This window comes from Dicentrarchus labrax, unplaced genomic scaffold (genome assembly GCF_905237075.1).
Source record: "Dicentrarchus labrax unplaced genomic scaffold, dlabrax2021, whole genome shotgun sequence".
NCBI classification, from domain to species: Eukaryota; Metazoa; Chordata; class Actinopteri; family Moronidae; genus Dicentrarchus; species Dicentrarchus labrax.
Window position 1 is genome coordinate 22355847 of NW_026136703.1, and position 144179 is coordinate 22500025.

A 144179-nucleotide genomic window follows, 5' to 3' on the forward strand; every position below is an offset into this window, starting at 1 on the left:
CGGACAAAGACCACTAAGTCTGCGGTTAAGCGTTACAAAGGGAGAGCCCACATCCCCAGAGCCGGTAAACCAACACCGCATTATTGAGCCCGCAAAAGAAAAACACGCCGATCTCAGCCAGCTGTTCACCGCAAGTGTTGTTGTGGTGCGTCTGCGGGGGCCGCGCAAACCGGCTCCAGGACGCGGGACGCACGCTGCGTTCAGGGGCTGCAGGACATATCAGAGCCCTGAGTCTATCTATCTATCTATCTATCTATCTATCTATCTATCTATCTATCTATCTATCTATCTATCTATCTATCTATCTATCTTACCAAAGCAAATATTAAATAAAAACAACTAAAAGGTACATGTACAAGAAGTGTATACATATAATGTAATATATAATATAATAGGCTACAGATTTACAGATAAGTAAAAACAATAACTTTAAGTTAATAACAAATAACTGAGAACTAAATCAACACTGCAGGAATATTTTAAGTTAATGTTTTTACATTTGTACAGTAAGTTAGTGTTGCAAAAATAGTTTATTGTGAATATTTTAAAGACCCCTCCCCACCCAAAAAAAAAAAGACATTCACAGGGGAGCTGTTGTTGTTGTTTACACAGAGATTAAGACTTTATGTACAGCTACACATAATCAGATTAATAATAATACTATACGTAATCTCTGCACGTTGGCTGACTGAACGTCTTATTCAGAAGCTTTTTGGAGGCGTTCAGGGTCGTGTATCCTCTCTCTGTCTCAGTCTGGTTCCATGATCTCCTCGTTCAGTCCAGATAAAAACTCATTATGGAACCTCAGAACCAGCAGACACCTGATCTCCTCCACACAGTCTAAATATTTGGATTTACACATAAAGCCCAGTAACACCAGTATCACCAGTGCTCACTGCCCAGTAACAGCTGCTGCTCACCAGCAGTGATATGACAGACAGGAGGTCAATCATATTGCCTCATAGTGATAGAGGTTCCTGTTAGTTTGTGCACTACATTTATATCCATGAGAGAAAAGTGAACATCATAAGCTTCATGATTACCATAACTATAATTGTAATTATAACTGTAACTATAACTATAACTATAACTATAACTATGACTGTATGACTGTAACTATGAACATAACTATAACTATAACTATAATTATAACTCTATAAGTATAACATAACTATAAGTATAACTATAACTGTATAACTATGACTGTATAACTGTATAACTATAACTCTAACTATGACTATGAACATAACTATATCTATAACTCTATCACTATAACTATAACATAACTAAAAACTGTAACTATAACTAAGACTATAACTATAATTATGACTTTGAACATAACTATAACTATAACTACAAACAGTAACTATAACTATGACTATAACTATGACTATAACTATGACTATAATTATATATGGTACTTAAGAAAACAAGACTATGAGGAACAAAGGAGTAACAACTGGGCATTTAGACTGTACTCTAAGTGTTTTTGTAAATACTGGGAATCTATGAACCTACAAATCCACCAAACACACTGATATCCTACAGAATCCATAAAGTAATTATAGTATTTCACAGTTACAATAAGGTGCCAAAACACCACAGGTAACGAAAGGGCCCTATGTCAGTGTGGATAATGCCATTATTCCCAGTCAGTTGTGTTTCCCAGTACTGTACTCCCAGTAACATTCCTCTGTACCTATACATTTATGTTCTCGTAGGAGCCAATAAATATTTCATTAGCTGATTTCATTGCTGATTCATGCAGCAAAATTACATTTTCCACTCTGGTAAACAATAAAGTTCAACTCTATTCTAAAAGAATCCATTATTATTTCATTTAATTAGAATGAATGTTGATACTCACTGTAACTGATACAGATAATAAACAATAGGATGCAAAAAGAAAAAAGACACACTAGTATTTAAAGTGTAAAACTGAAACTGGCACTTTTTTTTAGTCATCTTTTGATAAACAAATGACTTTTTTCTGAATTCAGGTTGAAACACATCTGTAGATGTTTAACGACGTGAGGTGTGTTTATGGGCAGTCGCAGCTGTTTTTGGGCCCCGTGAATGTGTGTCACGTACGAGGACAGGAGCATTTCATTACGTTCATCAGGGGTGAGAAAGTGAGCCCTGATTAGGTTTCTAATTACCCAGTTTAAACTCTAAGTAGGCCATTTGCACTCCGGTGCTTGAACTGGATCCATCTCAGGCCTTCGTCTATCTGTTTCTCTTGGCTCCACAGAAAGTGTGTGTGTGTGTGTGTGTGTGTAGCAGCTGCTGGCCCTTATTGTCCACCAGAGTGTGTGTTTATATATGTATGCGTGTGTGTGTTGGTTGTGTGTATAAATCTTACAAGTGGATTAGCTGTGGTTATGTAACAGCTGTTGGTGTCAGGATCTGATATGAATCCGTGAGCCTGATGAGGGGATGATTGACAGCTCGGCTCCCAGAATAGACGAGGAATGTGTCTTTGATGAGGCCCTAAACTCTGAGTTGATCTCTTCACAGGGCTTTCTATAGAAATCTCTCTGTCGTCTTTGTGATTGGCACGGATGATATCTTAATTAGACAGATTAGTTTGTAAAAAAAAAATACATTCCTAAACATATCAGACCCTCATTTAGAGCCTGTTAGGTGCCTTTATGGCTCTCAAATAGGTTTAGTCTTTTGTGTGATTAGAGGACGTCGAAGGATGTTAGACAGCCTTATATTGGTCTGTGGAGCATTAGGCTATAACAGGCCAGTTGGCACTATATCATGGAAAATAATAAAATATCTTCACAAGGTCCGTTAGTAGCTCTTCTGTATCACATTGTCTTTTTTAACTCTCATTTAAATTGACTTAATAATTAAAAAGTTCCTTCTTGACCTTTGAAACAGAGCTGACAAAAACAATCTCAATAAGTCTGTTTAATCAGTGGTGCTGGAACAATTAGTCAATCATAAGAAAATGAGCCATCAACAGTTTTGATAGCAAATACATTATTTTAAAATAATGGATCAAGTAAAAATGACAAATGTTCTCTGGTTCCAGCTTCCCTTTGTGCTGTTTTCTCTCCTTGCAGAGTGAATATTGTGAATCTTTAGACTTGATCAGACGATATGAGACATCTGGAGACATCAGCAAAGGCTCTGGGGAAATGTGACGTTTTATAAACTAAATGATTAATAGATTTGATTGATAATTAATCTGCAACTATTGCAAAAACATTCTCTGGCTTCAGCTTCTCATAAATGAGGATTTGCTGTTATGTGACAGTAAACTGAACATATTTGTCACCTTCAGGTTCTAGGAAACTGTTATGGACATTTTTCTCTATTTTAATCTATGTTGTCAAAGTTCCCCTTTATTCAAAATGTGTTTTGCTTCTTGTTACTTCCCTCAGGTGTTTGACCCTCACTGTGCAGAATGATATATGTGTCTGTTCCCACCTTAAATCCCCTAACAAATGCATGTATGGGATGATTTAGTGATTCAGTTTGGAAGCCAAATGTGGTCCAGTATGCAGCTCACAGAAGTCTGATGCATAAACTTGAAACCTCCAGTGTACAAACTCTGAGAATTAAGTTTTTAGTTAAGTAGGAGACATTTTGTGTCCAGTAATTAAACTTTTGAACTGAAACATATTTGCATATTCAGAGAGTGTCAGTTTTTCAGTAGGGGAGAATGAGTGAATTAATTAAAATATATTATTGTGTCCTGTGTACAGTTACCAGATTCAACCAAGCCAGAACCAGAATACTGAATATACATTGTCAAAGAATAAAAATACAGAACAGATAAAAGCTGACAGAGACTAAATACTACTGAAAAATCAAATTAAATAATAATAAACAATCTATCTGACCTTCTTTTCCAGGCTTTTTCAGACAAACCTAGAAAAGAACACATCAGACTTAAATAATAGTAATATCAACTAAGTAATTGTTTTACTTTTGGGCTAAATTGCATTCTTGTGGGGAAAAAAAACATATCTGGAACAAATGTTAAAGTATTTTTATGTCTTAAACATGCCCAGAAGAGATCTTAAATGAACTAAAAATGGTTATTTGCAGCCCTGACGAGATGGCAACATTATTTAAGAAGATATTGTTACCAAACAGCAGTGCTGGAGTCAAACAGTTGTTCCCTGTGGTGCCCAACAGAGGGAGCCGCATGCCTCAGCTTGTATCTGTCCAACCCATGTTCACTGTTCCTGAATGCAAACTTGTGTTTACAGAAATGGGAATGCAGCAGGGAAAGAAATAAGTGTTATCACACTTCTAAGTGTCCATCAAACTCTCGGCTGTGTGGGTAAAACTTGAGCGGGCCCTCATGATTCATGCAAAGCGTGTCAGCCACTCCTGCACGTTCACTGCGTTTTGATTTGCATGGATACAGCACAAGGATTTGTGTGATGGAATCGAGGTCGCACTGAGGTCAAATGCTTTTGCATATTAGGTTAATTTGAATGTTATTACAGTTGAGACAGAACAGGTTTATTAAATTAATTTACTCACCTCTTTAATATGTGCCATGTTTTTCCTTGGCAGCAGACTCCCACCTAACTGGCAGTCTGAGGAAGGTAAAAACATTAACATTAAGACTTATATATACTGTCTGATGCAAGTCTGGACGCAACAAAAACGACGCCTGCCTGCTGCCCTCACTATCTGTAGGATACAGTAACAGATATCTGGACTTATACCAGCCAAAGCCTGCTTCATCGCGCTGCCAAAATCATATCTCTCCACAGCCAAAACTCCATCTTGGCATCACTAAAATATTTCTGTAGCACTTTCCAACTCACAGAAATTCCAGAAAACTCAGATTAGACCATTTCATTCGGAGACATTCATTTCAGAGAAATATCACAAACTTCGCTTCGACACCTGCATCCCTTTAACTCCCTCAAAACTAATTTATTTTCAAAACCTCATTACTGCCTTCCGCTAAAATTAACTCCCTATAAAACATTATGGACAGATTTCTGGTATCTAAAATAATGGGACCACAGCGGACAAATGAAATTTTTGACGGAGGCGATAAACTGTATGCGTGGGAGTACAGAACATTACAATAATAAAACAACCTCTTTTATGGTTTTATTTAGCAATTTCTCTCTTTGTGCAGCAGATGTTAAATACTTGTTTGGGGTGGAAATAAGCCAGAGAGAGGGGAGAGTGATGAAGTCAGAATTTGTGGAGGCTTGTCGATGGAAAGAAATCACAAAGGAAGGAGTGGGAAGATGGAGTTTTAGTCAGAAATACTTAAATAATGTCCTGTATTTTTAGCCTCCCTGCTGACTAAAAGCTCTCTCTGAACTTCAAATTTCAGAGACACAAAGATTTGTTAAGTGGCCCAAGTTGCCTTCCTCTCCTTTGTCTGTCTGTTTACTCCGTCTTTACCTGAGTGGAAAATCTCAAGTGCTTCTGTCAAAATACCCTCAAAGATATCTCCTCAAAGAAAGAAAATCCTTCTTTCCTGTCGGCACAAATTGGCCCATAAAGTCATATTTCGTATGTGGGTGGCCAAAGAAACTGGCTTCTCGCTGGAAGGCAGTCACTTTAAATTAGGGAACAAGTGGTACTCTTCAGGCTTTTAATAGCTGTTGATGTGCTTTTGAGCATTGGGCTTTTAGTCAGTGTGGTAGCTGACCTTCACAGGGAGCTTTTCGATGTAGTTGTAGTTTAGTTTTTATCCATTCAAGTCTGCCTTTGTAGGAGAAATCTGAGAACAGAGCAGCACATACATAAAACCAGTATTACTCATTACAGTAATATTACTTTCCACAGTAACTAGTAGTGTAATCATTTTACAGAAACCCCCCAAAAAACTACTGATGTGAAATCCAACAATCCAATCACATCCTTTAATCACTTGGATTCATTTATGTAATTGTGGAAAATACTATCTTGGAAGATGGAAACCCTTAAATTCAGCAGCTGGAAATTTTTACATTTTTGATTTTTAACAAACAAAACTGGATTTTAATCGTTGTAAGTCTGAATTTAGTGGAGAAAGAACACAATTACCAATTTTATGGGAAGTAGCAGAAAAATAATGTAACTCGTAGTGTAACTAATTACTGTTGGAGACAGAGAGTAATAAGTAAAGTAATGATTTTTGAGAGTAAAAGTAACTGGTAGTGAGTCACTAATCACTGATTAAAACAATCATAAATATTATTAAAAATATAAGTAAATAGAACTTCAAATCCATCAGAGGAATGAATTTCAGCTTGTTCTGCACAGGCAAAGAAACTTTAAAACAGTAAAAAAAAAAAAGCTCATTATTTTTGCTGTATAATTTAGCTGAGAGGATCCAAATATCTCTCTCCTTGTTTGTCTGTTAAATATAAATCTAACTTTTGCTCTAACTTTCTGGATTCCCTGCTTGTTGCCTGGCAACAGCACCCCAACCGGGAAACATCTGTTTTCTTGGATTAAACAAAGGGAGATATTACGTGTTTATTGGTGAGCTTTAGAGGTGCTGGTAGATGGATTTTGTATTCTTCGGCCGGAGCCAGGCTACTACCTGTTTTCAGAATGCTAAGCTAACTGGCTGCTAGCTGTAGTTACATATAGTTAGAAGCTGACATCATCTAAAGGTATGTGCCAGAGTTCGGCCTCAGATCCTCTGACCTGGCTAAACCTGTTCATAAATCCATTACTAGGTGTGTATCCTTCATAAGTTCTTAGAAACTACTAGCTAGCTCTACGTCTGTAAGCATGGAGAAATATGTGTTTGTGAGTATTCACACAGATTATCTCTAGTACCTCTTTAAAAATATGTTTATGTAATTAAGTACGTTAGTTTGTACTTTAAAAGCTTTATATTAATTTCAATTTCATGTTTTCCATGAAAACTCACACTTTTATTCATCAAATAAGTTGCAAAATGAAAAGAAAATATAGTCCAGACATTGACGAGGTCAGAAATAAGGATTTTTATTTGAAATAATAATTTTGTCCTTCAAACTTTGCTTTCGTCAAAGAATTCTCCATTTGCAGAAATTACAGCCTTGCAGACCTTTGGCATTCTAGCTGTCAATTTGTTGAGGTAATCTGAAGAAATTTCGCCCCACGCTTCCTGAAGCACCTCCCACAAGTTGGATTGGCTTGATGGGCACTTCTTACGTACCATACGGTCAAGCTGCTCCCACAACAGCTCAATAGGGTTGAGATCTGGTGACTGCGCTGGCCACTCCATTACAGACAGAATACCAGCTGACTGCTTCTTCCCTAAATAGTTCTTGCATAGTTTGGAGGTGTGCTTTGGGTCATTGTCCTGTTGTAGGAGGAAATTGGCTCCAATCAAGCGCTGTCCACAGGGTATGGCATGGCGTTGCAAAATGGACTGATAGCCTTTCTTATTCAAAAATCCCTTTTACCTTGTACAAATCTTCCACTTTACCAGCACCAAAGCAGCCCCAGACCATCACATTACCTCCACCATGCTTGACAGATGGCGTCAGGCACTCCTCCAGCATCTGTTCACTTGTTCTGCGTCTCACAAATGTTCTTCTGTGTGATCCAAACACCTCAAACTTAGATTCGTCTGTCCATAACACTTTTTTCCAATCTTCCTCTGTCCAATGTCTGTGTTCTTTTGCCCATCTTAATCTTTTCCTTATATTGGCCAGTCTCAGATGTGGCTTTTTCTTTGCCACTCTGCCTAGAAGGCCAGCATCCCGGAGTCGCCTCTTCACTGTGGACGTTGAGACTGGCGTTTTGCGGGTACCATTTAATGAAGCTGCCAGTTGAGGACATGTGAGGCGTCTATTTCTCAAACTAGAGACTCTAATGTACTTGTCCTCTTGCTTAGTTGTGCACCGGGGCTTCCCACTTCTCTTTCTATTCTGGTTAGAGCCCGTTTGTGCTGTTCTCTGAAGGGAGTAGTACACACTGTTGTAGGAAATCTTCAGTGTCTTGGCAATTTCTCGCATGGAATAGCTTTCATTTCTCAGAACAAGAATACACTGTCGAGTTTCAGAAGAAGGTTTTCATTTTCTGGCCATTTTGAGAGTATAATCGAACTCACAAATACTGATGCTCCAGATACTCAACTGCTCAAAGGAAGGCCAGTTTTATAGCTTCTCTAATCAGCACAACAGTTTCCAGCTGTGCTAACATAATTGCAGAAGGGTTTTGTAATCATCAATTAGCTTTTTAACACGATTAGTTAACACAGTGTACCATTAGAACACAGGAGTGATGGTTGCTGGAAATGGGCCTCTGTACACCTGTGTAGATTTTCCATTAAAAATCAGCCGTTTCCAGCTAGTCATTTACCACATTAACAATGTCTAGACTGTATTTCTGATTAATTTAATGTTATCTTCATTGAAAAAAACAGTGCTTTTCTTTCAAAAATAAGGACATTTCTAAGTGACCCCAAACTTTTGAACGGTAGTGTATATCATATGTTGGCCCCCAACGTAGCTGTTTTATTTTTGTGCTTTTAATTGCCTTAATTTCATTCTTACTTCAGATTTACTGTATTTTTATTTACATTATTTATGTATTTTATATTTTACTTTTCTTCTCCGTTGTGTAGGAGGTATTATTTTTGTTTTTGGAGGAATTATTAGCAATATTAGTGTGTATGAATCATCTCCACACAATTAACTTTATTCATGGCCAATATTTCTACCAAAATAGTAAATAAATCCATACAATTCAAGCATAAGATCTATATTCTATATTATGAATAAGTTGAAAGTAAAAACCACTTCAGACCCTAACAACACCGCTCCAGTGCCCTTGGGCAACGTGGTAAACCTCCAGCTGCTCCCTAACCTGCACTCTGGTCTGCCTGTGGGACGATAAAGAGAGGAAACATAAGCACTGTATGTAAATGAACCAATTAGGTACCTCTAACCCAAACGTATCTCTTTAACCTGTCAGTAAATATTCTGGGATATGACGCGCAGCGAAGGCCGTCCACTTTCCTCGGGTCAAGCGGCGGAAAATTCTTCACTATATATTGATTTTCCTCACATGTAAGCTGTGCACAGTTCAGCACTACATCACCAACACCAGCAGCAACACTCACTGGCTCAGTCCTCCCATCAGTCACTCTCAGGCAGACATAACCTCACACGGCCCCCCTTTCCCCCGGGGGTCGAATGAGGCCCTTCACAGCCACACGTCAAAGTGAGTTCAGGCCCGAAGCAGGCGAATCGACTGGGAGCAAATTCTTCTTCACAGTGACAGCTGGTGGGACGCAAACAGGGTCTCAATGGTGAGGGAGAGACAAAAACAAAACATTAAAGAGAGAAGGATACGACTAGTATTCAAAAGATATAAGACACCACTTTGGTATATACAGACTGGACAGACATACAAACATAAGGCTTCATTTACAGAGAAACTCTCACATCTGTTTCTATACGTGGACACAGAAAGTTGACTCTACACCCAACGGATAATCTGCCGTCATGTTCTGGAAACACGTAGTATAGTGAAACCATCATGTGAAATAACACTAACAGGATGTGCCAAAAATATCAGCCGGGTTTTCTGTCTCTCGAACGGGGTTTGACTTAATGTCGTAACCTTTTGGTGCTTTGGATTGGAAAGTCCTGCCCACGGTGCTGATGGAGATAATGGGGCCAATGTGCTGGTGCCTTAAAACCCTCGTATAGACCATAATAATGGAAACACAACATCATACTTTAAATATCTTTTGGGGGCTTTTTGTCTTTATTCGATAGCTCACGATAGACAAGGCTGATGGGAATGTCATTAGCTTTGCAGGTGTTTGCTCATGAACTAATGTATTAGACACAATTAATATTTAACTTCATGGTGGCGCTGGGAGGAAAAGTTAAAGGTTCACCAAAGTTATTACAATCCTGAAGGGAACTCAAATGTCATGGCTATCCATCCAGTTGTTGTCAAGACATTTCCTACAAAGCCACAAACCTCATTGCGGAAAGGAAACCTCGGTGGATCACCAAAGTCATTAGGATTCATCTTCTGGGAACCTCGAATGTCTCAACAAAATGTATAGACAATCCATCGAATAGTTGTTGAGATATTTCAGCCTGGACTGAAGCGGTGAGCTCCAACAGGCTGCAATCAGTTAGTGCCATGAGGTTTACAAGTACATGAAGTGAGATGATGGAAACGAGATAAACAGGGAACAGAGGAAACATATGAGGATGAAAGATCTGACGTATGGATTTCATAATTTATAACTAACGAAGCAGACAACAGTGATTATAAAGAAGACAGTAGAGTAGGTTAAAATCTGAGTCCTCCTTTATTGTGAAATGAAGACCATGTGACACAGTTAAAAGCTAGTAAGTGGACCTTGAGTTGTGGTTGTGTGTGCGAGAACTTAAGTGCTGTCTGGATGAACTCAACAGGAACAGAGCAAACATGTCAACAGTTCCTTTCAATCAAGCTGATTTAGACCTATTGATTCTTGTATTTTATGGGTTGTATCCACATGGCTGAATGCTCTTATTGCAAAGCGACAGCTATTTTGGTCTTCGAGTAACAAATTTAAGTTGTTTTTTAAAGCAAAAGTCCCAAATTTAGTGTTTCCAGCTGAGAATGAGCTGCTTTCTTGTCTTTACATTATAGTAAATTCAATATCTTTGGGATTCAGACTGTTGGTCGGACAAAACAAGACACCGGATATCACCTTGGGCTGTGGGAAATTGTAATGTTTTACTCCTATTTTATTGAATCGGTCCTCCTCACATTTCCTTTGTTAGCCGGTACATGTTACTAAATTACCAGGCACGACCCTAAATGACCTTCCACACCTGCACAAGGCGAGCTCTGTCCTGGCTGATCCGAGCCGCCTGCTTGTCCAAAGAGTTTAAGTCGCCTCCGTCTGGCCGCGGACGCCAAGATGCAGGACCAACAGACTTAAATGGTGATCTGCTCCTGCCTTTTAAACAACTTTATGTGATCTTTGTATCGTATTTATGGACTATTGGTTGATGGTTACGATGGTTATGGTGGTAACAACTAATTGTCCTTCGGGGATAAAGCTATCCTTGATCCCGATGTGCTTTTTTCCACAGTTTTTGGATGTTTTTTTTTGCAAATAATCAAGAAAATCATCATGATAATGAAAAAAATCATTAGGCCTATTTGCAGCCTCCTGTCAGATGTTAAATAACATTTGACGTGTTGTGTGTTGTTATTTAAAGTGAAGGATTTAGTGGCATCTAGCGGTGAAGTTGCAGATTGAAACCATTTGAATACATATACATCTACACATACAAAAGTGTGTAGGACAGTGGTTCCCAACCTGGAAAATTTACCCCAGTGGGCTTAAATCTCAGTATTTGGTTCACTTCTTTAATGTATCAGGGAAACGAAAACACTGGATTTATCATAAAAGAAGCCTAGTTAATATTTATGATTGTTAAAAATGATAAAAAATACGTAACACAGACAGAGAATTGTATAAAAAGTTCCCTAAACAGGAAATAAACGGCTCATAATTCATCCAAATCACTTGTTTTACGTACGCTTCTTGAGTTAACTGTGCAGTTTTGCATATAGTGTGAAATATCCATAGAATATGTCACCAAGTCAAAAGTTGTCAGTTCACTAAATGATAGAAAAGGGGTCCCTTCGGGGGAAAATGTTGGGAACTAATGGTGTAGGAGGAACTACAGAAGTCTAAAAGTAAGCAAAAAAAGGCAAAACATTCAACATGGTGGCCTCCGTGGAAGAGGACCCGCTCCCTCTGTAAATAAACTCATTCTAAGGTAAAAAAAAAAATCTTATTTTTAGGTGATTATACTAATGAAACCATACCTATAAGTAAAGATAGAGGACACATATCCTCCTAAATGTTACACACTGGGGCCTTTAAGTCGACATACATCAATACAAGACTTCAAACAACCTCTTGTTAGTGTAGTTTTTAAACTACAGCTCGTAGTACAGAGGCCTTGAGGGTTGTATCTGCAGTGTTGTGGACAGCCGAGCACACACAGAGAGAGTTGATATATCACCCTCCTACATTCCAGCACAGGCTCGTATTATTATAGTCTGTGCATGCAGCCCATGTGTATGTGTATGTGTGTGTGTGTGTGTGTTTGTGTGTGTCGGGGCTGAACTTCCTCGTCCTGCAGAAGAAGAAGAAGAAGAAGAAGAAGAAGAAGGGAGGATAGAGGCGTGACGTCGCTGCCCGCAGAGAGGCCCGTACGGCAGGAGGAGAGAGGCAGGGACGCGCCGTGCGGGGACGGACGGACGCTGCTGCAGCCGCAGAGCTTCACTGCTGCGAGACGACAAGGAGCAGCAGCCTCGGAGAGGAGGGAGGAGAGAAAAAGAGAGAGAGAGAGAGAGAGAGAGAGAGAGAGAGAGAGAGAGCTGAACAACCGGCAAACACCGCGGAAAAAACTTTGCAGAGACTACAGACAGCCATAATGCGGCACCGCCCGCCGACTCCGGAGCTGATGTGACTGTGCAACACCCAGAACCAGGGAGGAAGCGGCGGACACCACCAACCACCTCTTCCCCTCCCCGGTTGCCTCGCCTCGTCACGGTGTGCGCGGCAGGTCGGTCGGTCGGTCGGTCTGTCTGTCTTGGAGGTAAGGGCGGTGGGAGGGGTGGGGGGGACATGTCCTCTTTAACCGTAGAGGAGGACCAGAAATGGGTACCGACACACGTCCAGGTGACGGTGCTGAGAGGCAGGGGCTTACGGGGCAAGGGCAAGCACGGTACCAGCGACGTGTACACCATCATCCAGCTGGGGAAGGAGAAATACTCGACCTGCGTGGTGGAGAAGACCACGGAGCCCGAGTGGAGGGAGGAGTGCTCCTTCGAGCTGCAGCCCGGCGTGCTGGAGGGTGGCGGGCGGAGCGGCTACCCGGCCGGGAGCAACGAGCTAGTCCTCACCGTGATGCACCGGGCACTCATCGAGGTGTTCCTCGGACAGGCGGTGATCCACCTGGAGAAGCTCTACCATGAGAGCAGATGCGTGAAAAACGAGTAAGTTAAGCTGTCTGTGTGTATAATAGTGTGTGTGTGTGTGTGTGTGTGTGTGTCAGCATGCAGATGAAGGTAGGTGGGTGGGTGGGGGACTACCAAACATACACATGCTTCATCTGGTAAATCTGTTTTCCCCCATGGTCATTGAACTCATCAGGGGTGTGTGTGTGTGTGTGTGTGTGTGTGTGTGTGTGTGTGTGTGTGTGTGTGTGTGTGTGTGTGTGTTTTTCCCCTTTTCTTTTTCCCCAGGTCTTTTTCTTTTGTCCTGTTTTTTAGTTGCTGCACAGTTTGTGCTCAGATATAAACACAGCTGTCTTCTGGTGCTGCATCAGGGCCCTGCAGACACACCCTCCCTCCTCCCACATATAAACTTAAAATGAAACTCTGACCACTAAACACCTCACTGAAGGCTGACAGCATCCCCCCTAAAAAAAAATCACCAGATCTTCTGGAAACCTCCCTGGCCCACCTTTTTAGGTTTGTTTTGTTGTGGGGGCTCTTCACAATGTTTCCCAGTAGCTGAGGCATGACGTAGTAAAGCGAGTTGGGGGATTAATGCCTGTCCCAATTCCAGGGATTATCTACAGATTCATGATCCGAACGCTCAAAGGTATTTTTAGCATAACATGTTGTTTTATAAAAGCTCGCCGACTGGAGCGCAAACGTGGATGTAAAGAAGTGAGACAAAGTTTGTTTTGTACTTAAAACAGTAAACATTTCGCCAAATCTCAAAGGAAATCCTCATTTAACTCTTATTATTATTTATGATCAATATGTGATTTTGGTGGTTATTTAAGTGCGAAGGACGGCGATGGTTTGATGCACCAACTTTCCCTTTTAAACTATAAGGTTATATAGTTGTATCCAGATGACCTACACTCCCCATAATGCCTTCCAACACCTCCACGACTGAACTTGTTGCACTCAGCTGTAGGTTTGATAGCAGTAGCATAGAAATGAGTATGAAAAAAAAAAAGGGGGATGTTTGCACTGTAATATCAAACATTTCTGATGACAGCAATCAACTGAGGCTACAATCAGTGGAAAGATTGTCTGTCTGATTCTTCCTGTCCCAGTTTGATTGTAGATTGGTGCAAAATCTTGATTTAAGACAGCAAAACCTGCCGTTTACTGCGGATGTTTTGGATAGCTTAAACATTTCCTGCCATCAAACCATAATAACATGCAATGGCTCTTTGTTTACGTGCTCCCAGACAGAGCTAAATTACTCTGACAAAGACAGCTCAGCACGAGTATCTTCTTCATTTGAAAGACCAGTGAAACCACAGGAGGTTAGCGTGTGGTCATCCTCTTTTTTTAAACGTCGTCGCCACAACCAGAGCTTAATTCTCGGTGTGCGTGCACCGGACGATTCGTGCTAAAGAGGCAGATTAAACCAAAGTGCCATAGTGGTTCTTTTTTTTGGGTGTTTACGTAACATTAGTATCAGAACTGGTACATGATCTAGGATCTGACACCCTGTTGACTGAGCACAGATTGAATATTTTGACTTGATGGACACAAACGTTCCTCTCGCCCCTCTCTTCAGTTTCTGTGTCCTTTCACGGCAATTTGATTAAAATGACCACCGGCCGACCCTGACTGTGCGCTTCGCTCAGGTTAGACCCGTGAATATGAGATGAAAGGGGAACCAGTCTCCTCCTGTCGACCCTGCTGGAGCTGGTCACTTGAAGGTTAGAGTCGGCCTGTGATGTTGAAGTGTCAGCAGTTTGGTGTCTTGGTACATTCGGTGTCTCCGTGTGGTATTCAGTGAATCTGGGCTGGTCAATAGCAACGCATTCCCAAACGTCAAAACACTGCTCACGTATGTCAAACCTATCTTGGGTGTGACGGGAAACATCTACCAAACACATGAAACACATTTTTATTGTTTTAGTTTGTGCATAAGCTTTGAAACCTGAGTTTGAGGAAGGTTTAATAGGCTGAAATATCTGTGACTGACAGAGCGTAGCTGGTGATTTTGGGTTTAGCTGCTAACATAAGTCTGATAAACTAACTTCACACCTCTATTATTTTATTTTCAAACGTGCAGCCGACTCGGACTCAAGTGACATCGCTTTAACAGACTTTGTGCTATGAAAGGTTTTATACAACTTCTTTCCTTCACATGTGCTGTGCTCTTCCAAGAGCTGTAAACAGACTTTGATGTGTGAAATTGTTGCGTTTGTCCCCTTTAAGTTCAACATTGTGTTAAGTTGAGTTGCACTGTGAGCTGAACTTGTGAAGGCTTTAACACCTCGCTCATAACTTTGGTTCCATGGAAGCTTTTGGTTTCCAGTGCCAGTGTGTGATGCCTGAGCGCTGATACCGAACCTGTGCACTCATAATGCTTTTATTGCTTATGAGTGTAACTTTTAATTTAGGAAGATAATGATTAATGAGTGTGCTGTGAGTTTGCTTACTACAGTCAAACTTCTTAAATGCATCAGTGTTTAAACTTTAAATACAAACAAAAAATCTCTTTGTCTGAATGAAACAGTGTAAAATTAACACATATTAAGTAATATAAGTACACAAGACAAAGAATTTTAGATTGGTAATAATGATATATTATTGTAGAAGCTTATTGTGACCATGTTATCATATCAAGTTATTTTACAAACTGATATTGTCCAAATGAATTGTTTAATTCAAATTAAAGTGAATAATTGGACCTTCAGTGGAGATGTTTTGCATACATTTTCCATGTAATGATGTAAATCAATATTGGAAACAAATAATTAATGTCATAATATTGATTTCAGCTGTGTCACCCAGCCCCAGCTACAGATAATTGAGTTAAGTATGGAGGTTTGAAACCCAGACGTGGTGGTGACACAGCAGTTATTTACCATTTTTTTTGTAGCTAAAAATGATTTTATCTGATTATTCATGATTGGCTTTATCTTTAAAAGCTGTTGGAAGTTAACTGGAAACAACACGACTGCACAGTTACACAGCGTTACGGTATCTATGTATATTTTCCCTTCAGGATGATTTGTGGTTTTTTGGGCTGTTCCCAGTAACACCCTTTAAGAGTACAGCGGTTTGATTTGTTTTTATCTTCGAGGTCTTACGATAGAGTAATAATAGGTTCCTCAAGGTTGTTGTTTTTTTTGTTTAAGGCGAGCCTTATTTGCATGGCGATAAAAACCTAGAAGGAGACATGAGTGGAGGCAGTAAAATCTGATAATAAAAACAGAATTAGTGCAATCAATAAGCTGCTCAGGTGAGATGGTAGAAAGTAAAACAGGTGCTTTTAAAACCACCTCAACCCAGAAACACATAATATTTCATTCAAAACACAGAAAAAATGCCTTTAGTAGGTTTTTTTAGTGACAGTTATTAGTATTGCAGAGGTTGAGGACTGATGTGTGTGCCAAGACTCCTTCACTTTACAGTCTCTAATATTTATAAAGCCCTTCAGAGGAGGTGTGTGTGGGGGGGGGGGGCTTCACAGTGATGTAGTGCTCTGGGTCGTATATATTACAACAAATGGAGATACGGCAGGTCGAAATCGCTCTTTTCTTCTCAAACTCTGACTTGTTTTATTCTCTCTAGGATTCATCAGTTTCCATACAGTGTACTTCCGAATCAGCGTGTTCCAGTCACAGTCAGTGGAAATGAAGGATGAGGTTTAAATTTAAATTTGGTTTGTCGCAGAGTTTTTATTCTGCGTGTGAGATGATGATGATGAAGAGTCACATGACCTGGACTCAAGTTATGACTTGACAAAAAGACATAAAAGACTCGACTTTAGCTTAAATACTAATAACATGAGAGAGAAAAGCGGGAAGAAGAGATTAAACAATGTGATTTATATGCTCCAACATACAAGGTTATGTTAGTGAAGTAAATAGCACATCTTTGTATTTTCCCCCCACTGTATAGAAGCTGTTGATGCCATCAGAGCTAACATTAGCAGCACCGTCCGGTACTTTATTGGATTTGGGCAAATTTCCACTCCAACAACTCGAGCAGAGAGATATCTTTTTATAGTTTAGCCAAACACACGCATAGTTTTTATCCTGAAAGCCTTACAGTGAGGGACGAAATAAAAACCAGTATCAACTCTACCTCTTATAACAGAGAAACACTGGAAATGACCGAAGCAAAGGCTTTACTTTAACTTCACCAATTAGCAGAACAAAAACAGCCACACATGTCCCAACATGTTTAATCTTTATTCAGCACTTCCTTCATTTAATGATGGCAGAACAGATGCCCTCAAACGGGTGGCATGGGAGGATGCAGTGGCCGTGGTGTATTTGCATGTCGAGCTATCAGAGTAGGGCAGATTCCAGGAAAGGTGGGCGTCGGGTGAATTCCCCTGCAGGGTCTGTCAGGAGGAAGCTATAAAAGCACCAGATCAACACACTGCGTGGACCATAAACCAGCAAACAAACCACTATATTAACAAAAAAATTAATTAATTTGCAATGCTTTTGAAATATTGAACTTGACATACACATTTTTTTTGTCCTCAATAATCAAGTTTCTTCTCGTTCAGCTGTTTTCTTTCTGCAGATCAGGGATTTTCCACGGTATCGGTCGGGTGGTTCTTCCACGCTGATGTTATGATTTAGATGTTAGATTTTGGTATTTTTACCTTCCTCTTTAATCCATTGCTATCTCAGTTTCACCCCCCCCCCCCCTGTATCTGTAGGAAGCAAAGCTCTGATGCTGTTTCAGACCTGAGAGTTACTGAGGCAGGCCTGAGATCTGAACCTCCATCTGCTGAGTGAGGCAGAAAGACAGGCTGTGTGTGTGTGTGTGTGTGTGTGTGTGTTTCTGTCTGTGTGTGTGTGTGTTTCTGTCTGTGTGTGTGTGTGTTTCTGTCTGTGTGTGTGTGTGTTTCTGTCTGTGTGTGTGTGTGTGTGTGTGTGTGTGTTTCTGTCTGTGTGTGTGTGATGTAGATCCAGAAAAATCCTCTGCTAAGAGCCGACAGACTTTCAGTAGCTACTGCAGAAAGAGAATATAGTCTAATGGACACTAGGAGTTACGTAACAGCGTGACCAGACAAGTCATCTTATATAATGTAAACGTATCTCAGCTAGTTGAAGATTAAATTCAGTGGAAGAAACATTATATAGGTCCTAGGATATACAGCATATACTGCCTTTCACCCATATTGCTACTGTCTTATGTCCTTGTAGAGCAGCGGTTTCCAACCTCTTTTCTAAAATTGAGTAAACTAGACGACCCTAAGTGATGTTTTTTTTGTATAATTCATGTTATATTCAACACATACAGAAATAGAGAACAAAATAACTACATACTTAATAAGCTTCTTTTAGTGTTTTCTTCCTGATAACCATTGTTCTAAATGCAGATTGAGGCTGTTTAATAGAGAGTGAAGCTTTGGCAACCCCCAGGTGGGGAGAAAAAAAATGACTATTGTGGTTTAGATAAAGGACACGTTACCAGTGTTATTAACACGACACAAGCTCAAAGAGGCAGAGTTGTTTCAAAATCTAGGTCACTGTGACACAGCAGCCTAAATTGTCTCGTCTTTAGTTCCTGTCGGTGCCCAGTTCATCTCAGGTCAGACCATGTTGAGCTAGGTAGTTAGCCCTCAATTCAATTCAGTTTTATTTGTGTAGCGCCAATTCATAACAGAAGTTATCTCAGGACACTTTTCAAATAGAGCAGGTCTAGACCGAACTCCTTATAACATTATTTACAGAGACCCAACATGAGCAAGACCTTGGAGACAAGGGCAAGGAAAAACTGCCTGTTAAAAGGCAGAAACCTAGGACAGATCCTTCTGCTCTAGGTGGGTGGTCGTCTGTGAGAGAGAGAGAGAGAGAGAGAGAGAGAGAGAGAGAGAGAGAGAGAGAGAGAGAGAGAGAGAGAGAGAGAGAGAGAGAGAGAGAGAGAGAGAGAGATGCACTGCAATAACAGTAGCAACAACTATACTAATAGTAGTGACTGATGATGATGAACATGACAACAGCAATGATGGGGGACGACGAGCAGCAACAACAGTAACCGTAGCAATGATAATACTTTATGATAATAATAACACTAATATAGTTACATTAGCAATGGCAGTCAAGCAGGACCATGGCAGGAGGCTCCACCAGGATCCATGAGAACCTGCGAGACGAGAAAGCACAAGAACTCCGGGGAAGAAGTGAAGTTAGTAACATGCATCAATGGAACATGATTGAGTGCAGAAAGAGAGAGGAAGAGAGGAGCTCAGTGCACCATGGGAAATCCCCCGATAGTCTAGGCCTATAGCAGCATAACTAAGGGATGGTTCAGGACTCACCTGATCCAGCCCTAACTATAAGCTTTATCAAAGAGGAACGTCTTAAGCCTACTCTTGAATGTGGAGAGGGTGTCTGCCTCCCGAACCACAACTGGAAGCTGGTTCCACAGGAGAGGAGCTTGGTAACTGAAGGCTCTGGCTCCTGTTCTACTTTTAGAGACTATAGGAACCACAAGTAGCCCTGCATTCAGAGAACGTAGTGTTCTAGAGGGGTAATAGGGTACTATGAGCTCTTTAAGATATGAAGGGGCCTGACCATGAAGAGCTTTATAGGTGAGGAGGAGGATTTTAAATTCTATTCTACATTTTACAGGGAGCCAGTGCAGAGAAGCTAGTACAGGAGAGATGTGATCTCTTTTCCTAGTTCCTGTCAGTACTCGTGCTGCAGCGTTCTGAATTAATTGCTGCCAATGCGAAGGTAGACTAGTACTTCCTATTACTTGTTTCTTCAGAATTTAGCAGTTGTGTAAATTATGTGTCCTGGATGCAAATGTACAAATCCTACAATAGTGAAGGCTCGAGCCGCCCTACTCTGCCTCTGATTGGCTCAGCCTGACAGTGACGTTTCTCACACGACCCTCGCTGACAGGAAACATGAAGTTTTGCTGTAATGATGTCTTTCTAAATGCAGTCCGTGTGTTCACAGTGTAGGTTAGCAACCTGTGTGCGGAGGGTGAGGATCACAGTGTCACACATAACGCTGTAATTTAAAGCCATGCCGTGAATAGCTTAAACAAGTTCTTCTCCCTCCGTCGTCTCCCCTGGCAGACGGTGTCGATGTCTAACAAGAACTGAAACATCTGATGACATTTTCAGACAGTACTCGTTGTCCAGTGATTGGGTTGCTAGCTCCTTCGCATCTCTTTCATTCAGTGCCAGCAGCGGTTCTACGTCAGTGTCAGGCTGAGCCAATCAGAGGCAGAGTAGGGCGGCTCGAGCCTTTATCTGACTATAAACTCGGCACAATAATGATTAATCTCTCCTTAATTGATTATTATAAATTATTTATATTATTCGTTCCTGAATCCACTTTCACCTCTTAATCCCTTAATTTTTAATGCTTACTTTAATTCTGAAATGAATCATAATCTCAAAACCCTAATTTCGGTTAGTTCTGCATCCATCAGTTCATGGATATACAAACCTGTGCTGTTTTTTTCAGGTTTTGGGGTAAGTATCTGTGACGAATTGTCTCCACTTAGATCTAAAATGAAGTGTATTGAAGTTGAAAAAAATGCCAGCAGCTGCTCAGTAGCTCAAGTCGTCCAATATAACTGCAGGTTGTGAAAGCTTTAGTCTTTTTAGGCTGATCTCGCTTTAAAGATTTTGATTATTTTTCCTTTTTTAGTTGCTATTCAGGAGATTTTGCACCGGTTGTTCCACATTAATCTCCCAAATGCAGTACACAGTAGTTAAAGGAGTAAAGTCAGCTCAAAAAGAGAAACCCACAGTGGCGTCTAGTGTCACATCGCTGAAGGAAGCATCTGGACACAAAGTTAACGGGAAGCTTTTGAAATGCAGAACTTGACCTTGAACTTCACATAAGATTGCCTTGTATGATAACAGCACAGAAACTTGTATTATTTTGTAGCCTTTGGTCTCAGGATGAGTTTGAAGCTGCAGCGCTTGCTTCTGTCTGTGGTGATCTACATTTGCTCATTGACTCATTTTACTGTTGCTGAACACTTGAGAAAACAACACCCATCCAATATAGACGCTTCAGTGGCCTTTCAGCAGCCACATTGTTAACTAGAGTGAGAGAGCTCTTATAGAGGTTTACATTGAGGATGTGCAGGTATTTATTTTACATGTGTTGAGATCTTTTGGTCACAGTTTATTTATTTTACGATCTACGCGCGAGATTGTGCCACTATGTTGAGTTGACATGTTATGTTAAGATCACAAACTGTTAAATCCGACTGTTCCAGCGGTTCCCAACCTGGGAGTCGGGCCCCTGATTAAGGGACGCCAAGGCTTCACAGGGGGTTGCGAGGGCTTCTTGATATTAAGGGGTGTAAGAATCCCTTTTAAAATAAACACAGTGAGCCTGTATGTAAGCATTTTTTAACTATTTTTTATTTAAGAGCTAAACTTTGAAGACCTGAACACACAATATATTCACGCATTCAAAAAATAACTTAACTCTCCGCCTCATTTTGCATTAGAGCAAACAATGGTCAAGCATCGGGGAGACGAAAACACCTTATTTGTCAAAAAAAAGATGACTCGTGAATATGTACGATTACTAAAATGGTAAAAATTATACAGATATACACATAATTGTATAAAAGGTGCCTAAAATATAAGGAAAACTCATATCTGACGCAATATTCACAGGGAATAAATAAGCTCAGAATTCATCCAAATCGCTCATTTTAATACAACAAATTTACCAAATGAATAAATCTACCACATGCTGTGTGGTTTGCAGATAAGTAAATGTTCATCAAACCGTAATTAACTAAGTTTACTTACTCTACATCTATGCTTAAATCTACATAAATACTTAGTTGGTGTTTAACTATATAGTATATTCCTTTCTAGCTGACAGTCAGATATTTACTTAATGACGTCTGTCTCCTCCTCTCAGTTTGCTAAAGGTTGGAAGCCTTTTGTTTGTTTTCATTTTCCAGACACAATCATCACTTACTTACTTTTCACCCCCCAAAAAAAAAGAACCGTTTTCTTGGTTTCCCAGGTGCGGTTTTAAGATACAATGCTCGGCTGTGTGAATGCATTGGGAGGAAGTCGGTGGTGAGGTTTAGAGCTCATCGCATCCAGATGTGGAATGTGGTCTCGCTGCTACTTCTGCAGATGAGGCAGGAATCCACGCCACATTAACAGCATCACCCACAATGCTCCTGGAGGGTTTGTTGTCTCATAACGCTCACACAAGTGTAATAGGAAGCGTTCACTTGATAATTCAAATGAAGTAGTTACCACCTACCTACTTTGCATCCTCTCTAAGTGGCTCGACACGCCAAAGCCGATGCTCTGCCGCTGTGGGCTCGTCGTTGAACGCCTTCAGCTGATTGTGGATTGTAGTTTTTTTTTTTTTTTTTTGCGGTTCGCCCAGCAGCGAATTGGACGGTGACTACTTTGCTGAATCAGCATGTTTTAATTGGCAGGTTAGGTGGGAGATGGCCCCTCTTGACTGTTTCAGCCTAATAAATCAGAGATTTCACACCTCAAAATAACATTTATTTTCAAGATCTAATGTTTGTCAGCCCACATTTCTTTGGACAGAAATCCAATGGTGGCCCACTTATCCCCTGGCCCTCGAGGGCTCGATTAGTTTTAATATTCTAATTGCAAGATTAGAGATTTTGGCCGTAACCTAACTTTAGCATTTTCCTTATTACTAGCCTGTTTTTCTGTTCTGTTGTGTTCGACTTTTTTCTGTATTTTTCTTGCATTGTGTGTGTCTTTATCAAAGCAAATGTAGTGCCTCGGCTATATGGATGTCTGTTGGCCAGATATCTCAACAACTATTAGATGGATTGCCATGAAGTTTGGTACTTTGTTGATTGTTCCCAGACGATGAATCCCATTGATTTTGGTGATTCTGTGACTTTCCCTCTAGCGCCACCATCAGGTCAAAAGTTCAATCTTTCCAATACTTTGGTATATGGCCAAATACCTGCAAAACCAGTGACATTCCCATCATATACTTTGTGTTCAGTGCTAATTAGTAATAGATTAGGATGCCAACACACTTAGATGATAAACATTATAGCATGATGAGATTGGCATTTAGCTGAAAGCACAGCAGATAGTACGGCTGTATTAGTTTCTTGGTGTGACGTATGTGTCAGAGTGGTGAAGCTCTCTCTCTCCCCTTTAGGGTACATTGTGCCTCCGAATCCCCCTGGTAGAAAAAAAATAACTATCTCGGAGCTATAACCTTAAATAACAATATGTTTAGTGAATTAAGTGCACCGCTAAATTCCACAGTTGACACAGATCCTGCGCCCTTGGCACCGGTTTTATTTCAGAGAGTCTCTCCTGTCTGGCTCCGATACCGCCCGGGCTCACAGGGCCCCGCAGAGACCGAGTACATGCTGGATAAAATAGGTTGATAGCCTAGTTGTCTTGTAATTTCAGCCCCGTCCTGCCTTTGAAGGGTGGTTTCCAGGGATCGACTGAAGCCTGGAATAAGACGGCGACTTCTGGAAGAGAACACTTTCCTATCTGCTCCTCAGTGGATCAGGGAGAAGGAGATGAGGAGATGGTGTCATGCTGGGATGCGGTGGGGTGGGGTGTTGTGATTTCCTGTTTTTGCTAGATGGGGAAGCAGATATGCAAGTTATGCTCTGCAGCTCTGGAATGGGACTGTTTATTAAAAAAAAAAAAAAAAAGAAATCTGTGCAGCCTCCCACAGATTCCAGGCAGCATATTTGGTTATGAAGACTGTAACCGACAATTCTTTATAATATCGGTGGGCTTGTTGAACTATACCAGGCGTCTGTGTGGGAAGATGATTTGAGGAAACTGGGTCCTCTTCTGTAACAGATTGTGCTCTGCCGGAGTATGTGGGCTTCACAATGTAGGCTGCTCCTTTTTGTCTGTGTTGCAATTTCTGTATTTAGGCCTCATGTCAGTTTACCTTACGTTTACATTTGTTGTAGTCAGGCTTCTTCGGGAGTCACATGACGCACAAGCACAGGTGTGCCTACGTAAATAGGCCTGTAAGTTTTTTTGCATCGTCTTCACAAACAAAAGACAGTTTGTGTGTCACGAAAATAGCTTTTTGTTCTGTTTTTGGTCAGCAGAAGCTGTTTGTTTTCTCTTAGTTGTATAGTTTTAATGTATTTTATTCTGCCTAAGTCAACTAAATACAAAATTATACTAAATAAATAACAAATTTGCAGGTTTTTACTCCAAGATCTAATGTAACGATTGAACATTTTATATACAGCTGTAATAATAAAAGTAAGAAAATATAAGTAGAAGTTTGTTTTTTAGTATTTTAATGTGTTCTTTTTAAAGACCTCTCGAGAAGGGAGCCACGATCATAAACTTATTCTATTTGGTGGGGGCCTTGGCATTGAAAACCTCTGCCCTAAATTACAATCCCTGCATGGTTGCTGGTGTTATGATGGTAGTAGGTTTGCAGAAGAACAAACCCTCGCATAGCTCCGTGGTCCTGTGTTTGGAATGTGAACCCCACCTCGGCTGCAGGGAGTTGGCTGTCGAATCGGAGGAGGACTGATACTATTGTTGGAGCATCGATGTGAAACTCGAGTCCACACCTAACGGGCATTTAAGTAAGGCAGCAAGCACCGGTGTACAATGATAGACACTCGAGCAACAGACCTACTCAAGAATCTGTGTGTGTTTTTTTTCGCATGTGTCCACACATAAAAGAAAAAAAGGAAGGCAGGTTCAGAGCTCAGGAATTTCCTTTGTTTACATGTAGCTTGATAATCGAGTAACAGGATTTAACCTAATGAAATACTTCAAAGTAAATACTTCGTCATCTGGATTAGAGACGTTCAACCTCTGTCAGGTTGACTTTTATGCAAATACAAAAACCTTGGAACCACTCCTTCCCACGTCTTTCTTTAAAGTCACTGAATGATATTTGGATTAGGTAATGGGAACATCTTTTTCCCATGTCTGCTCATGTGGCACGTTTTTCATTGTTGTCTTAATTAGGTGAGGTAATGTTTGTTGTTTTTGTGGAGCTATAAAAAAAGCTTCAGCATTCCTCTCTTTCTCCTGCGCTCTCGGCTCCACCTGCTTGTTGTTTGTTATTCTCAGAGTTGTACTGGAAGGAGTTTGTTTGCTTATTGTTTTCGCTGGAATTCGTCCTGGGTGTTACCGTGTTTTCAGGGTTGAACTTGAGGTCGGTGGCAGGATGATGATGATTACATAACCGCTTGTGCTGTGAATTATATGACTTGTGTGTTTTCTTTTTTTCTATCCTGCAGCCTAGAATTACTCCGATGTTTTTGTTACAGCGGGGGGAAGTCTCTTTTCCGATGTATTCAAACAGCTTCAAGTTAGAACAGAAGGGGCCCTGGGTTTAGGTGATTTCATGAAATACCAGTGGAAAAGTCCTGTACTCTCACACCACAGTAACATAAAATATTTACTGTATTTTAGTGTTTTTTTTGTTATATTTCTTCCATTAATTTTGAATTGTAATACAATTTGGTACAGAATGATGAATCATCATTACTACTTACACTTAATCCAGTGCCACCGACAGTTTTTCAACAGGTCCGACACTATTTTACGGCAGGATAATCTTTAAAATGTAATTCTACTGAGCCTCATGTGTGGTTTGAGATGAATGCTGTAATAGCGTAGCGTTCTAACATTATGATGTTGGCGATATGCTAACAACAGCATGCCAACTTGTAATGTGAAGCCAAGCTTTATCAATATAATATTTTAATTATATGATCCAATTGTGTTATTGTTCTAAAAATTTTGTTTTAGTAGTTTAATAGTTTTCAAAATAAGTTATTTAAGTGTTTGTTTGACACATTAAAGCTTGTGTTCCTGTACAGCTCATACAACATCATTTTGGTTGATTTTATAAACTTTTACAACATTATTCAGAATTTATCAGACAAAAAAACCCTGTTTTAGTATCTTTTGTGATTATTCCATGATTCAACCCCGCTCTGCTGCTGAATATTACACTAACTGTGATCATAATAACATCTTAAAGTCAGCCTGATAACGTTCTACAATACTAAATGTGTATAGCTTTTAATAAGCATAATAATTGTAGACACTGTATTTGCTGTGACTTTAAACTGAATGCTAATATTTTAGTACATATACTATATATATATATATATATATATATATATATATGTGTGTATACAGTTTTTAGTTTCCCATGACTGCCCAAGCACTGCTGTCACAAGCTGTTTCACTCTGATAATAAAACTGACTGCTGAGTTCAATGAACATACCAGCAACAGCCTTTATTTAGAAGTGTTTGGGGTTGTGACCCGTGTAAACGCTCTGCCTCGCTGAGTTCATGCCTCGTCATGCTGTACCTTTACTTTGTCTGGTTTCGGAGATAGCTGTGCAGTAAATGTGTGAGGTTCCCTTTTCAGATCAGACACCAGAGGGGTTTTTCTTCAGTCTCAGTTTTCTTTCATGTAGCAGCTTTTCATGTCTCGTCTTTGATGCTTAAAACCTCCGTTCTTGTAACTTTTTCTTCGGTGGCACATTTCATTTTCCATAACATGACATTTAGCTGTTTTCGTTGACTCAACAGACGAGAAAATTTGGGTTGTTCCTGAAGCAACAATTAGGTTATTTTACCTCAAACCTCTTCTGACATCCTGTTTTTAGACTGAATTCACTACTGGAAAGTCTCTTTTTCACAACCACATGTAGTGCTTATAAAATGAGCTTAATGCAGTTGCTTTAATTGATTGACATTTTTTAATGTTTATATTTAAACAATGATGTCGAGATGTCTGCATTTGCACATTATTTACATTTTAATGCGCTCTACTGTAGTACAAGTTGGTCTTTTCTTCTATTTGATGATTTATAAATTGGTTTTCACTTGTTACATAATTATTTTTCTTCAATTAAGTATCTTTGGAGCAGTGTCGCTCAGCCTGACAGCAGTGAGGAGTGTCTCTCAGTCTTGTGTGGCTTATGTATGAACAATAGAGAGAGGCCCTGTGGTCGAGGTGGAAGGTGAAAATAACACGGCAGCACAGGAAGTGAACAAAATAAAAGCAGGTCTCAGTTCAGGCCTAGTTTTTTAGTCTTCCTCCCTGCGCTGATAACTTCCCTTTGGCAGTACCAAGTGTCAGAAACACATGTTAGCTGGGGGAATTTTTCTCAGTCATTTTTTTTTTTAAACAGATCACAACCGACCAGATGAGACTTTCCCATGAGTCACGGTGCGGTGAACTTGTTGGCGCTGTTACACCCACCGATGCACAGCGTTTCTAAGAACTGCTCCTCAGTTCTTGTGCAGTGAAGGAATTTACAGTTGGGGGGGCAATCTGTGTTTTCAGTCATGTTTTTATGTAGGGCACTCACTGTTTAATCAGAAGATAGCATTGTTTTACTTCTTTGTTCTCGCTTACGGGGGTTTGATGACAAAAACAGGAGGCCCTCCCCAAGGTATTGTGGGATGTCTGGCCACACACACGGCCTTGTGGTATTAGTAGGACACACACACACACACACACACACACACACACACACACACACACACACACACACACACACACACACACACACACACACACTCTTATCCTGTGTGAGGACAGATTAGCCCCATTCATAATAACAATACAGTCATTCACATTATTTCATGACCCCACTCGATGCTGAACTAATTACTGACTCAGAGAAGTGTTTTGGGGAGATGACTGTCAGTGCCCCTTACAGTATGTATGTTAATGTAAGAATGTATGTGTAAATGTATGTTTACATTTGAAATTTAATATGTTTTCCATTGTGTGAGTCCTAAACTCAACCGAGGATGCTGCCATGTGGTTCAAATCACACTTTTTGCACTTGTTCAGTTATTATTTAAAGTTATTATTTAACCATTATTACACCGACGCACAATTCTGTCATAATGGATGACATTTTACTTTTCCTAATAATATCTTCAGTGTCACTTAACATAGAAACACTGCAGGACTCAGAGTCTTAAGCTTGCTGACTGGATATTTTCTTGCCGAAATGCACTTTTTATGAGAGGAGCAGGTATTTTCACACAGTCTTCCGTACTGATGATTCAGTTGGGAGAGTTGTCATGTCTATTCAGTGCTCCGACTGTGAGTCAGCTCACACTGTCTGTGGAGCAAATCAATGGGACTTTTACTTCCGGGAACCAGGGGGAACCCAAAATAGCTCCTCCTACTCCAAAACTCTATTCAGGGCGAGCACTTGGACAGTAATTTAGTCCAATGCAGATATTTGAAAACAATGAGGGACTCCCACACGCTGTCCTGCGTACTGCTGAAAAATTATTTATTATATTCTCTCTATGTAACCTTCACCAGTTATATGATATACCACAATGTGCAGGAGTCCCTCATTGTTTTCAAGCTGCACCTTCTGATGCACCTTTCATTCAGGTGTTCAGATACTTTTGTTTTTATTAAAACAACGATACTACAGGCTGCAACTGACAGCTCATTTCATTAGTGATCAATGTATTACTTTTTCTGAGTAATCGATTAATCATTTAGGCTATAACATGTCAGAAAAGTATGAAAAATGCCCATCAGTGCCCAAGGTGGTGGCTTAAAATTGTATGTTCATAATGCAAAGACATTCAATTTGTAACGATATAAAACAGAGAAAAGTAACAAATCCTTATATTTGAGAAACTAGAAGACTTTTGCTTGATAAATGACCAACTGATTGATTAAATGACTAATTGTAACTAATTGTAACAGAGTGTGTCTGTTAATCTAATGTGAATTGTTCTCTGCTGCAGGTGGTACAGGCTCAACTCTAAGACAGGGAAAAAGGAGAAGGAACGAGGAGAGATCCAGGTGACTGTCCAGTTCACCCGAAACAACCTGACGGCGAGCATGTACGACCTCGTCATGAAGGACAAGGCCGCCTCCACCTTTGGCAAGCTGAAAGAGCGCATGAGGGGGAAGAGGAGATCCAGCGATGATGACTCCTCGTCGGCCGTCCTACCAGGTGGTTACGGGACCCTTTGCCGGATGCGGCAACGGCTGCCCAGCGATGGAGGCGGGGAGGAGGACTACGAGGACGACGAGGGTGGGGAGGCCCGGCGGAGCAAGATGAGGACCTTCTTCCTAAGAGGGAAGCTGAGGAAGTCATCGGACACTCGTTCCAGCACATCGCTCGGCTCGGAGAGCAGCGAGTCGTCATCGCGGGGTGGGAGCCTCAGCCCCACGGCCGGCATCAGCGTGGTGGTCTCTGACCTCTCCAACTCACCCAGTAACAGCAGCAACCTGACAGTCGACAGCCCAGGTGAGAACGAACAATAGAGACACCATGTGAAGAATATCTCTTCTATTGCACTCACTGCAACGTTTAGTCCAATTTCAGTCTCACAGTCATCCATCCTTTCCTTTTTATTGCACAGGTTCAGGTTTCCCTCTTGTGGGACAAACCTGAAATCTTTTACAGCAATAAAAAAAAAATCAGAGATCTAAACTAGAGCTGCAACTAACAAAAATGATGATTATCAATGAATCTGCCAATATTTTTTTTTAAGATAATCATTCTTAGTCTAGAAAATGTCAAATAATAGTAGAAAAATGCCCCTCACAACTTCCTGGAGTCCAAGGTGGCGTCTACATTTTTTTGTTTTGTTTGACCAACAGTCTACAACTCAAAGATATTCAGTTTATGAAGACAAATTGAACGCAGTCTTTCATTAGTTTTGCTTGATTTAAAAATGATTATTCCATTACCAAAATAATTTCAGATTATTTGTAACATTTACTCCACTAACTTTTTCAGCTCTAAACTAATCTACTACCACCACTGTACATTTCTAATGCAGAACTTGCAGGACGATGTTCATTTATGTAAATTATGAATATTATTACATCTTAATAAAGCTCTTCCTTAAAATTCTGTCAATTCACTCATGTGTGAGAACTGCACGAGTATTTTGAGAGGTTTTGTTTCTTTTTTTAGTTGTATTTAAAGGACCGGTGTGTAGGATTAATCGGGTGTCCACCTCTCTCTTTTTGTCTCCTCCTCTTGCCTCGTTCTTGCAGAGCACACAGGAAACACGTCGCCCAAGTCGATGTCCTCTCTCAAATGTGAGTTTGGTGATGAGCCCGGTGAGATCTCCATCGCAGTGCCTCCGCCCAATGTGTATGTTAATGGAAGCCATGCTTACAACGTCAAGCCCCGGGACCCAGGCTCAGGAAAACCGGCAGATTCTTTAGGCCTGGGACTTCTGCAGAAGTCTTTGCCTCTGTCCATGTCTTTACAGAACCTCAGCCCACAGGCTTCCACAGATCTCCCCAGAGGGCCTGCCGGAGATGGGCGCCGCTGGTCTTTCGACAAGCCCGGCGAGGAGGAGAAGGCAGCCATAGTGGCGGCCCTGGAGCAGAGCGGCCCCATGCTGGGTGAAGAAGAAGAAGAAGAAGAGCGGTTGCGACAGGAGGCTCCGCCCAAAGCTGCTGCCACCACCTCCTCCTCCTCCGTGGCGGAGTCGGAACACCAGGGGAAGAAGCCGAGGAGGAACTTTTTCTACCATGGGAGGAGTGAGTCTGCGGGGAAAGGGCAGAGTCAGTCCAAGGATGAGTCTGAACAGGCCCCCGCTGCCACTGAGGAGAAACACAAGGGATGGTTTGGATCAAAGGACTCGCACAGCAAACCCAGGTGAGATACACACTGTAAACACAGAGAAGACTAATCGCACACTGACAGGTTCATTTGTTACAACATCAAACAGATGATGCATTATCATTTCAGTATGAATATGGGGAGTATTTAGGTCAACAACTGCTCAGGAGCCTGCTGAGAGTTTGTACCTGTACTGTTTAGATTCATAAGTCCTACACTGAGGTGTCTTACTGCATGTGACCTCTGTATACTTTTATTTGGTAAAAACAGTGAGGTGAAAGAATGTATTTTATAGAAGCTGATATTTTAGCAGCAGATTCAAACAGAAAACTAATTTATAGAAATGTAAAAATCAATAAGAAATTATAGTTTGTGTTCCAAAACTTTTATAATTAAAAAATTACAGAAATCTGTATTTGAATATACGTATAAAGTTACAAATAATCTAATAATCTAATGCGGTCCAATACAACAACAGGTCTTATCTTAGCTTAGCATAAAGACCAAACGGAGGGGAGAACAGCTCTCCAGCTACTTAAAACACAGACTTGAGGGCAGGAGGGATTTTCTCTCATCTCACTCTCAAGAAATAATCCCAAAATGTTGAAATATTAGTAGTATTTAATGTAGTGCTATTGTATTTGTTACATGATATCTCACTGTGAGGAGGATAAAGAAAAGATTTCTTTAAATAAAACAGACAGAAGTTAACATTAAATTGGAGTAAACACTTAAAATGTACCCAATTTAAAAGAGGATTCAATTTCCAAACCTATAATCAGAGAACTAGCATTATGTTGAACAGTTATCAGAGTAGTTGTTTACCTTTCACTTCCTGTGTACCAGCATGGCTGCCAGAAATTTCCTCCAGCTCTGTACACATCCCTCTTCAGCTCCTGGTCTCAGTCTCTGGTTACAGCAGGTATCTGCAATGCAGATGGAGGAGGGGAGCTGCTCTTGTTGAAATTAGCTTTATCAAGCTGAAGCCTTGTGCACACTGTAATATGGTTCAGTAATAATCATCATTGCAAAGATGATGATGGGAGCTGGAACAGTCCCTGCTCTCTGACAGGTTTTGTGTGTGTGTGTGTGTGTGTGTTAAGGTGTGGGATTTGTGCATGCATTTGTGATGTGTGTGTGTGTGTCTGGTGAAGGAGAAGGGAGGGAAGAAAACCCCATCTAATTTTATTTCCACTTCTGACACAAGCACATTCTTAAGTGGGTAATTTATTTTGGAGGTGTCACCTGCTGTACTGTACTCTCTTATACTGCTCACTGTTGTATTGAGTGCATTACGCCTGCAGTTTGTATTTGAATTGTGTATACAATTCATGTTTAATTCAGGCCTACAAGAACCCTTAAACAGTTACTATTAATATTTATTTTTTATCAATTTACCCGACCAAGGCCAAAAAAACAAGTACGGTACCGTAATATTTCTATACACCGAGCGTAAACAAAATATTGGACTGGTAAGCACCTGCTGATTGAAGCGAGGTCAGCTATTCTGGACCATAGTACACTCAATACCTTTCTGCCAGCTCTGTAACTATACATTTTCACATCCTACACACCCACATGCTCCTAGATCCTTGGGGAAAGTGCCAAGTTGGCACCAGTAGCACTAAGTAATCACTAAACCCAGCTGCATCAACTTTTCTCGCTTAATATTACATCATGTGCCAATGAAAACACACAAGAGGCACAGAGAGGAATGCTCTTGAAGATATGAATACATGTATGGTTGATATCAACAATTAATATACAGCTTTTGATTGATACTGTTTGCATAGCAGTTACCGTTAAAGCTCCTGTGTAGAATTTTCATGGGATTTCTTTCAGCAAGATTTTGTTTTTAGATTTTTTTAAAAATTATTACAGTTTAAGTGTTGATTTCAGTCCATTCTTTAAAGCTCCTCAGCTCTGCAGAGCGCTTTAGCTTCCTTCGGCTTATTGTTTTGGTTCTCCTGCTTGCAACTTTACTGCTCATCAAAGCCACGTCCAGCTGCGACAGGCAGCTTTTTTCAGGAAGAAAACAAATCTTCTAAAAACCCACGGTTCAGAGAGTTAGCGACTAGCTGGCGAACATAGTGGAGCATTTAGAAGCTAAAGTTTCTCTCAGGAGTTAGTAGAGACCAAGCCTGAGCTAAAAGTGAATATTGGACTTAAATTCATCAGACCAAAGAACTCTAAATGAACATTAATGTCTGTCAATGTCTGCTGGATGTGTACGCTGGCAACTCTTTGCTATCATGTTCACTATAAAATGTGATAAAATGTTAATGTTGTGTTTACTGCTTGTTGCGCTGCCCCCAAGTGGCCAGAAAATTCTGTTACTGCAGGTTTAAAGCTATTTTCCAGACAATGAAGCAACAATAAAGAAAACCTGAAAGAAGGCCTGAATGAAAACAGGGTTTAAGTGAATAAACAGTGAAAACAGATTATACGCAGGCCAGTATGTAAAAATGTATGATTTAAGATGTGATATGAGACAGAGAACCTGCAGCAGGCCGCTGTGTGAACAATCCTCACTAATCAAGAGGACTGTGTGCCCTTCCTTTCACAGCCTGGTGGTGTCACCTAAACTAGAGCCCAGCACTGACCCCCACCCACCATCCCTCCCACTTAGTAACCACCCCTCGGGTCCCCCTGTCGATCCCGCCTCTCTGGTTTCTCCACTGCATCACACTAACCCCTTCTGCCACTCACAGAGCACGCCATCTTCCATGTCCCCCTGCAACCCTTTCTTCTCTCTCCTCCAGCACAACCCTTTCTATGAAGACATGCTAAAACCTTCGCTGCCTCCTCTGCCCTATCTTTCCAGTTCCCGGCCCCCCATAGCTCACCTCTTTCCGCAGGCGAGTAACCTTAACCCCCCTCTGACTCACAACAACCCGACCACAAAGGACTCAGCTGCTGGTAGTACAGATACAAAGAGCAAAGTGATGGCCAAAGTTGAGAAACGACCTCTTCCTCCGACTCCCACGGAAGGGGAAACAACTTTAAGCAAGAGGCCGTCCAACCCTTTTATGTCTGCCGGGGAGCTGGAACAGGATTTAGAGTGGGATGAATCCTTTGAAGAGTTTGCAGCTGGCAGGCTGCAGTCTCCCGAGGACCTGACCACAGATTGCAAAGCACAGCAAAACACACCCAGTGACCATTCACTGGAACACTGCAATAATAAAGGAGCATTACTGCCCATAACAGAAGCTGACAAAAATGTGAATGATGCACTACATCATCAACCTTGCACAGAATTTGGATTCGAAGCACATAAAGCCACCAGCCAAGTGACCAACGCTAACGCATATTACGTCGACACATTTGCACAGTTTCTTGAGACAATCCCCGAACACGCAAGCTTTGAGAGTGACAACATAACTTTAAATACTCCCACTAACTCACCAGAACTGACGGCGTGCAATGAAACTAATCAAGCTAACAGTACCACTAACACAAATGATTTAACCGACACTAACACGGCCCCCAGTCACACCTCGGCTGTAAAGCTCAACAGCAGCTCCCCAGATCCTGGTTCTTCAGGTCTCGGCAGTTCAGCAGAAGAGGATTTCCTGTCTTGTCTCTCTTCTTATTCTGACAAATTGTCTGCATCCTCCTCAGAGGAAGCTGAGGCACAGAACTTTGAAAGCAACATCCTCAGCTTTGAGAAATCCTCTGAGTCGCCCATGGTGAAAAAGTCCTCAGAATCCGAAGATGACATTACTGACAGGTCAAATCTGTCTTTAGTTGATGTAGATCAGCACACTATTCTTCAGCACAAGGATGGTGATGAAACAGTAGATTTAAATGGTTTGGAGGGGTCATTGGCACCACAGTCCCCAGTGTTTACACCTCAGGAGCCTGTTATCACTGCAGAAGAGACTCCAACATCAAAACTCTCAGAACTACAGACAAAATCCAACATTTCTTTACAGTCTGACAATGAAAATGGAGAGAGAGACACAGGGGAATTCAATGGCTCTTCAGAGGATTTTTCAAAAGTGTTAAATGATTCCTCTGTATCTGTAAGTAACACCACAGATGCGATGACCTCTGTGACTCCAGATGATGAACTCTGCCCCACACACCCATCAGTACACATCATAACCTCCTCCCCTGATGTGAGGCAGAGTTCGTCGGACTCGCCCATTGAAGGCGCGAGTTTAGGAGGGCCGGGTGCGAGCCAGCGTTCTCCGATACCATTCAGGCTTTTGGGCGATTTCCTAAACACCAGCCACATTGCGAGCACTCCCAGCGAAGACTTTGACGACACACTGTTGCGCACTCAGGTGTCCGATCAAAGCACCAGCAGCTTCCTCCAAAGCCTTTATGTCAGCGCCGACTCGCAGGACTACCAAACATGCGAGTCTCACCGGTCCTCCAAATGCTCCAGCGGCTCGGAGCCAAACGAGACGCTGCACTCTGCGAACTCGACCCTCTGCGGTGAGCTGAGTGAGATTCAGGCGACTGCTGACCTGGCTTTGGGTCAAGGAGATCCCACGAATGCATGCAAGCCGTCCAATGAAGAGGTCAACCAAAGTGACCCATTCGATGGATCGTTCTGTGGAGCCGAGGACAAGACGCCAACTATTGAGCCAAGTTTCACGATAGGGGATGGCTGTGGTTTAGAAGTACTCCCTGCGGCATCAACAGGCTCTTACACGAGCTGTAATCCAAGGAAGCTCAGCGAAGGAGGTGTGGACAGTCAGCATGTTGTCTTAGGTGACGTGTTCTCGAAATGCCCTCAGGCACAAAGTGCTACGCTACACCGCTCCCAGTCTGAGGGCACACTGACACCTGCCTTTGATGAGCTCCTCCTGCCCTCCTTTGGGAGTGATCCCGGTGCCATACAGGAGTCCTCTTTAGCTCAGCCAGGCCCTGACCTCCCCTCTCTGACTTCCTTTGCTCCTTCTCTAACTCCTGACAGTAGTAGCTCCCCTGTAGCGCTCTGTTCCCTCCCTCCCCTTGCCAATGCTACGGCGAGGTCACCACCCAGCACGGCACGAGCTGCGGCGCCAAAGCCAGTGCCTCAGGAGACCCGGCAGCAGCAGGCAGCCAATCAGCAGAACAGGTGAGGTTGCACATGCTCAGTGCTCGGTGAAAAAAAGGTGGAGAGGAATGACTTTTTCCCCACTTCCAGAAATTTCTATCCTGTCGTCTCTTCAGTCTCCCTCTGCCGCTCTGCTTCCGCCTGCTTTTCTTCTGTGCCGCCTATTCTCAAGGGGTTTCTCCTTTTTGTGGTGTGACCTTCTCTTTTTCATCACTTTCTCATGACACTCTCTCTCACACACACACACACACACACACACACACACACACACACACACACACACACACACACACACACACATATATACTGGTGTTAACAGGACTCCTCTGCAGGTGTCTTGTGTGTGTCCTGGCTCTGTGGTAACGGGAGGGGAAACAGAGCCTCAGGCCAATTAGCAGTTATTATTTTGCCCGGAGTCCTACCACACACCCCCTCCCTCCCAACACACACACACACCTATACACACACACACACACACATACACACACCATCCCCCTTCCCCACAGGGCTAGCTAGTGTTCTCACACAACCACACTCATTTACCAAACTCTCAACCAGAAACCAGGCTTTATATGAGGCAAAAAAAGGTGTTGTTGTGTCACTGATAGCATTTCCTTTTCACCTCGGGGTAATAATATATTTAACACAATTCTACATGCTTGATGGCACCTACGTATGCAATTAAGTCTTTCAGTTTTGAGCTAATTTAATTTCAATTTTCACCAGTATTTGCTTTAATGAGGAGCCTTACACCTGTCTAACCTCCTTTTACTCTTGATCACTAAAAGGGAGATTTTCTGGGATTTTAAAAGGTTGATCTTTAGCATCCATGTCTGCTGTCATCCTGGAGGTCCAGAGGACAATCTGCTCATATAATGTCCGATAAACCTGTGTGTTAGCTGGGCTAAAGAGCCTGGTTGTGTGAATGCAAGTCTCTGCAATAGGTAAATAAGTGAGTGGTCTGATAAGATATATTTCTTTGTAAATGTAGGTCACTGACACAGGAAACTGTCTTTCCCGTGTTATTGTAGAGTTGTAGTTTGAGAAGAAAGAGCTGGTTTGAGGCAAATTGACGATTCAATAAAACAGCAAGACTGTGGCATCTTTTTAGTCCGTGTTAGAATGTTCTGTGTTAAAAAGCTCAAGAGGGATATTTTGAATGTTGTAATACTTGCATTTCTATTGTCTGTCCTCACATCAAAGTTTCCCAAAGAAAATGAGAGTGGTGTTGTGTGTGATTTTCTGAATAAAAGCTCAAATTAACCTTTTTTGGTTTGTGACCCCTCACCACATTTTATGGCCGCAGTGTAGGGACATTTGAGAAAAGTAGGAGAAAGGGAACATAGTTTTTGGCACCAGAAATATATTTTTCTATTTTCTTTATTCCTTTTAATCATTTAGTCTAGCAAAAAAAAAAAATACATATTCTTTTATTTCATACACATTTGAATCATCTTGGGACCCCTCAGGTTTATCTTCGGGTCCTCTGCAGGTTCCCGGACCCAAAGTTGAGAACATCTACGTCAACAAAAAAAAAAGCCTCTAGCTTGGTGGTTAACTGTAGTTGATACTCATTTATTTTAATACATTTTAATAATAATATTTAAATACTAATGAACACTGATTGTCAGTAACACTAAAAAGAATTAAGAACACCCACAGGCACAAACATGTTTAATTTTATTCAAGGTGTAAGTGGCCACTTAAATGATTTTACTTATGAAATCACACAAAACCTTCCCCAACCTCCCCTCTGGTATTTTCAAAATAAAGACAGACGAAGGAAAAGTAGAAATGAATTGTATTTGATCATTTCAGACACAGACTGAGACTTTGCTGAAAGCTAATTGGCTGTTTTCAGCCTTGGATATCAAAGACCTCCAGTATGGCAGCCAGATGGAGTCCTTACATCACCTGAAAGTCTTTTATATTTATCTATAAAGCCACACAGGTGTTGTCGTATGAAGCGAGATACCTGACTGTACGTGTGTGCTTCTTGTCGTCCTGTGCAGTCCCCACCCAGTGAAGCCCCTGACCACTGCCATGCTGGCTGAGGAGAAGCGGACTGAGGGCCGGTCAGTGCTGGCCACCGGCCTGGAGAAGCTCAAGTCCACCATCCACCCGGGGAGGAGCAGCCAGCTCAGCGAGCAGGAGGCCGACAGGAAAAAGGTAACAGTGTGTTAGAATAATGATATTATAAAAAATACTGCAATACTGCCCTTCACAGGCAAACAGAAGAAAGTATGTTTGTGTTTTGAGGTTTAATGAATGATCATTTGAACAACATTTGAACCTGCAAATTACACTTAGACTTGTTTGTCTCTTGTGTCTCTTCCTACACAACAGCTGTCTATTGACAGTAATGAGGAAAAAATAACGCCAATATGTGTAACAAATGTACAAACTAAAGGATTTTACAGGAGAGAAAAAACAAACAGGCAACAATCGTTGCTGATACAACAGAAAAATCAGCAATAAACATATAGTTTCTCTAAAAAAAATGTTTACTCTACTCTAATATACTATACTTTAAGTTATATAGATAGATAGATGATGTGCGACACTACCTAAAGTAACAAAAAAGTAAAGAGATTTTGTTTATTATTGTGAAGTGTGTAAACATCCAGTAGATGACCAGAAGGTAACTTGTAAAATAAGTCTCAAACTTCATTATTATTAACTTAATTTTTGCCTAATTTACTCCCTTTATTTAAATACTGTAATTTTGTTTGCAATTATAGATCATCAGTTAATGTAATAAAACAGGCGCAATCTTAGCCTAAAGGTTAGAGAAGCAGGTTTTCTTCCCTGAATAAATAATGTTTTAAAATAAATCTGTCCCGTTCATTGAAGTTTTTGAATTTAATGTTGGATACAATCTTTCTCTTGAGTTAATTCACATCGTGTTTTGAATCCAGAATGAGCAGTTATTGCCACAAAGAAACTCAATTTAAATCCAGTGAACACACCGTTCTTATCTTTGTTATTTCTTCCTCCCCGTCTGTCGGTCTCTCTCCAGTCTCTGACAGAAGGAGCGGGCTCGTACTACCACCTGAACCACAGTGAACTGGTCGCCCTGCTGGTGCAGCGGGAGGCAGAGCTGGAGAGGCAGAAGGTGGAGTTTGAGCGTCAGAAATCTCTGCTGGCTAAGCGGGAGGTGGAGCTGAGGAAGTTGAAGCCGCAGGTCAGAGATCTGGAGGACTACATTGACACGCTGCTGGTGCGCATCATGGAGCAGAAGCCGACTCTCCTGCAAGTGCGTTCCAAGTTAAAGTGACGAATGGGGAGGGGGAAGGGTTTGCAGTTCAATCCGCATCTGTTCACTCTAACCTCCACAACAGCTCTTTAGTCTTTTCACTGCTATGCTGTCCTTTTTGATACAAATATCTAGGCACTGAGCGATGTCGAGGCGATGTTTTCCAGACGGCATGCTTTACTGTGCTGAAACGCGTCCTAGGTCGAAAGGGTTTGGTCCGGGGGCGGTTGAATGTAGCGGGTCCTCAGGTTGTTTTCAGGTTCACACAGCCGGTTGGTTTTAAGTTCACAGAGGAGTGAGCCCCTGTGGGTTCAAAACCCAGATGCTTCCATTTTGGGATCCTGATTGTAGAAACATTGATTCCTCCTTTTCACCTCACTTGTCACTTCTATCACCTTATCACAAAAGAGTAGAGTCTCAGTCCAGAACGCTGTATATCCAGCTAACTCCTCGCACTGTACGCTTCTCCAGAGGAGTTGCAGTTCTGTAGGGAGAGGAGAGTTAAGTCGAAGGGCCACTCTGGCTGCATGTTTTGGCCCATTAACTACAAACTGCATATACTTTAAATCAATGCTGGCCGTTTCTGTAGCGTACCATCAGGTTTAGATTGATTTTATACCTTCAAAGCAGCCTTTGGTTTCAGTTCGTTTCAGTGCAGCATGAAAATCAACTCGCAGAAACTTGAAACCTGCTCGAGACAATAATCTATCACAGTGAACATTATTAGTCTTTAGTTCATAGTTGCAGTTGAGAGCAAGGAGCTTTTTCAAAATGGTGCAAAAATGCTCTGATATCTGAGACGTAAGATTCAGTAGACGGAAAGAATTGCACTCATTTGCTCTAATGGTTATTTAATTAATAATTCTAATAATTGAATAATTGATTTTTAGTTTGTTCTATAAAGTATCAGACAGTTGGGATATGAGAAAGCAGCTGTAACTCCCCATAAAACCACAACTTAGTGCTTTAGACATGTTGGTCTGTGTATTTTGGACAGAGCCAGGCTAACTGTTTCCCCCTGTTTCCAGTTGTAATGCTAAGCTAAGCTAATCGCCTCCATACTTAACATACAGATGAGAGCGGTATCCATCGAACTCTTGAGTTGTTTTAACTGAAATGAACTGAAACCAGTGGCTGCTTTCTTTTAAGGAATCAAATAAATCGATAATCTTCAAGTATACTTTGGAAAATAGTCTCCATTATTGCAAAGTATACACGATATTTGGTTAATGAGTTAATTAATTCATGCAAAACCACCTTCTGTAATGACCTATACCTCTGTGTTTGGCATCACTTTTTCCAGCTGTTGCATATACGTTGTTTTGGATTGACACTCTACGAATGTTCCCCGATGAATACCGAGCGCGCCGACTCGTTTTTGAAACAACAAACCAAATGAGCGTTGTGAGAGTTGTCACGTTGCACATTACCGGGAACTGATCGTAGCTCACGAATGTTCAAAAGTGTTCTTAGCCAGCAAGCGAATGGTTTTATGTTCTCCGCACGATAAAGTGCTGTTTATCTTTTTGCTTGTTACTTCCTTTTTGTTCCCCCCCCCACCTTCTTTCTGTTCAATGGGCATGTCTTGAAATTACCCACGATGCTCAGCCTAATAAGCTAACTGATTCTTGTATGGGTCACGGTGTTATCAGGTGGAGACAGTATCACTCAGTATCCAGTCAGTATCAAGATCAGCCATCACAGCTTCTCTGATCTCATGCTTCTGCCTTCTCACGTGTGCGTTATCGGCACGACTCCACTGTTGAGAAAATGCCTGCGACATGCTGGTACTTGAGTCCCCCCTTCCCTCAGCGTCTGTGTGTCACATCCGCTTCTGCTCAAGCACGCATATCGCTACCGCTTTCAGGTGTTACAAAGGGATATATTCCGCATTTTACAGCATATATGCCGTATTGAAATGCCAAATGCTGCCTTATTTTTTGTTTTTGTTTTTGACGTTACATTAAGAATCTAGCACTTCATTTTACTTGCCGGCGCTCGGGGGCAAGGTTTTGGAAAAAAAAGAAAAAGCCATCTGTTCACCTTTTTTTTTTTTTTTTCTCTCTTTTCATGCTTTCTTATGATATTGTTTAGATCACTGCACATAAATAAATTGTATGCATACAAATAGAAAAATGAGTAGTAACAGTGATTTCCTGTGAAATGCCAAAAAACTATAAAACAATAAAAAAAAAAAAAACAAGCCTTGAAACTTAATCTATGGAGCAGATTGATACACCATAAAGTATTCTGATATGATGCCACTTTTAACAGCATTTGTGGATGTTCTTGCACTACTTAATCGTCAGAACATAACTCTACTGTACCTGTCTGTTGATATCGGTATAGTTAGATCTACTTTACACACCGTACTGCACTTTCTAATCGCTCTGTGATTTTAAGCACTTGGCCTACTTTGACACCACATTAAAGATTTTCCCAGTGAGCTTGACGCATACAAAAATAAACCATCCAAAACTGTCTTGTCATCTCAGTTCTGCCGTGCGATCTCAATATCAAGTGCATAGATGACCGTAGAGACATTTTTAAATGTGACTCGACACTTACGAAGCGCAAGAATAAAAACGTCCTCCTCCATGTCTTCCATTTTCAAAAGTTTTTATTTAAGTTTGAACTGATTGTATTTTTGTCCTTGATTGTGTAGCCGGTGGAATGTGCTTAAGGTAGTATGTAAAGATTGGAAAGTTTACAAGTCGTGATGCAATTCTGTTTCACAAATTTTGTATATTTAATAAAGAATATTTTATGTTTCTTGCTCACCGTATGTTTGGGGTGTGTTTGTGTGTGTTTTTAAGTTTTTATTTTATTTTTTTTCTCCACAGGGCTAATTGCGGTCAGTCTTTGTTTACAGTGGAGTTCTTATGTTTGCATTCAAGGGTTTGTTTCTGATAGCAAACTTTGTATCCGGTTCCAAGCTGGAAAAATACCTTCATGTGTTCAGCTCTTTTTTTTCTTGATAAATGCACTAAAACGTTTACTTAATCATATAACTAAATGAGCTGCAAGGTTCAGATATTGTTTTTAAGATCTTAAATGTTGCATCTTTTCTAACTTAAACTGTTAAACATCTTAACCAGGGGCGTTTCCAGACTTTGTGTCTCAGCTTTCCGGTCATTCCCAGTTTATGGAAGTCCAACACTGTTTTTGGACCCTACTGTGCAGAAATATTCAAATAACACAAATAACTGCACGTTGATTCCCAACACTAAATGGGATTAGCATAAAGTGGGGTATGTCTGCAAAGGGGAGCCTCGTGGGAGCCCATTTTCATTCAGATATCTCGAGGTCAGAGGTCAAGGGATCTTTGAAAATTGCCAATTTGGAGCGTAATTTAGCCCCCATTCCTACTTTCTAGCATGTTTGGTACCAATGGATGCGTTAGGTCATCTTGTTTCATATGATATCAGTGTCTTCACTCTAGCTTTAAACAGAAACCTGCTACATCGTCTGAAAGGAGTGGAAGAGGGAACGCCTCTGATCTTTATAGAACTGAAGAAAAAGGGGTTGGTAAAATTTTGGTAAAATGCCATTGAACCCTTTTAATGCACCGTAAGCTTCAACTCATCACTCATGAAGACAGTAACATGAGAAAACCCACCTATCATTTCTAAAAGTGATGCTGGAGAAGCACGGAGCAAGCATGCACACTGAATACGATTTCAGCATTGTCTTCAGTAAATACATTTAATGTAGATCACTATAGGATACTAACAGTACCCTAATCCAGCCCCCCTACCTTTTAATTTTAATTATCTCACCACACTGCCGTTAACCATACTCTGCAGGAGAAATTCAGCACTGAATCCTTAATTTCCTGATATTTTTCGACAAAGTGAAATGTCTGAGAAGCCATGTGTAGGTGCAGGTGTAGGTGAAATGCTGTTTCACGTGTAATAAACCCACACATGCCTGTATGTGAACTACTCACATGTAAAAAAAAAAAAAAAACACACACCTGTAATATTAAATGTGAAATTGATGTTTTCACATTTTACGTCTTGGTGTCAATATGTGAATTTTGCACACATGAAATATGTTTTTACATGACAGGATAAAGGTATTCTTTTTGTAAGGTTAAATAAACAATGTGAAATAGAAATACTGGAATCAGCATATGTACTTCTTTGTACTGTAAGGTTTTAATCTTTGTATATAACCACCTAAATATAAAATAACCTTTGCATCCTTGATCACAAGCAGTCCGACATGCTATTACTACTACAGAGGGATGGGCATAATAACACAGACGTGTGCAATCAGTGTACATGTGCATTAAAAACTGCCCCTGAGGCATTAATTTAACTCTTTCATAATATTCCAGGCTATAATGTGTATTGTAATGAATGTGAGCGCATGCACACTTTTCCTATTACTGACTTTAATTAAAAAACCACCACTAGGGGGCTATGTTTTACTCTTTAAACTCCTTCTTCCACCAACAACAACAACTCAATAAATGTCTCATTTTATATCTGCCCCACTCCAGACTGATCCACACAGCTCTTCACTCCCCGTTAAAAGCAGTGTAAACAAAGCACGGCCTCCTGGGAAGTGTAGTGAGCCGTACAGAGTTCAACACAGGAGCACAGGAACACCCCCCCGGAAAAACTACACTACCCAGGATGCAACGCACCGGACAGCTGACTGTTGACCGCGCAGCCCTGCAGCTGAAGTTTTTTCTTTTTAAGTGTTGGTGAACACAGGTTGTTTTTTTTTAGTATTAAATCATCGTGTAGAAGGATAGAAGTGGTGTTAGGTTTGTGTGCGTTCGCAGCAGCATGTCTGAATATCCGACATTCCAGCATGGCAGCTCTCGTTTCGATCAGGTACTAACTTATTGTCGTTAATCGATTAAACTAGGAGGTAAGTTCATGTGTGCACTTCAGGGCAGCTGTGGACGTGTGTGACCCGTTCGAGCTCCTGTTAGCCTACGATTGTGTGTTTCATCTCTTCGTTAAAAGAGCGTTTCATATTCCAATGTGAAGTTGAGGTAGTACAGCTTATCCGTTGTAGCCTCAATAGTGTTTACAAGTAGGGATTCATGTTAGTTTGACCTTTGAACTTATGCAAAGCAGAAAAAAAAACGTATCTTTTATATTTGTGCCATATATTATGTCATATAATCTGACTCAGTATGGTCGGCTGTGTAATAAAAACTAAAACTGTTAACCAAATTGACCAGTTGACCAAATTTATAGGTGTTGGTCCACAAATATGTCTAGTTAGGTCGATGATGGGTTACCAGTTTGTCTAGGTAACATCAAAGTTAACAGTTTGTGACCCCAGTTAGGGGCTGTTGACATACAGGGTTGAGAGAGTTGCTTTAAAAATGATACAGTTACTAATAACCTGTTCAAAAATGTAGTCACTAACCTAATCCAAGTATCACGATATTAAAGTAACGTAACTTGATTACTTTCTGTTTCCTTTGGATTACCAAATCAACCAAATATGTGAATAAAAGCAAGGGGAAAGTACTGTCAATAAGAAGTATCGATGTAAGTGTATCCTGTAAGACAACAGAACAATGTAAGTTTAGAAAAGAAAATGGAAAAAGATGTCAAAATTTTGAATGTAATTTCTTCTTAATTAACTTAATTTATTCAACAAACTTGTTAGAGTATGTTATTTGAGTCAGAATCCTCTGTATTGGCCAACTACTGTATATTTTGGCGTCGTGTTGTAACAGTACATAACTTACTCACATACAGTGTAGCTATAATTAAATAAAACTTAAATAGAGGCAGGTCCCCTTTACTAACCTGGTGTGGTTACAGGTTTTGACAAATTAAAGCCGGAGCCTTGTCTGGATTTTATTCAAATTCTCTGGATGTATAAAACCTCTTAAAGATCGCCTACACAAATGTACTTATTTAAACTTTTTCCAACGTGGATGTAGTACACATTGCTAGATCAGTTAGATTCTCCACAATTGATATGTTATTCGACAGCCTAATTTTCTATACAAGTTAATATTGGTTTAAATAAACATAAAGTTTTATGGTGAATACATTTACAGGGCACAAAGTTAGCACCAGCCACCAGCCCAAAAAAAAAAACAACCCAATATTAATGTCTTTAGTAAAATTAGAAATCCATTCACTGACCAGTGGATAAAAAAGTTTTCACATTTTCACCTTAATCAGTCTCTTGTGAGTTCCCCAACTTTCTTAAAGTGCAATAGTAAATCTTTGGTATTGCTATTTCTACCCCTTCAAATTAAAGTACCTAAAAGTAAATACAATAATAAAGTAAAAATAAGTACCTTCGCAGGTTTAACAGGTTGAAGTAAGAATTGTTTTGGGTATAATTTTCTTTTCCAAAAATTTTAAAGCAAGGCTTAACTTGTTATTAGCTTAATACTCAACAATAAAATCACTAATATCAGACCAAAAACAAACAGTAAGATCAGGTCCCAGACAGGTAAGATGAGTCCCCTGTCTCACTCTGCTCACCAGTGTCACCTTAAACTGGTCAAGTGTGGTGTGGCACTGATGAATAATTGAAATTAACAGATTTTAAAAACTATCCCTCCCTCCTCCCCCTCTACACCGTGTTTTTTTTACCCACCATCCATATGTTCAGGAAGTCACAAGGCGCAGCAGTGAGTCAGATTCCAGATTTTCATCCAAATTAGCAGCTAGTGTAATTAAACTCAAGTTAGGGAGGGACGGGCGCCTCTCAAGTGCGCGTTGCTGTATCTCTCCGAAATGGTTCCTTATGCTCAGTTACGAATAAATGATCGAAAAAGGTATTTCTGGCAGTCATTATAGAAAGTAATTGCAAATGGTGTGAGTGGATTCGGGTCCCTAAAAGATGCAGATAGGAAACAGTTTGTCAGTGGTATTAATGAGGAGACTCCACCTGGTGCAGTGTTAAAAACAGCTGGCATGCTGTAATATAACTGTTTACTGGGTGACAGCTGGAATCTCTCTGCTTAAATGGGGAAAAAATGCAGACTCCACACACAATCCTGCCTATATTTAAGATACATTTTGATTTATTTTACCTGTATAGTAGATGACAAGTAAGACTTTAAGAAACTTTCTCATCCCGACTCAAGTATTCCACTGATTACACGTTGAAAACACAACAAATATCTCATGTTTAGGTCTCGCTGATAATGATGTTCAGATTAAAAAAACATTTTTACCCAAATAAATGTTTTTCAATGAATGTGGCATTTGAGATAATGTTTGTATGACGTATTTTCTTCGTCTTTCAGAGCACATTTTTTGGTCGGTTCAGGCACTTTCTGGATGTGATTGACCCCAGCACGCTCTTCGTGACAGAGGTACGCAAACTTATTGATTCACTATATTGTTCTGCTCTGATAAAAGATAAACTCAACCATCTTTATATGTGTGTTTAGTTAGGACAGTGCCTTGCTTAATGGCACCTCAGGAGTGTTTTAAGGAAGGGATCTGAGGATTAGAGCTGTATCAGAGTACTGCTTTTTTTGCCATTTAGCTACCTTTTTATGCATTTAAGATATTGTAGGTATTTGCAGAGAAACCCAATATAGCTCTATCAGTTTGTTCCTAATAACTTATATAACTTAATATTGTTTTAAGCTTTTTAATAATGCCAGTTTATTCAGTCAAAATTCCAATGCCGCTTTAAAGTACCAGTGTGTGGGAGTTAGTGGGATCTAAAGGTGAAGTTGCAACCAACTGAATACTGCTCGCTTTCCAAGCATGTAGGTGAAACTGCGGAGGTTTGCGAAAAAAAATGTGAAAGGCCCAAATTTAGAGCCAGTGTTTGGGTTGTCCTTTCTGGGCTACTGTAGAAATATTGCGAATCAACATGGTGGACTACAATCGTCTCCTTCTAAGGTAAATGCAACAGTTCTCATTATCAGGTGATTGTACACTAATGAAAACATACCTATGAATATATTATATTCCAATTCTACCAACAGATCCTAAATGTTACACACTGGGCCTTTTTAATGGATGGAACTATTTATTGAGTTCATGTTTGCCATGGGTCCTAATTTAAAGTATCATACACTATCAGGAGTGAGTAGGTGTCATTTTGAAGGAGACAGACACAGATGCATTTCCTCATGTGCTCTGTCTATTTTTGTTTTACCCAATATTCAAATTAATTGTAACTTTCCTATATTAATAATAATAATAATCTTTTGTTTTTGGTTCAGATGACATTAAGTGCATCTGTAGTCCTTGTATGTCGCTAGGATGAGGCTTAATATGGTCATGTTTATTTATATTAACTGAAGTCACAAGTGTGTCCCAGAGGACTTTACAGTCTGCACATCATAAAACACCCTTTGTCCCCAGACTCTACAAAAAAAAAGAGAAAAGGAAAGGGGGCAAAAACCTCAGCTAGAGCAACAGAAGAGAGAGAACCAGACAGGACAGACAGAAGAAGTAGCAGTAATAGAATTACAGAGTACAGAAACATAATTATAATATACAATCAAGAGCTACAAGTACTAGAAAAGATCTTCTTCAAGAACATTTTACTGAAATTATAGTAAAATGTCCATGACCTTGTTTTTTAATATTAACATGTCTGATTTATTAACACACTCAGGGATCCAGACCATTCTCTGTAAATGCTGCACTGGTCTGCTTATCGTAGCGTTTTCTCTGCGCTCGGTCGTGTTGTGGTAATTTTGCTCATGGAGCCATCAGTGCTCCGGTGCTCTGGGTAATGAAGCTGTTAGCAGGCTCTTTGGTGACAGTAATAGCGGCAGTAGCTCCTGGGATGTGATGAGGTGTGGACATGTGGGGCAGCTGTGAGGGGTGGAGATTGTGTGCGCTCACACACACACACACACACACACTCTCTCACACACACACACACACCGTGCATCCTGCTGGGCCAGGCGTAGCCTCAACTTGCCCCTAATAACGAGAGTGGAACAGGGGCGGCCGTGATATTGCGTATGATCGCACACACGCACATGACCTCACAGAAGTGCACACCTAACAAACAGGAGGACGAAGGGACGCACGCGCACACATTCACACGCAAATGGAAAGCTCATTAGAACAAATTGGGCCACATGACCTTGTGTTTTGCTCAGCATTAGACAATGATCACACCACAGAAAGCTGCTCATTACCTTTTAGGAAACTCATTTGTCATCTGAAAATCAGCATGAAAGTTTTTAGTGAAACACAATTATCACACATTGAGCTGTGCGTCTTACATAGTGGAAGAGAGGAAAATCTCTAAGCTGACTAAGACTATCCAGGGAGGTAGTGCCCTGACCTTACTTTACATTTTACTCACTTTTATCTGTTTTATCAAATCAGAAACGGCTGCAGGAGAGCGTGGAGCTGCTCCACCGTTTCAAACAGGGGACTCTGCCTCCAGGAGTGACAGATGCTCAGGTAAACACACACAAACTGGAGCTGAGTTTTCCTGGTGACAGAAAAAAATGTGTTTTTTGTTTGAAGAGCCTCTGACGAGTGCTGTAAATGCTCCAACTCTTTCTTTCTTGGCATGTTGGTTTTAAAAGAGTTGGTTAGTAAAAGAATGAGGTGTTTAGCATTTAAGGAAGGATGGCTAAAAACAGCCAAATATCTCCTGTATAGACATTTAAATGCTCAAGTTATTCTTTTACATTTGATGTATTTAAGTGACAAACTGCATTTTCTAAGTGCACTGTCCCTTTAATAAACCAATAAATAAAGTAGAGCTTATGTTTCTACATTACTACATTAAACAGGCATCAACTGACCTGAGAGAAAGTGTTAGCGCCTAGAAATTAAAGTTTTTACTCATTAAAGATATTTGTTATTTTTCTTTACAGCTTTGGCAAGCTCAGAAAATAAAGCAGGTAAGGTGTTTCTCTCTTTAATTAACTCTATTAACTCTCTCTCAATCACTACCACACACACACACACACATGTGCGCTGCAGGCATGTACACAAACTACGATCACTATCTTACATTATATCTGGTTGTTGTGGCATGGTGTCAGCAGATTGGCAAACAGTCTTTTCATTTTAGCTCAACACTTAGCTTTTTACATGGCAAACATACAGCGGAGAGGGCACAGACAGGAAAATGCAACATTAAAGGTTTTAATGGTGACGTAAGTACATTAAAAGTACAAAGACGTTGAAGAAAGCGGTATTAACTTCAGTGCTAATGAGCGGCCTTCAGAGCTGTCTGGCAGTCACTGAACTGCAGGTGCAGTTTGGTCAAACCAACAGAAAATAAATTACAGTGATATGGAAACGGCCACAGCTGCAACTATACTTAAAGTTTTATTTAGATGACACAACACCAGTTTTTATAAAACTCTAATTATTTTAATGATTAATTCATTAAAATAATTAGAGTTTTATAAGTTTTTAGAATTATTTAATGAATATGTTGTGAAGTGAAATTAACAAAGTATGAAATGGAGTTCTGTACTCTTCTTAGATTTTCTTAAATTGATCAACAGCTTGTTCAATATGCACGTAATGAGTTGCCCTTGTGTTTTTATATTTGAGAAAAAAGCCTTAAAATCTCAGTAATGTGTTCATGACTGAACTCTGCACCAAAATCACACCCAGAATGCACTGGGGTTTGAAGCTGATTGTTCAAACCAGATCAGGATTGGTGTGTGTTGTGTCGGGCCATTTGTTAAAGCATTGCTTTCCAACCTTTTTCCTTAAGGGAGCCTGTTTCCTTTCTATCATTGAGTAAACTGACGACTCCTAAGTGCTATAGATATTATATTTAATGTTGTTATTGCCTTAGAGATTAGTTTTTCCTGATATTGTTGGAACTTTTAACACAATTCTGTCTATTTTATGTATTTTTTCATCATATATAAATTTAATTTTTGACAAATTCAGGGTTTTTTTTATCCACAACTCTTTAAAATCATGAGGACCTTTGGACCCCCGGTTTGGGAACCAGTGTATTAAAGTATATAAATGTACACCTGACTACAGCTGCTGGGTCAAGTTTGTTAACATCAGCTGCCAACTGTTAAAAATGTCAGTTAGTCTTTAGTGTTATGGGCTGTACCACTGGTTCCCAACCTGTGGTACAGCCCATTAGAGCTGGCAAAGCTTCATGGAAGTGTCCCAAGGCGTTCTCGAATTTAAGGGGGCCAGGGAGAAGAAAACACAGAATTAGCTAAAAAAAAATAAACATATTACGTATGTATGATGAAAAAAATACATAAAAGAGACAGAAAATTGTATCAAAAGTTCCTGAAATATCAGGAAAACTAATCTCTGATGCAAAATTCACAAGAAATAATATGCAAAAAATTCTGCAAAAAACGCTTGTTTGACACAAACAGTTATTGCGTTCATTTTATACAGTTGTTATTGTTGTACATTAGATATAATATGAAATATCCTTAAAATAACTCATGCAGTGAGGGGTTATCAGTTTACTCAATGATAGAAAAGGGGTCCCTTAAGGAAAAAGGTTGGCAACCACTGGGCTATATACTATAGGACAAGTGATACGAGGCCATTATACAGGAAGAGGTATACCTTAAGTGGCAAACTTCCCATATTCAGACATGACAGTGCCCACATGCACGGTACTTCACAAGTTCAAGATTGGCTCCACGAGCATCAGGAAGAAGTGAGATGGCTTCCGTTCCTCCCCAATCAGCAGATCTCATCACCGCTGAAGCAGTGGGGGAAAGAGATTTCCATCTGTCTTATCTTATGGCAGAGAGGATACTGCGCTAACAGAACACTGTCTATTGTCTTTGGTGCATACGTATGAGAAGACTTGAAAAGCTTGCCCACATAAAAAAAAACATGGAAAAAATGTAATGTAGTGAAAGATCAAAAGTTTGCAACCTGCATTATGCAAAAGTCCTCCGTTGTACAAAAAGGGAGGTCAGACCTCCATCAGTGCTTGTACAGCTGATCCAGGGCTGTGGGGCTTATAACACTGTGAAACCACATCAGTGAGTGGTTCAGAATGACTCTCATCAGTCAATCTATTACAGACATTCATTTACCCAGAGGATGAAGCCTCCTGACCATGAGGTTGACATTTGTTGTTGCTCTTTTGAAATGTCTTGATAACTTTTGGACTGGTTGCCATGACATTTGGTACATTCACGTTTCAACAACTCTGGTCACCCCTTAACTTTTAATATATAACGTCAATAAACTATGGTTTATGACCAAATATGTCGCAACCTTACAGAGTGTGGCTGAGGACTCTTCTGAACACTAATGGTTTCAGAAAATAATTACTTGTGAAGTTGTGAATTGATCCCAGTGAGTTGTTCAAATTGACTCTAATGTAGCTAGATGAACATTGTGCACACCTTTTTATTGAACTGAATCAAAGTTTACCACTGAAGGTCCAGTGTGTAACATTTAGGAGGATCTATTGGCAGACATGTAATATAATATTCATAGGTTTGCTCTTATAAGTATGTATAGTAAGTAATAATCTTCTGTTGCTCCAGGCCACTTCCTGTCTGCTGTGTCAGTGTGTATTTGACGCCTTGTTCTCAGTAGTTTCACTGTATTCAAAGTGAAATTAATTTGTTTCCAATAACACTTCAGACTTTTAACCTTTTGGTTTTTTTTTTTTTTTTTTACTTTCTTCCTAATTCATTTCAACTGAACTAACCCAAATCATTCAATTCTCATTATCGTCTGATTCTAATCATTATGCTCTTATTACAGGCCATCATCCACCCTGACACGGGGGAGAAGATCCTCATGCCCTTTCGGATGTCAGGTACAGTAGTTCGGTGTGGAAGCCTTGGGGGAAGTGGGATCTAGGGGCTTGTTATGTGGTCCAACATGGAGGCGTCGTTCGCCGTGGGAACTGTCACGGCTCAACGGGGCTCTTCAGGTTGTCTGGAAAAGGTCACACTCAGCTGGGCGCTGATTAAAACCTCTCTCCCACGGTGACGGAGAAGTTCTCGAGGCCTCTGAAGAAGCAAACACAAGTATTTTGGTCCAGTCTCGAGCCCCTTTATTTTTTTTTTTTGTAAGGCGACTTTGAAGTGTCGGAGAACAAATGAGGGAGGAGAAAGAGACACCAGCGATTAACATGTTCAGACCAACATTCTGCATATGTCAGACAAATGGGAATAAGCTGCAGAAAAGAAACAGAACTGATGTGTTTTTAAAGAACTTTAAATCTGACTGCAGAATAACCTAAAAGTGTATTTACAGAGTTAACACTGACTGTCTTTTAACAGGTTTTATCCCATTTGGCACACCAGTGGTAAGACTTTTTTACATAAGTTTCATAAATGTAAAACCAGTTACCATATTCATTATAATTAGTCCGAAATGTTAACTGAGGCTATAAAGAAGTGTATCCACATATGCACAGTTTACATATTATATGCTGACATAAACATATTGTTTTAAACCAAGATCGACCCTCCAATATATCTTTTTAGCTTAGTTTTTTCTCTCAATCTGTTTGTACTTTCTGTAGTTGTTAAAGTTTTATCTTTGTGCAGGTTGTTGGCCTCCTTCTCCCAAATCAAACATTGGTGTCAACTATCTTCTGGCAGGTAAATATACCTGCTTCTTGACCTGTAAAACTCAGACTGACGTGATATTATCAGGAACTCTTTTCAGTTTAATTCATTTATACAGACGCCGCACATTAATTAACCTTTCTGTGAATGATCCAGTATTTTCCAGCCAGCCAGACAGCAACTGCAGTCCTGACAAGATCTTGTAAAACCAATGAAGTGACAGGTTGAGAAAACACTTGACTGTAAGATGCCAAAAGTGACAACAACAGCAACAAAGTTATCATTCTGAAGATAGTTTAGAAAAAGGTAGAAACAAATTAACATTGATACTGTGATATAATAATCATAATGTCCACTTTTCATACACTGGACAGTGTTTTATGGAAAATCTGATTCTAATTAATCAAAATCATCGTCTCATTTCTACAATCAAATAAAGATATTAAACTTAAGGACCACCTACTGGCTTTTTCCAGAACCTTTGACTGCTCCATTTGGTCAAAATGGCCGTGTGTCACAGTTGAAAGCTCAGGAAAGAACTAATAAGTGAAGTTTCAACACCTATGAACTCACTTACTGGGATATTTAGCGGATGCCTACTAACCCGGGTGGTAATAATATATAATATAGCACCTAAATAGTTTGTTGCACTGCTGCCTTATGAGCATTTCTATGTTTTCTATCTGCAGTTGTGTCTGTTGATGCTCTGGTACACAAAAAATTGTTAAAACATTTAAAAAATGAAATATTTTATTACAGGATCAAGAACCTCCACTGCCTCATTCATTTACACTAATGAATCAGACAGGGACCTAACAACGTTGCGCTAGAGTAAATACATCAGGCCTATCAGCACATTTACTAACAAGCTCCTCTCTGTTGACAGTGGTTAAACCAGAGTCACAATGCCTGTGTTAACTACTGCAACCGCAACGCCTCCAAGGTACTGTAACAGCAGTAAAGTGACCCACTCCCATTAAGGAAGATACTGTATGTTCGTTGTGAAATGCTTTCATATTGTAATCTCACTTTTCACTTTAGCCGGGTCAAGTTTCTAAATTCGTCCAGGGATACCTCGGAGCGGTGACCAGCGCAGTCTCCATTGCTGTGAGTTCCCATAATGCTTTCTGCTCTGACTGAACAAGGCCCTGTGACTCCAGTGACTGGCTGGGTCATTTATTGATCCTTAAGGCCTTTTTAAACCAGGCGCAGACTAATATATCATTATAATATTGGACTTTTGTCAACTGCTAGTAGAACTGGAGATTTCTTTCTACATAAAACGTTTGTAAAACCTGCAAATATTTAATATATAAAATATTTGTCTAGTTGTGTTATAAAAGGTTCCCCAGTCAGCCTGCTAACCCAATAAAATGTCATTATGACAAGAGTATATTTTTAAGTGAAACACCAAATGCTTTTAATCGTTATGACAGGAAAATGTCTAAATCCGAAGAAGCTGAATGTCAGCAGAAACCTTTGAATACCAGCCTTCACAATACTCTTATCAGTTGAACCCTTTTTCTTACCTTTATGTCATCAAAGACTCAAATGTCAAAAGGGTATAGTATGCGTTCGCACACCTGCCTGACACAGCCCTTAGTGTGGACACAGGGCTCAAACCGAGCCAATTACTGGTCCCGCTGGGCGCTCATCCGGCTGCTGCCCTCAGGCTTGACAACGGCAACAAGCACAGAAAAAAAATCGCGGGGTGCCTGGAGGGCGGAACGACGGGCGAAAAGGAGGGGGGGCTGGAGCTCTCCAATTAAACGTCCGCTCTGGTGACGACCCCCCGCCGGGCTGGGGAGAGCCAGAGGCTGAAGTGGTGTGTTATCTGAGAGCACATAGGGATAGTTTATGCACAGAGACAGACATTTAGGTAATTTTTTTCCCAATTATACCATTTATGACACTTAAAGGTTGGCTTGTTTGTTATGTGCTTTTCTGTGCTGAAACCTTGTTTCATGGCACTCTGAAACACCAAAAACATGTTTATTTTAAATATTCATTCAAAAGACTCAGTTTGTGTGTCTGGCTTTCCTTCAGGTTGGGTTGAACGTGTTAATCCAGAAAGCCAGCCGCTTCAGCCCAACTACCAGGCTTTTGGTGCAGAGGTTCATCCCCTTCCCAGCAGTGGGTGAGTTCAAAAAGCTCAGTGAAACATTTGAGGGGACGGACAGGCCTGGGATTAAGCCAAGTTCTCTCTATTAAAATGGCCTTTTAACTAAATTAAATTTGAGTTCACATTAGAGATTTGGTATAGTCTTAAGTAGGGTGAGTTTCTCCAGGCTTAAAATAAGTTCAAATGGAAATTAAAGCTGTCAATATATTATTTAGTTTTCTCTATTTTTGATTATGTCAGTGCAAATTGCATTATAATATTTAGTGTCTTAATCTTTTTGGATTTTAATTTTATTGTGTTTGAAATTCAGTATGCCAATATGTTAAGCTGCTAATATTAACATTTTAAACAAGCATGTTTAGCATGATATCACACAAACATGTAATATATGCAACAAAATAATAATAAATAATAATCTTAATTTAGGGTCCATTTATCAGACATAAACAGAAATTGTTGGATTTTTCATGCCTGTTTCCTTGCCTCTTGTTCTGTTTCCATGCTATGCGTCGTGTCTACGCTTCAGAGCTGCTCTGTGATCATTAGAAGTCGCTGTATGAGAGCCAAGCACAGCTGAGCGGTTCGTGTCGTTCTGTTCCTCACAGTCCGTTTTCCTCCGCAGGGTTAGAGACGTGTTGTGAGCTCGCTTTGTCAGACGTGTGTGGAGCCACAAATCAGATTTTCCTGCCACTCTCCCACAAACACACAGTCACACCCAGGGGTATAGACCCGTGTCCCAGACTGCCCCGGGCTGCTGGCTCATAATTAAATTGTTTGCCTGCCCCCCCCCGTTTCACCATGGCGGTTCTTTCAATTAAATCAACAGGTTTCTACAGCGCAGCCTTTGCCTGGTAATTGGCTGCTTGTTAGAACTCTGCTGCCGCAAACAAATTGGATAATTACCCCCAAAGTGGCGTCTATGTCAAGGCCTCATTTACCTGATTTCTGTTTGTTCATTGTGGTTGCTGTTGTTGTTCTGGTAGGGCCATATAAAAGGTAATTAAAATGGCTAATTGAAGCGAGCAAAGGCAAAGTGCTGTTTGAATTTTCACCCGCTTGATTTTGTTTGCTTACTTAAGGCTAGATTTATTTGTAATAACCTAATCAAGCAGCAGCCTGTCATTCATTTAGATTGTGAAGACTGTAACCGGAGGGAAAGACACGCCGGCAGAAATGCATGGGGATAATTAATTTGTTGTGTTTTGAAAATATTTGTCATTATTTGTGATATTTAGGAAGTAATTACGTGAAAAGTTCTTGGATGCATTTCCATGCGTGTACCACTAGATGACAATTAGAATGCACATAAATGTAATTATTTCAAATAATTACAAATTACAGCCACATATTTCAGCACTGAGCTGTACAGTCTGTGTAATTAAATTAATAAAGGCATCAAAGTAATTGTAAAATTGTATCAGTTATTGCAGTTATTTGCTAAATTTGATCTGTTTGCTGTAGTTTTTGTTATTCCTTGCCAAAATCCCACTATCTGTCCCTCTATTAATTGGTCTGGATAAAAAATAAAAAAATCCCTTGTAGGTAAAAAGAGCTATTTGCTCAGTCAATTGAATTCCCCTCACAAAGCGACCTGCCAGCCCTGCAGCTCTTAGTAAAGATAACTCTGAACGCTGTTGTCTTAAATTAAAAAGGCTCGCGGCGCCACCACTAAACTCTCTAAAATGAGTTTTTCTTATTCCTATTAGAGTCAAGGAGAAAGGTCCATCTATATTAACATACATTTGTGTTCATTTTGGCTTTCGTGAATAAATCACAGGGTAACAACACTGCTGTTTGTCGACCTCAGTCACCTTGGTTACGGTCTCTGCTGCTTGAGTCAAAGTCAGTCACACGGAGGCATGGCGTCCAGTGTTGTGCATTATGACCCAGATGACATGGCAGTGATGTACTACGTGTGGGCAGTTTCAGGGGTTCAGTGTCTTTCAGAGGGAGACTCAGTGGCAGTTATTGGTGTGTGAGAGTCTGTGAGATTTTCATCACAGTATAAATTCCTTTAAATATAAAACAACTCAAATCTGCAGCCAGAGGCAGATGGTGTGGGTTTTTTATCAGTTAATTACTACAATGGTATTAAAAATGAATAATAATTTATGATCACATCAATCTGACACTATTTCCATCATAAAATTTACTGTATTTCAATTACTTCACATCTTAAAATGTGATACAGAAATGTTTTCTGCCGCTTGCATGAAATTAGGGCCCATAATGTTTACAATGTTCTAACAATTGCTACTTAGCGCTAAACCCATTCGTTTTGCAGGTGTTTGGTGATCTAGCAATGTTTGAATTTAAATCATTTTAAAGCTATTACAATTCATCCTGAGGAGAACATGAATGTGTGGATCCACTTTGAGAAACGTTTGTCCTGCTACTTCGTGACCTGACAAATTCTTTAAGCTGTAAAAACTGTTTTCTCGTGCTAACAGAATAATTAATTTAAAATATAGGCAGGATATTTTGTCCTGTTATTTATTAATTATTATTATTAATATTTATTATTATTATTATTATTATTATTATTATTATTTAATAAACTAGGAAATGCAAAACTTGTGAGATCATGAAATTCTGAAATGGGAAATAAATCCTGTGTATCCTCTTCATTCTTCAATAAAATTCCAGTTCAATCAATCTGACACCACAATCAACCATTCAAGGTGTAACAGTAGGCGACCTACCACAGTACCCTTGAGCAAGGAAGCACAGGTTGCTTGATCTTAAACCCCAGCCAGAGGGGGAAAAGACAATATGTCAAATTCCTAAAGGTGAGACACTTTCATTTTTAAAAACATTCCCACGTCTTTACAGCGAGTGCAAACGTCTGCAACGTGGTGCTCATGAGACACTCGGAGCTGTCGGAGGGCATCAGCGTGCTCGACAACAACGGGAACGTGGTGGGAACATCAAAAGTGGCTGCCAGGCATGTATGTTACTCTTTATCTGATGTGAGTTCTTCAGGTGCAGTCGGTTTATTAATTGATAATGTTTTTGTATGCGATATAGTGCTAATGTAAATGATGAGGAAGTGAGCTTACCTCTCAACATGAAAATAATTTAAATCATTGATGTTTCTTCCTGGATAAAAAGCTTTTTAAATGTATTTTTTGCGTCTCTATTTTATTTTTGTGACAGGCACTTTTAGAAACAGCTGTGACGAGAGTGGTCCTACCCATGCCCATCCTGGTGCTCCCTCCCATGATCATGGCTGTACTGGAAAAGTAAGATACTTACTTTCATGAATGGGTCAGTTTTCTCTCACTTAGTCAGCTTTTTTTTTTTTTAACTCTACTAAGAGACTAGATGGAAAGCTTGCAACCTGTGTTTCAATGCTGCAAAGTGTTGACCGTTTTTAAAAAAACATTACAGTTACTTATAAAATACTTTCCAGCTTCACTACCCTGTCTGAAACTCTCAGGCCTGAGCCCATTTGTTGCTGCTGAAGGTGTAAATCTTTTGTTTCATAAAATAGAGGTCAGTAATTTCCTAAAACAGCTGGGCACTGCAGTTTTTTAGCAACGGTTACTCAAACAGAATTAAGTGCATTTGTAAGGGATCATGTTCAGTGACGTTTAGGTTCTCTAGTGAGCCTTCACAGCAGCAGGGTGGTGTATGTGGGATAGACTCGTGGTAATAACTGAACATGTGACACAGTTGATGTGTTTTTAACAACAGTGGAGCTCTATGGCACAGAAAAATGAGCTATATCAGGCTTTAGCTACACAGGCAGAAAAACATAGAACGTGACCAGACTTCTTAATTTGACGCAATAATCATTAAGATCCTTGTTTTCCTTATTTGAGAATGTGGTCAGTTCAAACCCTGTACATCCACAGAGACAAATAATATAGAGACACTCAGTTTAGACTCAAATCTGCTTCAATTATTTCCCCCTGGATTTTCTGCTGGTGGTTGTTCTGTAGTTAATTGCATCACTTAATGTGGGCAAAAGCATTTTTCAAAAGAAAAGAGGCCGAAACTCTCTGTATGTTCGTATCAGTCCGTGTTAGAGAAGACTATTTTCTTAATGAAAAAAGTTAATTAATGCTGTAATGAAAGTAGTGAAGCTTTTAGTGTTCTGGTATAATACAAGTAAGATTAATTAAAAAAGAAAATGACCTCTAATTAAATGACAATTCATAAATTAATTATAAAAATGTCATAAACTTTAATATTGTGAATATTACACAGTCTCAGATTCGTTCATCCTCAGAACTGCTGTTGTAGTCGATGAACCCTTTCCCCCCCACTGAGATTCAGTGTTGTGTGATATGACTGTAATTACGCCTTAATGATGCAAAGTTTATACGCACGTCCTGTGATCGATGGCCTGACTGTGCCTGCGGTGTGCCGAGGAATGCAGCCCATCTTTGTAAATCCTTGACAGCACTTGTCCCGACCGCTCCGAGCAGGCGGGCTCAGACGGCGGGGGCCCGCTGCCCAGGTGTGTTTGGGATTCCTGGCAGCTGAATGACTGAATGAGAGAGAGAGGGAGGGAGGGAGGGAGGGAGGGAGAGTTTGTGACAGTGTACAGAGGGCTGTGAGGTTGACTGTGGTTGCAGGTGAGTAGTGCTCAGCTATCCTCTATGTCAGCTTGCCTTCACTGGCTCTCAATGGAGCGAGAACAAGGGGACAGAGACGGGTCCCTGTGCGGCCCCTCAATGATGGATTACACTGCTGAGAGCAGATTTAGGGCAGTGACAGCAGGTTCTATCCTTCATGTGCTCCAGTTGCTGTGAGAGGTTAGAGATCCATAAGTGTATTCAGACTTAGTTATTTGTTGTGTGTATAAGCTAAATCTACCTGCACAGAGATTTTCCATTTCAGCCCAAATACCCCGGTAACCAGCTCATACCAGCTCATCGTAGTGCATCTGAAATATCTCCAGTTCAGTTAATGTTCAGTCTCTGTGTTTCAATCATTTTAAAGTAAGGGCTGACAAAATGGATAAAATCTTGTATCATGGTATGTTATTTTATATCAGAATAATAATAATAATATATCTGGATATATTATAGTGTCTGAAATATGATAGAAACTGTTTATAGTTGCTCTGGAAGAAGAACCTATTGTAAGGGCGAATGATTTGTTTCAAAAGAGTAGGGCCACAATTAAAGGACCAGTATGCAGGATTTAGTGGCATCTAGTGGTGAAGTTGCAGATGGCAACCAACTGAACACCACTCGTGTTGGTATTTGACGACCTGGGAATGAGAACGGGCTGTGAAATGTGTATAAGAAACTACGGTGGCTGTGAATATCAGGACAAACGTGAAAGGCCCTTTCTGTTGCAAATATGGGGAAAAGTGCTGAACTATTGAACTATTGACAAATAATGAATTCCTACAACAGCTACTGTATCTAAACTACATCGTCTTCTGCTGCTGACAAAGAAACGCCTTCCAGCTTTTAGTTAACTCTGTTGCATTTTCATCTTCATAATCACCCCCACCTCCTTCATGAGGTGTTTGTTTAGTGTAGAAATTAGAAAGCTGCTGTACTGTATCTCTGTATATACAATGCAGCAGGCTCAGCAGGACTAGCACATAACTGAACAAAGATTTAATAAGCACTATAATTGATCGCAGCTTTATTTCCATCACATTTATTTGTTGTGTTCATGCAAACATAGACTCACATTTAGCTACTACATAGAACAATTCATGTGCAACCTATCTATGGCTGCTATTGCTCTTGGATTTCAGAAATGTGGTGTTTTGTCGTAGCCATTCAGTGGCATAGTGTTGTATCTGACACAACACCAGTCAGCAGGGATGTTCTATTAATTGGTCTTCTCATGGGGACCGGGAGGCTCCGTCACGCTGTCAGAGGTTCATGTAAACAGTTAAACCTGGGTAAGACCTCAGCCAGAATATGGCCACTAGCCAGGTTATTCGGTGCATGTAAACGCAGCCACTACTGCATGAATTTGTGCCATTCATTTTAGGATAATATCAAGTTTTGACCTGATTTGGGGGGTTTTCAAACTTACATGTGTGCGCAAGCTTTCCTTCATCTCTCACATCGCACATATCTCACAACTTTTCTCCCATTGACTTTTCCCTTTGTAATCCATTTCTAAAATGTGTGTGTGTGTCTGTGTGTCTGTGTGTCTGTGTGTCTGTGTGTGTGTGTGTGTGTTGTGTGTGTGTGTGTGTGTGTGTGTGTGTGTGTAGCCTAATTAAACCATGGCAGCCATATGTGTTAATGAGCTCCCTCATTAGGCAGTAGCTGTCCTCGTTAGGGGGAGAGGCGTCGCTGGTGGAGGAGAGATGGAGCGGCTCTTTCTCAAGCTCCTGCTGAGTTCGCTGTCCCACACACTGAAGAGGGGATTATCCTACGGAGGGCAGCGAGGAGGGAGGAGAAAAATGGGCTGAGACGAGAAAATATATTTCTGGAGATTGATCTTTAAAAAGTCTTTAAAAAGCTTTTGCAGTTCATGTCAATACTTTTGAACTAATTACAATAAATGTGTATGGGATTATGCATATAAGAGTTACTTAAGTTAACACAACAAACTAAAGACCATGTAAGATTGAACTTTAAACTAGAGGTGAATGGATTTTAGTAGTTTTAAATGTCTTTACAGCTGATTCAGCTGTTGGTTGTCAGGTCAAACTTTGCATGAACAGAAATCACTTTCTGGATTTTAAAGGAAAGTTTGGCAATTCAGTGTAATGATGCATTTCACTGGAAGTTTGTGGTTTCCTGTTGGATCTTTGAGATAAATATGCCTTAAGAGATGCCATTGAAACTGTAATTGAGCAGCTAATTTGTGTTTTTTCATGTTACTCAAATTCATTTCTAATAAAAACTCTGATTTGTCGACCTACTCATCCATAGGAAATGTATTATCTTCACCACAGGTTAATGATATAGGGAAGTGTAACAACATGTCCAACATGTTTCTGCATTGTGGCTTAAATGGAGGTCATACTTTGCTTAGATTTGATACTTCCTGTTCAAGATGTTTTCTGCCAGGAAGTGACCATACTCATACCTGAAATTGGTTTTGGCAAACAGGACGGATTGCCAGAGTTTACTCCTCTTAACTGTATTATATATTAGTGTTTAAAAGATTTGCTTTAACCCCTGAAAGCTTTCGAAATGTTTGCCTGCCTTGATGATTGGTCTAGAAAATGCACATATTGATTGAATAGTTAATGTATATTTGTTGACTGTATATTCCGGCCACTGTATATTGAATTCAAGAGAATATCAGTGTATCAAATTTTGAAACTCAATAATTGTAATGAGCACAGTGTAAGTTTGTGGTAGAATCACCCCCAGTGCCACCACAACACATCTGTATGAAGGTAAATAAAGTGACAACAGTATTAATAGTCTCCTCTGTGTCCCACCAGGCTCCCTCTCCTGCAGAGACACCGGAGGCTCGTCCTGCCCGTCCACAGCCTGGTGTGCCTGGCCGCCTTCGGCCTGGCTCTACCTCTCGCCATCAGTCTCTTCCCACAGATGTCTCAGGTACATCATCCCACAAAACGTTGTCTTCTACTAAAGAATCTGTGTTTCCTCTTAGAACGATTATTTCATAGAGTATTAAAGGGTCTTCTTACACTGATTTGTTTATCCACAATATTCTTGTTTGGTTTTTTTTGTCTCCATCTGTGGTCATAAATGATCTTTGCTTTGGTGTTTCTACACTGCAATAATCAACTGTCAATCAAACCAAAGCTTTCTGTTGAAGTTTAAGGTCCCTTCAAGTGGCACTTTTTCTTCATCTTTCCACCCATACTGTCTGTCACTCCTTATGTTAACGGAGTCCTTCAATGATTCATTACAGATAAAGAGCTGCTTCTATTTTCTTTCTTTGAAAGGGCTGTCAGACAGTTGTAAATGTAAAAGCCTTCATGAACTGGGTTTAGGTTTATCCCGTATTGTGTTATATTATTTGAAAACAAGACAACAGTAATTGTATCAAACATCATGGATGAATAAGCCCATGTGGCTGTTATGATTACAGTGGTAATGCTCAGAGAACTTAACTCAGTAAATATCAGAATCAACGTCCTAGTCCATTGTGATACCAAGAGCTTCTTGTTTTTACTTCTTCACATCCTGACTGTATTAAATGTCTGCTTTTCTCAGGTCTGCCACGACTCGGTCTCAATGACTGATGTTGATGACCGGAGTCTTCTGACCTCTTTAACGTTCCCCATTGAGCTTTATAGAGGCTCTCTCCTAATGAGGCGTAGCCCTCTGAGACTTAACCTGCTCTGTTATGATCTGCCCAGAGCCGCTACTGCCTTCTTTCATTGATGCCATCCAGGCTAGCAGGCTGATATCTAACTTTAGCCTTATTACCTCAATATCTGTCATTCTGCTCATTAAATGGCTATGGCATGATTTTGTTTTTCACTCCATCTCTCTCTTTGTCTTCTCTCTGCCAAATGACTTGCTGACACGAGCCAACCAGCTCTGGCTTTAAAATGTTTAGGATTTAATTACCACTGGAAATAGCTAAGACAGCCATATGGCAAAAAACTTCAGACATATGTGCCGCCAACAGTCCTGTGAAAAAGCTGCCTCCCGTTCCACGGAGGGGCCTGTTTTTCTCTCACAAGTCCTTTTTGCACTTTCACAAGAATAGCAGATGAAAAAAAAAAGAACTCCCCAAAAAGCAACATGAATGCCCTGTTCCAATGGACCCCCCGCCTACTCAATTTGTCCCACTTCCCCATTTCACACCTACCAAGATGTCTGATTAGGATTCTGCCTCCAACTCCAACAGCCATCTGTCTCTGGTTCAAATATTAGGAGATGCAAACCTCAAATTAGACTTTAATCTGCCAAATTGGCTCTTTTTGCACATTAGCAGTAAATACAGAACATTTAAAGCTTTTAAGAATTATTTAGTTACAAATGAAACTGTTTCAAATCTTTAAGTAGCGGCTCACGTAGATGATTATGGATGCACATATACAGCATGCACATACAGTATGTAATGATGTTCTATTGTATGACAATGGCAAAATATTTTCCATTTTTTTTCACGATTGACCTTTTTGTCCTGCTTTGATTGCCACAGATCAGCGTGAATCACCTAGAGCCGGAGATCGCCATGGCAACAGATTGTAAGATTGTGACGTACAATAAAGGCCTGTGAGTGATCTCGACTGCCCGACGCATGAACACAGGACCCGCTGCTCGTCACCAGTTCAAACGCCCCGAAGCTGCCAGAGAATGAATTATGGTAAATTTGGCTGTGTTATCCAGTGAGCAGTTAGCATATGTTTACAGAGGGAGGCAGTTAATATGTTGTTTACGCCAGGACAATGGTTGTTAAATAAGCAATAACACATGATGACATATTGTGATATAGGAAAATATACATGATCACACCTCGGCGAGCATTATCACTGTTATATCTTGGAATACCAAATAACTCGAAGATTAATGGGAGACTTTTCTTGATCCATCTAGCTAGTGTGCTATTTTCAGCAGAGAGAGGGTAGTAGCTAATCTTTCTTCTTTTAAGTAGAGATCTATTTTCATAAACATGAGGTAAAATAGGGGACTGAGGATAGGAGCAGGACATGTCTTATTGTTTGTAGTTGTCTGGATTGCATTTAGATACTGTGAATGAAATCAGGATAAATGACTTAAATGTATTTTACATTGTTTATGAATTAATACAGGAGTCCCCAACCTTATCAGTATTCAATATCTACCTGTAAATAAGGCTGCACTATTTGGTAAAAACATCATATTGTGATTATTTTTGACAGACATTGTGATTAACGATTATGTGGGAATTATAATTTTCAACCATCACAAATTTGAATTTTCCCAAAAAAAACAACAACTATTAAAATCATGATGATCTGATCTGGAGAACAAGTTGGTAGACGAGTGCACCTCTGCAGCACTACAGTACTTATATAATATGACTTATTATAATGCTGTTTGTCACACATTTTACCTGTAACCAATACCATATGTTGCATGTCTGTAAGTTAGGAGCCGCTCAATCAAAGCTGGATTTTCTCCTCTCAGATTGTTTCGTAATATAACTTTAAAGGGCCTACAAGGGTAAAACTACATAAAAGAAGCAAAGATTCAAGAAAAGTCAGAAAATAAACGTTTTGTTTCTCAGAAATTATTTCTTTCTTATTTCCTACCTGGACAATCATATTGAAAACCGCTACTTTAATCTTGCAACCCCTCGTAGTGGTCTTGATTTAGTGGAAGCAGAAACTCTAGCCGAATGGAAAGCATTGTTTTAGTAAAGTATTTTTCCTGAGGTATGAAGTTATAGCAGGTAGTTTCTGTTGCCGGTTAAAGAGTTTACAAACTAAACCTTAAACCAGGGCAACTAGAAACTCCATTTCAAATGTACCCAAAATGTGACAAATTCCTTTTAAACTCCACTGTGAACTGTATAAAGAAAAGATCAGTAAGCAGATATAAGATGAAGAATGAGTAACTTTAAATCCAAATATTTGCTTTGGCTCTCTCTGACTGGAATCTGGAAGTTGAGTCACTTTTATGTAATAAAACAACTGCTGTTGGTTGTAGTTTGATGCCTGTAAAATGATTCATCTTTCAGATTTGCTGAAACTATAAAACTCACAGTAAAATAAGGAGATTTTTGTTCTATAAATGTTTTCTAAAAGCATTGTGAAAATGCTGCTCTGTATTTTTTGTATGTATTTGTATGATTTATATAAACTTTTCTGTCTTCGAGTATTATCTTTTGTCACGATCTGTGTGATTAGCATGTTTGCACGGTTGCCAAGGGAACGCAGCACGGTAGGCTGCGATACAGCGTAATTCGACAAGAAGCCACATGCAGGATGAGTGGAGGATGCTGGGTGGAAGTTGTGGCACACAACCCAGGTGAGACAAATAAAAACACAACACTGAACACACTGTAGTTTAAATACATCAGATTTTTCAGGGTTTTATTTTTCTTTCTCGCATAATTAGCATCAAATGTGGTTGAATTTCCCTCTGTAATGCGGAGATTCTACAGAAATATTTCTTGATTTTGTTTCCTTTTGAACTATATTTTAACAATTTAGCTCATAACTTCAAATAATAATCCAGCGAGTTCAGTTTTAATACCAGTTTTCTGGAGATGGTTTTTGCATTTTTAAATTTAACATTTGTATCTTCTGTCATAACTTTTGAACACAGACATTTTAAAATGATATATGAATGAAAAACAAATGTTATCTGATCTCTGCTGCACTCTGGTTTAATTGTCAGTGTCAGAATTGTATGCAAATATCTCAAATTAGGTAATTAAAGTAATAGTCATTTTAAAAATAATTTCTTATTATCTTTCTTTTTCTGTAATTAGGTTGTGATTGTTAATTCAGTGCTGCTTGACTGAAACTGATGCAATGTGACAACTGTGACTACACTGCATGATTTATCGCTCAACATGCAATTTTATAACCAACAATAAAACACATGCAGTTTGTAGTGTGAGGTGGGAAAATGTGAGGCTTCAGTCATCCCACAGACAACAAATAATGAGGCAATAATGATTAAAGCAGCCGTTTCAGACCAGTTTTCCAACACCGTTGCAGCAGCAGCAGCAGCAGCAGCAGGGATCTGACTGCTCGTGCCCCACCTGGCAGCTCTCTGCTCCTCTGGAGAGACTCTTGTTTTTCGCCATGGATTCCTGCTCTCATCTTGAACTCTCCTCTGTGCTGACTCAGGAGACAGGAGACAAAGTGTTTAGGGAGATGGGTGTGATTTTCCTCTTAATTGTTTTACCCAACCAAGATGTGGTTGGCCTTAACCAAAGGCTGCTTATAGTGTCTCAGTGAGCCACCGCACTGGTTAAAATGCACCTTTGGTGGTGTTTATTTGGGTAATAAGGAATGCTGAATCTCTTTTAACATGTTTTTGCACCTGCAGTGAGTATAGGATATCCTGGAAACTCAAAACAAGGCATGTGGCCCCCGTTGCAACTGCAGATGTCTGGCATATTGTGTGCCTTTTGTAAGAACTACTGCAGTGTATTTTAGTTTCCCGCCTCTCCCCCCTGTGCCTTGCTTGCCTCTCTGTTTCTTAGCTTACAAAACAAGACATCAGGGTCAGACGTCAGGGCTCATCTCTAAAGCCTCGGGGTCATTAGGAGGAGATTCCTTCCGTTTCTTTTGACAGGTGATTACTGAGGCGCTTTGGTGAAAGGGCCGCCACACAATAGTAACAACTTTCCCTCTTTTTTTCAGAGGTTGAATCCTCTGGATGGGAATTATTTCTGTTTCCCCCCCTTCTGCTGGAATTTGGAGGAAATACCGGCCCATAGGTAACACACCTGACACCTGTGCAACTGTCCTGCAACATTCCTGACACCTTAGTCTTGATCAGAGGTTCCCAACCTAAGAGGACCCTGCTAAGGGGTTTAGATCTTTTTTCAGGCTGTCATGAATCCCTAATCCTTAATTATCCCCTGATTTTCACTTTTCGGGGGAGGGAGTTCTTTTAGCTCTAGTTTAAAGCATAAAACAACCTGAAAATGGAAAATCCTTCTTTGCTTGGGCTGTTCTACTTCTGGACTGTACCACTTCCTGTGCCACGGAGGCCCGAGTGGCTCTAGGTTTTCGTTCCAATCAAACACTGCAGCAGCATGTTTCACACTGATTTGCACATGCACCTCCAGCCGGAGAGAAGGAACTAATGAGTGAAATCTGCCGCTATAATGACTGGCTTTAAGGAAAGCCTTCAGACTCTGCAGCCTGGTTGACATGATGTACATGAAGTGAGCATCTGGATTACACAAAAACATTACATTTCTCATCAGAGAAATAGCTTTTTGTTTTTATTTCTAAAACATCTTTTTTTTTTGTAATTACACGTTCTGCTTGAAAAGTATGTTCTTATATACGTTTCTGTACTACACACGGCGCAGACATTCAACAAATGGAGACGTCATCCATCACCCCACACTGACAAAAATGTGGCATGGCAGAAGAAGCACAAAGCTGTGAACTTGCTTTTATTATGTGGCACAACTCGCCCCTAACACCAGAGGTCTCTGCAGCGTCTCGTCTGTCCCAGAGTCATGCACAGCTGGTTATGAATCGCCTCTCTGTGGAGAATCTTCATTAGGGAGCGTAACGGAGCGCTGGAATGGCTCTCAAGTCACCAGTGAAAATAAAATCATGCAGCAAGTGAGAAACTCGGATCTTCTCTGACACATGGTTCATTTCCTGCTTTGTTCTTCTGGCCAGTCGCCAGCCTGTTCTCTGACTCACTGGGCGGATGAAAAGTGTGCGACAACATGTTCTCGTCATTGAGGAGAAATTTAAATTAACATGGCTCACAGGTGGCGGAGTGGGTGGGGTGAGCAATGAGGTGTTAATGACCTAAGCAGGTGGTAGAAACAGCTTTAATGAAACAAATAGCCTCTTTCAAAAACAACCTTTATAAGTTGCCTATGTACAATTTTAAAAAAAACAAAAACAACAAACACTATGATAGAGGTTGACGTTGTTTCCCTTCATCTTCGGTCGTCACACACCAAAGATCATTAAATGATGGAAGGATCCCTCCTCATCCAGAGACGTTCAGGATGGATGTCATTAAATAAGATGGGTTTTTTTTTTTTTTCCCTGTGTCACAGAGTGTAGCACCTCGATGAAGAGATGCGCCGCGATCACATATTCAGTCCTTGTGTCTTCCTCTAATGTGTCTAATTATATTTAATAATATTACATAATAAATAGTGTTGGTCCTCTGATGCGTCAGAAGGGGACGCAGGGTTTAGGGCAGCATTGTCGGAGGTTGGACCGTTGTTTTAGTCCTCTGAGGTCACGTCTATGTCCTCGGAGCTGGACTGCTTGGTGGCGATGCGCCATCTGTTGATGTGGTGGTTTCCCTTCTTCTTCTGCTGGCTGTCTGGTCCTTCCTCCTCCAGCTTCTGTCGTTTGTACTTGGTCCGCCTGTTCTGGAACCACACCTTCACCTGGGCAGAGGAATAAACAGGTTTAATGATGATGATGATGATGGGCTGTAGTGGAATTTCAGAGAGGCTCAGAAGGTCAAAGTGATTTCATTTAAATATAAAGAAAATGCAGCAGACCTTTCTCAAGGTGGACATTGTGACTAATAACAGGAACAAGGCGTTTTTAGTTCTAGGGCCCGGATGTTGTGCATGCTAGCACTACTAAATATAATGGAGCCATCATTAATGTTTTTAGTAATACATGTGATTGAGGCTCCAACTAAAATTTTTTTTTAAATTATCTGTTAATCTGCAAACTGTTTTCTCAATTAATCGATGAATCATTTGCTCTATAAAATGTCAGAAATGTATAAAAATAGCAAGAAATGCACAATTTTCTGAAGGTGCCTTGGATTTTGTCTCTAACCAACTGTCCTAAACCCAAAGATTTTTACTTTATGCTTTAAAACAGAAGGGCAGCAAATCTTCATATTTAACAAACTGGAATGACAACATGTTGGGCATTTTTGCTTGACAAAAATGTAAAGTCAACAATTAATTGATTATGAAATGAGTTAATATTTTTGTTGTTGTTCTACTACTCAGTTGGCTAAGTGTTTCAGCTCCGCCTGTGATTTTCCTGCTATGACAAATTAAAATGTCTGCCTATTGGTATGGCACACACTTAAAATCAATAAAGACACAATTCTCATTTTCTCCCAGAATGTCATTATATTTACCCCTCTGGAAACCAGTAGATTTTAGTGGTTATCTTGACTTTCTACCGTTATAAACACATTTTTAAACAGTCTCTATCCACCAATCAGGGACAAAAACAACATCCCCTTTAGGAGAATACTCTCAGAATGCTCAATTAAAAAGTTTGCTTAATTAAAAAAATTAAAATCTTCTTACATTCGTAACTGAGCATTAATGCATGGTAATAGCTTCCTGACTGACAGTGACCTTGGAACATGAGCTTGGCTGACTAACCTATACGTTGGCCAAGATTCATTTTTCAAATATGGACACACGCTAATAGTTCCCTCCTCTTGACTTTTACTACGCTTCCGGCTAATTCTGCGCAGTAAAAACTGTTTAAACTGAAAGAGCCACAAAAATACTGTTCTAGTTCCCAGAGCTGGATGGGAGTATTTCTGTCCATTTGTCTAAAATGGAGGCAGAAGACTTTAAAGAACAAAACTATAATGATGGCTAGGAAAAGGTGTAGCAATATTGCTGCAGCCTTTCACTTTTTGTTTTCTCACAGTATGACCATCCCTTCACCCGCTGAGGGTGATATTGAGTAATAAGGCCTATTTCATAACCCGGTGACTTGATCAGTCTACGGGTCCAAATGTTTCTGCAGGGGTAAGTGCCCACTCTAAGGAAGTAGAAAACAGATAGTTGCATCAGATGTGTGAGACTGACCATGTTCTCATCCAGTTGTAGAGAAGTTACTGCCGCTGGCCTCCGTGCTACTCGCTGCTTTTGCTGTACACACTTTAACCCAAGACCAAATAAACTTGGAGTACACTGATTGATATTCTGTTCGCTTATAATTTGCATAATGCAATTGGTGCTTAATTGCCTCCTATTGACTGACACAAACCTTAAACTTGCAAGCAGCATTAATCCATACTGCTGACTCAGGAAGCCTCTCTTTATATTGCCTATTAGGCCTAAATGACACCCAGATAATGTGGACTCATTAAGCATAACCATCAATAATATTTATCCTATAGCATGTATGAATTAAACACCTTTTTAAGAGAAGCTTTCACTGACAGCTGCAGCCATGTCTCATGTGGGGGAAGGGACTTATTTAAATTATAGTTCAGAGATTTATATTTTTGGGACATTGCAGCATCTCCAATGTCAACAGCAGTTCTCAGTACTGTGTTGCAAACTGTGGATTTAATAAATGTTATATACGCTATATGATTAATATTCTGAGAGGATCTCATCATAGCCACTACAAAATTGTTTCACACTGTTTTATAATTTCTTCTGTCATTAACATTTGAGCAGACTCATATTTTGCAATAATAGCCTATATTCAGAAGACACCTATAAACAAACTATTTAAAACAGATATTAACAATACTAACAGCTCAGAAGACATAAAATACAAATAAATTACTTAAATTAATCTACAATTTATATTTTTAAATTATGATTATTAATATAACTGACATAACAGTTTTAGGAGTAACCTCAGGTAGTGAGATATTTCCATCTAGCCTAACAAATGGTGCACTAGATGGTAAGTTAACTGTTTGAGGAACATGATATTGATATATTTATCCAAAGAAAAATATATCTAAAACGTTTTAATTACCACCCAGATATTTATCACATCCATCCTGATTCCTCAGGTTCTCTTGCGCTGGAATTATTTTTTTTAGAAACATTTGGCTAACTCTCTTCTATTGGATATATTTTCCCGCCGTTTAATATTACGTTATTGTTGTTTTTTTTGTTTGAGTCATCGCGACATTCGACTGCAGTCAACGCCAACCGTTCGATTCTGGAACGTTCTGAAAAAGAACGTGGTAGCCATAGAAACGCTGCCCTCGGTAACGTAAATGAGTGAAGTTAAAAGTGAGAAATGATACCCCCAAAAAAAGAGAATTTTTTTGTGATTTTATGGGCCAAAACAAGTGATAATTATCCGTGTTTCGACGCCAAACAAACAAACCTGTATATCATAGATGCTAGCATAACATTAGCTGACCTGTGTTTCAGATAAGCTCAAGCTGTTTGCCAGTTGCTTCCTCTCGGCTCCGACGACGTAGTGGTTCTTCTCGAAGGCTCTTTCCAGTCGGAGGAGCTGGGAGGGAGAGAAGGCTGTCCGGATGCGTTTGGGTTTTCTGGCAAAAGGACCGTGGAGGAGCAGGCTGTCCTGGGACACATCGTTACCTGACACCGAATTAAAAGAAACAACAAGGGCCGTCAGTTGTGGCTGGAAAACAGGTAACGTTATTATAATGTGACTGTGCCCGGGTTGGTTGTCAGTGGGCTGAAACCTGTATGATCAGAAACAGTGTGAACGGTGTTAACAGGCCTACTGTACCGCAAAGTGTCACCTAATGAGGGTGTAGTTGTCATTAATGTGGTAATGGGAAACAAAGGTCAAGCAACAGTTTTAATCTATTTGGAAAATATTATTATTTTTATATTATTTATATTATTATATTATAATAATATTTATATATATAATATAATATAATAACAATGAAAATAATGATACTGCCATAAGAATGGCAGTTACAAAAAAAAGTGCTTATAAATGTATGGAAGTCTATCAAAAACATCATATCCTATTTATTTTTTAATACCTGAGCTGGCACCCTACCGCGGTTTTAAACGGCCATCATGAGTTCCCTTTCTACTGGTTTTCTATTAGGCCTTCTGTTCTTTAACCCACATAGGGCCTATAAACCAAGCCCAGTTTGAACATAGCGTATGGAGACGGAGAATCTTTGCCAATAGTTGCACCAGCCTGATAAAAAACATATTGTAGACCCTACTATAAAAGTTTATGCATTTTTTGTGTGTAAGTTGACCGGTTACATTTATTAAAATCTATTTATTAAACATAAGTGACCTCCGTGCACAACTCGGTTCTAGTTTTGTAGAAAATGCACATCAGATATGACAAATAAATAATAAACAGTCGAATAAACACTTGTGTGGCACTAATTTAATTTACTTTTTTTTTTTAAAGCAAACAAATATATTTGTGCTCTGTGAGCGATAGTTTTTTTTTACAGTAAATATTGGTTAATTAACTGACAGCTTAATTAGCTTTCACCCTGATATACTTCCCAGTATTTTGTCAGGAAGGTGTAATAAGTCAAACTGTGAAAATATTCTCAAGCTAGAAGCTGAAATGTTTAGTTTGTGGTAAAACATCCCAAAAAGTCTGTAATCTCTCTAACGTTGGAATATTACAACCTAATTTTATTTCTCTGTTGTTTATAGTTATATTGTTATGAGAAGCTATTATTCAACCTTTCTTCGGTTTTGTCCTCTTGTATCCCATTTAATATATACAATAATGACCACAAGTCATTATGTGATATTAATAGATGAGTCTATTGTAATTAGGATAAACTGTAGGTTATTATAGTTTATTATAATAAATGATGGACATTTTAATCGATCATCGTGCATCATGCTGTCTTTATTATTTTAGGATGAATTTAACCTTTATGAATGTAATAAAAAAGTAATAGGAAAATCAAAGTAAAATTGCTCTCATATAGTGTAAACGAGACATAATTGGGTTCATGCACAGTTGCGCTGAGGTTGTTCTGGTAAGTAAATCGCTGCTAATACACTGGGCAGGATTTTCTACCTTATTTGCCTTTTTATTTCCCATTATACTGACATTATTATCCAAGATTTTTTTTATCTACTTTGTCTCTACAGCCTTGGCTGTTGTACCACATTTTTTTTAAATGAAATGAAAAACACTGCAGCCTAACCTAGGGCGACTTTTCTTGTATGGAAAAAGGAAATCCAGCAGCAGCGCTTATCATCTCCTGGCTGTGGCTTTCTGAGAGTGGCTGCAGGGCGAATGAGAGTGGAAATATGAGAGCAGCCCGACGTCCTGCTGCAGACACGGTGGCCTTGTCGTTTACTATCTGTGACTGCAATTTATTGTTCAACTGAGGAAGAGTTTCAGTGTCCACAAGTCATATCGTGTTCAAAAGTCATGTGCAAGTATCTCATTGAAATGTGGAAACCTCTCAAAAGCAGAGATAGAAGCTCGCTGTTTCAGCCTCTATGGAGTTTATTTTCAATTAGCCTATGCAAACACACACACACACACACCTTTATGACATTTATCCGCCACCTAAATCTAGTTAATCCAACATTTAAGTGCAGCCTGTTGTTTAATAAACATTTTAAGCGGATCATTGAGGCTTTAACAAACTGTTTACGAGTATGATCATAAAGTTTCTTCATCATATGTCAGAGCCCAGTGCATCGCCACTTCACTTACCCTGAAATCTGTGTCCGAAAAACCTGTTCCGTAGGACCCAGGGGTAGAAGTTGAGCGGGTCTCGGTGTTGCGTTCCGAAGAAATGCGGATGCTGTAGGTGCGAGCCTCCGAGCTGGTGCGGAGCCACGGTGAGGGAGGGGTGGCTTACCGTCTCTGGGAACACCAGGTCCGGGGTCTGATAGAGGGACCTGGGCGGCGGAGCCTGGTAACTGTTCATTAAGGCGTCTGTCGCCGGGTTGGAGTAACTTAAAGCCGTCGGACGGATGGGATCCTCGGCGGTTAGAGGGCTCTCTTTGGCCACCAGAGACTCTATCGTGAAGCAGCGCTTCCCTGCAGACGAAAACATCATCTCTTGCCACAAATAGAAAAACCAGCACCAAAAGAAAAGTGATCAGTCTTTTTTTCCTTCCTCTTGCTTGAAAAGATAAGCTCTCCCTCTCAGAGAAGCGTCATGACCGAAGATGGAGGGGTGTTTTGTGTGTGTGTGTGTGTGTGTATGTATGTATGTATGTATGTGTGTGTGTGTGTGTGTGGGTGGAGGGGGTCTGCCTACACTGTAGCTTGTCCTGTGGAGATGCTGCTACAAAACTCAACAGTGCTGCAAATTGCCCTGATCCATGGAGCCTGTGCGCACTCTGAGGGTTTCTGTGCACAAGTGCGCACCAAGTAAAAGCGCCTCCAACCTTCAATGTGGCTCGACGCTGCGCAGCGGAGAGAGCTGATTGGACCACAGCACCTGCCAATAGGTCCCCTCAAGTACCTGCTTCATAGATCACACACAACACCGGGCAGCTTAGTTACAGAGGCACGCTGAGAAAACATGTGTGCTCCAATTAATGGCTCATTGTGTGTCCTATTCAGCCTTAATATCTTGTTTTTCTGAAGGGAAACAGTCTGCCGGTGGGGGGGTGGCTGGTTCAATCATACAGGAATTCTCCCTAGACGATATCTAAAAGCCTGTGTGTCAGGAAAATGTCTCATGGACACGAGTGGGAATTTCACTCTTTTCCACAGTGAAGTGCCAAATGTGTGGGGTTTCTTTTTTCAAGTTGTTTTAACAGCGTTCAGACGTGTTTTCACCCACATCGTTAAAACTGTTAAGGGGAGCAAATTAGAGCTGAACATGACCTTTAGATTGTCTGAAATAGGCGCTCAGATTCTCTGATAAATACAGCCTGGGGTTGGATTGTTGATGTCTAATTATCAACCTGTAGTTCATCAGATCATTTTAATTAAAAACAACATTTTAGCCAGAACAACTTTATATTTAACAATTCCTTTTCCCTCAGTTAAATCTCATTCACATTCAGGTAAACGTGCAAACGGAAAAGTCATTTTGTATTCTTTAATTTCTCCTTTCAGAAAGGATTATTGGACGCTTTTATTCAGACTTTTAACGCTTAATTGGTAATTTAATTTCTTATTGCGTCTGTTTACAAATAAATATAATAAAATGATTTTTCTGTCACTATTTGTATCCTGCCTAATAAATACTTATGTGCGTTCCAAACAAACATTAGTTTAATAATTCTAATTATATTAATAACGATTATGATGATGTCTTTATTTTTATTTTGCCTTTGATAAATTGAGACATTATTTAAAATGATGATATATAGCTTATACTTCTACAATACACCCAAGACAAGCAAACTCCACTGTAGTCTTCTTAAATGCATCAATTCAAATCAAATGAGATCATTCTTGTTTTCTAATTAGATTCGTGCATAAACACCTTTTTTTTGGGGGGGGGGGAGAAAACGGACTAAACAATGCCCATCATGTGTTGAGGAGGAGTCCGTTCGTCCTCCATGAGAAGGACCTTTAGCCGCATGTAGTCCACCACAACAGCAGGAACCAGTGGAAGTAAGAGGCAGCCTGTGATTGTGTGTGGAGCTCCACGGCCGCTTTATCCCTCGGCGCTCAGCTTCCACGGTGCACTAACCAAGTTAATAATTATCCCCTTAATACGCCCGTTTGCTTAGAGGTTGCATTAGAAAATCATTACCGATGGAAATTATGAGGTAAAACAAGCTGTTGATTAGGCGTTTAGAGCTAAAGGCTCCTAAAGACGGGAGCAGGTTCTGGGAATGGCTCCGTGTCCGAGAAATAAAGCTCCATATTTTTGCTTCCCTCTGTATCATTTATTAAAACACTGTTAAGGATTGTGTGGACAGATAAAAATCTGCATGTATTTGCTGGGTGAGCCTTTAACTTCTTGATGCCCTTTCTCTGGAAATACATCCCCTCTGTTGCATGACTCCCATCAAAGGCCAGTCCCATTAAAATGCTTACTCATGTAGATTATGATCACCGGATTGAAATAGTTGCCATGATAACCTCTAACTCTGCCTCTGTGGAGGTATTTGATTTACCTCCATGATCTGTTTTTATACTGACAATATGGTTATTATATAAAACAGCTCGTGTATTAAGTAAAACACGTCATTGTGGGAGAAGTAAAGGGCGAGCAAACATTTTCAGGACTCGCTCACACAACTCTTTATTGCGGGGATTTTATATTTAAGCCGCATTTTCTACCCACAGTGCAGCAGCAGGAACTTGAGGGCTGCCCGAGCCGGTTTGAAAACGCTGTTTGAGTTTAATGATGAAACCCTGTGGGCCTTTACGCACTCACCCTGATCGCTGCTGGTTAATAGATGGCCCAAACCGCTCCGCATTAACCAAAACAAAGCGGTGCAGTGTACCGTTGTTCCGTAGTACCCCCCCCCAAGGACCCACTGAGAGTCTGACCTAAGTGATCTTCAACTAAACTGAGCAGCGCTTCAGTGGAAATATCTTTTATTGTGAAAAACCTCCGTAGTAATTTAATTTTTTTTTCTTTTAGGGACTTTTAACAATTAGCGCGATTTTAATCTTCATTTAATATCCTGTTAACATTCCTGTAAAAGAGCAGAAAGTTTTTATTTGATGTCCTATGTGGTTCAGAATATTGTGTGAATATCACAATAATCAGATTATATATTAATCATAGGAGTTAAGAGAGAATGGGTTTAATTGTAGGATGTTACACACTGGCCAATTAAGTGAACTAAAAAGAGAGTTAACAGTTCACACAAAAGATGATAAATAATTATAGTTATTGGTGTTCCACAGTGTCACTGTTTCTATGTGCAAACCTTTTTAATTAGCTTGTTAATTCACCCAAACTGATGTGTTCTCAGAAACACTGTATTATCATTCTGGTGGGAAAAGCCACAGAGAACCTGCTTCACCATCACACCTCCTTTATGCAGGAAAGAATGGGGAAGATTATGTTTGTACCCAACGAGTATGAGTATTTATTTAATGTAAAAGCTAAAATTTCAGGGTGCAGTTGATCTCCGGCATTTGGTCACATGTAAAACTGTTCAATTTAGATTTTTAAAAAACCCTGAATTCTTGCTGTAAATGATTAAAAGATACACTTTATCTAACCAGGATAATCCCCACCAGTACTGCCTTCCAGGGAGTTCCTACAAATAAAACAGTTTGACAATTAAAGCACATCAATCTGTTGATTAAATTATCACAATATAAGATTTCTGCTGACTTCTGTCTCCTAATAATTTGAGAAAATGTAAAAAGTGCTGCAGAAAAAAAAACATTACTGTTTTTAGGGGATAACCAGATTTTCTGATCATTAAAGTTTACTCTAATTAATATAACCCTTCAATCACATCATTGTGCAAAGTGGCTCATTAAAGAAATACAAGATAAAGACATTGTACTAGTTAATTGTCCCTTTAAAAGATCCACAGTGTTGTTTTTTGGGGGGGACAAAGAGAGAGATGAAGACAGATGACTCAATTTAATATAAGTGCTGCCCTCTAGTGGCTTCTGTCTGAACAACATGTTCTCATGATTGTCTCTAAACTGATGAATAATGAGGAACATATGATTTCTGCAGAGTCTCGCCTTAATGGAGAACATTATAAACATTATAATATCATTAGTATGAGTGAGTTTAAATCTAAATATTATTCATAGTGAGACAGATTGTTTTACTGTGATCTTTACATCCAAGTTATTATATAATGATGGTGATAGAAAACACAATCTTGCAGTAGATTATAATTTTACAGAAGTTATGTCAACTTTTGATATAATGGATGTTATTTCCAATGTTAGAGGCCTGCAGACGGAGAGAATATTACATTCAGAGAAAAGTTCTATTAAAAAATTACATTTTTTCCTCTATCAACTGTGTTTTCTCCATATAATCTGTCAGTCACTCACCAGTCTGCTGCACCCAGAGCTCCCTGTTCACAGAGATTCATGTTTTTTTTTTAGGTCAATGCTGCCACCCAGTGGTTACACTGAGGCAGAACATGTTTATAGGATTTAAAGGATTTCCTGCAGACTGGAGCTGTTGACCTCTGCTGTCCAAGAGTCCTCAAATGTTACCCAGATGAGACACTAATGTAAAACTAGGTTGATGATACAAAACTTATTAATGAACATTATGTTATTTTTCTTCCATGAATACAGTAAATATACTGACCTACAGACTCAACAAACATTTAGAGTCCAACCTCTATATTAAAACTAACCCCAAACAGCCAAAACACTACATTTTTAATGTTACAGAAATGTGCTTCCATTTGTAGTTGGCTATGATACAATAATTAGTATGTTTGCCTGCAGACAAATATTAATTTCAGTGTTCAACCAGGTCTGGAAAAGACTAAATCTTAGATCTTGATCAACTAGCCTCATAAATACGTCAAACTGAAGTTAAAAACACTGCAACAAGAACTAATAACTAATGATAATTTACCAATATCTGCTTTTAAGGAAATAAATGTGTTTTATTAATGAATCTATATACCTGAAAACATCTCAATGTTTTTTATTTGGTCAGGTGACTGTTTTCAAAATCTTTTAAATCATTATTAAACAGCGTATTCCTTTATAATATAATGCTTAATGCTTTAAATTTGATAGATGATTAGACACCATTTTATAAGTTATGTGAGGAACTATTTGACAGGGATCAGCAGGACATTAATGCTGGTTTTTATCTATTAATGAACTGGCTTGTAGATCTAATTCTGCTCTCTTTCTCTCCGGATGTTGATTAAAACCATCAGATTGACCATCAGAGTCCAGCTGAAGCTCGGGGTTCCCCTCCTCTCACCTCCTGCGTTCATTAATAAACTAATTGGCCATTTTGTTTCGCATTAGCGTTGTGTGTTCAGCCTAATCTATTCCACTTAAATACTTGGAAAATGTCACCCCATTATAACGAGATGGGAAAAGTAGCACGTCGCTGCGTTTGTGCCACCTGCATGAGAAGTGCGGTCGTTTAGCCACCTGTACGCGGCTCCGCTCCTCCACCGGCTCCCCTCCTCTGCATAAACAAACACCCCACTCTTAACACGGGCTGGAGAGGAAAATACGCCTTTATATCAGGAATATGTATGTATTTATATCTAATTAGTTTTATTAGCGATGTTTTTCTTACAACATGTTTAACGACAATGCCGTTAACCGGAGCCCTTTTATAAAAACGCCTGTAAGCAAATGTTAAAGCCACTGCAGCCGCATGCATTCACAGTCTCCTTCATGAGGAGTATGGGGCGATGTTATATGAGATAACATATTAAAATAACCCAAACGTTCTTGAAGACTATTAAAAGAACCGGAAATGGTTTTATTAAGAGATAAATTAATTAAAAAATAGCACAAGTGTGTCTACTACTGAGTATCATATAGACTTTAGTCCTGGTTCTAATATCATAAAGACATGATCATTATTTTTCGACACTGTCATTGTTTTCGTTGTGCGTAAAAGACGCACGTTGGATGAATTACGCGCGGTTGGGGAAGCAGCGGTTTCCCGGTGAGACGCGGTTGCAGCTCCTCGAGCTTCTCTCTAACCCTCCTCGTGGTGTTTTTCTGCGGCTGAACACGACGTGAACAGGAACTGCTGTTTCCTGGGAGAGAAAGAGTCCGTTCACCAACAACAGGACCGCTTCACTTCAGGCGAGCTCCTCTTGCCAGTGCCCGTGTCAGAAGTCATTGTGCATCTCAAATGCGGCTCTTTCAGAGCGACACAAAGGGAAGCCTCTACTTCAAACGCTTGTAATGAAAGCTAATGACTATTAGATGGAGTAGAGGGGCCCTCGCCTTTGCAAATAAAATGCAAAGGAGGATTTCTTTTTTTTTTCTTTTTCTTTTTACAATCGCCTACCCTAAAACGCGCGTTGGTCAAATGAAGTGCACTCTCCTATTGGAGCTGGAGGTTATTGCTCTCCATGAGAACTTTCACACCTTCTCTGAGCCGCATTATGTCTGAGCCGAGTCATGTGACAAACAACATTTGAATTTAAGGAGGAGAAGAAACACTCTAAGAGCTGATTACATGTTTTAAGTATGTTTACAGGTATTTAAATATACAGTAGACACAATGAAAAAGCCTCTTATAATAATGTTCATAATAATATTAAGACTTTTATCAGCATCTAGCAGTCAGTTTGTCTATCAGTTCATGTGTAGTATTCACAAAGTATGTAAAAAGATGGTAATTTTACCATTAAATACACACACACACACACACACACACACACACACACACACACACACACACACACACACCTCTTTAAAGAACAAATATCAAACATTCTCTGGTTCCAGCCTCTCAAATAGGAACACTTGCTGCTTTTCTTCCTCATAATTGATAGTAAACTGAACATCTAAAACAAGCAGATTAGTCGATGGTGAATATAATCATTAGTTGCAGCTCAACGTTAGTACAATTTATATTAATTTGTACCTTCCTTTATCTTAGTGTTTCAGTCTGTGAGCAGCATGCTTTAGGATTTTAACCAAAATAATGCAAAAGATTTCAATTTAGGCAGTTTATACGCCGTCTTTTGCATTAGTTTTTAAGCATTTGTACTGAATATGAGGTCTGGTTCCATGTGTGTCAGCATGTATTAGGATTGTTTAAGTGTAACTACACATCAGCACTTTGTGAGTTTCAGTTGACTCAGTTTAGTCGGCTTGTTTTCATTGACTTCTGAAGCGTTAGAAAACAAATTGGTTGATGAACAAAGCTCCACAGTGTTAGTGCGGATTATTTTGCTTGTACTTCACTTATCTTTGCTGCCTTTTAACTTATTTATTTGATCTATTTTACCTTGTATTTCACAATGATAATCTCTTGACATCAATTCTATAATCTGTTGTCAGGGAATTGTGAATAATACCTGTCTTGTGATTTTTTTCAAATGGCTCGTTTTGTTCGACTAACAGTTTTTGTCCCAATCCTCTTTAATTACTATTATATAAGATGAAGAAAAGCTGTAAATCCTCACATTTGAGAGCTTTAAACCAGCATTTTTTTTTATGTCTTTTCTCTTGAAAAAATGTCTTTAATGATTAAACGAGATGCTGCAGATTCATTTATTAACCAATCAATTAACTGTTTTAGCTCTATAAAATACAGTACAAGCCAGCTAAGACACAATCTACCATCTACTGAGGATTAACTAAAAATACCTAAAGAGCTAATAAGAGCAAATGAAGATGTGACAGTTGCCTTTCATGAAAAGCTTCAGTTCAGACCCCGTAGAGAGTCTTAACCCAGCCAGCGTTGGCATGTTTCCAGCCGTTAAGGTGCCCTGTGCTAATTGGGACGATGAGCCCGGTGACCCCCGCCCCTCCCCTCCCCAGGACTCTCCAGGTTTTCCCAGGCCTCTGACTGCTTCTTTATTTACCTCAATGGGATTACGTTGGGCCGCAGAGAGCGGAGGGGAGGGGGAGCTCTGATTCCCGGCTGATCACATCAGAAACGGCTCTCTGGGGTTTTTACACAAATTCTGCTCCTTCAGCGGCGCTCCAGCCCTAATCAGACCAAGCAGGGACACCAGGAGAGAGCAGGCGGGGGGTGGCGGACAGGAGAAAGAGATCAACTCTGTTACTGTTTATTAAACTTTTTCCCTTTGATACTGTTACCAGCCGTCTTCTCCCTCTTCCAGCACCTCTGCTGCCTGCAGTTATTGGATAGTTAGAGTTGTCAGCAGTCTTTATCGAGTGTAAAAACAGAACAAATATCCCAACATACATCAACATTACTAAAAGTTATTATTTAAAAAGGTAAAAGTCAGAGTTGCTGAGTTTCTGCTCAGTTTCTTCTTTGTTTTGTTCTGTTGCCCTTGGAAGAGCGACCTTTATTCTGAAATACGTTTTGCATAGGAAATAATTGCATTTAAAAGCAATAGAGCAAAAGAAAGAGGAAAGGGTAGATTTAGTCATTCTGTAGGAGTTTAGTCACATTGATAAGGAACCAACATGCTAAACAGTATCCTGTCTCACAGAGGCACAGAGCAGTAACCACAGAAACAGTGAAATTGAGGGGCGGAAAAGGGTGTAAAGTTTGAACGCTCTGAAGGTTTAAAAACTGTGTTGTGTGATGTTTGGCTGATTATTATTTGGCCGGACTGCGGCATTGATCTCCTGATTCCATTCACAATTTATTAATTTCAATTTCTATTCTGTTTTCTAGTTCTGTTTTTTACACATTTTTAAGGCAGAATTTTTATATGGTGAAAAATGTTCACTAAATAATAAAAAGAAAGAAAGAAAAAGACACTAAGTATTTAGTATATATTTCTGACTTTTTCTCCAGTTACAGTCTTACAGAATACTACATTTTTAACGTTGTTAGGAGTCACTATCTGCTTCATTTTAAGGGGTCAAGCTAAGCCAAAAAAAGGTTGGGAGCCACTGATATAGATGGAGCTGAATCCGTAGAACCAAACGCTCGATTGATATTATTCCTTTATATAAGAGCTATATAGCAGCTGGCTGCACGTGTGTTTCAGGGTTTTGTCCTGCATGAAATTTGATTAGTCTTCCGTTTCCACTTGTTCCACTGTGGCTAATTGATTACAAATTGTCAATATTAGACATCAGGTTTATATATCTGTTTGATTTTTTACAATTCTTTTACAATGACCGTTTATTGTTAAAGCAAAGCAGGAGATATAAATCTACATATAACAACTCTATATGAACTTTTTTGCTTGTAATATTCTATCCACACATCTTCATTTACCTCTTGATTCATTATCAGCATTATCTTTGTAATAGAAACCAATAAATATATGTAAATATTTAATTTAATAACTTCTTGAAAAGATCAAGAGATGAATGCTACGGCTCTTGTTCCCATCCCTTTGTCTTATACGACCAAGTTCTCTGCAGGACGGGACTTTCAGGTTGACCCCCCAATTAGCTGCTCTGATGGACTCATTTGCTACATCCCAATCCTTTCTCCACGCTGTCCTCTCTCCTGTTCTATCCCTCATGTCTGCCAGGCAGGCTTCAGCGGACAGTGTGAGCCCCTTTCCACCTGGAGGGAAAGACGTGGAGTTTGAATAAAGCAGAGACAGGACACCTGCCGGCGGTGGGTGGGCATGTGGGAGCCCCCGTCCATTGAGGAGCAGTGAGAACAGGCGTATTGACCGTTTAAGGAGATTAAACAGTGAGACCCAGCTCTCTAGCCCCGAGACAGACTGACCCCTACCACCCTGGGTTACAGATATCCCAGCTAATCCCTGAGCTGGTTATTTATTTGCTTAGCTTATATCAGAGGGGAACCCGAGTCCGTCCCAGACTTCAAGCATAAACGGAGATCAAACCCGGGAGGAAATGTCTTTCCATGTCTCCATCATCTTCAAACTGGGTACAGAGAGAAGCAATAAGGAGAGGTCAAAGGGGAGGATGATGATTTGATTGGGATACATTAGAGAGGAGACAGATTTTCTCTCCTCCCTTTTTGCCCCCAGTACTCAGGATGGATCAAATGCAGAGAATGACTTTCCCTACAGGGATTAATAAAGCATAACTCAACTCTTGTGAGAGAAATTCTGATACTAATGTGCAGATTAACAAACCCTCAAGGTTGAAGGCAAACACTTGGTTATTAAGATTTAAATTAGGGTTGAAAAAGTCTCTTCTTATTGTTCAGTGAGCAGAATCTCATTTTGAGCTTTAACTTTACTTTGAGAATTAAAATGTTCTAATAAATGTTCTCTATGTGGTGTTGTTGTTGTGTGTAGTTGTAGCTGAAATGAGCCACCAGCTGTTAACTGGACAAAATACCTGATATTTAATGTAAATGGGTGCTTTAATGGCCCCTGAAAATTTGGTTTCAAATCTTCTACATTTAATAAGACTGACTAAATAAGCCACAATCACAGTGAAAATATAATTACTCACTTATTATTAGAATAAATACACTCAACAACTGAGCCTTATATTATTGTGATTTGAGTCAGACAGAAATCTCTCCAAACTTCTTTCACTGGTAGAAAATGATGCAACAGAAGCTGATTTAGTGTTTTTTTTTTTTTCAGGGTTTTTATGGGATCCATCTGTTCAACTCTTACATGTGCAAATAGGAAATGCAGATTTTCACAAAATGTCGCCTTTTAACTTCTGAAACATTCAACAGCACTGAATAAAAACAATGAGCAGGACAAAGTTGCCATTAATGTCATAAAATATATTTCTAATATATTTCTTTCGTTCAATATACAAAAACTGAACTCATGAAGTGAAGAGCAATAAATGTAAAAAAAAAAATTAAATATATAACTATACATCTATTAAATATTCATAGTTGGAGCCACAGGCCTCCTTTCTCAGCTGTATGTACACAAAGTCTTTTCACACAGTCCACCAGTGGTGTTCGCTCAGCAGTGGTCAGTGGAGCCATCAGACACATCAATATCCACGTCCAGGTCGGAGAACTCCTCATCCTCATCTCCTTCATCCCCGTGACCTTGAGATCCGGGACTTTTCGGTGGGGCAGCCAGGCCCAGTTTGGCCAGCTTGGCCTGTTGCTGCTCCAGACTCTGTTTGCGCCACTTGATGCGTCTGTTCTGGAACCAGACTTTGACCTGGAGACAAAAGAAGATGCATGTTAGAAATACTGCAGTAAGAACTATATGTGGGTCTCTAAGGCTGCACTTTAAACGCCTCAAGTCAGATCTTCAGCATCCATGTTCTTACCTGAGCTTCTGTGAGCTGTAGAGCGGAGGCCAGGAGGAACCTCTCTGATCCGACCATGTACTGCTGCCGGGCGAACTCCTTCTCCAGCCGAGAGAGCTGCTCGCTGGTGAAACTGGTGCGCATTCGTTTGGACTTCCCACCTTTGGTTTTGAACGAATGCAGCCCTGCGTTGACTTTGGACATTGAGGCTGCAAAGAAAAAGAAGAAGACACATTTAATCACACTGCCACGTGAATATGATTTAATTCTTGACATTTGGACTTCTATGGCTCTCATGGTTCCAGTAAGCGATGAGAACAACTATTTACCTTGTGCGTAAAATGCTCCAGGGCACGATGACTGGTAGGTGAAGGGGGGGCAGCAGTAGACTGAATATCCAGGTTGTGTGTGGACCGCTGAGTGCAACATGCCCGGTGAGTAGACGTAAGGTGCTGTTGATATCGGTAAGCCTACGTGTCCGGTGAGAGGCAGAACCGGCGCTGCTGGTTGATATTTCTCCCCGCACAGAGTGGGACTCCTCCGGCAGCTGTTCGTGTCCTCCGGCTTGGCAAGCAAAGCATCAATAGTGAAAGATTTCCCACTGGGAGGCTTCGTTGACGACGCGCACTGGCTCCCCTGGTACTGCGGGTACAGCGATGCTGGTGCGTAATTACGCACAGAGTATCCATAAGCTCCGACTGGTCTGTTCGGCACCTGCATTCTCCCAGTTGTTTAAAAACGCTGCAAAATCAGATCTCGAAGGTCTTTGCAGAAGTTGTTGCTCCAAGTGCAGCAGGGAAGTGAATGCTGCTCATCTGCCGACGGTCCGCATTTATACCCGGGCCGGACACAGAGGTGTCAACAACCCCCCATCGATCCTTTGTCTTTCTAAGTAGCAGATGAGAGAAACGAACATCCCGACAACGTATCCAATTAATTGGTGGAGTAGTACAAGCTGGGATTGTCAAACATCCTAACCCTTTGAATGACAATGCTTTTGAAGAGCGGTGGGGGCAGGGAACTCAAGAGATTTACTGGGCTACAAATTCTTGCATGGATCTTAAGTCCAAATGTAATCATTACCGCTGGGAAAGCCTTGATGTTACCAAATCATCTTATTTGGAGCCTTTTAAGTCCTGGCTGGCCGACAGATGCTTTAAGCAGCGTAACAAGTCGCTTCACAATTGGAGGCCGACTTCAAGCTGCACAACCGACAGAGACTCTGCTGTTGGTTTATACTTTTATACTCTTCATTCTTTTTGACACTTTTCCATCCAATTTAGAGAATATTTGGGTCTTTAATTTCTGTTTTTTTCTCAAGCAGTTGCAAACCAAGGATCACTCCTGTATGTAAACAGTCCATAATCTTTTTCCTGTATAAAATGAATGCGCTCTATCTCCAAAGTGTGCCTTTTAACAGCAGCGGTGTCGCTCCCAGTATTGAATAAGTGCCCTGCGTAATAGAGGCGTCAAATCCAGCGGCTCGGGTGTGGTGACAGAGTGGTGCTGCTGGTTTAACCAAACTGCAACTCCACTAATCTCAGCCACCGCGTTAATCCACAGGTTGATCCTGTCCCCATCCTTTGAATGCGGCTGCTCGGACTGGGAAAGGCCTGCGCGCCGGTGGAGTCCCGAAACAATCCAAGTTGCTCTAAAGCCTTAAATCCGACGGTGGATTTATTTATTGTGTATAAATACAAAATTAAATGTGTGAATTAAAATGAAAGGAAGTCTCATCAGGCTACTCGGAGACCCTTATTCTGAAACACACTTTACACAAGGAATAAACTGCTTTGTTTTATATCGGGTTCTCATTAGTTTGGAGATGAAGCGCTCCGCGGCTTCTTTAAAGGAAGTGATTTGCTTTCTTACACTACCCGAGGACAAAGACATCCTCTCTTTCAACTTGGATTATTGCCAGCTCTGCAAACTTTCCAGGCTCATTTCCATCATTTGGAGGTGGCAGAGAGTTTCTCCCGAGCCTTAAGTAACTGTTAAAACACATTTAAACACCGAAGCGAACCGCTCCTTCCCTTTGACCTGGGAGCGTTTTATTTATCCTCTTTCACTGACACTAGAATGTCTAATGAAGAAGGCAAACACAGACTTTCTCGACCTGCCCTGAACAATAAGGGCGCTTCTTCTGATGCCTGCACGACCCGGACCACCCACCCCAGGGCCCCTGTTTGCTGGCGTGCACTGCAGAAAACCTCTGTCCTGACAAATCTCTGCGTTCACGTTTAGTGTCGAGACCCTTTGTTTAACAGGAACACTTCAAGTTTAATGGCAAGATTTCAGATGTTTCAGGCAAATCAGCTTGAAAAAATAAATCAGTTAGGTTCAATTCAGTGAAGCAGTGAGATCAGATCAGAGATGAGTTTAGACATTTTGATTAATAAGTGAAACCAATTAAAATAAGTGTAATTAACTCAACTTTTAAAAACAAATGAAGTCTTTTAGATTAAATATGATTCTTCAAGTGTCCAGTTGTGGACACCTGCTGAAGTTTTTGAATCAAAATAATTAATCAACAACTACTTTTATAGTAAATTAATCCTTCAAGTAAAAATGGAGTTTGTCAAATGTGAATATTTGCTTGTTTTCCATCAAAGGAAACTGAAGATCTGTGAGTTTTGGACAGTTGGTTGTATAAAACAAGACATCTGAAGGTATCACCTTGAGAGGGGGGAACTTGTGATGGAACCTTTTTAAATGTGAATCCATATTAAACATAATCATTAGTTGCCACACAAAGTGGGAAAGACTGAAGAGAGATTTTTTATTCCCATTTTCAGCCGAGTGCTCCTCCAATATTCTGCTTCACAGAACAGACACTGTTTTCATGATATTAGGAGTGGAACCTCAGTGTCCTCTAATGACAGAGCTGCAGTGTTGCTTGCAGGGAAGGCAACGTGCCCTGCTTGTGTATTGGAGCCAGACAAGGAATACACGGACCCATTGTCACAGAGGGTCCTCTTTTCATAGTCATGGCCTGAGAGGAGAAAGAAGCTGAAGGGCTGCTTTCTAATAGCTCTACGGGCCATCGTCCCTAAATGAGGCTCTCACCAAAAGCTTGAAACTCCTCATCAGCACTCATTCATTCAGTATCTGTTGTTTGTCATATGCAAAATAGTGGCTCATGTTTTTCTGGATTAGTTTTTTTCCCAAGGTTAAAGTTATAAAATCATGTAAAGATAGATGCATTGGTTGCCTGCTGGTCACACCTTTTGCATGTTAAACTGTGTCATGTATGACACAGGGTAGTATTTAAGTAAAAATAAAAGTCATTTGGCATGTGTTAGATAGTGAAGATGCATAAAAGATTAACTTATCTTACTTTGAAAACATCACAGTAGTCTGTCAGTGATGGAGAATAATTTAGAATCAAATTTTTCCTGTGAGAAAGAAGTATTATACATCATAAAAATACATACAAAACATAACAAACATAAATACAAATTACATGTCCTGTTTTTAACTTTATATTAAACAAAAGTACAAAGAATTAAGAGTAAAATGTGCCATAACAGTACTCATTATGCAGGTTGACACGTATTAATATCGGATCATACTGCTGCATTAACATATGGATGACTTTGAGCTCATTTGATCTACTTCATATATTAACTTTTGATTGAAGATTTTAGTGACTATACCTGTAAATGTAGTGAAGTCAAAAGTACAATACAGCAAATTTGTACTTGAGTAAATGTACTTAGTTACATTCCACCTCTGGATTTAGTTGGTCTCTAGTAAAAGTTTCCCAGGAAAAATATGAGATGAATGTCAGGTAGTAAAAGTGGTTTTACATGTCTTAAAAAGTCTAAAATCTAATACAAATAACTAAAGATGTTTTTCTTTCGTATCCTTTGAACTTTTTGACTGGATGGATGTAAAATAAGTCTTGCATTGCTAAAGGTCCTAAAAAGTCTTTACATTTAACTTGTTTATACCTGCACAAACCTTGAAAAAGCACAAGGTTTAACCCCTTCTGCTCTTATTTAGAGCTATAAAAAGTAACTTCACGTGAGGAGCTTTAAAGATCGAAGTCGCGATCTCCAAACGATGGATGCAACAAATATTATTTAAATCTTCTGACTTATGTTGTTCAGAAATAAGAGCGGCAGAGAGTCTGTTCTGTCTCACCTTCCAACTCAGTTCACACATGATTGAATGAAACAAAAGCATGGAGAAACACTGTCATCATCATTATTATTGAGGTGAAAGGGGGATAGTTTTCTCGCCTGCCCGACACATTTAACAGGCACTGTAATCTCGGCCTTTCCTGTCCACGCACATCCATCACTAATGAGTTTATGAAGCCATTTACAGAACGATCCAGAACGGCCTGCCTCCGCCACCTCGCTGCTGGGACTGAGGGCTCATTACCCGGGCCTTGGCCCTCACCTTGACTATGAATGGGAGTCCAGTGAAAGGCCAGGTATGGTCCGTCTGGCTCCAATACACATTCAGGCTCCGCTGTGGGCCCTGTGTGTGTGTGGTTGTGGCTCTTCAGCAGCACAAGCCTGGTTTGATATAAAGGTACAACTAAAAACACCTGCTCTGAAGCTACAAGAAAAACACTCTGATATTTTACATTTGCAGCTAGAAAGGTGAAAAAATCTGCCTAATTATTCATTTAATTGAATTAATTATAGGATTTGTTTAAATAACATCTATTATCACAAATTTAGACAAGAATAAAGTGAGTCACAGTTTTCTAATTGAGAAAAAAATGTATTTCATTTGTAATGTTGTTTCATCTGGATGATCCTTCATAGTATACTACAGAAAACACTAAAAACATGTCCGAACATACACACCTATTTGAAAAAGTCCAACTTTAAACACTTAGTTATGGCTTCATATTCATTTATATTAATATTTCTGTTCCTGTGGGAGAGTTTGTGACATTGTTTTCAGATCACAAAAAAAATCATTAAAAAAATTAAATGAGATCTTTCAAATGCAGACCATTGCACTGATAACTACGGTGGCCCTGAGAGGTCGACACACTGCATGTGGGAGAACACAACCAAATAAAGAAACACTGCAAGTAGCCACAATCCAATCCAATCCAACTTTATTTGTTAAGCACTTTAAAAACAACCAAAGTGGACCAAAGTGCTGTACAGGAGAATAAATAAGACATCATAAATGTAAACAGTGATGATGAAGACCACTGTGAGGAATATAGACAGTGATGGCGATAACACGGAAACTGTTTGCAAACGCGGACCTTCACTCACTGCAGCTCTGTCCTCGAGCTAAGTGACCGTTAGCATCGACACCAATGCTGTGAAGTGCTACTGTACGAGCCGCTCTCTCCTCTGGACTCATAGACGCCACGTAGGCCACAGGGTCCATGTCATTACCAGCTTTTTCATTTATGTATTTATTTACATGGTACATCAATTTGAATAGACACACATACAACAAGACAAAACATGGAACAATTACAACATTATAAACAACAACAGGGTCAGTGTGAGCAATATGAGTGTAGGAAAAGAGGAATAAAATAATAATATATATACATATAGTGTTAATATTATGATGCTAATAATTGTATCATGTAAGAATAAATAAGTGAGTAAAGTAGAAGAACCAATATTATGGTAGTACAGTACATTGAGGAGTAAAATTCTCCCTTTATTTGTTTTAATTAAAGTTTTTGATATGCACATCTTTACCAACTTAATGAGGGATTAACTTTCTCCATCAACGGTATCTGTTGACTGACAGAACGCTCCTGTCAGTTCCCGGAGAATGAAGGGATGTGCGTATTCGAGCTGTCTGACACTCCCAACAGGCCACTGCACCACAGAGCTGAGGAGAGAGGGATACCTGCAGGAAAGGCTAAACTGACGGTGGCCCTGAGGGGTCAACACACTGCAACTTCACATGTGCAGCAGACTGGTAGCTCAGACAACGGAAACTGTGAAGCACCCTAACAAGTAGCTGAGACGCTTGTTTGTGTCCCTGATTTGTGTCTGGTGAAGTTATTGAGTGATGTGAGTTAACATGTAATGTTTTTCCCGGTGCGACAACAAACGCGTCCCAGCCGTGTCCGGGCGTGTTCGTCACTTTTGGGAACAGTTGTCGTCTGTGGTTCTTACAGCGTTTCTGTCTTTAGTTGTGTTTTCTCAGGTTGCGTAATTTTTTCTAAATGCTGCATATGAGTTGTCAATTTTTTGCTTTTGTTTGTTTGTGTTTATCAGTTTCAGGTCATCTGGGTCATTTCTTTGCAGCTGGCTTCCTGGCTTTATGCACCTCCTCCAACGCTGTATCAAGGGCCCAACATGGTGAACTCCATGGAAGTCTGTAGATAAAAACAGCTCCTTCTAAGGTAACAAATACATAACAATTCCTATATTCAGGTGAATATTATATTCCATTTCTGCCAGTAGATCCTCCTAAATGTTACACACTGGACCTTTAAGTCTGTTAATGGTGTGTTTTAAATCTTTAGGTTTAACGGTGAAACATTTAAAGACGTACAAAGCCTGCCTGATACTTCCGTCTCAGTTTAGTTTAAGTCCAGTCTTACAGCAGTCAAGCTTAAAGTCTTAATTTTCAACTCGAGTCCAAGTTGAATCTACGGCTTCTCTAAAAGCAGCCAATAAACGACGAGTTTACACCTCGTTAACAGTAAGCAGTTAATATAACTGCAGTGTTCTGTACTGTGGCTGCACGTGAGAAATTTCACCTTACAGGACCCTAACTTAAAAATAAGAGATCATTTCTGTCCCTGTTTCAGTCTTATATCACGTTAACCTTTCAGCTCTCTCTCTCTCTGTAAAATGGGCATAATTAACACACAACCAGCTAAAGGGTTAAATGTGAAATTAACTGACTAATTCCAGCACTGATTCTCCCTCTTTTGCGTGTCACTATGCAGATTCTGTGTGTTTTTCATTTAAATGTGTGGCAGAAGGGTGGACCTCCACTCACTGCAGCTCGGCCCTCAAGCTAAGTGACCATTAGCTAAGTGACAGTCGACACCAATGCTGTGAAGTGCTACTGTACGAGCCGCTCTCTCCTCCGGGGTAATAGTAGGCCACACAGGGTCCTCCATACACTCCACAGAAAATGACCGTCCATATCATTACCAACTTAATGAGGGATTAACTTTCTCCCTGAACGGTATCTGTTGACTGACACGACGGCCCCGTCCCGGGAATGAAGGATGTGCGTATTCGACCTGTCTGACCCTCCCAACAGGCCACTGCACCACAGAGCTGAGGAGAGTGGGATACCTGCAGGACAGACCTGGTTTATACAGATACAAATAACTCAACCAGGTCTTTTTTGGCATCAGAATAGCTTAAGAGTACATTAATCAGTTAAGTTACATGATGTAAGTGACGTAAGTTAGATACATTATGTAAGTTATAGTAGGCTGGTATTTTCTGAGCAATGGGCTTTCGGTCCAATGCAACAGTTTCCGGACTATTGGCGTCTTGGAATAATGGGCTGTCCTAACACTGGCATAACATCCAAAGCACAGCTGTGTCTAAGTAGCAGAGCTGGTTGTAGAGTCTGAGTCTTGTTGCGTTTTCAAGACAGATGCTGTTTCTCAGTTAATGGATTAGTGGAAGTACAGATACTGAAGGGTTGTACAGTAAATCCTATATTTAGAGTCAGATACAAGAAAACAAAAGAAAATGACACACTGGATCATAGCTCCGAAAAACTTAATTAGACTGAACAATCAACATTTCAATCGCTTTGTCAGGTGAAGAGTTAGTGGAGTCAATATGTTCTCTGTTAAAGGACTAGTTCAATATTTTAGGAAAAATGCTGTTTTTTGAGTTGAATGAGGAGATCGATATTACTCTCATGTCTGTATGAAGAAATATGATATAAGCGCTTCACCAAACAATTTAATTTTTATTATTTGAACTGATAATAAATGAACCTCTAACTGCAGATTTGTGCTGCTCTGTGAGCCGCTCTCCAACATCCAGACAATAATTTGATGAAGCTTCGTCTTCGATTCTTATCTGTTGAGCTGTCCTCATGCCTCACAGTGATTAGCTCAGCTGTTTCAGAGCAATGTACTTTATTAATCACCACATCCTCCGGTCTGCATTCACCTTCACTTTGTGCTGCTGCACCTACATGAACCCAAACAGCAGGTGCGCTGGGAGACCCGACTGCTCTGCACCGACAGTGTGCCTGATTAAAATAGAAGCTCTTATTTTAAAGCTCTTTTTGTCAGTTTATCAGCTAGAATCCAACAAAATATGAGTATATTAGCAGACTCTCATTCATTGTGATCTTTGTGTTGATGTTGGACTTTGTAGAAGCTGAAACTGAACAAACAGCTCCTCTGCTAAGCTACGCTAACCTGCTGCAGCTTCATATTTATCATACAGATAAGAGACTGGTATCTTTGTTCTCAGGTGCATTGTCACAAAATGTGGCACTATACCTTTAAGTCAAATAAAGTTCGGTATAATTCAGTCGCAAATGCTTTTTCCAGTTTCCTTTATTTTTGTTGTTCCATTTCTCTGCTGCGGACACATATGAACATTTTTAGGACATATAATAAATGGTTTGATTCTGAAGCTTCTGCTGGAGTTCATCGTGCATTTTTACCTATAATAGGATCACTGTAGTACCCCAGACTATCAGTATTAAAAACAGGGTCGGCTGGTGGATCCAGCAGGATTTCATGAATCTTTTTGTATAAAGTTTATACTCACATGAAGTATCTCATTTTTAAACTCTTTTACCTCTCTAGTGAACGTGGCCATCGGCTTCTTGATAAATGCATAAAATGTAAATGTCCTGTAGACATTTCACGTCTTTGCTGATTTGTAAAGCTACTCTATGAAACCAAACATTGCAGTGTTTTAAAGGGGCCCCTTCCCAGGTGCTTGGAGAGCTCTGTGGCGGACCCCCCCCCCATCCCTCTTTAATGGAGGTGAGAATTGGCGGGTTGGACTTTAACACTTGACCTCTGTTTACACTTCCTGTGGGTGTCAGGGCTTGTCCATAAAGCGCTGCTTGCGGGGCTGTGCTGCATTGAAAGGAGACAGAGAGCGGCCGAGCACCCCGGCGCTGCGAGCTGAATGCACTGCTGCTCCTGGGCTGTGATTATTAGGACAGGCCATTTCCTCTCTTCACATTCTCTGTTTGCTTATATTACTGCCACACTTCCTCGACCCCCCACACACACCTCCTCAGGCCTTTTATAGGAAAATGATGACAAACCTGCATATTCAACCTGTTGTTGTTCTCAGCTTCAGTCTGGTTTGTAATGAGGATTTAATGGCTGTTCAACAGAAAATGCAGTTTCCTTTGGATGAGTATGACTCTGATTATTTTTGGTATTAACTGATTAATCGTTTGGTCTGTAAAGGCTATAGATGACATCTTCACCAACAGGCCAAAACTAAAGATATTCAGTGTAAGACCATCTGAGAGTCTAGAAACATCAAATGTTCACTCTGCTTTTTGAAAATAAAATAAAAAAGTCTCAGCTCTATTTCTTTGTAATATTTGCCTGACAAATCATCTTATCCATATTGAAAATCAGTCTTTAAAACACTAAGTTACAGTAAAGTTTACTCGTTTTTAGTGAATGTGCAGACCTGTGTTAGTACCTGCTGAACACTTGCAGCTTGTATACACACTGAGGTTGCACCTGCACTCAATTCAACTTGTTCTGTTTCTCCACATAACAACACGATTCAGTTTTTAGCAGTTAAAACATGTCTGAACATTGCTCAGGCACAAGTAAGCACATTATGTAAGACCGAGGGCTGTTAAAGGCAATTAACATCTAAATATATGACAAATGATATGATAATTATTACAGTAATAAGGTAATCTAGGACTGCAGTTACTTCAGATTTCTGTGCATTGTGCAGCAGATGTAGGAAATACAGAATATTGATTTCAATTAATTAATAATTATAGTTTATAAGGAGCTATTCTTCAAACAATCAGTTTATCTTCACTCTAACATATCAGCTTAGTGTCTCCAAATTTTGTTCTTTATATATAATTAAATGTTCTTCTACTTCTTAGGCTGATAAAACCCATCTCCTTATTTAAATGCATTGTGATGAATGAAAATATGATTAAATAATCAGATATATGTATATTAAACACTCTACATGTAACACAGTATAAAGTCATATTTGAAGTGCTTAACTTTGTGGATAGTGTTATACGTGTTATTTTACTTTAAAGACACCTGCAGGCCTCTCTGCTGCAGGTGGTGGAAGATTATTCAACAGTGAAGATGAATCTGGAGTCTCACACTTATAAACACATATAACTGTCTCTGTATTGTTGCTGTATAAAACCAAAGGGACAGAAATGTAATAATGTGCTGCTGGAGAACAAAACTTCAGCCTCTTATATCATTCCTCTGGGTTAAAGGGTTGCCTGCATGCACTGATCAGTTATTGATAAGCTAGTATGAATATCGTTTAAAGGCTTCTTTCTGGTCACCTGGAATCAACAGTAGAAGCTTGAAGAGGTTGTTCTTGTTGGAACATGTTACCCTAAAGTGTCTGATCTGTTTCTCAAAGGCGACATATTACATCAGTTTAGGAATTAGACCAACCTCTGTCTGCAATATCCTTTTTGTGATGATATAATACACGTTTCCTTCAAGTTTGACTTTCTCGGGCAGAATAATTAACTCCAAAATCAACAATGTGTTTATCCATCTCTCAATACCTGATTAGTTCTTACTGAGGACATACATCTTAAAAAGACTGCTTACAAATAATATAGTTTCATTTTACAAAAAAGCTTAATTACCTACTAAAGCAGCCGGGCACTGTTAATCAAAAGTTACTTAAACAGGAGTAAACGGTGCATTTGTTGGGGACTATTTTCAGCAGCGGATTAATACACATTTGGTGCTCTAGTGAGTGATATTGCCAACAGCAGGATGAGATGGTGTCTGTGGGGGGTTTTGCAATGAAACTGCACTACAAAGTTACATTTGCAAAAAAGTTTTTTGTATAATTCATTAAAGATCAAATGAGAATTGAATTGCATGTATAATTTGGTAACATGTGGCTCAACGTTTTGCGTGGGCGACTGCTATGACTGGGGAAACACGTGGGACACTACAACAGTTGGTCAAATAAGGACAGAATTACAAGGTTGTGTAGAATCCACAGGGATTGGTTAAATGTGCGTTAATTGTTTCCTGAAGGTTTGATTCTTTCACTTTCCTTTGCACAGACCCCAGACAGAGGCCCTATTTCAGCCTCTGTGGAGATGTAGCTTCAGGTTTACAGTCATCCCACCTTGCTTGTAGTCTATTGTGTCTGTCCGTGTAAGTTTGAGCTGAACAGAAGACAATCAGAGCCTCCAGCAGCAGATCAAAGCGGCGGTCTCCGTGGAGAAACGCCAAACAAAGACAGATATGTTGACTATGTGGACTGTGATGTGGAGGCTGAGTGTTGGGAGCAATAATCGGCGCAGACAGCCCGCCTAAAGGAGCGTTACACCTCACTTCCCCGTCTTTTAACTTATGCAAAGAGTGAGGGACACTGTGGCTAATTTAGTGTTTTTACAAGAGCTGACTGAACACTTCAAACAAGACCACACACAGGCTGACAGGTAGACACCACATCTGCTGAACATCTGCTGACATCTGGTGGGCGAAAGAGGTACTGGTGGAGAGGATCCAGTAGTGGTGGAAGGAAGCACTCAGACCTTTTACTTAAGTAGTGATCCCAAATTCATTCATTCAAAATCTTACTTAAATAAAAGTACATTAGCATTAAAATATACTTAAAGTACCAAAGTATGTACTGAATAGCCCATTTCATAATACTTTATATCACTGATTATAATGAGTGGAGCATTAATGTTGCAGCCGGTAAAGGTGGAGTTCATTTCAACTACTTTATTTAATGACGAGGAGTTTAATCCATAATAGTTTATTTATATTTTATATTAATAACATGAATCTGCAAAGTAACTAAATACATGTAGTGGAGTAGAAGTATAATCTAGCAAAAGTAAAGAAGCAGAAAACTCTAATACAATGTAAAAAGCTAAAAATTGTGTTTAAATGAAAATAAATATATTTTAATTGACCAAAATAATAATTATCATATAGCGCTTATCAAAACCAGCAAATACAAACATCTAAAACAATTTAAAAAAGAAGACAATATATGTAGGTGAACAGCAAAAAATAAGAAAAAATGAAAGAAAAAAAGTGTAAAAAGGACCAATAGAATAAGACGTACATATAAATATAAACAAATATAAATATACACAGACACACATTTGGTTACGCTCTAACATTCTCAAAGATTTTGGATTAAAGAAAATGAGAGATCAGCCGATGTTTCTGGGACAAATATGGAGTGAAATAAAGAAAACAGCTGAATAGACCTTTTTATCTGCAGTCACTAATAACGTTGTTAATTGCCGGAATGGAGACTTCATTAATGATCATTAATTGTTATTAATTACGCCTGTCAGAATGTGTGCTGTGAAAAAGATCAGATTAATTAAAAGACAATTATCTGATGCTAACACTTTATAAAGATTGAGGTCAGGAAAGAAATAAAGAACAATAAGGACGAAGAGGGAACACGAGCAAACATATCAATCAAATACAGAACACTTTATATATGAACTCTTGTTTTTAATTTTCCATTTAACATAAACCAACCAGAACGGTCCAATAGTCGCTCTGTTTTTAACTCTTCTGACTCTCCTTTAAAGGTGTAGAATTTATATATTTATAGTTTTATTGTAACATTTATTCTGATATCCTGGATATGCTGATTGGAGTCTTTTGCTTTCAGTCCATGTGTTCAGTGTCGGGTCCAGAGTGCTCTGCTGTCTGCTGCAGTGTCGTTCTTAATACAACCACCAGACAGCGCCAAAAGAATGGAATTATTTCTACATGTGGTTTTAAAAGCGCCGAGCCAGGGGCCAGAGTATCAGTACTGTTAAATGTTGTTACATCCTGTCTGCAGTTATGTTTCTTTCCAATTTTTTCCCTAGATTTTTATTTTAGAGCAATAGTTTTGTTTTCTTGCAAAACTGCAAAATAGGAGAATAAAAACTGGGTTCAAAGAGAAAAAATAAACACCTGACTACATAAATGTCACAGCATATAAGACACTGTATTTGTTTATTATTTTCTATTCTGTTATTGTCTCATACTTATTACTTTTTCCTGTGTAGAAATTGTGTTAACTTTACCCAGAACCAGTTGGTTTGGTTATTTACTCAAACTAAAATGTGGTCATTTTGGTGGAAGAAATAATCAGATCCTTTCAACTAAAACTCAAAGTAAAGTAAATATGCACAACTGGTGCTAATGAATCTGACTTTATCTTACCATGTTCATTTGGATATAATTATATTGTTTATGACAATACAAATAACACTGAGTCAATGTGATCTTCCAAAATTTTAAACATTTGTATTAAAATGATCGTTATTAAGTGAAAAACCTGCAGGAGACAAGAGAGGATATAAAGTATGAACAGCAACCAGGTGTAAACAGCACCAACACTGCCCCCATGTGGTCATTATACAAAACAACATTAAGATGCCTTCCTGTCACATATTTCGTTCATCATATCAGTGCATACCTAAAAGTTTAAAAGTCTACACAATCTTCTTAATTATGATTATATTATATTAGTAGTTTATATTTTATTATTTCCACACTTAAAATGTTTAAAACTGTATATTGTAAAGTGGTGGAAACACTAATACCATACTGGGAAAATACTCCACTACAATAAAAGTCCTGTATCCAAAGTATCTAAAGTAAAAGTTCTCATTGTGCTGTTTATATGATGTATTTAGATTAATGTGGCTGATTGGTTAAGGTTGAGCACATTTAAAGAACTTTAATCTACAGCAATGCATCATATTCTATAAGTTCATCATATGTTTGTAGCGTGAGCTTTGCATAAAAACAACCCTGTTTTCAGCTTTGTGACTGAACACATTGTCCAGATAAAGAAGCAGGAGAATTTTCTCAACCCTTAAAGGACATTATAAACTTTTCCTCCTTCAGTTTATTAAAAAAAAACTTTTTCAAAATCGGCAAATTCAGAGAAACATGGTTTGCACTCGGTATTTAAAAATGTAACGTGAAAAACTAAAGCTGTCAGACAAATGTAATGGAGTAGAAGTAAAGTTACATAAAATGCAAATCCTCGTCATAAAAAAACAGACTTCAAATTTGTCAAATAACTGCACATAATTATATTTATGTGGGCGAACACTGGTTTAATAAACTTAAATAAATTGAAAACAATCTAAGAAATAATCTCATGTTTCCACCAGATATTCTGATGCCCGTAAAAAAACAGCAGACAGGAAAAAAGTAGACGCTGTTACCACCATTGTTGTAGTTCTTAGTTTGTTGTAGTCCTTTTTTTTCTTTTTTACTGTACCCAACCTGTAGTACTACACCTTACCAACAGGTGGTGCCATGCTCCCAGTAAACCATTGTTCAAGCTCTTTCTATTGCAGCTGCTATCACACACACAGCATCATGTGTGGATTGTACAGAGTCTGTCATCTGGACGAATTAGTGAAGAATATATGGAGATAAAATATATTAATTTCTATTTTTCTTCAAATTAACCACAGTTCTAGCTCTTGTTTGTAAGAATTTGGGGGGAAATTATTCATTTCACTTTAAATAATTACCGTAATTAACAGCCTCAGTGAAGGAAATGTGTAAAATGTTCCTTTAGGGCTTAAAAAAGTGTTTGAGGATGATGAATGATTTATTCTGCAGGACACACATGCATACCAAAACAATCCTTATACATACAAACGTCCCCTTTAACAAAGGTTGTTTGTTATGTTCAGGGAACTTTAGTTGTTGTTGTTGATCTGATTTAAAGACAGTAAAAGGACAGTGAGGAGGTGCAGTATTTATGGCAGGAGGTGCACTGAGGTTTCGCTGTGAAATACATACGATGAGCTTCTATTATAATTAACTAAACAATTATAATTAACTAAACGAGTGCAGTCTTAAACGCCCGCAAAAAACGTCCTCTGACCTCAAACGCTCCGCTGTGGCACTCTTTTACAAATTGGCTGTAAAGCATAAAATTTACACCTGAGTGTCTCTCTCAACAGGATGTTTAACCCCTGCAGGGAAGAACGACATCACGCCCAATTAATCGGGCATTAATAAAGAATCCGTCATTTGGGACGTTACAGTGAAGTGCTGCTAATTGTTGAGTTTATGAACATTTAATAATGCTACCTTTGATACTCGTTGAACTTATTAACTTTTAATCCCTGACCTCATCCATGATTAATAACTCTCTGTCTGATCCCTTTTCAAATGAGGCCCCGGCTCTGCCTCTGACAGATGGACAGCCCAACTGCTGCCAACTGCTTTCCATGCAATATGCAAGATGTATGTAACACACACACACACACACACACACACACACACACACACACACACACACACACACACACACACACACACGTGCCCATCACTCTTATTAGTAGTCTGACAAAGCGGGGAGTCTCACTGCAGCATAAAGGGCTTATTTCTGGACAGGAAATCAGACTCTTCTATTAGTTCATCAGCAAGACAGAGACACAGGAATCATTAGCATGAGAAAGGCAGGCAGGTCTAATAGAGTGAGAGCGAGGGAGTGTGTGAGACATTAAACTGTATCCCTGAAGAGCAAACAGGAAGATGAATATGAAATATTGTTTAGATTACTTTCACAGAAATATGCAAAGACTCAGATTGTTCTTGTTTTCAATTAAAACTTTAGATTAGAAGCTTTCTCTAAAGTTTGAGATCCTTTCTTTATTGCGAGAGTTTCCTAAACTGGCACAGCCTGTTTCTGTTATGTATTCTTTATTTTAATATTATTATTTCTTCCTGTAACCTTGTTTCTTTAAATATTTATTAATTGGAATAAGCCTTTCTCTGAGGTGGGGCGAGGGTTGGCTTTAATGTCCATTATTCTTACTTTTATTTCTTACACACTCATTTAACTTGTTAAGTCTGAGCTGTTTTGTTCTAGGTTGTATGAAAAAGATGCAGTAAATATATTCTTTAAAAAGAAACTTAAGTTTAATGTCACTGGAATTTTGTGATTTGTTATAATTCGTTAGATCATTTTATATATATGAAATATATATATCACTATGTTACCAAAGAACTGTTCTAGCAGGTAGATTAAAGACACAATTTATTGACAAAAGGTTTAATTAAACATATTAATAATAACATAACCAAAACATTTTCACATTAACACCCAAATGAACAACAAAATTAAGTTTAACCATCTAATCAAGGTAAAAGTGCACATAAAGATAAATAAAGATGTACAGAATAAACAATAAACTGATGAAATAAAGTGAAAGAATGGATGAAACTGAGATGTGTACAAAATAAACACAACTTTATTCGAGATATATAGTATAAACAAACAAGTATGGTCTGTTGATGTTATTGACAGAATTAACTGTAAGAAGATACGTAATGTAAACTGTAAAAGAAACAATGTGCACAATATTTTTTTTCCATGTTTGATGGTACAATCAATTTATATCACACTTCAGTGTAGCCGTGAGCAGATGTAAGATAGAAATAGTGTTTTTAATTCACTGTATTAAACAGTCGTTTATACTTTTTGTTGCTTTCCATCAATGGCCATTAGACCGGGCTGAAAGCTCTGGAAGAAATCTAGTAAGAAGACCTTGAGTTGAGAAGTAAACACTTTGTTCATGTTTGTTTATTTATCATTCAGTATGTTAATTAGTTAGCAGCTACAGACACTTTAAAGGAGGAGTTATAATTGTTGACAGACGCATTAAATACATAAAACTGCTTATGATGACATAATAATGTGTTTATATGCTGCTTATAAATGCTGAATTAGTGGATTTTGTTGTATTGTTGTAATGTATAAAATGTACATATCAGTAATTTGCCTTAAAGATATATTGAAAACTCAACATAAACCATACAGATGCACATAAACATACGTCTCCCTCTTTGTAACTTGACTTAAATGATCCTGTATTAACTTATAATGACATAATAATGTGTTTATATGCTGCTTATAAATGCTAAATTAGGGGAATAAAGTACGGGGAGTTTGTTTTAAACATACGTCTCCCTCTTTGTAACTTGAATAAATGTTTGAGGAGCTCCTGATCGTAAAGTGTAACTGTGGCTGATGATGGTGTTTGGGCCCCCCAGCACACGGCCTGCATAGATTAAGATCAGCTAATTAAAGGCTCTAACAGTCGGGTGTATTCACACACAAATTCTCTCATTGAGGCTGTGTGTTTTTTCAGTTTGGAGCAGGAATCAACAGACAGACACTTAACAAGCTGCTCGACACAAACGCACCGAACCCCGTCTCACATTTGTAAATGTGCAGCAGAGTGGGCCGGGCGGAGGCTCTTCTATGAATGTTTTAAGAGAGAGGAGATGTCCTTTGAAGCGGTGACATAACAACTCAACCATTGAGGAAATGTGTGAGCTTAAATGCGCACTAGACTGTAGTTGTTTTATGTGTGTGTTGTAATTTGATATTGTTGCTCTTAAGTGTTTTCTAATTCATTTAAAAGCTGGAAATCTCCCTGATTTAGCAAATAAATGTCAAATATATGTCATTTATGTAGCGTAAAATAACATATTTGCTTCAATTAGACACATATTGAGTGTAGTAAAGATACTTTATTGAATTAAAAGTACTAATACAAAAGTACTCAATGGAGAGAAATGTCCCCTGTTAAATGTTATACATATATTATTATATCATTAGAATATTATGACACAAGCATTAATGTAAAAGCAGGATTTTACTATTGTAGTTAGCTGAGCTCATTTTTAAACTATTTTATATGTGGCTGCAACTAATTATTTTCATTATGGTTTAATCTGCTGCTTATTTTCTCCATTAATCGTAAAAAAAAAAAAAAAAAATGGAGACAATAAAAAGGAGCCACTATATACAAATATTAAGAGCAAGTGAAGAAGAAAGCAACATCAGCTTGTGATACAGTTTTCGATTCCTGATCGGCACCAGGAAAACTAGATACTCAGCTTCCTTTTTATTGCTTCTGAATTGTCGTCATATCTTATTAAAATATACTCAAGGCCTTGTCAGGATGTAACACTGCACTCTATATGCACTCTATAAACCTCCTCCTCCTCCTCCTTCCTCTCTTTAACCCCCACATACATCCAGCACAGCCTCCCGTCTTCGTCCCCTCCTCATCTTTTGTCTGTCTTTCCCTCCAGAATTCCTGGCCAGAGGCTCGAGTCTTCTCCCTCTGTGTTGCTGTCCATCTGTCGGCTGCCGGGGCCTCCTCCAGGAGCAGATGTGTACTCCTTCTCCCTCGACCTGAGCCCCGGAGGTGTGGGGGTGGTGGTGGTGGTGCGTGGTGGCTGACCAGTGGAGGGGTGACCTATACCAAGGGAGAGTCTGCATTGACACTAGTGGAGACAATAAGGGGGAACAATGGTATGGATGAACACCAGGGAGGCGGTCGGGGGAAGCAGTGGCTGACTGACCGTCTCCATGCAAAGGCTTCGTATTCCTTCAGCCCTCTGTGAAAGAATGTGAAGATAGAGGAGGAAAAGTCTGTGTGGTTACTTATTAAAGATCATGATACAACCTCATCACAACAGGAATCATCGCTTAGAGAGAAAATGATCATTCATGGTCATTGTCTGTATGTTGACATTTAAAAAAGTTAACTGGATCCATCCATAAGTCAAACGTCCCAAAAAGAGGTTAGTTAAGTAATATTTTTAGTCTAAATTTTGACCCGTTTACACAAGAAACAATCAAATCTCCGATGACAACCAGGATAAATCAGAAGACTTTTTATAATGCCACATTAGGGGCAGTAAACGTTGCACTGGTGGCCCATATCCTCCTTTGGTTTACAATACTGACAAGAAACAGTGCTTCTGCATCCGCTCAGTTTGCACATCCTTATCTTAAATGACCTCTTATCTGAAAAGTCTGCTGGCGGGAAACCAGAAACTCTGGGATAAGGCATTTATGCTAATAGGAGAGCAAAACACAGGGACTGTGTTTTAAGGTCGTTTTTTCATTGTAGTTACAGAAATAGTTCGGTATTTGGAAAACCGGGGGGGGCTAACAACACTTCTTAATGTTACAAATTATATCAAATGTTCCTTCATTTGTACACAAACAGAAATGTAAAACCAGTAAATTGTGTTTTTTTTCTACGGGAGATAGAGAAATATTCCAGCACGTAACTAAAACGACAACATGTCAGTTTCACATTTGTGTACAGATTAAGCAAATTAGATATAATGTGTTAATAAGTCAAATTATATTACTACTATTATTACTATTTTTTAACCCTGAAAAGAGGCTGTTTCCCATTGCTACCATGCTTAGGTAATCACCTGCTAGCTGCCGCTGCCTCTTTATCGCACAGACACGAGAGTGGTTGCTCTTCATCATCTAACACTCGGCAGGAAAATGAATAAATGCACCAAAATGTCAAACTATTCCTTAAACTGGAATGAAAAACAACCTACGTTTTTTTAGTCTTATATTAGCAAAAATTCACTATCACAGGATGTCTGGTTTCCTGCCAGCAGACTTCACAGATAAAAGATTTTTCCCGATAAGCACTTGCAGATTAAACATTGTAAACGTATATTTTTTAACCCAGGTTAACTGTTTCGCTTTGCCTCCATGCATCACCAGCGAGCTACAGCTTCATTTTAACTATAGGCGAGTGGTATCAGTAACTAAATACAATGTATTTATTAGTTTTGACTCTATATTTATGTTAGAGACTGTTTGATATTATTAATCATGAAGCTTTTATCTTGGGTGCTTTATAAATTAGTGTCGATTGACCCACTTACCTTTATCCCATGAAACCATGAACTTAAATTAATGCTACTTTTATGGGCCAAACTTTGATCGTTGTGTGAGTTACAGCAGAGGGTGTGTTTGTGCTTTTATTTTGTGAACAACAGAGCTCATACTGGGTTACACACAGGTGGAAGGGGAATAAGGATTATCTCCCTGCACGAATCGTGATACGGTGAAAATGTTGATACTAAAACTGTGAAATTGCCAGTGGATTTTTTTGAGTTAGTCAGCCCCTGTATAACCTGATATATATAATGGTCACAGTAACTTCCTCCTGCGGCAGAACAAAGCTCATAAATAGCTGTGAAAACCCATCATTACAACGCTGCAGCGGAATGAAGTTCTGAGACATTTTTCTTGCGAGCGGCCTGCGATGTTAATTAGCCGCAGGGTGGTGTCATAAGTTTGTGGTGGTAAACTGTCTCCTCTGTCAGTGTGACAATCTGGGTTGCTCTGTAATGTAGCTGCCACCGAGTCTGCGTTAATGACCTGTTTGAACTAGTGTCAATGTTAATGCTGCTGCAGGAACACATTTCCAGATAAGACAGATGCAAATGTGCGAGTAAGTGTCCAATCAGCCGCTCGTTGAATCCTTCCCTCATCAGTACCCTGCACTCGGGGTCTGTCAGCTGTCCAGTATTTCTATTTTACGCTTGTTTATAACTTATACTGCACTACGGATTGTGTGGTATAGTTACTAGTTACTTTGCTGATTAGGATTTCACAGTCAGTGTGCAAACTATAATGAATGGTTGGAGATTTAACTGCCCAACAGAACATACAGTAGTGAGACTGCCTGCTTTCATGTTATTTAACAGTAATAATAATCAAAATATATAATATATAGACTTAGACTTCTCTTTATTGATCCCTTTGGGATTTGGCTTACAAAACAGGGGGTCATTCTGCAACATATCTTCAGATCAGATCTTACTTCTGATCATTTAAGTACATTTGATGATAAAACTTCTTTCTTTTGTACTCAATTAATCATTTTAATGCATGACTTTTACTTGTAATGGAGTATTTTTAAGTTAAGGGTCTGATTAATTCTTCCTACACAAGAAGAGCTACAGAAACTGCATCTTTTTGCACTTTAAATCTATTTCCTGGGCTACTGTCTTCTTCTACTAGTGCCTCTGTGCCTGAATTGTAGCAGTGTTGCTGTTTTTTATCCTTTCTAACAAGGACATTTCAGTGCTGTTTGCTTAGCATTAAGCTATCTTCATGTTTACACAGAGACACAGTTTTTTAGGAGAATGTCACCAGCATTGCTGCACACAGGGATTGCACTGAATTTGCTATTTTATTTTGCTGATTTAGTTATTTCAAAACTTTTATTGCATAAACCTTAGAAAAAATGACCTCAACAGCTCAACATGCACACCAGAGGTGGTGGTACTCAATGAGAAGTAAGGGTACTCATGCAGGCAAAAATCAGAAGTGCAGGTACTCAGTACTGGTGAGTATTGTCCCATTTCGGGCACTGGAGGGCATATAGTATATAATAGGTCTCTGTCTTAAAATAGCACCAACTTCTGAGAGAAGAATGGAGAGTTGAAGTCACACGAGGGTCCAAAAAAAAACCTTCAGAGGTTTTCTATATTGACAACAAACGCGAGACACTGGATACTTGTCATTTATTACAAGAAACATTTTTAGAAAACAGCTTCTGTATTCAAACTCCATTTGTCATTCACAAGTATCACCTTGAGAACGGGGCTTCACACCTACATAATACTGGAGAACTGTAGTGTTTATGTATGTGTGTGGGTGTAAAGTTCTCCCTCCCTCGTAGCTCTACACCCTCTCTACCAACAGCTGCAGGCAGAGGCCATTGGTGAGAGTCCCAGGTACAACAATCCAACACAACAAACAGCCAACACACTGTTTGACTAAGTGAGTCCCATTGTGAGATAAATAGAGATTAGATTGGGTTTAACAATAATACACTGCAGTAATAAACTCTATCCATTTTTTACAGCAGCATTTACTATCGTTATAAAGGTTATATTGATTCTAGCTCACTGCCTGCAGGTTGTTGGAAAGCCTTAAATTTATTGTTTTCTCTCATTTTGAAGGTCCACACTGGTTTGTTTACAAGTTCCTGCTCTTAAACAACAAATTACTTTCTTGCTGACAATGTTTTTTGAATGCATGTCCTACAGTTTTATGTTTTTCACGTGTGTTTTTTGTTCCAGGTCTCCATTCATTTCTTTAACTTCTGAAAATCAACCGAGTGCTGAAACTGAAGCTGCATTAATTCTGTTCTTTATTATTATAGTGCAGTTTAAAAGTAGATTGAAATCTGCTCTTGATTTGCTCATAACAATAATTTAACTTTGACTTAACTTTGCTTAAAACGTGACTGTAATTGATTCTCAGAATTGTTGCTGATTAATTTTCTGTCATTTGCAAACTGGCTGGTGTATAAAACTTCCTTCCCATCTCTCAGAATGTCTTTATAAATTTTATACCGATGACCCAGCTGACTGATCGACAGAGACGGTCAACCAGTTTGGATTATCGAGTTATGCTTCATGACAGCTGTACTTGCTTTCATCTTATACATAGACACTTTTCTTGTCCCATTTTTATTGTTATTCGTGCAGATTCCTCGACGTATAAACCTATTTAGCAATGTACCTAATGCAGATTTTTTTTAAATTTAAATCTGGATGCTTGTTTTGTATTCGATGGTAACTATTATTAGCTTTGGTAAATAAACAGTTTGTGAATCGTGCTCACTTGTTATTTTTGGGGTGTTTGGTGTGAGCTTGTGTAAAGAGGAAATTGGCGGGAAGCGGGGAGTCACTGCAGGTTTGGTGGAAACAGAAGGTGTCGGGAGGTTTTAGGAGGTTTTATTCTCGGTGTGTCGCTGTCTTTCTCTCTCTCTCCCCCCCCTCGTTTTGTCTCCTCTTTAGGGATGTGGGGTGGGGAGCCTAGAGTCACAGGCCTGTGCTCGTATCTCTCCAGGGAAGTTCATTAAACTTAATTTACATTTGTGATGCCAATCACACTTTAGCTGAATAAAGACTGTTCCGGTGAACAGTGGCTTTTCTACAAGGCCAAAAGGACAGGACACCCCCGTTACAGCTACAGGTTTGCTAAAAATGATACTGAAAGACCTTGTTGTTGTGCTAAAAAGAGTGCTGCCTGCCTGATAAGCTATCAGCCTGTGAATTACATATAACTGCACATTCAGTATTGTAAATAAAGTCAGGGCCGTGCATGAGAATCATGGACTTCTGGGGAAAGACTTTTAAAGTGAAGTAAACAGAAACTTGAGGAAAAAGTTGCAGAACCACAAACGCAAACCTCCCGTAAACCTGAGGCCAAATACTGAGGAGTTTTTACTGGTTACATGTGTCTGGTTTAGTCGGTCGGACAGCCCCAGCAACTCGTTACAGGCAGGTGTGTGTCTGTTGGTCAGCAATATTGTATTTGACTTTACAAACATGAGGTTTGGTCCCTGTTTGCAGACTTAAACTTTCAAAATGGAGTCCTGAAGAAGAAGCTAGTAGGTGACACAGCAAGACATCATAGAGCCTAATCCAGGAGACATTATGTGTGTGTCTGAGTGGAGACCAGCAGGCAACAGAACTGGTTTAAACTTATTTATTCCACAAATGTACTTAAACTAAACTGTCTGAAATCCCATTCACTTGATAAGATTACTCCATCATACAACCATATGTGCATACCAGAAGAGGCAGTGTGGATGATTTTTAGTCATTTTAAGTGGTTTCTGTTGCAATTGTTCTCGCATTAGAGACAGGAAGCGATGTAGGAAAATATAACTAAAACCACTTTACTCTTTAGTCCCACACCAGCTCACACACACATCCGCAGATTGCAAAACCACACACACGCGCACACACATCTGTACACGCTCAGAAACACCAAGCAGCATTCATCACAGCTGACCTCTCAGTACACGACGTAACAACGAATTTAAAGATGATTTTTTTTTATAGAGGAGAAGAATGTGTGAACTGGTTGGACAGAAAGGCAAGAAAGGAAGCATTCGGTATTACATCAGTGGGAAACAGATTTCTTTTTGTCTGAGTCACTTTGTGTGGGAGGCGTATGAGCTGGGCTTCTGTTACCGGTATGTTGCACGCGGTCAGCTCACAATGTGCTTCACCAAAATGTTGAGAAATGATATGAGAGACTATGTAAGAAGACAAAGCTGTGGTTTCTATCTATCTATCTATCTATCTATCTATCTATCTATCTATCTATCTATCTATCTATCATGGGCAACAATATATAAATTCAGGTTTTATCTTATCTTTTATCTATCAAATAAAATGATGCAATATTTATTTATAACTTCCAGGTTTAGATCATTTATATATTTATTTATATACTGTATATGTGTGTATATGCAGCCTTGCCAATACATACAGTTTGCAGTCTCTCTGTCCTATTGTAAGCATTATGCAATAAACTTTTATTTCAGCTTGCATGTGTGAATGAGTTCGACCTCAGTTTAGATTAATTATTATCATTATTATTATTTATGAACTTACACTGTGGTTTTATTTGTGGGTAAACAGCCCTGCAAGGCAGCCATTTTGTAAAATTAAGAGACATTTGGAAAAGCTGTGTCCTGTTTTGTTCATCTTTTCCAGAATCTCCTGTCAGCAAACCCAAGTGAATCTTACTCCACACACATACAACGACACAACTCCTCCTAAAGCAGGGACGTCTATTAGTAAAAAAAAAAAATCTATTTCTGCCATATTAATTGATAAAAGCTAAGAGAACAAAAGATCTCTGAGAAGAAAGATGAAAAAATGTAAAGGATTGTGTCACATCCTCCTTTCTCCTCCTCCTCCTCCTCCATCCATCCAGCGAGGGGACAACAGCCGCCGTGTCGTACCGCGCTCTGATTGGTCGAGAGGATGACGAACAACGGCGCTGATTGGCTGACAGATTGCCGCTCCTGAGCTGCTATTTTGAACATAAATACGAGCAGCTCCGGTCTCTTGTTCTCAGAAACCCGGGGGTCGTCAGAGAGGGAGTACGCTGTGCTACAGCTCTCTGACAGGAACAACTATGTGGCTTTAGTATCTTAACAAGACCGGATAAAAGTTTTAACTCCACACGGAACCGCTGAGTCATTTCCCGCCGATGTTTCGGGTCGTTTGTGTTTGGAAAATGTTTTCTTAAATCGATGCTAGCTGACTGGGTAGCTTCCGGGTTAGCTCGAAGTTTTTTTTGCTAATTCTCACGTTCCGACCCCAAATTCTTAAAAAAAATAAAAATAAAATAAATCTACAGCTCACAGCGATAACGTCCTGTAGGATTTGTACTAATTGGAGCGCTAAAGATGGAGACTGTGGATGTTTTTGGCAGCACCAGTCCTGTAAACACCGTTTTGAAAAGCAGGCCCGACGGGATCCCCGGGCTTTCCTCGCTCTCTCTGCCCGAGCTGAGCACAATGAGCGGGCACTGCAGGAACCTGTTCTCCCCTGGACCCGCGACGGTGCTGTCTCCTGTCACCAATCTGGCTCTGGACATGAACAATTTAGTTGTACTCGGAAGGTATTGTTGTTATTATTGTTATTTAAGTCGTATGCTATAACTTCTACGTGTATAAATGTAAACTGCAGCTGTTTTTTTGTTGTTGTTTATGGATGCAAATTGTGGTTTAATGTCCACAACACTGATTTTCCCTGCTCATCTTTTTTGTCCCCCACGCAGCCACTATGATACCCCGAAAAGGAGAAAGCATGCACCACTTGAGAAGGTTCCCTCTTTTGCTTCTGACGTCTCATCTGATGCTGGTGAGCCCCCCCCCCCCCTTTAAAGGCTATTGTCTCTGCTAATTGATGCTCTAGGAATCGATGCCTGAGGGGCCTGAATGTGCATGCATTACATCTGATTTCATTGTCCCTTAAATTCAGATCAGTGTTGTCAGTGGTGATTTTTTCCAACAATTAATTTCTCTGTTAGTTTTTCAAGCCTCTCAGTTGTAATCGATTAGTATTCAGCTGGTTCTTTGGTGCCAGTCTCGGGTCATGTGCCGCACCACCTGATGCTTGTATTGATCTGTGACACGAATCTCTCTTCCTTCAGGCCTCGGCATGGATCCCCCGAGTCCCATGGATCCTGTTGAAATTGAGGACACGTAAGTTGCGCCGTTCTCATCATGTCTGTTCTAATCAATCAGCCTGTGAGCTGTGTCCCTCTGCTCACCCCCACCAGCAGCAGCAGCCCCCCCCCCCCACTCACACACAACCTCCACCTCCACCCTGTGCTTGGGCTCAGCTGAGCCAAGCACTATTTCTCATCTGTAGGATTATTGTTTCTACCGTTGGCTTTAAGATGAAAGCTTCACTCTTTTTGCTAAGAAGATTATCTCATAAGTGTGTGTGTGAGCTCAACTTTCTTTAAGTTACCAAGTGAAAAAGTTACTTAGTTAGTAACCCTTGGGAAGAAGATGCACACAGGCAAGATGAAATGTTAAGACTAGTTCCTATCAGCACTTGGACTGGTTATCTTGACTGGGTTTGTCAGCATAATGCTAATCTTGGGTGGCCCCCTTTCTTAATTCTGAGTTGGGCGAGTCTCTGCAGACATCTGCCGCCGTCTGATGTGCGAGTTCCTTTACAGCAGCATTTGGTCCTCAAGACCTCATTCACCTCCTTTTTACAGCTGCTCGGTTGCTAGGAGTTTTTCAGGCTGGGGGGGGGAGGACGAGCCCCGCGCTTGGGTTTAATGATAGCCCACCCCCTCTGGGTTTTGGCACACTCTTCCTATGCACTGTTATTTCAATTGTAAAAAGGGGCGGCTGGAGTTTCTTCTGCGTCAGGGCTATTGAAATGAGGGCACCCCTGGAGAACAACGGCCCCCACCTTGTTCTGGTCTCCATTGAATGGGACACGCTCTCTCCCCGACAAACAAAAGGGTCTTGCAGAAAAGGGGTTGGCGCCGCTGGCTCCAGCAGGCATATGGTAGATTAGCTGATCCCTGCATCCCTTCTCTCTCCCCCCCCCCTCCTGAGCAGCACACTGAGCTCTCTACTCATTTAGCATACAGGTGGGCATTACTCCAATGCAAAGACCACCTCTTGCCTCTATGCATTCACCCAACTTCCTCTAGTCCAACCGTTCCCCTTGCTTTCTCAATAGAGCTCCAGGTTCTTTGTCTTTTTTTTTTTTTTTGCAGTTTATGACCACAAGGTGTTTTTGACTGGCACTGAAGGCATTCCAGCCTCTTTCCCTCACAGGTTTTATTATACAGACATGTTACTTAGTTAGGGCTGACATAATTGCTTTAGAATGGATTAATTGTTAACTGACTTTACAAATGAAAGGATTACAAAACAAGCCATTTTGAAAATGTGAAATTGGGCTCAGAGAAATTTACATTTTCACTGCTTTCACTTTTTTTTATTTTTTGACTAAATGATTAGTTAGTTGCCTGTTAATTTTTTCTTTCTTGTACAAAGCTGCTTTGTTTAAATCTGTTGCATTTCAAAACCCCTTAATTTTTTTATTATGTTTTCTGTTACAGATTTGAAAGGGCCATTCAACAGTCGAGCAGAGTTATTAACGAGTAAGTTGCTTTCTAGTCAATAACCAACAATCATGAACTAGTGTTTGGTTGTTATTGCCTCTCCTTATTTGAACATTTTGCTCTCCAGGGAGTCATAACTCCTCAGATTAAAGCGGCTTGTCTGCCTTTTTGATTTTGTTTGATTTGACTGCAATTCCTTCTTCTTCCTTCTATCATTTATAGAAAGATGCCAATTCGAAGAATCAACTCATTGCCAGTAAGCAGATTTGTCATGTTTTTGTTTTTTGTTTACCTTCCTGCATGTCTTATTTTATTTCGTAAAATATTTGACTCATGTTCGGGGCTGACAGATGATGTAAGAATTTTGGCTGTCAGACATCCATAAAGCACGCAATATGCCTCCAGAAGAGTTTAAAATGAAGTAAATGGATCAATAAACACACAAGGGACAGGAGTATGTGGGGCAGCAAATGTGACTCTTAAAAGAATCCCAACTGGCTTTAAAGCCTCAGTAAAAGAAATGTCAAACTTTTAGCTGGGCAACAAGATTTTGTCCTGAGGATGGTTCTTCATATTTAATGAGTTCAAATCCTTCTCCAGTGTAAACTTACCACAGGACAGCTTGTTTACAGTTGCTGAGTCTCATCACTGCATCCCTCTTCTCCTCCCTCAGCTCCAGCTGCAGAGTGTCAGTCCTTCTCTAAAGGGACAGGAAGCGGATTCTCACCGCTATGGAATATTCGGCCAACAACCTTCCCTATCCTCTAAACGGGGCAACAAGGAAAACATGCCGGAGGTCAGTGACACCGCTTTGGGCTTTTTGCTTAGAAGGCAAACCTGCAAGAGAACCTACATTGTCAAATGGCTGGTTAGATACTGTAGCTACTGTAGAACTTCAGTATTGCTCAGAAAGCTTTGTTGCCATGGTGAAAGCATAGCATAATTTGGCTTAAAACTTTGGCCAATCTTTGGATTTTTATTATGTCACTTAAGGTTATTTGAATAATATTGGTTTCAGTATCGCAGATTAACACCCAACACAGGACAGGATTATGTTTTTTCCTTCTGTAAGTTTGTGTTTAGTACAGGCGATGAATGCCTCCAGGAATACTGTGTGCAGCTCAGCAACAGATTAGTAGCCACTGACTCAGTGTAGTTTGGGATAGGATTAGATTTGGAGTATTATCCATAAAACCGAGAAAATTAGGTGCTGATAAATGCTTCTTAAAAGGTGTTGAGCATTGATTCACTGTTTATTATTTTTTCAGGAGGGCTTTGAATTCAAGAAACCAACCAAGCCGGCATCACGTTGTCGCATGCGCTCCTTCAACAGCGGCCAGTCAAAGGACGCGTTTGCCCGCCGTCCCAGCTCAGCACCAGCCCTCATGGTATGTGAACACGTGAAGAATCGCTATCAATCATTGTGTTGGCCCGGTTGTAGAGAGACCCTAACGCTCCTCATCTTTTCCCCGTGTCCAGCTTTCTTCACCTCCTCCAATCCAGCAGCTTGACTTTTGTGACAGCCCCATGTTCCTGAGACGTTCCTCCCTCACTTCCTCTCTGGACGACGAAGACGACGGCTTCCTGGAAGTTCTGGATGACAACATGGAGGTAAGGCCATCCATGGAAATGATGTATTTGTTGACTGGATTTCATTTCAGATGCCAGTAAACACCATGATTTCATTGTTTTTTAGCTGTACTATTTGTCTGACAACCTCCCCTTGTTGCCTACAGGATGACTCTGGGATGCCAATGGGAATGGCCAGCTTGCTCACTGCCCCACTGGTGGCCGACAGCATCGGAGAAGATTCTGTAAGTCTGAATCTAGACGTTGTAATGTTTCTTTTATTATAAGTGTTTCTATTAATACTGTGTTTATTAGGCATGTCGTCTTAAGAATCAAAATTGAATCCCTTTTGTCTCCTTCAGCCTGTGATTCGCTGTCGACCGCGGAGCCTGTTCCGCTCCCCTTCCATGCCCAGCCCGGTGTCCCGTCCCTCTGTCAAACGTCCCGACTGCCCCAGAGACGAAAACACGCCAGTGAGGGTGAAGAGGCGACGCAGTCTCGCAGGAACACAAGTCACCACCCTGGAGCAAAACCCTGAATCCCCGAGAATGGTGAGTCCTCCCTGCCTGGTACACCCATAACTGTTTGTCGAAGTTAATGTGGCACCAGTTTAATGAATGAGACCAGTGTTCACATGATGGCAACAGGACTGTGGGAACACACTTTGATAAATGAACTGGTAGATTTCCATTAAGACCAGATTTAGTCACATGCTTCTCACTGTATTCAAAGATGAGATACTCTATATATATATATATATATATATATATATATATATATATATATATATATATATATATATATATATATATATATATATATAGAGATATAATATATATATATAATACATAATACACACACACACAATCACCAACATCAGTGATTGCAGCCCATTTTCTAGTGTTGATCCAGTCCAAATCACTTGCCACAACCTGGAAATAGTCTTGTTTAACAAAGGTGGAATTTTAAGCTTAAAAAAGACAACAGCACAGACGTGGTGTTGGGATGAATTTCCTGAGCACAAACTGACCATCTGTTGCCTCCTTAGTGGAAGTGAAGTAATGGCTTCTGAAGGATTGCTGGCTATTGTCCCTGGCTTTACAGACTATCTCAAATTACCTCATTTTCTCCTTGACTGCCTCCTTAAGTTCTTCCCTTCTTCTCTTCCAGGGCTTCTCTCTGCTCCAGAGGTCCAAGTCCTTCTGCCAGACGGACATTGAGAAGCTGCTGGACGGAGAGGACGGTTCTAACGAGCTAATAGGAGATTTCACCAAGGTAAGGAGGGCGGCTGTGTTTCTTACACTGATCACTTAATTGTGTTGAATTGCTCTTCTGATCTAACTTCCTTTTTTTTTTTTTCTTCCTCTCTTTAGCCTTTTGTACTCCCCACAGTGGATGGCAAACATCAAGACCTCAAGTACATTACCTCAGAGACGGTGAGTAGAGGCACTACTGTTGGTTTTTCTTTCTTTGTCAAAGTGGAGCGGACAAATATATAACATTCCTTTTTTTTTTTGTGCTAGAATTACAAATCGCCCCTTTTTCAACTTGTTAATAATGGTGTTCTGTGTTATCCTCAGATGGTGGCAGCTGTCTCCAACCAGTTTAATCATCTAGTCGAGCAAGTCATTGTCATCGACTGCCGCTACCCCTACGAATTTGAGGGAGGACACATCAAGGTGAGCGAATGTCCAAATACTTAGTTTTTTGAGCAGAAAGAAAATCCACTGTGGGAATCATTTCCTTCAGAAATATGTAGAGGTATACACTGCAACTAGCTTTAAGACATTTTTAGACACTGCAAGTCACTGAGAACCATAAATACATTAATTTGATGGTATTTCTCCTAGTTCGTGTACTGTCATTTAATCTTATGAATTAAGCGTCTGGGTTTGTCTTTGGCCTCTCAGGGAGCCCTGAACTTGCACCAGGAGGACCAGGTGGAGGACTTCCTCCTCAAAACACCCATCATCCCATCATGCCAGGACAAACGCGTCGTCATAATCTTCCACTGCGAGTTCTCGTCGGAGCGCGGCCCCCGTATGTGCCGCTTCGTCAGGGAGCGAGACCGCGCCATGAACGAGTATCCCAAACTCCACTACCCCGAGCTCTACATCCTCAAGGGCGGATACAAAGACTTCTTCCCCCATTTCCAGGTCAGTTTAGCTTTTGATTCCTCTTCAACTGAAACTGTTAAACTGTCTGCCAGTCGAACTCTAACAATCTCACCACAGTGCAGTTGGTACCTGTTGGGGAGATTTTGTCTCAGTCTGTCACTGAAGTGGTTTTGTTGAAGGACACATTTTGTACTGAGAATCCCGTTGTCCTAAAAGTAATTCTGTTATGATGATGTGTGATTGGCAGGTAAGCCTTTTGTGCATTTGGGTTTAATTTTTTGAGACTGCACTCAAGGAGTTCATGTCAGGGATTCCCATATAAAACGGCACCTTATGAAAGATAATGCACTTTCTAAGTGTGCATTATGGCCACTTGGAGTTTTCTCCATAATATTTGGATTTTCATACTTTTTTAGTTTTCTAAAGCTTATTTATTCAAATTACACTACTAAATTATTACTCTAGCTTTTATCACCTATTACTATCGGGTATGTAACAAAATAAGCTTATCAGAGTCCCTTTTACAAGCTTTTTTTTTTTTTTTTTTTTTTAGGCATATCTTCGTGGTCTTGCAAAAGTTTGAGCTTTTAAGTTGAGAGGATTTTGTCATATGCATAGCCACCTTTTTTATAATTTACCACTTTAGTTAGCACTTGTCCACTGTAGTAATGATTAAATGAAACCCTCTGTGGCTCTTCAGTACTTTGAACTCCTCTCGTTCTCTTCTTGCGCAGTCACAATGTGAACCTGAGTCCTACCGGCCCATGCACCACGAGGACTACAAGGAGGACCTGAGGAAGTTCCGCCTCAAGAGTCGCACCTGGGCCGGGGAGCGCAGCAAGAGAGACATGTACAGCCGACTCAAGAAGCTGTGAGCGCCTCCTCGTCCTCCTAAACTGCCTCCAAAACACACTGCCTCCCCCCCTGAACAGACGGAGCACAAACTCCTCTCAGCCTGAGGCCTCACCCCACCAAACGAGGAAATGCCTTTTTAGGATTGCGCCAACAGAAGGGGATTTTACAAAGTCTCAAATGTTCATTTAACTATAGCAAAGTTAGTTATTTATGCAAATTTAAAGAGGGGAAAGACGTGACACGATGAACGCTTGATCTAAAGAAGTCGCTGAGGTGCAGTGGACAGATTTCTTTTAAGGTGATCTGAAGCAATGTGATCGTTTTTAAAAACCACTTGGACCTACTGCCTCTTTTACCTTGTTTTTGTTTTTTTACTATCCTGGCGTTTGCAGCACAAATCACTGCCAGATTGCAATAACACAACCAAACCACACTGCCAAGTCTGAAGTCTCAGTCTCCTCCCTGGATATTATTGCTTTTTATTTTGCATTTGTCATGTCCCACCTTATTTAAGCACTTAATTTAAATACCTTGAAATGGTCAGGTGCTTTTTTTGTTTTGTTTTTGATACTAGTTTTATTTTTAAATTTTTAATGAATTGTGTCTACCCCCCCATTTACATATTTAACACATTTTGTTGTATGCCTTTCTCTAGGCGTCCCAAAATACTAATTGGACATTTTAATGACAACTTGTATAAGATTATTGCAGAGCTTTTCTTTTCTTCTTCCTTTCTGATCAGTTGCAATACTTGGTAACTTTTTTTTTTTTCTCGGCCAGAAGATGCCAAAGCAAACCAACTACCTGTTAACTTTGCAGTGAGATTTTTTTCTAATGCTGCAGGTCAGCGAGTGTGAGAGCATTTTTGATCTAAGAAAAACATTCTGTGTTTTGCTTTGATTCTTTTTTTAATTTTGAGAGAAACTGTCTTCCCCTCTGCAGATCTAATGTTGTTTAATGAATTGGGGTGATTTGAATATTTTGGTACAGGCTCGTGGGGGAGCCGCTGAAATAAACAGCCAATGTGTGTTCAATTGTGATGTACAAGTATCTTTATTTTCCTTTTTAAATTGTCTGACTTTAGATTTTGTGCTGTTGGTAGGATCTGGGTCAATAAATGGGAGTTATTTGAATCACTTTGCAGAGTAAAACCAGGGATGCGTTTTCAAATGGCTCCTATTTGCTATATAGTGCACTATAGTTACTTTAAGTCTTTTTTTTTTTTTTTTTTTTTTAAACTGTATTTTTAGTACAAAACTTCACTGCCCTCCAAAAATTCCCACAATGCAACAGAATGTGTCCATAGCGTGCAGACTATGTGCTGAAATACTGTAATGCAATTTAACCTTTCTGTATGTATACATTAAGATTATACAACACTACACCTGTCAGTGATGGCACCAGATTATTCATAAATGACTGAAATCACTTATGAGTGTTTTATTATGTTGGGCATATTGAATAAGGCAGTGATTGTGGACACAGCCCCGAAGGAGACCTTTTTTACTGATTTGATTGATTATTAAGCTCAAATGTCAAACATTCTCTTGCTACAGTTTCTCCACTGTGAGGATTTAAAGGTTGGTTTTTTTTTTTCCTGTTATGATTGTAAAAGCAGAATCTGTTTGCTTTTAAAGGAACAAAACGAGCAGTATAAACCTTTTGAAATAGCAAGTTTGTCAGCTTGAACATGGGTAATGAGCCTTTTTCCAATATTTTCTAATGTTTTGTAGTTGAGAAAATAATTAACACAATCAAATGATGATGAAAATAATCATTGGTTGAAGCTTGACTATACATATCAGTCCGTGTTCCAGATTTAAGGCACTTATGGTTTTGATTCAGAGTTGTAACCGAGGTGCTAACAGGCCCTCGGTGTGCAGGGTTCAGTCAAAGCAAACTGGACTTTCCGCATTTGAACGCTAAGAATAGCACGTGTGCCGTTTTGTTTGGTCTGTCCTGCATGCGGCGGGGACACGGGTTTTCCTACACATAGAGCAGTTCCTGTTTTTTCAAATTCTCCCTCTCTAGCCGACCCTGGGAGTGGCCTCTCCGCTGCAGCACGTGCCTCGACATACATACACACACACACATTCCTGTATGCAGAGGGAGTGGCGTTGTGGGGGCAGCTCCTGGCAGCCAGCCGTTCCCCTGACGTGTCCAGACAGGGAGGTTAACAGTCCTGTTGCACGAGGGGGAAAAAAAATCAGAGCCACCACGTGCTGTAAACACGTGACAGATCTGACGGAGAGGTCATAGAAGCACAACTCCCGCCCTTCTGGCACTGTACCAAAGTTTGAAATCAGGCAGTTTCCCCGCGGACGTGTGTATGGGAATAAGAGGGCAGGCCTTTGTTTGCATTCCTCCGATTGAGCTCTAAAGACTAATTTACAGCCAACAGTTTCTAGCTGACACAAGTGTCTGTTGGTTGTCTTGTGCAACTCCAGCTCAACTGAAGAGGCATGAATTCTTCCCTAAACTCTGGGATGATGGTAAAGATTTAATGTATGGGGGGGAAGTAGGTGGGAAAGCAGAAAACAAAACTTTTGTTTCAGTGATCTTTACAAGTATTTGTCAATTAAGTGTATTCCATTCATATGAAGCTGCCACCTTTGTCTGGGCAAGGCGATTAATTGGCCGGTTACTGAGGTCTAAGGGGCCCTGCACCTTTACATGAGGCATACATAATGCAACACTTTCGAGAGGCTTTCAAGACGAGCTTCATTTTCCACTTCAACAGTTGGTTTTAAAATGTAGATGAGTCCTTGGCAGGTCTCCCTAATGAAAACCGAGCCAGGTTTTACAACAGGACCTGTCCAATTAGGAGCAGCAGATTCAGCAAAGCAAAGGGGGAGCTTTAAAAATTTAGCAAAACTTTTTTTAAATTAGACTAACAATGTGGGCTTTGTTTTAAATCTAAAATCATTACATGTGAAATAAAAGCTACAGATGGTTTTCTTAGTGTTGCAGTGTAATGAGACCATTCAGGCAGATTGTTTTGTCTGTTTTATTTCTTGGTCTTTTTTTCTTCTCTTAAAAGTTTCAAGTTAAAAAAACCTTTTTCTGTGACAAGAGTTAAACGAGAAGATTGAAACAACTTTTATGTTTATTTGCTTAATCTAAAGCTATAACCAGCAGCTTTTTATCGCAGCTTATCTTAAAGACTGTAAACACTGGCCCACTTTTGGTTTTGGACAGATTAAACTAATGAGTTATGTGTTAAAGGTGCTGATAGGCAGATTGAGTAAGTTTTGTACAGAGCCAGTTTAACTCTTTCCCCAGTTTCCAGTCTGTATGCTAAGTTAAGCTAAAAAGCTTATTACGGTACAAATACGAGAATGGAATCTGTTTTTATCTAACTCTCGCTGAGAAAGTAAATAAGCACATTTCCTGAAATGTGGGGGCCATTCCTTTAATTTATGGTTTTGACTTGTAGCTTCTTTACCTTCCCTGTTCCTCATGGCCTTTTTCTTTTACACAGACAACAGGAACAACAATATTACTGGAGGAAACCTGTACATCTAATGTAAAAGATGTCAGCACCACATCTGTAGTTCCTTCAAACGGACAGCAGCTTTAAAAGGTGATAATCATTGTTGTGTTTATTTCTTGCTGCGCTGCACCCAGCTGACCAGAAATAATCTATAACTGCTGCTCTCATAGTGTATAATAGGGTCTATAAATATTCAGATAAACGAGGGAAACTGACGGTCTTTATGTTTTATGAAAATATGTTTGGGAACATCTTAGTCTTTCTTGCCATTAGTGTGTAAAAAGTACAGGTTATGAACTCAACAGAATGTGAAATTATTGGTTATTTTATCGGTATCGGCCGTGTGAAGCGGTTATCGTATCGGCTGAAGAAAAGTCTGTATCGTGCATTCCTAAAAATCCCTCCCTGCCAACAAGGTCAGCAGTTAAACTACAAATGCATCCGTCTGCCTGCCTGTCAGTCATTACAGTAACAACAGTTCTCAGGCACCTCACCAGCACCCTGCAGAGTTGCCCCTAAACTACTCCACCCTTCCTATCACCATCTCTCCTTTGTGAATCCACCTCTTTACCACAGCCTGTCCTGTTTGATACCCCACCCCGGGGTCCTGCAGGCTGCAGCAGGGCCGATCAAAGGTGCCCTCACACAAAGCTTCAGCCTGGGTGTCACCTTTAAAACCCCTGTTTGCTCTCACCCGTTGACATTGACAGTAAACTGACAAACCAGCCTGTAAAACAAGGCCCCAACAACCTGGAAAGGGTGTTGAAACATAGCATAACACTGTGGTTTCAAGGGTGGGGGCTTGTGATTTTGTGAGGTGAACTTCCTTTTTGAATGTCACTGAGGATTAGAAACTTGCGCCGAGTTTTCAGTAAAGATATTTAAACTCTTGTGCATGCTTCTGCTTTCGGTGTATTCACCATTAGTTGAGCATGTTTTCATTTCCCCCCCGCTGAGAATGCAGAATAGGCAGAAAAGATATTTTAGCGTAGGATGTTGTCTTTAGCTTCCTTTATTTCAAACATGCACGCCTCGCTGTTATTGGTCCGTGTTAGTGGCTGATACATCCTGTTGTTGTTCTTATTCGGCTGGTTTCATCAGCGGGAACTGTGACTCATATTTCAAAAGCACTGAAACTTGCTCAGACTTTTGTTGTGGTATTCATCACACGAGTGGCAGCACATCCTTCATGCTCGCTGCTTTGGTTTTAAAAATGTGTTTAAAATATGATCCTCTGCATACAGTTGCTGCAGTAAATATGTTACTGACTCTGAAATCTGGCTTCACTTTCACATTGAATGTCCACATTGGTTTTGGTTAATAGTTACCTGCAGGGATCCCTCTCATTCACTCCTTTGTTACTGAAGCGTAATACCTGTAAATCTGCCTGGGCTAATAATTACACACAGTGTGGGTGTTGCTGAAATACTTCTGGTCCACACCTTTTCAGATGAAATGCTTCATAAAACTGGGCTCAACATTAAGTGTCGGTGTCCTGATCAGAGTGTACCAGGACTTGACTTTAATCTAAAGTAGTCAGTCCTGTCTTAAAGGAAATGTTTGACATTTTGGGTTTGATGAAAAGATTCATACCAGTCTCATGTCTGTAAGGTAAATATAAAGCCACCATCAGCAGCTGGTTAGCAAGAAGATTTGTAAAGCGTGGGAAAGTGACCAAATCTGCCTTAAAGCCACATTGTGTAACGTGTACACTACGGTTTTTGTTTGGAGTATCAACAAGACATAACATGAGAACTAGTGGGGTTGTGTTATCAGTGGAGAGAACCAGGCTAGCTGGTTCCCCTTGTTTCCAGTCTTCATATTAAAGTTTTATGCAAATAGAAAATATGCATAAAAGCAAGTGGATGGAAACGCACCAACTGCAATCCCTAAAGCCACCCTAGCATGGCTAAATCACACATCAAGCACAGCAGAATGTTAAATTCCCCCATAAACACCTAGAACCATCACATCTCCAGCTCTTGTTTCAGTCTCAGTGGGTCTGTGCAGGGCGGAGGGTGACGAGGTTAACAGGACAGTCGAGTGAATGTTAACAAAACTGGGTGAATGTTTTCTTTCTTTCTTTTCCCTCCACCACTTCTTCACCCACACACACTCACACACACACACACACACTCACACACACACTGAGCAGGGCCTCTCAGAGTAAAGTAGCGTGACCAGCAGCAGCTGTTGGATTAACAGCTGCCTCTGTTTGTCTGCTGAGACCCCGACACACTCTGATCTCATTCAACCTCTCTGCAGCCTCCTCCAGTATTGTCTGGTATTTCAGTTCCATCCAACTCAGCTGGGGTCGACCTGATTGCTTATCAATTAATTGTTTTAGTAATGTTTTTCAGGAAAAATGATATGTGATATATGATAATAAATTAAATATATTTGATATCGTAAATATCTTTATCTTTTTGGTCATTCAAATTAAGCTATTTGAACTCTTTTGGAAAGACTGATGGCGTTTGTCACTTATTATAATACATTATATTATATTATATTGTGTTATATTATATTATGTTATATTATATTATATTATATCTATATTCTTTATTATTATTTAACATTTTATAGATGTTGCCTGGTCGATTTTAGAAATACCTACAATTTAGCCATGAGAGTAAGTTTTATAATATAATATAATTTTATATATAATAATATAATAATACAATACAATACAATACAACATAACATAACATGATATAATATAACATAACATGATATAATATAACATAATATAATATAATATAACACAATATAATATAACATAATATAATATAATATAATGTAATGTAATATAATATAATATAACACAATATAATATAATATAATATAAAATAATATAATATAATATAATATAATATAATATAACACAATATAATATAATATAATATAATATAACACAATATAATGTAATGTAATGTAATGTAATGTAATATAATATAACACAATATAATATAACATAATATAATATAATGTAATGTAATATAATATAATATAACACAATATAATATAATATAATATAAAATAATATCATATAATATAATATAATATAATATGATATAATATAATATAATATAATATAACACAATATAATATAATATAATATAATATAACACAATATAATGTAATGTAATGTAATGTAATATAATATAACACAATATAATATAACATAATATAATATAATGTAATGTAATATAATATAATATAACACAATATAATATAATATAATATAAAATAATATCATATAATATAATATAATATAATATGATATAATATAATATAATATAATATAATATAATATAATATAATATAATATAATATGATATAATATAATATAACATAGTATAATATAACACAATATAATATAATATCATATAATATAACATAATATAATGTAATATAATACTCGCGCGCCATCTGGTGGTTCAAACAACGGCAGCCGAGAGCGGTCAGCTGACCAACGCGGAAGTGCTCAGCAGAACCATCAGTACACACAGTGAGTTACATTGATGACAACATGGTTCGATGTTTCCTGATCCACACGGTCTGCCCGCTCTCTGCTCTCGGTACCGGGGAGGCTCGGATGCTGTACTCCCGGCTGTTTGGACCGGATGAAGGGATGCTGTCCGACAAAGGGCTCACCCCGGAGGAGAGAAGAGTTCTGCAGAAGGAGAAGATAGCTGTGGTGGCAAGGTGGCTTGTTTTTGTTTGTTTTTTACAGAGCCAGGGTTAAATCACTTCTTCATGTTGCTTCTGAGACTACAAAGATCTTTTATTGAAGTTATGGTATCTGGTATTGAGCTGTGAGTAAATGATCACCAGCCTCAGGGTTGGTCCCCGGTGTGTCGGTTTAACTGCTGGGTGAATGAACTGCTGATATTCCCGAGCATTGATGCAGATGTGTGCACTAGAAATACTGACTGCATTGAAATGAAATGTCTAATAAGATTAAGATTTGAATGAGTTGACTCTTCCAAACACTGCAAATGTCTATAAATAATTCAGAAAATGTCTTTTTACGAATCCTTATTAATCTGATGTCCAGTCTATTTGAGAAGAGTTTATACTGTCACACAGTGTGTAAGGAGACATACAGTCTGCAGTATGGGTTTAATGCAATGTGGAGTCAGATCAACAGGTGATAGCCTACAACATTTTACCATCCATCATGTCGCGTCTACACTTTTAATCTCACCAATCACAGTTTTATTATACACGCAACAGCACACTCTTTCTTGCAAATTAGACAACTGTCAAATCTCATTCTGCAATAGGAACAGAAATTGGATAAACTTTAATCAGTAGAGGGTCCACACTATACAAATCCTTTTCACATGTCACAACTTTGCGGGATTTTGAATAAATGGGACAGAGAGATTAGAAGATGTGATAGAATTGTGGTATTATATATTGAAACAGTCAGTATATGTTTAATACCATGTTGAAGTAGAGTTGTGGCAAAGCATTATATGACCAGATTAACTTGTGATGCAGCGTCTGTCTACCATTGATCACGTTTCATATTAAAGTTGACAGACTTTTCTCTTTTATTTATGTTCTATACATGTCAGTAAAGTCTTTCAACCACATTAGATATTGTAACTCATTTGGCAAATAGGAGCAGAAGTTGGATGCCCAGCTGAACACAACTTATTCAAATCCACAGAGTTGTGACATGTGCAGCAAACATGTTGACTGAATCTTGTAGACCGTTGGGATGAGTGAGCGAAACGTCTAGATTTTAGTATTAAACACGATCGTCAGTAAATACAGATAGTGTAGCATGAATGAATGTGCACTCTGCCACAGCTGACAAAGTTCTCCACACTGCTTGGAGCGTAAACTCAGACTGATTCTGTTATAGGCTGGATGAATTACACACATTAAAAACAACTATGACACAAGGCCGATAACATGAGGATTTTGGACGTTTTATTGACGTTATCAGTGTTATGTCACATACATTGCCGTTCCCTATAGTCCTCACTTTATACTCTTACAGATTTGAGAACCTACTGGTTCCTGAGGAATACATAAATATTCATTATAGAGACGTTTTTGTGAAGGTTTTGTTTTTTACGAGCATTGAGCTCATCATTGCAACCAGTCTCACTCAGGATAATATCACAGGTTAATCCAAACTCGAGCGCACTCCGTTAATGTGGTTTTACAACAGTGCGAGCGTGTGGTTGCCTTTAGAAACAATCACATTTTGGTGTGTTTAAATTATTTAAAATAGTTAGTGTTTCTAAGATGTATTGTAAAGCCATTGTATGATTACAATATACGATATCCAAAGAAGTCTTTCTTCGATGTAACGTTATACTCGGGAAGGACTCAGAACCGAAACAGAGGTAGCGATCAGCAGCTGTTAATGTCACCATGACAGCGAATAATAGTTCCTTAGTGAGGATCAGACACCAACATTATTGTTCCAGTAAAGAGTTTCTATTGCAGTGTTTTAAAAGTCACCAACAAATGAATGTCATAGAAGTAGTCAGAATCTTTATTTCGTGGTTCGGCAATAAGGGGTCCTAAAAAGCTACGCCTACACACATCTGCCTCAGTATCACCAGTTAATTCAACTCCACTTAAACTGACACACCGTCCCCCCCTCCCCCACCACATTTATTCCCTTTAAGTTTATTGCATTGCTCTCCAGTCGTGTTGTGTTGTGATGCACCAAGAGACTGCTTCGCCTATTGGTAATCAATAACAAGGAAGAATAATCTCAACAAACATGAATCTTTGTCCCTGAATGAAGTCATTGCAGAGACTGTTTGTTTCCCAGTGAGATGTGATAATCCTCCACAGACCTCAAGTCTCTACGGGGGTCTCAAACTGAGGCCCCCGGGGGCTTTTTTCGGCCCTCCATCCCGTTTACCTCCGGCCCTGCAACATGATGTCGAAAAAAACAATATAAGATCTTTTTTTTTAAATGAGTTTTTCTAGTTGTTTCTTCTCAATTTGAACTTTCCCTTCATATTTAATTAGAATAAAAACACAATTCTGTCTGAATATTCTTTATTTCTTTGGTGCAAAATAATGGCAGATGTTAAACGTTTCCACAAATCTGTGCAAACGTTTGATAAAATGAGGACATAAACGTGTAAACGGCTGTTTGCAGTATGATGTTAACAGTGGAAATAGTCTTTATAGTAGCTGAATGTTGAAGTGGCCCTCCTGTGAGATGACACTGGCAGCTGTGGCACCCAGTTTGAGAGGATTTGTCTTAAGGAATCACCTCCTGAGTCAGGTTTTTAGTTTTAGGTTTGATGATAATTAAATATCTTCTCATCAGTTGATTAAAATAAGTTCACTATGAATTACAGTCGGGGAAAAGCAGCCAACCAGATGTCTTCTCTCCTTCCTACCTCCCAAAAATGTGATTAAGATTTAAAATATTCTCTTTCTCCTTCTGCTCTGGGGGAGCCCATTCAAGAACCCCTGTTGGTCCCCGGACCCCAGTTTAGAAAACCACTGTAGTAGGACAACAGTTCCCAACCTGGGGGTCGGGACCCCCACAAGGGGTCACCAAAGCTTCACAGGGGGTCGCAAGGTCTTGTTGATTCTAAGAATGTAAGAAAAATAAACCTCAGCATACCTCAAACACTGAATTTGTCAAAAAAAAAGAAGCTTATTAAGTATGTATAATAGATAAAAACTATTAAAATATACATATAAAACTAATCTGTGATGCAGTATTCACATTAAATAATCCGCCCTTTAGTCTGCTTGTGTTTAATTAAGACCACATTCTCCATTACTCGTGTGTCGTCCCTGTAATCCTTCCCGATCTGGCTCCATATAAACAGTGTATTGTCACATTGAAGAACAGCGCCCTCTCCCCTGTTTCCTGCTGTAATGCATCCTCTCTGCAGACACCTCCGCCTGCTGATTTCCTGATGGCACACAATGTAAAAGTCATTATAGAGGCCAGCGGAGGCCGTCAATCTCCTCCGCGCTCGTCTCATTTGTTTCCAGTAAATAAGGTTTTCGTCGGCGGCGTTTTGTGTAGCTTTCTCTTGTCACTCGTGACAACCTGTAACCACTGATTACTTCTGTCGGGAGAAAATGCTGTTATCATTTTCCGGCATGGAGGAGAAATAGGCCCTCCAGTCATTCTGTAAAAGGCCGCAGTTAGACTGATGTGTCAGAATAAATGTGGTGAGTGTTTATTAATGTTAATATGGAGGCATGTAGCACTGTTCAAGATCAGAAGTACAGCAGGAAACTGGGCAGGAGAGATTTTCCCCAGTTCTAAAAGCTGGACATGTGGCTGTTTGACTTCTCAAATATAGTATTTTTTTGATTTCCTTCATTTCATGTCACTGTAACTTCTATACTTTAAAGGTTTTCCTTCTTTCTGTTGACCAGCCAAAATATATAAAGGAAATATTGAGCAAAATATAACATTATCAGACATCACTTTATGCTTTTTTTTTATTTAAGAGTTGAGTTTGTCTTTATTTTTTACACTAAATACACAATGAAACCCACAAAACACCACAAAAACTAATAAAACAAAAGGATAGATGAACAAATAGTTAGAATTAGCACCATAATCTTAGTTAGGATTAAGATGATGGTGTTGATATGGAATAAAAAGCGTAGTGTCCAGGTGATAACCTCCGATCCTCTGTGACTCAGGCAGGTCCGAAGCGCCGTCGCTCTGTCCCGGGAGGCTTCAGGTCGGCCGCTGGTGGAGACGGTGCCCGGCGAGGAGGCGCTGGCCCTGCAGGAGGCCGACGGCGGGGTGGTGCGCCTGAGAGCCGGAGACCCCTTCTCTGAGGAGATGAGCGCTCTGTGGCTGGGGGTCCAGAGTTTGGGCTTCACGCTGGTTTGTGAGCCCCACGAGAACCTCCTGCTGGCCGAGGGGACCCTGCGCAACCTGACCCGACACTGCCTGGAGCACCTGCACATGCTGGGGCAGGGCAGCGAGGCGAGTACCAACCCCGGACATGTTTTTATTTTTAGGTTTAGATTTGGCACCAAAGGAGCACAGAGCGAATATACTCAATTAAAATCGTAATGACTGAGATAACGATGTATTTTCCAACCTGGGCTCAATCTTTTAAGAGATAAAAAACATCCAGATTATTTTAAACTGGAAGCGGTGCGTCAACATCAGGGGTGAGAGTTGGAAAAAAGTCCCAAAATGTCGGGCAAAGGAAAAATATTCCATCTAGTCCTGCTTGTGAAGCTTCAGAAAAAAAGATCAAACACTCCAATTTCTGGGTGGCTAAAGGTTGAGGTCAGTCTACTGTCGTCTAACCCTTTTATAATCGGCCTGTACTTGTTGGAGTTCTGTCTGCGTTCGATTTACTGTTGGCCACTTTATGAAAGCGGGGATTAGAGGAGGAAAAAGATTTTATAATTGGAGAGTTTAGCCGTCACTGGGAGACAATGTTTGCTTTGGTCTTAAAGGATAAATCTGGTGATATTCAACAAATCCCATAAAAAGACAGAAACCAACAGTGAATGTGCTGTCTGTGTAGTAATAATCCTCTGTGCCATAGGGCTGCTTTTCTTACTAACTGTTAAAAAAAACCATGAGCCACGCTGTTGCAACCTGGGTAACATGTTGCTTCGTTACCGTGACACACACACACACACACACACACACACACACACTGTAGTTTATTTTGACTTTAGCAGAGCGTCTTCACACCTTTTTTAAAGGCCGTCATCTGACTGAAATCAAGTCAGTGCAACAGTTTACCTCCACAGAACTGGTGCAGTGTGGAGCTTTGATAGGCAAAAGCTCAACAGCAACAACTCATTATAGGTTATGGAAACAGGAATAAAAGAAAAGGCAACAGTAATGAAACCACACTGCAGCCGTACAGATTTCACTACCATCTGTAACAAGCGTGCACGGGGTCGTCACTAACAACACTGTCCCCTCCAGGTCCTGCTGAGGAGCAACCGTATCGACGCTCTGCTCAGCCGCCTGCTTCCTCACGGGCAGCTCCTCTTCCTCAACCACCGCTTCGGCCAGAGTCTGGAGAAGGAGGTAGCGGCATACATGGCCAAGTGACCCGGAGCGGCCACGGTACACGATCAACTCACCACGCTTCCAGTTTGAGCTCAGTGAGCGCTAGCTGTTACCGCTAGCTTTGAAACAAACAAGGCTGACTGTTGTTTACCTTCAGGTGACATTTCTGCGGCGGGAGAAGAGGAACGGACTAGTGGCAGCTGCTGTTTCAGATTGCATGAGGTGGTAAACACACAGAGTGGTAAATATCTCCCTCAGCCACTCGCAGCTCACTGTTTACTGTGTGGGAGGCTTCAGTTCAAATCCTGTTTGTCAAATTGAAGAGTGGAAAGAAAAATGTGGCAGATTAGGGAGTGCAGCTGAAGAGGCCAGTGAAAAGCTACTCATCAACATCAAAGACGGCTATTTATCTGATTCACCGTACTTGAAATGTCGCAGTGTGACCTTGAGGAATCAGGCTTGACCTTGTTTTTGAGAATTCGGGGAGTACGAATGAATCTCAAAGTGCTTTATTGCCTCAGCGTGGCCTCTAATGCACCTTTTGTTCCTGAGGAGTAGGAGGACGTCAGGATGGGGCTTTTTAATGTTTTGGTGCAGTACAAAGTATGATTCATCTCATCGTAAACAAAACAGCAGAAATTGAGCATAGAAAGATCAAAGTCAGACCGGTTTAATGTCATTTTGAGCCAGAAATGTCACAATTCTTGAGACGTCGAGGACAATGAAAAAAAAGGCTGGAAGTGACATGAAATATTGTAGAACCACAATGAAAGACGTGCAGAACACAGAGCACATCAGGAAATGATGACTAAAAAACAACAACCAAAACGAAAACATCCAGACACAACATTTAACAAATGTATTCCTGTATGCTGTGAACATCTGTTGTACTTCCGACTGCGGCCGCCCCCATGAAGCCCAGACTCTCCGGCTCCTCCTCCCGGCCTCACAAAAGCCTTTTAAACCCCAGTTTTTGTGCTGGAAACCAAAATCCCAAACCCAGAGCTGTGATTTTTAGGTCTGGAGGGGGGGATATATATATTTGTCTGTATGCCAACATCAGTTACTTTGATCTTCTCCTTTCTTTTTTTCCTGTATTAAAAAATAAAACTCAGTTCTAGCATTACCCAGGGCGTATTCTTTGAAACTTGTGTACTCTGCATTCAAGGACACACGGTGCGTTTTCCAAAAACGAGGCACCGGGGATAGCACATTAAAAATGATAAAACACACAAGAGGAGGATTTAGAGGTTGTGTACGTCTCACAGGGAATAAAAAAACAGGAACTCGACATCAGCTGGATGAAAACACCTGCAAACTAACACAGCTGAACCAGTCGGTTCCACTGTACGGCCAGCAGAGGGCGATGTTGTTTCTGTGAGTTTCTGTGTGCGGTGAAGGGCATAGTGGAGGAAACCAACTTACTGATTGGAAGTTTTTCAAGTACATTTAAAAAAACATCCCTCTGATACAACTTTATAAAAAGATAAACCTGGATTTATTAAACACTGTGCTGTATGTGGACGCTGGGTTGAAGCAGGTGCCTTAGTTCAAATGTTTATATATATATATATATATATATATATATGTTTATGTGAAGGCAACATACAAATAATGGAATTATTTAGAGTCATTGTGTCTTTTTTTAAACAGTTGCAACAACAAATATGAAAAGAAGTAACAATAAATAATACAATATCAAATAAGTTTAAATAAATAAATAAATATACATATATACATACATACATACATACATACATACATACATACAGGTATGAAAGTCCACAATAGAAAAGGAGAACTAAGTAACATTGGAGTGTATCTTGATGATACTCAATTCACTTAAAGACTTTCATTTTGTGTTGATTCCGGCGGCCCCTGTGGACAAAAGTGGTACTGCTCTCACCGTCCTTTCATTGACATCAAGGGGAATTCGACAAGGTCGCAGACATTAAGAATACCTACGTAGAAATAGCCAATGATCTCGCTGATGGTCCTGTTGTTTATGTAGGTCATATAGAGGCATCAGTATTAAATCGAGACAGAACAGAACCGAAAGATTCACATTAACAGACATACAGCTGTAATGTACAACTTCCCCCATATTTTCACTTATTTGTCCTGTTGTAGTCTTAAGAAAGTTATTTTTTCCCCCTTAAAGATGTCATAAATAATGTCAATTCAGCCTTCAGTTGAAGAAATTCCTGGTTTCAGCTCATTTTTAATGATGGCCTTTCTGCCAGCAGCACTTAGAATCCAGAATAAGTATCTGACTCCAGAGGTAACATTTCCTGAAGGCAGGTCACCCCAATAAAGGGTCTCAAACTTAAATAGGATATCTACCCGGAGTAAAGCAACATTTCATGATCAGCCTGCCAGAAAGAATCTAATTATGTGCAAGAGAAGAATATTTGAAAATAAATTGATGAAGGGAAATCTTAATGTCACAGCATACAACAAATTGGGGAAGACCTCTTTTCTGTGTCAGCATCATCAACCCTGCCCACAAAGCCACGCAGCTCCACAAAGAAATAGTTTTAGCAGTTTGGACTGCACAAATCACTGACCTCAACCTCATCCAACCCCCTTTGGGATGGACTGAAAGACCGACTGCCAGGTCTTACCGACCATTAGGGACCGAGCTTATGAATAACCCAGAGCCCTGCGAGCCAGTTCAGGATACTATACTTGCACGGCTTACTTCTCTCACTGCGAGATACATCCACTGCACCCTTTTCATTAGGGTGGTGTACTTAAGCTGTCAGCGCTCTGCTCACTCTTGCTGCACACCTGCTGCTACATCACTCACCTGAAAGTTAAGCTGTCACTTGCTGCTGCTGTTCATACAGTTTTAAAAGCCTCAGCTCCACCCCAGCTTCCACCTGTACGCTCTACAGGTGGAAGTCTACCAGGAGCCTTGATTCTGGGACGAGATGTTCAGTGTTCACTTACATTTGGATGTGATGTGTGTGCGTCTGCATATTTATGGGAATAGCGGGAGCTCTCCCAAGATACCACACTTTTCTACGGTTTCTTTCTTGATTATTTCTTCCAATGAAATAACTGTTAATACTACTATTTATGTCAATTTTTGCAGGTTTGATGTTGGTATTTGTAGTGTAAAAAATGAGCACCATACCATTTTTTCCACAACCCTCAAATTTCATTAGACGCTGAGCCACCACTGAACACGTGTTCCTTGTTGCTTCAGTCGGGTGTTTGACCTTCACTGTGCAGAATGATGTATGTGCAGAGTTTGACACTAGAAGGTTGTTTTCACATTCATTGGCTGAAGGGTGGGAGGGAGGGGTTTCTCCGTGCTTCACCCTAAATCTCAGTTTAAGTCGTGTACATACGGGCATGATTTTCTGACACCAGTCGTTGTTCAATATGCAACTCGCGTGGTGAAGAGCCTCGAAACTTCCAGTGCAGACCCACTTTTTAGCTAAGACGTCTCGTGTCCAGCAGTTAAACTTTTGAAATGAAAGATATTAGCATATTCATAGATTCTGGATTTAATGAGGGAGAATGAGTAGATTATAAGAATTGTTGTAATTGCATTTTTTTTTCTTGTCGAAAAAAAATACGTAACAACAAATTATTATTCAAAGCAGAGTATTTCTATTTTTCTTACAGCATGTCTGGAGGGGATCTTTAATATTTTGAACTGCTGACTTACCTCGTTTAGCAGACAAGCAAGTATGCAGTCGATGTCTGTTTAACTTCAGATACTTTATATAGTTTTTATAACTACCTTCAGTACTTACTAACTCTGGGGGAATTTGTGTGGTTTAAAATCTTGAAAAGCAACATTTGGTTTTATTAAGTTGGCTCCTCACATACAGTTTCTTGGCTTCATTCACGTCACTGTATTAAACTTCCACAACAAACGGCAGTGTCAGGTCTGAATAAACAGGCCCTCTCCACTAGGGGGCAGTATGTAGCCAGACATGATGGGAGCTGCATCCTTTACTGCTGATAATAAGAAACAAATAGTGACACCAGAGCAGAAATCCACCAGGCAACAAAATCAGGAATACTGCTGCTGCTGATTTGAAACAATTTAAATTAAGCTCGTAGACATCAAACAAACAGCGCTGAGATTGTTTTCATGTGTGTGAAATCGGTTTGCAATTAGAACTAATTACCGATGCACAGACATAGGAAGTTGATCTTTGCCTGCAAACAGCTGTTTGATAAAATGCACGAGTTAATGTCAAGTGGAGATTAAAATCACAGAATCCGATGCAGATTTTACGTATGTTTGTGTGTATGTTTCGCTTTCATCCGTTGTGATTGTCAGGTCTTACCAGGTTTGATCACGGCGCAGCCTGGTTTGGAGGCAGGATTATCAATAAGGGCATGGTACACATCACAGTGAACAAATAAACACGAGTGGTTTAGAAAAGGGGGGGAAGTCAGAAGGGTGGAAAAGTTACTCAGTAAAATTGCCTTAAGAACTCACATGGGTGGAAAATGCAGCCGCACCACAAAATGAGCATATTTAGTTGTCTTCACTTTGAAAAGAGGCCATTCTGGGGTCAAAGTTAAAAGATGAAATGGAATAAGGTTATGAAGAGGCTCTCAACTAAGTGCTACCAAAGCCCAAGAATCTGCAAGTTTTTATTTCAGCCACACACTGCAGGTGATTACTCCCTGATTAGCACAAGGCACAAGCTCGTCGGTGAAATCAGCTGCTTTAATGTGTAGTTGAAATGAAAACCTGCACACTCTCAGGCTTCAATAGCACTTACAGAGGGAATAAATTGAAGGCCATTAACTGAAGTACATAAAATTCTCATAGCAAAAACAATCTTGTACCATTAACCAACTTTGCAAAGTGGTTTTTCCGCTGCCCAAAATTGAAAAAAACAACCAGATGGAGAGTCGGGCAAGTTTCTCGAGGGGACCCAAAGGTCAAACTGCATGACGCAGCAGTGCCAGTAGATCAAAGACAAAATCTGGGTAGCTGCTTTGTACATGAGCTGGAGTATGCTGCTGACTCATTGAGTCAAGAGGGAAGGTTCTTGCAGAGCACCTGATACTTAAATGGTAGCAGAAAGGTTGCCCTGTACAGATTTTCCAGATCAGGACGTGAACCGGCAACCTTCGGGGCCGTAAACTGTCTTCTCCAACCACTTGGCAACCACCTCCTGCTCTTGTTCTGTGCTTCAACTCTCCCCTCCTGCCTTTCTTCCTCTAGCTGCCCTCATATTCACTCATCATCTGTGCAGGGTGACCAGAGCAAAGCTGACATTGTCACAGCCCATCTTAGTCACTCGCTCAATCTTTTCTTCTCCCTGAGTTTTGTTCTCTCCCTCCCACCAGCCCGAAGCTCCAACAAAAGATTTTCTCATTGAATTTAGAGACTGGCCATTGAATATGCCAACTCCTGAGTTTAAGGATTTTCCTCTTAATATTTTTTTCTCCTGCCTCATTAGATGTCTCCCTGGCTATTGTATGGCTCATGGTGAGAGCACTGTGGAGAAAATGGGCTCAGCTCCAGCCGGGGATACAATATGAATTTCAATGCGAGATGACGACTTATTCACTTTAGCCTCTGTCAGGGCATGCGGCGTGAAATACCTGAACGGCACAGCTTCTATTCATATACATTAGGCATCATTTCTATTCCCTTTCATGAGTACATCCCCAGAATTTCAAATATTCCTCTCACAGGCGAAAGCTAAGTGTGGTTTCAACTGGAGAGGAGGTTGAGGAATGCTCAGCGATAACAGCTAAACGCCACTCGTATTAGGTGTCACAACAGATCTCTATGATCTGTAGGTTTCTACATTCTTCGCTGCCAGTGTAGGAGGGAGATTATATGTTTGGAGTACAGTATGTAGGTGGTGACATGCTAAGCTTGAATGAATGGCTCGGATGTGGTAATCATACTTTCCTCCTGTTTTTTCTGTGGCATAATTCTGCAAATTATACCTGAAATTCACTTAAAACACACACCCTTCCATGCACACACACTCACAGACACACACACACACACACACACATGCAGCGAGAATTGCCTTTTCCTTCCAGTCTATCAAGCATCAGAAGAGAGATGTTCTTTCTTAGCATCTCAAATCGCGTTAGATTTCCAATTTCAAGCCATTTATTTCATGTTATTTCCCCGGCCTTGAAAAAATGTCTTTTTCACATTCCAACCAATCTGCATGAGGCGCCTGCTGTCTAAAGGTATAGCTTGTCAGTGTGAGACTATCACAGCCTTCAAACAACTCAATTATTTGAAAATATAAGTCAATTATTTCTTAATTAAGCTCCCTCTGCAGTGCGATTCCTCTGTAGGTTTGCTGTTGTTGCTCATTATCAATGAAAAGGCAGCGCTGTCTCGGAGGGAACAGTCGACTTCACGGAAAAGAAATGAAAACAAGGACTTTCACATCTTCAATGTTCTGCTTTCTTTTTTTGGCTCTTTTAGTTTTTCCCCACAAATTGATTTGTTGATCTGTAAATAAGCTAAGTGATAAAGTAGTCTAGACTGAAAAAGGCCACATGCTCCCGATGCTCTGATAGTGACTCAGAGGGGATTATAAGGCAAACAGGAGCCGATCTGCCTCTGCACATAAGGTACTCTTTTTATTTTTCACCATTATTTAAATCAAATATAGCCGGAAAAATACTTTTATTCTCTCCTGCATCGAAAAATACTGTGACAGGCTACGTCAAGCACAGCCCCATCTCTAACTATAAGCTCATTAGTAAAACATACTCAGTTCTATTGTGCAGGAAACCTTCTGCTTCTTTATTGCTTCCAATTGGTCATTAATTGCATATTTTTTAACAGTAATTAAAGTAGTTACGGTTATGACTTGTTTTGCTGTAAAACACATCATCCGGGATCATAATCTTAACAACTCTGAGCAAATGTGATCATATCCAGTACAGAGTACCAGCTGTAAAATGTTACGACCTCCTCAATAAATTTACATCTGACTCTTTTATGGTAAAATTACAGTGAGACTCTGTGTCACTGTATTTTACTCAGGCCTGGAGGGTTTAATGGGTCATACCCCTTTATCACACGAGCACTCCCTTACCCTCTCCTCCCCCGCTCTCACACTACTTTTTGAATCATTCAAAACTGTGCAGGAGGATGAGGAAAGTTTATTCTGGGTGATGGAGTCAAACTATGGTCTTCAATTTGTAATATGTTTAGGTTTTAGTTTAGTTTAGTTTACCTAATTTCCAACACCATTCATAGTTCAGACATTAAAATTACATGTTAAAGTTAAAAACCTAAATGGAAATAGAGGTATCTTAGAAATAAAGAACCACTGTGTAAGATTTATTGGCATCTAGTGGTGTAATTGCAGATTGTAACTCCCTTGTTTCACCCAGGAGAAACTACAGTGGCCACGAAATCTACAGTTTTAGTGGCATCTAGCAGTGTAGTGGCACATTGTAACTCTCTCGCTTCACCCTCCCCTAAGTAGAAACTACAGTGGCCGTGAAATACAAAAGACCCAAATCAATGTGCTAAAATTGGCTAGAAATCTCTGAAAAGCTGCAGAGTTGTTCCTAAATCTCTGTGATGAGCCACACCTTCCATATTACATGTATTTGTTTGACTGTTAGTATTACAAACTGATTCAGCTTTAAAATGCTACCCATAGTATGTTTTCGAGTGTATCAGAAGGTTTTGAGTAATGAGTTGAGCAGAGTCGTATTCAGTCACATACCCAAAAACACTTCTTTTCTTTTCTTGGATTCAAGCCTGAAATCTTAAAGTCACAAGATGACTTTTCTGGTCTTCAGGCTGCCTCCACTCTGGGTTAATTTGCGTAAATAAATCAGTCAATTTGCACCCCCTCTAAATATGAATATTCTGTCTTTTTTGCCCTTACTCCAGTTTACCACAGTCCATTAACAGCTTCACATTCAACCACACAGTGCTTATGGCACGGAGAGCCCAGAGTGGGGAAATACTGTGCAAAAGTGCCTCATTACAGCTGCTTTCCAAATTAAATGGTGAAGATGTATTATTCATTTGTGGAGAATCCCCTGTGAGTGAGGCCCAGCAGGAAAACAGGAAGTGTCTGAGGTTTTCTCTCTGCCAGCCACTTAGCAATTGGTTGATACACCCAATTCTGCAGTTGGGACCTGGAGAAACAATGCAGCAATTGCTCACATGAATTATAGGATGTCCAGGAGGTCTTTCCAAATTAGATGTCTTCTCTTTATACCCGATAACAGCATCTTTCCTGTCTCCACACACAATATTGTTTTTTTTCACTAGTCATTTCCAGTAGCGTGTCATGAAGGACTGTAGTCCTTCTCAGGGTCTTGATCCTGTAGTAGTCTGCATTTCTATACTGGAGTACATCATCACAGGTCAACATCTCATTTAAAAGCAATGCAGCCCTTCTTTTGTCTCAAGCTGGAGGTTGTATCTCTTGCAATCCCCAGCACGGCACGATCCATTGTGCACTGATAGGTTGTTTAATGGAGCATTCGGGAGATCCTAATCAAAATCGTAAAGTTGAGATATATCACCACGTCTTACGTACCAGGAATTTAGATGCAAGCAGTGATCTGTCACTGCAAGACCAATGAAAGAGCAGCCGTATGCTGTAAATAATGGAAAATCCACAGTTTGTTCTTGTTGACAGCCTGAACATGTTGTTAATAACAGGGTATCACAGTAAAATGGAGGATACATAGATGCATATACCATTAATATGGAAGACATTTGTTTAAATTGTACCGTTCTTACTGTAAATCTGGGTGTTATGGAGATTACCACAACTTTCTGATTATAGTGTGTACATTTGGACCATACAAGCTGGCAGGGCGTGCCTGAATGCACCATTAGTTCTGTTCTCTGGAGTCAGGTGTTCTCATATGGGGACAAGGAACAGGGCTGACTTTGTCTTCAGGTCCCCTTGTGGGCCACTTTATTCAGAGCATCCAGCCCCTGGAATTTGCACACAGACACAAATGAGCAAAAGGGGTTTGTGCGGCACAGAATAGCACTGTAAATATTGTAAATATGTATTTGTTTGTGTAAACACACTCCACTTTTTTCACAGTAAAGACTAATTCCACTTGCATTGTGTGTGATACGCTGCAGTCTGTAGTTCCACTGAATCATCCTTTGTGTAAAGTAATACAGTTTTAAAGAGGGAATTGCAATTAGAGGGGGGAAAGTGGGTCACACATGACACCAGGGATGTGCAACAGAAAGCACTATGTGCTTGTCATGTCATCTCTTACTAAGCTGCTGTCACTCAGGAGCGGCCCCCGGTGTCAGTTGCGTCAGTTTGGGCAGGTTGAAGCCACTCTAAAAGCAAGCCTGTCCATTTTTCTCCTTACTGGCCATTACCTTTCACAGTGAGAGCCTCCAATATGTTGGCTGACAGCTGTCATGTTTTATGCCGCCCTACGACTGCATACATTTAAAAAGATTAGAGCTCTGTCCAAGCTTTACATGTGATAAGAATTCTCATCTGAGCATCGTGCGTCATTTTGCGATCCCCGACCTACATGGAGCAGAGGTTTGAAGTAACAATTTTTGTATTCTTTATATGTCATGAATATGATGTGTGCTTATTTGAGGACACGCAGCAGAAGCCCCATTCATTTGTAATGGCAGTTTAATAATTACCTGCGTGAGCGTGTGTGTGTGGGTTGCAGCATTTTTGTCACCCATGTGATAATAATTGCTTTGAAAATATATTTTTGAAAATAGCTGCAACCTTATTTGAACACATCACAGGTTACATTTTTTGACTGATGCCTTTTTCAGAGCTGGCCAGAGTCCAGGCCTTTATGATTCAGTATACAATTTATTCCAAATCAACAAGGTGAATGGGTGGAGGGGTGTATCTGGGAGTTATGGAGCCCATGATTTCTGCCAGGGAGAATCTCTGGAGACTCTTCCATATTGCTTTCATTTCTATACCACCATTATTCAACAAATGGGAAGCATCTGGGCACAGTATGTGAATGTGTACCTTCCAAAAACTCAAACAAATGTCTTCATGTTATTTACTGAGGAATCATTGGCCACAGAACATATGGAAATAGAACAGGTTGATTCTGCTAATTAACTTGCAACCAACTTGCCAGAGGTCCCCTGTTCAACTCTTGTCCACATTCATTTACTCCTGCTTATTTCAGTTTTAGGCACAGACAACGCAACAGCAGCAGCAGTTTGGGGGATTTCCACAAAAAGCATTCATAAATTAACATTTAATAACTACAAATGTCCCGGTCCTGTCCTGATCTGTCCCTTTTCCTCCTGTTGTTTCCGGTTTCACAGGGGTCCTCCATGCATCAGTTTGAGTCTGTTTGGAGTAAAAAGTTAACACAATAGTGTATTTCTTCCATTCAGCCTGGTCCAAATAAATGTTTTCCCCTCCATCATTTCCAAATCTGTTTTCAGGTTTTAAGGGGTCCTCCTTTTATTAGTTTTTTAGGTTTTGTGGGGAGAAGAAGATGAAACAGGAGTAAAAAGCTCTTCCTATCCTGCCCAATCCCTACTTTTACTGTTACTCCTGATCCTGTCTCAAACTTTACGGGTCCTCTTATCAGTTCTGAGTCACTCAGTGTGTCACTGAAACTTTCCTCACCGCCTGCATCCCAGTTCTACAACCTTTGTCCCAGTTTTTATCCTAATTCTTTACTATTACTCCCGATCCTGTTTCAGGTATTAAAGAGCTTCTACCTCTTTATATTGCACCTCTCTCACCTGTAATGATGTGGCTCTAATTTGTTAACATGGGCCTATGTTAAAGATCCATCGTGTAAGATTTGTAAGGGCTTTATTTAGCAACTGCTACACGTTCTCTACATCTCTACCGGTTACACTCTTCTTCTCTCTGCCTCATTCTGCAATCCTCTCCCACTCTATACAGCCCCACAGATACACCTGCTGGTGAGGAGGCGTAGCTAGCAACAGTAACACTGTACAACATAAACGCCCGTATCAAAGGCCTCTGTGTTTGTAGACATAACAGATTTAGAGGCATCTAGTGATGTAGTTGCAGGCTGCAACTCCCTCGCTTCACCCTCCCCTTACAAGTGCAAAGGAGAAATGCTGGGTCCCAGTTTATTTCTTCCTATCCCATCCCATTCCTGCGACCTTCGTCTCAGAATTCACTATTACTGTACGCTCTACACTCCTACGTCTCTCACCTGTAATTATGCAGCTCTAACTTGTTAACACAGGCTTATGATAACTGATTCTGAATCTAAATGAGAGAATATTTATTCATCATTACCCTATACTAAAACCGCTGAGGAATATAACTTGACTGCCTGGTTCCCTTTCTTGTTCCGATCCTTAAGAAATAATCTAACAGCACTCCTCCGGGAGTCCTGCAGCACCCATAGGACCCTCGAGATTCAAGACTGATATTTCTGATCCAATGTAGTCACTATAACCGAAATAAGCCCTCTGGAATGATGATCAAATAAGCTGTTGTTTTTTTCATATGATTCTTCAAGTTTTTTCCCCAACGGAGGGAATGGATTTATAATTTGTGCTAACAATGGGGGCGGCATCCATCAACCCCAAATTACCTTTTTCCTGGCTAGTGTAGACAGCGATATTGCTATTTACTCTCAGTCGTAATGAGAAAAACTTTCTGTCCACAGCTTCCCAACTGTTACAGCTCATTATTGCAGGTTTTCAAAGAAGTTTGATGTCTTTTTTAAACCGGAGCTTTCTATTTCGTTGACTCATTGCCACACTAAATACGATTTTTGGAAAGTTCCTACTGTTTCATCTCAAAAGTACTTTCAATAATACCAATGACTAGTTTTAAAGTCTCCAATTATTGACAGTACCAAGCAAAGTCATATTTTTTTTAAAGCGTTTTCCACTGTTTACATATGCTGTCTCTTCTTAGTTTGTTGTTGCTCTTTCTTCAAATTTGGGTTCAGTCGGCCCACATGCCTCCTACAACTATAATGCATTGCAACATTTTCATTTGAACGTACCATTTCATTAGAGAAGAGATGGTTTTCCTTGCTCAGCATTTCAGAAATAGAGGCTTATGATTTTCTTATATTGTTAAAAGCTCTAATTATCTTCAGACCCATTTTTGAGGGTAATTAGAGCTTTGATTAATATTTCACTTCCAGCTTTTGCCAGTGTAATTATTTTATTACGTGGATAATTTCTAAGTTAAATTTGAAGTGAGATGTTTGGGGAAAATTAAATATTTATTGATGCACAGAAAGAGATGATGTGACCAAAACTTTCACATCAGAACAGAAATGGTAAAAAAGTATGATATTTAAGTAATATATCTGATATTTTTGCCTTCTGGCACATAGCACTGACACAAGCTTCATCTTTTTTTTTCTAATTTGGTCTTGTATGGCTCTATTGGTAGAATAGGACTCAGCGGAGAGGGTTTAGTGCTTTGATTTGCACAGGGAATTCCTATATTAAAAATTTCGCCGTAAAATCCCTTAAAACTCAGCAGTCTAATCAGCTTCAATCAGCAAGTTGGGTGACAGCAATATATTTCATCCAGACCTCCCTAATGAGATGCCACACACTTGTCTTATTTGCTCATATGAAATTCTAGGATCAGAGAAGAAAAATAAGAAACAGTTTAGACAAAGGAACCCGGCTGGCCTGCCTGATCTCCTCCGGCACTACTAACAGACCCCTACTGGGGGATCTTGTACAGGCTTAGCACAACAGAGGTAATGGCACATTGTGTTGGTAAAAAACAACCTTATGGCCATCTTCACTTGCAAATATCAGGCCAGAACAATTAATGAGTAATAGGTTATTAATATTAATATTGCCTTTAGTTGTTGAGCAGGAATAGATGCAGGTTTGAGGCGGTGGTTGGATCTTTTTTACCAGACAAACCTGCAGTTACTCCCAAACCTCTGCTGTCAGTCTGAACACAGCCTTAGAAGTGTGGTCGCACTCATTTCAGCGAAGTTGACTTATAAAACCATGGAATTCACTTCTGAACCTACAATGGGAGGTTTCTACTTTCGGTGTGATTTCTGCCGGGTCACTTTTACCTTTGCAAATTACTATGGTCAGCCGGTAGAAGCTGTGAACTTGGTCTTTTAGTGCCTAAATTACTTTTACACAAAGTCACACTTCTGTATTATCTCAACTACAAAGACCCAAAGACTCTTCAGACTTTAAGTTCTGCAGAACTTTGTATACTTTATACTTTGTATAACATCCTAAAGACTGACTTACAGTATATCCCCCCCAAAAATGCCTATTTTCACTATGACAACTTCCAAGATGTCCTACTCTAATAACAATAATAATTAATTACAATAATAATAATAATTATTATTAGCATTACTTTTATGAGGGACAGTAACCACTTTGAAGGTAGTCTGGGTCTGTTGTGACTCTATTTTTCTTATTATTGTGCTATTTCATTTTTACATGACCTTTGGTCCAATTCTTGCTTATGGAAACTCATCTTTTTCTGATTTGTATCACTACAATTCACTGTTATTGAGTTTGTGCGTTTTATCAAATATTGTATTCACATTTTCACAATTGCTTCCAGTAAAGACTGGAAGGGCCAATTCCCGGTCTTCACCTTTTTATTGGTAGTGCATTTAGCTCGCTGCATAGCTGTGCACCTGAACACATCATGAGTTCATAAGTTGATCAAAATTTGCCCCACTTCCATACGGAGCAAAATAACTGAAAACATCCCTCCTACAACCACAATTAGAAACAGGCCAATGCTCCCTCTCTATATTTAACATTCTTCCCAACTGCATTGACACTCTTCTACATGAGAGGACATTATATATATATACACTGATGGCTCTAAAAATCCTGATTATGGTCAAATAAGTTGTCCCAGAATTGAAAGTTAAGTTAAAGACTGACTATATAGCAGTAGGACTATACTCAGTTAAAATGATGGCAATTTTTCTTCACTCTACAGTGGATAGAGGAAATCAAACCACTTCAAATTCTCATATGCTCAGACTCAATTGCAGCCTTCAAGATGAAGACGGGATATTCTTCCTGAGATATTGCGTCGGGTTGGAACTGATGTTTACATAGGCTATACAGCTCGTGTGTGTGTTTAAGGGAATGAAACAATAACGTAGATCAACTTGCCAAATTAGCAAAAAATCAAGTAGAGTTGGCGATAGAAATCAAATCTTTCATCTAGAACAAAATCTAGGTGCAGAGGTTGTGGGATGGAGATATTAAAGAAGAGCATTTGTATCAGATCCACCAAGAAGTCGGAGTGGAAAGGTCACCTGGGAGAAGCAGTACAGAGTATCTGATTATCAGGGCTATACTAGGACACACTAAACTAAATTAATCTCTATGCCTCATTGGAAAGCATCCAAGCAGAAACTGTGATGTCTGCAATCAAATGGAGACTGTGGATCATGTCAGCTTTTTGTTTTTCCTAATTATACAAATAAAAGATAGCTGTTACAGAACGAGCTGGAACATGAAGGGATTAAACACATCCATTGCAAACTGTTCTGGAAATCCAGTGCTGAAACATGTCTTCACAAAACACACAGGACCAATTATAAGGACATAAGGATAAGAACTGTGTAACATTATAGTTGGTGGTGATAACGCTCTGCAGGCTTTTTGACATTACAGCAATAGTATGTAACTTTTATAAAAATAACTTTTTGTTATTTTTGCTGAAACTTTCACTACATTCTGACAGTTCATGAGACAGATAGTCTGGCTCCTCCTAGTGCTCATATTGGTATTTACAAGATTCCACTGTATCTGAGCAAAAACAACCAATCAGAGTCAAGAAAGATGACCCAGAGTCATCAAATACGGATGCAGTAGGAATGATAATCAGCACTCAACTACCTTCAAGCCCCCAACCCAAAAAGTCAATATTTGGGAATGATTGACCTGGGAATGAGACTCAGTGATCAATGATCTTTTTCATCCCTGATCAGTTGTTTCTTGTTCATTTAAAATAGGAAAAATGTGGCTTTATTTTGTGAGTTTCCATGTATTTTATATTACGTGACTCTGTTTTTGTGCTTGTAGCTCCCCCTGTTGGAATATATATGTTGTGCCGGTTGTGATAACCTAGAATTAATCCTATGTATGTGTGCAGGGTGTGAACTACAGGGGAACCAGGGTGAGCTTGGAAATATGATTTATGACATTGTGTGGGGTCTCTAAAATACTGACAATATGCTATTTTTGTCATTTCTATTTTTCTATATCTTCATCATCATGTATCGTGTGCAAAATTAGGCTCCTATTGATGTGTCATTCATTACTAATTCACTTAAAGATTCTCGCCATCACCATCGCAGTGTGGTTGTGTAGTATCCTAACCTTCACTCACTTAAACTCA

The 144179-nt window shown here is 39.8% G+C and overlaps 6 protein-coding genes across 7 annotated transcripts; 4 read left to right on the forward strand and 2 right to left on the reverse strand.

Annotated features, from left to right (window-relative positions):
- Window positions 1-12087: 12087 nt before the first annotated feature.
- On the forward strand, window positions 12088-41611 carry rab11fip5a (RAB11 family interacting protein 5a (class I)). Its single transcript, XM_051381512.1, has 6 exons — window positions 12088-12957; window positions 28677-29185; window positions 29944-30556; window positions 33087-35591; window positions 37583-37739; window positions 38590-41611. Exons 1-6 carry the CDS (start codon window positions 12587-12589, stop codon window positions 38845-38847), a joined length of 4413 nt encoding a protein of 1470 aa, XP_051237472.1. The 5' UTR covers window positions 12088-12586; the 3' UTR covers window positions 38848-41611.
- Window positions 41612-43477: 1866 nt separating this feature from the next.
- Window positions 43478-65155, forward strand: sfxn5a (sideroflexin 5a). Its single transcript, XM_051381867.1, has 14 exons — window positions 43478-43673; window positions 46073-46141; window positions 48135-48212; window positions 48635-48661; window positions 51492-51546; window positions 52016-52041; window positions 52286-52339; window positions 53193-53249; window positions 53348-53413; window positions 54353-54443; window positions 57261-57376; window positions 57585-57670; window positions 61813-61930; window positions 63495-65155. Exons 1-14 carry the CDS (start codon window positions 43626-43628, stop codon window positions 63570-63572), a joined length of 969 nt encoding a protein of 322 aa, XP_051237827.1. The 5' UTR covers window positions 43478-43625; the 3' UTR covers window positions 63573-65155.
- Window positions 65156-67215: 2060 nt separating this feature from the next.
- On the reverse strand, window positions 67216-74056 carry emx1 (empty spiracles homeobox 1). Its single transcript, XM_051381912.1, has 3 exons — window positions 73384-74056; window positions 71107-71291; window positions 67216-68390 (listed from the first exon to the last, which is right to left on the reverse strand). The coding sequence occupies exons 1-3, from the start codon at window positions 73730-73732 to the stop codon at window positions 68223-68225; spliced, it is 702 nt and encodes a 233-aa protein (XP_051237872.1). The 5' UTR covers window positions 73733-74056; the 3' UTR covers window positions 67216-68222.
- Window positions 74057-83727: 9671 nt separating this feature from the next.
- On the reverse strand, window positions 83728-85175 carry noto (notochord homeobox). Its single transcript, XM_051381888.1, has 3 exons — window positions 84717-85175; window positions 84409-84596; window positions 83728-84296 (listed from the first exon to the last, which is right to left on the reverse strand). The coding sequence occupies exons 1-3, from the start codon at window positions 85105-85107 to the stop codon at window positions 84090-84092; spliced, it is 786 nt and encodes a 261-aa protein (XP_051237848.1). The 5' UTR covers window positions 85108-85175; the 3' UTR covers window positions 83728-84089.
- A 24090-nt stretch (window positions 85176-109265) lies between these two features.
- cdc25b (cell division cycle 25B) lies at window positions 109266-117378 on the forward strand. Its single transcript, XM_051381769.1, has 15 exons — window positions 109266-109826; window positions 109986-110068; window positions 110361-110412; window positions 111801-111842; window positions 112026-112059; window positions 112477-112599; window positions 113072-113191; window positions 113283-113414; window positions 113540-113617; window positions 113735-113923; window positions 114543-114647; window positions 114746-114808; window positions 114953-115051; window positions 115283-115528; window positions 116224-117378. Exons 1-15 carry the CDS (start codon window positions 109612-109614, stop codon window positions 116362-116364), a joined length of 1722 nt encoding a protein of 573 aa, XP_051237729.1. The 5' UTR covers window positions 109266-109611; the 3' UTR covers window positions 116365-117378.
- A 5933-nt stretch (window positions 117379-123311) lies between these two features.
- ap5s1 (adaptor related protein complex 5 subunit sigma 1) lies at window positions 123312-129976 on the forward strand. Of its 2 annotated transcripts, XM_051381959.1 has the most exons (4): window positions 123312-123545; window positions 127503-127794; window positions 128764-128907; window positions 129008-129976. In XM_051381959.1, the coding sequence occupies exons 1-3, from the start codon at window positions 123370-123372 to the stop codon at window positions 128890-128892; spliced, it is 597 nt and encodes a 198-aa protein (XP_051237919.1). In that variant the 5' UTR covers window positions 123312-123369; the 3' UTR covers window positions 128893-128907; window positions 129008-129976. The 2 variants fall into 2 exon arrangements, with proteins under 2 accessions (XP_051237919.1, XP_051237909.1); XM_051381949.1 differs by having other exon boundaries at window positions 128764-129976.
- Window positions 129977-144179: the final 14203 nt, after the last annotated feature.

What these genes read in the sequence shown, in the direction of transcription:
- rab11fip5a (XM_051381512.1), top strand. Translation starts at nt 12,587, where the DNA reads ATGTCCTCTTTAACCGTAGAGGAGGACCAGAAATGGGTACCGACACAC. An exon ending in CCTGACAGTCGACAGCCCAG is followed by an intron (nt 29,186 to 29,943) that starts GTGAGAACGAAC and finishes TCGTTCTTGCAG; the next exon opens with AGCACACAGGAAACACGTCG. An exon ending in AGGAGGCCGACAGGAAAAAG is followed by an intron (nt 37,740 to 38,589) that starts GTAACAGTGTGT and finishes GTCTCTCTCCAG; the next exon opens with TCTCTGACAGAAGGAGCGGG.
- sfxn5a (XM_051381867.1), top strand. Translation starts at nt 43,626, where the DNA reads ATGTCTGAATATCCGACATTCCAGCATGGCAGCTCTCGTTTCGATCAG. An exon ending in TGTCAACTATCTTCTGGCAG is followed by an intron (nt 52,340 to 53,192) that starts GTAAATATACCT and finishes CTCTGTTGACAG; the next exon opens with TGGTTAAACCAGAGTCACAA. An exon ending in CCAGCGCAGTCTCCATTGCT is followed by an intron (nt 53,414 to 54,352) that starts GTGAGTTCCCAT and finishes GCTTTCCTTCAG; the next exon opens with GTTGGGTTGAACGTGTTAAT.
- emx1 (XM_051381912.1), bottom strand. Translation starts at nt 73,732, where the DNA reads ATGATGTTTTCGTCTGCAGGGAAGCGCTGCTTCACGATAGAGTCTCTG. An exon ending in TTTCGGACACAGATTTCAGG is followed by an intron (nt 71,292 to 73,383) that starts GTAAGTGAAGTG and finishes ATTCGGTGTCAG; the next exon opens with GTAACGATGTGTCCCAGGAC. An exon ending in TGAGCTTATCTGAAACACAG is followed by an intron (nt 68,391 to 71,106) that starts GTCAGCTAATGT and finishes TCCTCTGCCCAG; the next exon opens with GTGAAGGTGTGGTTCCAGAA.
- noto (XM_051381888.1), bottom strand. Translation starts at nt 85,107, where the DNA reads ATGCAGGTGCCGAACAGACCAGTCGGAGCTTATGGATACTCTGTGCGT. An exon ending in TGGAGCATTTTACGCACAAG is followed by an intron (nt 84,597 to 84,716) that starts GTAAATAGTTGT and finishes TTTTCTTTGCAG; the next exon opens with CCTCAATGTCCAAAGTCAAC. An exon ending in TACAGCTCACAGAAGCTCAG is followed by an intron (nt 84,297 to 84,408) that starts GTAAGAACATGG and finishes TTTTGTCTCCAG; the next exon opens with GTCAAAGTCTGGTTCCAGAA.
- cdc25b (XM_051381769.1), top strand. Translation starts at nt 109,612, where the DNA reads ATGGAGACTGTGGATGTTTTTGGCAGCACCAGTCCTGTAAACACCGTT. An exon ending in AATTTAGTTGTACTCGGAAG is followed by an intron (nt 109,827 to 109,985) that starts GTATTGTTGTTA and finishes TCCCCCACGCAG; the next exon opens with CCACTATGATACCCCGAAAA. An exon ending in GAAGAATCAACTCATTGCCA is followed by an intron (nt 112,060 to 112,476) that starts GTAAGCAGATTT and finishes CTCCTCCCTCAG; the next exon opens with CTCCAGCTGCAGAGTGTCAG.
- ap5s1 (XM_051381949.1), top strand. Translation starts at nt 123,370, where the DNA reads ATGGTTCGATGTTTCCTGATCCACACGGTCTGCCCGCTCTCTGCTCTC. An exon ending in AAGATAGCTGTGGTGGCAAG is followed by an intron (nt 123,546 to 127,502) that starts GTGGCTTGTTTT and finishes TCTGTGACTCAG; the next exon opens with GCAGGTCCGAAGCGCCGTCG. An exon ending in TGCTGGGGCAGGGCAGCGAG is followed by an intron (nt 127,795 to 128,763) that starts GCGAGTACCAAC and finishes TGTCCCCTCCAG; the next exon opens with GTCCTGCTGAGGAGCAACCG.